This window comes from Hylobates moloch, unplaced genomic scaffold, assembly GCF_009828535.3.
Source record: "Hylobates moloch isolate HMO894 unplaced genomic scaffold, HMol_V3 SCAFFOLD_1, whole genome shotgun sequence".
Classification (NCBI taxonomy): Eukaryota; Metazoa; Chordata; class Mammalia; order Primates; family Hylobatidae; genus Hylobates; species Hylobates moloch.
This window is the reverse complement of record NW_026652276.1, coordinates 59123144-59267322: the sequence shown is the minus strand read 5'-3', so window position 1 is coordinate 59267322 and position 144179 is coordinate 59123144. Positions and strand designations below refer to the sequence as shown.

At 37.7% G+C, this 144179-nt stretch overlaps 2 protein-coding genes across 8 annotated transcripts in view; both read left to right on the top strand.

Moving 5' to 3' along the window:
- Positions 1–4112, top strand: part of DUSP19 (dual specificity phosphatase 19) — a 21559-nt gene extending 17447 nt beyond the window's left edge. For 2 of the 3 annotated variants that reach the window (XM_032755209.2, XM_032755207.2), the window contains exon 4: positions 1–4112. This exon is cut by the window's left edge and continues 459 nt beyond it. Coding sequence is in view for 1 of the 3 variants with exons in the window: in XM_058440426.1 (XP_058296409.1) it covers positions 365–475 (111 nt within the window). In the remaining 2 variants the exon portion in view is untranslated. The other variant, XM_058440426.1, reaches the window with a different exon arrangement.
- Positions 4113–29359: 25247 nt separating this feature from the next.
- Positions 29360–124943, top strand: NUP35 (nucleoporin 35). Of its 5 annotated transcripts, XR_009214001.1 has the most exons (12): positions 30744–30842; positions 34622–34792; positions 36761–36888; positions 39886–39943; positions 56059–56200; positions 62064–62133; positions 62901–63029; positions 64109–64273; positions 66000–66141; positions 84116–84239; positions 109084–109194; positions 111375–111444. XR_009214001.1 is itself a non-coding variant. In XM_058440420.1 (10 exons), the coding sequence occupies exons 3-10, from the start codon at positions 34633–34635 to the stop codon at positions 66075–66077; spliced, it is 930 nt and encodes a 309-aa protein (XP_058296403.1). In that variant the 5' UTR covers positions 29360–29485; positions 30053–30175; positions 34622–34632; the 3' UTR covers positions 66078–66673. The 5 variants fall into 5 exon arrangements, 2 of the variants coding, with proteins under 2 accessions (XP_058296403.1, XP_032611097.1); XR_009214002.1 differs by lacking the exon at positions 84116–84239 and having other exon boundaries at positions 111375–111436; XM_058440420.1 differs by lacking the exons at positions 30744–30842; positions 84116–84239; positions 109084–109194; positions 111375–111444 and adding exons at positions 29360–29485; positions 30053–30175 and having other exon boundaries at positions 66000–66673.
- The last annotated feature ends 19236 nt before the right edge of the window (positions 124944–144179 follow it).

Below are 144179 nucleotides of genomic sequence, written 5' to 3'. Positions count from 1 at the left end.
GGGAAAATAACAAAGTATTAGTAATCATTGCGTTCTGTAGAAGAAAAAGGTTTAAATTTAAAATGTGTATTTAGAGCATGGAGAGAATCATTTAATGAAGCCGATTTTTCTGTTCCAGCAACTGTTTTTATGAAAGAAAAACTTGAAATGCTACTTAACTTACTATTTCAAAGGGAAGTAAATTTCTTTTTAAAGAATCTTTTTAAGATTAAAAATGAATACCTTCAATCTCCCAAAAGAGATAACCAGTATCTGAAGGTTTATACAATATTTATACAGTGGCTACAATATTCACAAAATTCTTATGTTCTCTTATGAAAAATATACACTTTTCATTTTGTCTTCTTCTTTTTTTTTTTTTTAGATGGAGTTTGTCTCTCGTCACCCAGGCTGGAGTGCAATGGCGCAATCTCGGCTCACTGCAACCTTTGCCTCCTGGGTTCAAGCGATTCTCCTGCCTCAGCCTCCCAAGTAGCTGGGATTATAGGTGCCTGCCACCATGCCCGGCTAATTTTTGTATTTTTAGTAGAGATGGAGTTTCACCACGTAGGCCAGGCAGTCTCGAACTCGTGACCTCAGGTGATCCATCCACCTTGGCCTCCCTAAATGCTGAGATTACAGGTGTGAGCCACTGCGTCCGACCTCATTTTGGTTTTTTCAATTCTGTTATCTGCATTTCTTTCTTTCTTTTTTTTTTTAATGTGTAGATGTTCTGTCATACGTTATTGTGAGCTTTGGTTCTTTGAATAGGTGATCTATTCTCTTACATTTTGTGCTTTTTATCTTGGGTGCCTAGCATTCTGTTTTTTGATCCTATGTCACAATTTTTTGAGAAAATGTTTGATACTGCAAGATCATTGTTTAGTGGTCTGTTTTCTACTTCAGTGTTCTACCAGAGAACATATTTTTTAGGGGAGAAGGGTTATGGTTTTGTAAGAAACTTTAAATATACTTTTAGGAGACCCAGAATCATTTACAGTTTTATCTTTGGCCTTTGAATAGGTTCTTTTTCTTTAATGTCTCTGTATTTGCAGGACTGAGCTCTGTACATTATAAATTTGCTTAAAGATTTTGATTTTTTCTTCAGAATATGGTATACTTAAAATTAATTAATTAGGACAGTTTCTTTCTTTTTTCTTTTCTTTTTTTTTCGAGACAGGGTCTTGCTCTGTCACCTAGGCTAGAGTGGAGTGGCATGAACACAACGCACTGCAGCCTCTACCTCCTGGGCTCAAGCAATCCTCCCACCTCAGTCTCCTGAGTAGCTGAGACTACAGCTGTGCACCACCACATCTGGCTAATTTTATTTTTATTTTTGTAGAGACAGGAGTCTTGCCATGTTGCCCAGGCTGATCTCAAACTCCTAGGCTTAAGTGATCCTCCCGCCTCCCCAAGTGCTAGGATTACAGGCATCAGCCACCACGCCTGGCCTGATAGTTTCCACATAGTTTTTCATGACTTAGAAGATATCATTGCCATGTAGATTTTATTTTTAAAAGTCTTGAGCTCTTCTTAAATATACATTATAGAGAGCAAGCATAGATGGAAAGTGCATATTGAGCACATCTGTGCATTTAAGAAGGCAGGCTTTCATATGCTGTCATGAGCAAAAAGTAGAAGTGATAAATGCAAGTTATGTTTTGAGATTGCTTACACCGTGACAAGATGCCATCACTTGTGATGTTATGAACTGTTATGAACTCTGCTTCTGCTAAGAAGCAGTCTAAATATAATCAACCTACAGTGAGCTCTTTGAAGCCAACCAAGGCAGGCAGAACCCTCTTAAATATGAGACTAATGTATAGGTTCTCTCTATGGTCAGTATCACTGGATGAGCCTTCTCCTTTCACAAGAAAGGATGTATTTAAATACATTTTATTTTGCTAAGTCCTGTTTAGTTTTCAGCCATTAAATGTCACATGAAGCCTTGATAGAATTTGTTCATAATGGATCATGTATTATTATTATTATTATTATTTTTGAGATGGAGTTTTGCTCTTAATGATGTTATTATTATTTGAGACAGAGTTTTGCTCTTATTGCCCAGGCTGGAGTGCAGTGGCGTGATCTTGGCTCACTGCAACCTCTGCCTCCCAGCTTCAAGCGATTCTCCTGTATCAGCCTCCCAAGTAGCTGGGATTATAGGCATGTGCCACCATGCCCAGCAAATTTTGTATTTTTTTTGGTAGAGACGGGGTTTAACCATGTTGGTCAGGCTGGTCTCGAACTCCTGACCGCAAGTGATCTGCCCGCCTTGGTCTCCCAAAGTGCTGGGATTACAGCGTTAGCCACTATACCTGGCCTGGATTGTGTATTATTTATGTCTGTAGTTTGTATGCTTAGTTGTTGCCTATAGTGATCCGGGTAAGATTCAAACATTTATCTTTTGTATCTTCTACAGAAGTGCTTTGAGCATCAAGTTTGTTTTAATGTTAAATTGTAGTTTGCTGTATTAAAATAGATCAATGAACATAATTCAGTCTTTTAGGGGCACCAAGTAAAGCATAAGGTCATGTATACTATACAATATGTTTATTGCACTTCCCATGGAGATAAATCACTCTGTCATTCCTAGTTATTTTTAAAAAAGAACTTTATGATTATGATCCTCTTTCTCACGTACTGTAAACTTAAAAGATACATACACCAAATATAGTTACGTTTTAAAGGAGAGGAAAAATATTTCAAGGAGTTTTTTCCTCTTTGTTTTTAAATAGATTATTCTGCCATTTTTTAAAGGAAAGGGAAAATGAAAACAGCATGTCTTTTTAAACATTGAAAAGAAATATGGAGGCTTTGAACTGCAAACTGAAAAAGCTGAGTAGAACAAAGGCAGTGGAGCATACAATACAATTCTATTTATTTGAGGTTAATTAAAGTTAATAATTTTTAAATGTTTTTCTAATTTTATGCTTTAAAATAGGTTTCTGATTACATAAAATTTGAATAGAAAACTCAAGAAGTATGTAGATTTTTGAAGAAACCAAACAATATTTTTCTTAGATTTTTGGAGGCAAAATTTAGACCAATATACTAATTCAAAGACAAATATTTCAGAGGAAATGGAGTATAGTATTTGACATTTTGTTTGCAATTTTACTTTTTCTTCCCTTCTTCCCTGTTGAACCTTGATTAAAATGTATGAATACAATGCTTGGATTTTTTTTTTCAGCTTAGACTCTGATAATTTTAGTGGTAATGGGGAAACCTGAATTTGTCAGCATGATTATTTGTAACTCGGATTGTTCAAATGTATATAGAAGGTTCCCTTCAAGTGTTGTTTCTCCAAGTAGTCATAAATGTAGCAAGTATAAATCAGAATATCATCTTATAACCTTACAGAGTTAACCGAATGAGTCAATACCTTTATAAGCAAAACCATGATAAATTTAAAAACAACAGAAATGTGGCATGATTACTTATTTGTTCCAGGTGACTCTAAATAGTTGATTTTTCTGCCTGAAGGATCCTGAACATATTTAGTTACCCTGTAGTTATTTAGGAATTTAAACCAGAAGACTTTGAAGTTGTATATTCTTGCAATACATAAAATGGCATTATAATTAACAAACTTATGGTTTGTTTCAATTGATGTACACAAAAAATAACTTATAGTTAGACTTTTCTATTTCAAGTAAAGCTTTGAGTTACTTATTTTTATACATGTTCATCATGTACCCTTTATTGTTTCTAGGTGTTGATATACTTTAATAAAAATGATATGTTTAATAGTTCCCTATTAATATATTTCTTTGAAGCTATTTGTTTTAAAAGATGTAACACTTACTTGCTGTCAAATTCTGGATTAAAAAATCTGTTGGTGGCCAGGCGTGGTGGCTCATGCCTGTAATCCCAACATTTTGGGAGGCCAAGGAGGTGGATCATTTGAGGCCAGGAGTTCAAGACCAGCCTGGCCAACATGGCAAAACCCCATCACTAAAAATACAAAAATTACCCAGGCGTGGTGGTGGGTGCCTGTAATCCCAGCTTCTCAGGAGGCTGAGGTAGGAGTATCGCTTGACCCTGGGAGGTGGAGGTGGCAGTGAGCCGAGATAGCACCACTGCACTTCTAGGTGACAGGGTGAGACTCTGTCTCAAAAAAAAAAAAAAAAAAAAAAATCTATTGGCAAGACACACAACTTTATATTTTAAAATGTAACTGAGTTTAGATCTACGAAGATTTGTTGTTCCCGTCTCTTCAAGAAATGAAAAGCCGGCTGGGTGCGGTGGCTCACGCCTGTAATTTCAACATTTTGGGAGGCTGAGGCAAGCAGATCACGAGGTCAGGAGTTCAAGAGCAGCCTGGCCAATACAGTGAAACGCCGTCTCTACTAAAAATACAAAAAAAAATTAGCCGGGCATGGTGGCACATGCCTGTAGTCCCAGCTACTTGGGAGGCTGAGGCAGGAGAATCGCTTGAACCTGGGAGGCAGAGTTTGCAGTGAACCGAGATTGCACCACTGCACTCCAGCCTGGGCGACAGAGCGAGACTCTGTCTCAAAAAACAAAAGAGAAAAGCTAGAGTGAGAGCTTATAATTGGCATCACTGTGGACAGATTGTCAATGAAAATTCAATAGAATACCTTATTTAAGAGATGTTGAGTTACTGTCAGATTAAATTACCCTAGATTCTAACCATGACTGCATTGAGATTATTTGTACATAGTGTGGCACCCACCTCCCACGCTCATGCAAACAGGTTGTTATATCTTTGTAATAGTTATTTTTAAATGTACAGTAAATTATTGTTGACTGTAGTCACCCTGTTGTGCTATCAAATACTAGATCTTATTCTATCTAGCTATATTTTAATACTCATTAGCCATCACACTTCTTCCCTTCATGCCCCCACTATTCTTTCCAGCTTCTAGTAACCATCATTCTACTGTCTATCTCCATGTGTTCAACTGTTTTAATTTTTGGCTCCCACAAAGGAGTGAGAACATGTGAAGTTTATCTATCTGTGCCAGTCTTATTTGACAACAGAATGTCCTCCAGTTCTATCCATGTTTTTCCAAAGGACGGGATCTTACTCTTTTTCATGGTTGAATAGTACTCCATTTTGTATATGTACTACATGTTATTTATCCATTCATCTGTTGATGGACACTTAGGTTGCTTCCAAATCTTGGCTATTGTGAATAGTGCCACAATAAACATGGGACTGCAGATATCTCTTTGATATATGAATTTCCTTTCTTTTGGGTATGTATCAATGTCCATCAGGGATGCAGGCCAATAGTTTTCTTTTTTAATGTGTCCTTTTTATTATTATTATACTTTTAGTTCTGGGATACATGTGCAGAACTTGGGGGTTTTTTACACAGGTACACATGTGCCGTGGTGGTTTGCTGCACCCTTCAACCTGTCATCTAGGTTTTAAGCCCCACATGTGTTAGGTATTTCTCCTAATGCTATCCCTCCCCTTACCCCCCACCCCTCAACAGGCCCCAGTGTGTGATATTCCCCTCCCTGTGTCCATGTGTTCAGCTCCTACTTATGAGTGAGAACATTTGGTGTTTGGTTTTCTGTTTCTGTGTTAGTTTGCTGAGAATGATGGTTTCTAGCTTCATCCATGTCCCTGCAAAGGACATGAACTCATTCTTTTTTATAGCTGCTAGTATTCCATGGTGTATATATGCCACATTTTCTTTATCCAGTCTATCATTGATGGGCATTTGGGTTGGTTCCAAGTCTTTGCTATTGTAAATAGTGCTGCAATAAACATACGTGTGCATGTGTCTTTATAGTAGAATGATTTATAATCCTTTTGGTATATACCCAGTAATGGGACTGCTGAGTCAAATGGTATTTCTGATTCTAGATCCTTGAGGAATCGCCCCACTGTCTTCCACAATGGTGGAACTAATTTATACTCCCACCAACAGTGTAAATGCGTTCCTATTTCTCCACATCCTCTGCAGCATCTGTTGTTTCCTGACTTTTTAATGATCGCCACTCTAACTGGCATGAGATGGTATCTCATCGTGGTTTTGATTTGCTTTTCTCTAAAGACCAGCGATGACGAGCTTTTTTTTCATATGTTTGTTGGCCACATAAATGTCTTCTTTTGAGAGGTGTCTGTTCATATCCTTCACCCACTCTTTGGTGAGGGTTTTTTTTTTTTGTATATTTGTTTAAATTCCTTGTAGATTCAGGATATTAGACCTTCGTCAGATGGATAGATTGCAAAAATTTTCTCCAATTCTGTAGGTTGCCCATTCACTCTCATGATAGTTTCTTTTGCTGTGCAGAAGCTCTTTAGTTTAATTAGATCCCATTTGTCAATTTTGGCTTTTGTTGCAATTGCTTTTGATGTTTCAGTAGTGAAGTCTTTGCCCATGCCTATGTCCTGAATGGTATAGCCTAGGTTTCCTTCTAGGGTTTTTATGGTTTTAGGTTTTACGCTTACATCTTTAATCCATCTTGAGTTAATTTTTGTATAAGGTATAAGGAAGTGATCCAGTTTCAGTTTTCTGCATATGGCTAGCTAGTTTTCCCAGCACCATTTATTAAATAGGGAATCCTTTCCCTGTTGCTTGTTTTTGTCAGCTTTGTCAAAGATCAGATGGTTGTAGATGTGTGGCATTATTTCTGAGGCCTCTGTCCTGTTCCATTGGTCTATATATCTGTTTTGGTACCAGAACCATGCTGTTTTGGTTACTGTAGACTTGTAGTATTGTTTGAAGTCAGGTAGCGTGAAGCCTCCACCTTTGTTCTTTTTGCTTAGGATTGTCTTGGTTATATGGGCTTTTTTTGTTTCCATATGAAATTTAAAGTAGTTTTTTCTAATTCTGTGAAGAAAGTCAATGGTAGTTTGTTGGGAATAGCATTGAATCTATAAATTGCTTTGGGCAGTATGGCCATTTTCACAATATTGATTCTTCTTATCCATGAGCATGGAATGTTTTTCCATTTGTTTGTGTCCTCTCTTATTTCCTTGAGCAGTGGTTTGTAGTTCTCCTTGAAGAGGTCCTTCACATCCCTTATATTTCCATTTTCTTTTATTTTATTTTCTTTGTTTGTCTTTTATTGGAGTATAGGAATGCTTGTGATTTTTGCACAATTGATTTTGGATCCTGAGACTTTACTGAAGTTGTTTATCAGCTTAAGGAGATTTTGGGCTGAGATGTTGGGGTTTTCTAACTATACACTCATATCATCTGCAAACAGAGAGAATTTGGCTACCTCTTTTCCTATTTGAATATGCTTCATTTCTTTCTCTTGCCTGATTGCCCTGGCCAGAACTTCCAATAGTATGTTGAATAGGAGTGGTGAGAAGGCATCCTTGTCTTATGCCAGTTTTCGAAGGGAATGCTTCCAGCTTTTTTCTAATGTGTCTTTGTGTGATTTTGGTATCAGGGTAATACTAACCTCATAGAATACATTTGGAAATCTTGCTTTCTCCTCTGTTTTTCAAAATAGTTTGAGTAGGATTGATTTTAGTCTTTCTTTAAATGTTTCATAAAATTCAGGAGTAAAGCCAATGGGGTCCTGGATTTTTCTTTGCTGGCAGACTTTTTATTATGGCTTTGATCTCATTCCTTGTTATTGGTCTTTTCAGGTTTTGGATATTTTTATGGTTCAGTGTAAGTAGGTTGTATGTTTCTAGGAATTGTTTCATTTTTTCTAGGTTTTGCAATTACTGGCATACAGTTGCTTATAGTAGTTTCTAATGATCCCTTGAATATCTGGGGTATCACTTGTAATGTCTCCTCCATCTGTGATTTTGTTTATTTAGTCTTCTGTCTGTTATTCTAGACATACTGTGGGTCAGAAGGGAACTCTGACTCAGTGTGTTAGTCTGACTAAAAGTTTGTCAATTTTGTTTATTTTTTCAAAGAACAACTTTTTATTTTATTGATCTTTTGTATTTTTTTCCATTTCAGTTTCATTTATTTCTGCTCGAAGATTTACTATTTATTTTCTTCTACTAATTTTGTTTTGGTTTGCTCTTGCTTTTCTAGTTGTTACAGATGCATGGTTAGGTTTTTTATTTGAAGTTTTTCTACTTTTTTGTTGTAGGTGCTTATTGCTATAAACTTTCCTCTTAGTACTGCTTTCACTGTATCCCATAGGTTTTGGTAAGATGTGTTTCCATTTTCTTTTATTTCCAGAAATTTTTAAATTATGTTCTTAATTTCTTCATTGGCCCACTGGTTATTCAGGAGCATATTATTTGACTTCCAGATGTTTGTGTAGTTTCCGAAGTTCCTCTTGCCATTGATTTCCAGTTTTATACCATTCCTGGTCAGAAAAAATACTTGATATGATTTCAATGTTTTTTTGAATTTTTTAAGACTTGTTTTGTGGCCTAACATATGGTCTATCCTTGAGAATTATCTATGTGCTGAGGACAAGAATGTGATTCTGCAGCTGTTGGCTAAAATGTCCTGTAAATACCGATTAGGTCCATTTGGTCTACAGTGCAGATTAAATCCAATGTTTCTTTGTTGATTTTCTGTCTGGATTATCTGTCCAAAGCTGAAAGTGAGTGTTGAAGTCTCCAGCATTATTGTATTGGGATATATCTCCCTCTTATTTCCAGCTATTATTGTATTGGGATGTATCTCCCTCTTTAGCTCTAATAATAATTGTTTCATATATCTGGTTGCTCCAGTGTTGGGTACATATACACTTATGATTGTAATATCCTCTTGTTGAATTGACTCCTTTATCATTATATGGTAACTGTCTCTTTTTATATATTTTGTCTTGGAGTCTATTTTGTCGGATATAAATATAGCCACTACTCATGCTCTTTTTTGGTTTTGATTTGCATGGAGTATCTTTCCATTCCTTTACTTTCAGTCTATGAGAGTCTTTATAGGTGGAGGGTGTTTCTACTGTGGCTGAGCTGGCAGCCAAACCATGGGACACAGTTCTTCTGTATTCGTCTGTTCTCACATTGCCATAAAGAACTGCCCAAGACTGGGCAATATTTAAAGAGAAGAGGTTTAATTGACTCATAGTTCTGCGTGGCTGGCGAGGCCTCAGGAAACTTAAAATCATGGTGGAAAGCACCTCTTCACATAGTGGTAGGAGAGAAATGAATGAATACGAAGCGAAGGGGGAAGCCCCTTATGAAACCATCGGATCTCATGAGAACTCACTCACTATTATGAGAACAGTATGGGGGAAAACCGCCCCTATGATTCAATTACCTCCCACTGGGTCCCTCATGTGACACATGGGGATTATGGGATTACAATTCATGATGAGATTTGGTTGGGGACACAAAGTCAAACCATATCATCACCTTCCTACTATTACCTCTCCTTTGCTCATGCAGAAGTAGTTGCTCCTCATGGCCACCACTGCTCCAGGCCCACAGTGAGTACTGCCTGGCTACTACCAATGTTCACTCAAAGCCCAGGGGCTCTTCAGTCAACTTGTGGTGAATGCTGCCAGGCCTGAGTCTCTCCCTTTAGGGCAGTGGGCTCTCCTGTGGCCCAGGGTGGGCCCAGAAACGCCATCCAGGAGCCAAGGCCTGGAATTAGGAACCTTAGGAGTTCACTTTGTGCTCTACCAAACTGTGGCCATGCTGGTACCCAAGCTGCAAGACACAGTCCCCTTTGTGTTTTCCTCTTCTTTCCTTAAGCAGAAGGAGTCTCTCTCCATGGCCACCACAGCTTGGAATGTGCTGTGTCATTCCTGAAGCCAGCATGGCCCTGGGTTTCACCCAAGTCCCATGGTGATTACTGCCTGGGTACCCCTGATGTTTATTCAAGGCCCAAGGGCTTATTAGTCAGAAGGTGATAAATCCTTCCAGGACTGGGTTCTTCCTTTCAAGGAAGTTGGTTTCCTTCTGACCCAGAGTGTGTCAAGAAATGTCTAGGAGGTAGGTCCTGAAATGGGGGCATCAGGACTCTGCTTGGTGCCCTATTCTACTGTGGCTGAGCTGGCATCTCAGTTGCAAGACAATGTCCTGTTTACTCTCCCCTCTCCTCTCCTCAAGTAGAAGGAAGGAATCTCTTGAAGCTATGAGCTGCACTGCTTACGGTTAAAGGATAGGTGATGCAAGTACTTTGTTGACAGCCCAGCTGGTGTCTCACTAGGTAGCACCACCCTAAGTCTACTGGTTCCGAGCCCAGCACAGCACCAGGACTTGCCCTGGAATCATAGTCCTTACACCCTAGACGGTCTTTCAAGTTTATTTAGGACCCCATAGCACTTTAGCCCATGGTGGTGGGGCTAGCTGAAACTCAGGTTCTGACCAGTGGGTCGGACACTTCCCATCTGGCTAGACCAGCCCTAGCCAGATGGGAAGTGTCTCTTGGTGGTCACTAACAGAATCCTGCCCTATGTTGCTTTCTGCTGTAACACAGCAGCACTGAGTTCCAATGCAAAGTTCCACAGTCATTGTGCTCTCTCTTCCCCAAGCACACAGATTCTCTCTTGAGGTGACACGGCCACTGCCAAGGGATGGGGGAGAAGTGGTGTCAGCAATACAAGACTGTCTTTCCTACCCTTTCCAGTGCCTCTTTCCCTGATATGATGTTAAAACTAGGTACTTTGATAGCACACCTGATTTTTGTTTTTTATAAAGTGCTTTCTTGTGTGGACAGTTGTTCAATTTGGTGTTTCTGTAGCGGGGATGATTGCTAGAGAGTTCTATTTCACCATCTTGCTATAGAAATTAATACTGTAGAAATATTTATTGAGAATCTAACTATTAATACAAATGGTGCTTAATGTAAGAATACTGCATATAAATCTGATTTTGTTGATGCTTGTTATCTATACAGTGATAAATCCTTCAAAGTTAAAAGTAAAGAACACCAATAATGCAACTTGCCTTCGCTCTTTCCACTTGAGTATCATTCTACTTGAATATCATTCTGGTAGGATAGGAAGTCTGTTTAATTGCTTGCATTCTCTAAAGTCTCATTCTCCTCTTTCCACAATTCAGTTCTTCTATCAAATGCATGAATTTACTTAATAAGAGTTGTCCCTTGAACAAGGTGGGTGTTGGAGGAGCCAACCCTTCCCTCCACAATAGGAAAATCCGTGTATAACTTTTTTCTTCCAGAGCGTGGGGTCTTGCTATGTTGCCCAGGCTAGACTCAAACTCCAGAGCTCAAGCAATCCTCCTGTCTCAGCCTTCCAAGAAGCTGGGACTATAGGTATATACCACCAGGCACATACAAAAATAACACATATATTGTGTATGTTATATGTATTCCATATTCTTACAATAAAGTAAGATAGAGAAAAAATGTTATTAAGAAAATCATAGGTTGGGCATGGCGGCCCATGCCTGTAATCCTAGCAGTTTGGGAGCCTGATGTGGGCAGATCACTTGGGCTCAGGAGTTTGAGACCAGCCTGGACAAAATGATGAAGGCTCATATCTACTAAAAATACAAAAAATTAGCCAGGCATGGTGGCAAATGCCTGTGGTCCCAGATACTTGGGAGGATGAGGTAGGAGGATCACTACAGCCCAGGAAGTTGAGGGTACGGTGAGCTATGATCATGCCACTGCACTCCAACCTGGGTGACAGAGTGAGACCCTGCCTCAAAACAAACAAAAACCCAAAAACAAAACAAAAACGAATGAAGAAAATCATAAGGAAGAGAAAATATACTTACTGTTAATTAAGTGGAAGTGGATCATATAAAGGTCTTCTTCTGCATCATCTTTGTGGAGAGTAGGCTGAGGAGAAGGAGGGAGCAGAGGAGCTGACTTGCTGCCTCCGGGTGGCAGAAGTGGATGAAAATCTGCATGTAAGTGGACCCACACAGTTCAATCCCATGTTGTTCAAGGGTCAACTGTAGTTGTAATTATTGCTAATGCAGCTTTATGACTGTAAGGAGTAAATCAAAACAGTTAATGTCTCACCACAAGAGATTTGTTTATATACAGCTTTTATAAAAAGAAATGGAATATTTTCTGAAATAAGAATCTAAGCTCCAAAGTCAGATTGTCAATTTAAATTTTGACTTAACTGCTTACTTGGGCAAATTAACTTTTTAAGATATCTCAGGCTGGGCGCTGTGGCTCACGCCTGTAATCCCAGCACTTTGGAAGGCTGAAGCGGGTGGATCACGAGGTCAGGAGATCAAGACCATCCTGGCTAACACAGTGAAACCCCGTCTCTACTAAAAATACAAAAAATTAGCTGGGCACGGTGGCGGGTGCCTGTAGTCCCAGCTACTCGGGAGGCTGAGGCAGGAGAATGGCGTGAACCAGGAGGCGGAGCTTGCAGTGAGCCGAGATTGCGCCACTGCACTTCAGCCTGGGTGACAGAGTGAGACTCCGTCTCAACAACAACAACAACAACAACAACAACAAAAAATGATATTTCATAGAGTACTTTTAAAGATTAAATGAGATAATGTGGCTTAATAGTAGGCACTCAGTTTTTTTAAAAGTTGAAGTAGATTTCTATATCATGGGTAGCCCAGGAATGATGTTTTCTCACAACATAAACCATATTCTTATAATAACAAAGACTCTCTTTCAATAAGTAATAATATATACTACAATTCTCATTAATTATAGAAAAATGAAGATTCATAAAAGCTTTCCTTAAAAAAAAGTACATTACCTTTTCAATAGAGTTAAGAAAATGGGAAATCACTGGTATTCAATCCTGTGGTCTTTTCTCTTTCAGCAAATAAAAACAGCTATACCTTGTCCACCACCACAAGCTGACCCAATGCTACAAGTATGTGGCTCTTTGATACTGCGGACTCTTTTTTTTTTCTTTTTTTTTTTGAGATGGAGTTTCACTCTTGTTGCCCAGGCTGGGGTGCAATGACGCAATCTCAGCTCACTGCAACCTCTGCTTCCCAGGTTCAAGTGATTCACCTGTTTTAGTCTCCTGAGTAGCTGGGATTACAGGCGCCCACCACCACACCCAGCTAATTTTTTGTATTTTTAGTAGAGACGGGGTTTCACCATGTTGGCCAGGCTGGTCTCGAACTCCTGACCTCAGGTGATCCACCCGCCTCAGCCTCCCAAAGTGCTGGGATTATAGGCGTGAGCCACCGCACCCAGCCAACACTGCAGACTCTTGATCTCACTGAGGTTATTCTCAACTTGGACCAATTAATGATTGGTCTACTTGGTGCAAAATTTTGGTCAGAGAAACTTGGAGCAAATTAGGAGTCAAGTTGCTCTCCTTTCTTATCAGTTGACTGAATATCATCTACCCTAATTAATGGCTCTAAACTTGGATGGCATGAAAATATGCTGTTTAAAACTGTAAATTGCTATACTAATTTTATTACTTTCTCAGATGAATTGGTCAGAACAAAACTTTTAGTCATTAAAGACTTTCTAGAAGCTTCAGTTTAATCTCTACTTTTAAAATGTATGTTCTCAGCACATGATATGTTAATCCTCCCTTAGTCCATAGCACAGGGTGTACGAGTCCTTCCCTAAACTATAGTCCAGGGTGTACCAGTCCTCAGCTAGTGTCTTCAATTGTCCTTATTTTAAATAATAAAATGTTAAATTGTACTGTATGATGCATTAGTTAATGAATATTCAGGTATTCCAAGTGAAAATAAACATTTCTTTTTATTAGTGTTAGAGTTTTTATTTTCTCTTGTAATTTATAGAAACTAATATAATGTAACACAACTTAGGCATGAAGCTAATGTTCTTAACAAATGCTCTTGACAAATACTGTGTTTTTAAAATATCATTGAATGATGCTTCATATTGCATATACAAATACTGTTAAAAGCCTAGAACTGGCCAGGCGCAGTGGCTCACGCTTGTAATCCCAGCACTTTGGGAGGCCGAGGCGGGAGGATCACGAGGTCAGGAGATCGAGACCATCCTGGCTAACATGGTGAAACCCCGTCTCTACTAAAAAAATACAAAAAAATTAGCCGGGCATGGTGGCGGGCGTGGTGGCGGGCACCTGTAGTCCCAGCTACTCGGAGAGGCTGAGGCAGGAGAATGGCGTGAACCCGGGAGGCAGAGCTTGCAGTGAGCCGAGATTGAGTCACTGCACTCCAGCCTGGGTGAAAAAGCGAGACTCCGTCTCAAAAAAAAAAAAAGAAAAAAAAAAGCCTAGAACAGATCATCTTGGGCCTAAAAAGAATTTTCATGTTTGTAAGTACATATTTTTTTTTGGAAACAGTTCAATACAATTGTAGACTATATGTAAAAATATAGGGGAAATAGAAGCTACAGGGAAGCTGTTGGATAAGAGACAGGTTTAGGAGTTAAGCCAGAAGGACAGGCGATAGTAGAAGCCATTGATGAGGAACAGGGTTATAGCATGTTTCAGTGATGTTAGCAGGTAGAGGGTACAATTTGCATGGCTGTTTGTGATAAGAAAAAACTATGTAATGGGTGAAATTTTGAGATTGAGTTCTGAAGTTTATCAATAACTAATTAATGATTTTGATGATAATATTTAGTTACCATTAAGCATTTGACAAAGATTTTAAAGCAGTCATTACAAAAATGTTTTAATGAGCAATTATGAATGTACAAAACAAATGAAAAAAGGAAAGCCTCATAAAAAATAGAAAATATAAGAAAAAACTCAAATAAAATTTTAGAACTGAAAAATAAAGTAACCAAAATAAAAATCTCCAAAGATGGGCTTAACAGCAGAATGGAGGCAACAGAAAAAATCCCAGTGAACTGGAAGATAGAACAATAGAAACAATCCAACCTGAACAGAGTGAAGTAGACTGAAAAAATGAACAGAGGCTCAGATACTTGTAGGACTATAACCAAAGATTGAATACTCCTGTCAGTGGAGTCCTGGAGAGTCCTGGAAAGAGGGGTGAAAGGTCAGGGATGAAAAAGTACTTGAAGAAATAATGGTTGAAAACTCCATAAATTTGGCCAGAGAAATAAATCGATAGATTAAAGAAGCAGAACAGACCCCAATTGTGTAACCACCCGTCCAAAATGAAAGCACATCAAGACACTCAAACATCTGAAAGACAAAGAAAAATTCATGAAGGCAGCAAAGAAAATGACACCTTATCTATCTCTCTGTCTATATAAAACAATTTTTTTTTTTTGAGACGGAGTTTCGCTTTTATTGCCCAGGCTGGAGTGCAATGGCATGATCTCAGCTCACTGCAACCTCCTTCTCATGGGTTCAAGTGATTCCCCTGCCTCAGCCTCCCAAGTAGCTGGGATTACAGGCATGCGCCACTACGCCTAGCAAATTTTGTATTTTCAATAGAGACGGGATTTCACCATTTCGGCCAGGCTAGTCTCGAACTCCTGACCTCAGGTGATCCACCCTCCTCAAGCCTCCCAAAGTGCTGGGGTTACAGGCGTGAGCCCTGCGCCTGGCCCTGTCTGTATAAAACAATTTGAATGACAGTAGATTTCTCATCAGAAGACATGGAGGCCAAAGGGAAGTGGCATCATATTTTTCAAATGTTTATCCTACAACCAGAAAAATATTCTTTAGGAATTAAGGGAAGGGGAAATCGATCAAGACATTCTTGCTTTTTTTTTTTTTTTTTTTTTCCCAGATAGGATGTCTGTTGCCCAGGCTGGAGTGCAGTGGCATGATCTCAGTTCACTGCAACCTCTGCCTCCCAGATTCAAGCAATCCTCCTGCCTCAGCCTCCGAGTATCTGGGACGACAGGTATGTTCCACCACACCCAGCTAATTTTTTGTATTTTGTTGTTGTTGTTGAGACCATGTTACCTAGTCTGGTCTTGAACTCCTGGACTCAAGTGATCAGCCCGCCTCAGCCTCCCAAAGTGGTGGGATTACAGTTGTGAGCTACTGTGCCTGTCCTCAAGACATTATTATATGAAGGAAAATGAAGAAAAGCTGTGGCCGGCAGACCTATTCTAAAATAATAGCTTAAAAGAAGTTCTCTAAACAGAGACAAAATGATAAAGAAAAAAATCTTGGAACAAGAAATAACTTTGCAAACAAAATATGACTAAATAGGATAAGCTTTCCATGTCGTCTTGAGTTACTACATTAAGTTTGAAGGTTTAAACCATAATAATAACAGTCTGATGTGCTTTTAACTGTATGTAGAGGAAATCTAAACAATTATATTGCAAATGGGGAAGGATAAAGGGGCATAAAAGTTTCCATATTTTATTTGAAATAGTTAAAATGACAGTAGTAGAGTGTGAGCAGTTATGTATATATAGTGTAGTACCTAGTGCAACACCAAATCTACTCAATCCCTTCCAGAATACAGAAGAGGAGGAAACGATTTCCATTTCGTTTTATGAAGTTATTATTAGCCTGATACCCAAAATAGGCAAAGAAAGAATACAGCCAATATCACTCTTGAATATAGATGCAAAAGTCCTTAACAAAATAATAGAAAAAAGAATTAAGCTCTTCCTTCCTGTAGGAGACAGCTTTTTAAAAAAACTCAGCTATTTATAAAAAGAAAGCTGTAGCATGACCAAGTGGATTATGTCAGAGATGCAAGGTTGTCTCAACTATTGAAAATCAATCAGTATAATCAACCATATTAACAGGGAAAAGAAGAAAAATCACATAATCATGTAAATTAATACCGAAAAAACATTTGACAAGCTTCAACACCAATTCATCACTCTCAGAAAAATAAGAATAGGGAGGAAACTTTCTCAACTTGATAAAAAGCATTTACAAAACCCTCTATAGCTGCGAATGGTGGCTCATGCCTGTAATCCCAGCACTTTGGGAGGTAGAGACAGGCGGATCACCTGAGGTCAGGAGTTCGAGACCAGCCTGGTGAAATATGGTGAAACCCCGTTTCTACTAAAAATACAAAAATGAGCCAGGCATGGTGGCACACACATGTAGTCCCAGCTACTCGGGAGGCTGAGGCAGGAGGATCTCTTGAACCCAGAAGTTGGAGATTGCAGCGAGCCAAGATCCTACCACTGCACTCCAACCTGGGTAACAGAGCAAGACTCCATCTCAAAAAATAAAAATAGCCAGGCACGGTGACTCACGCCTGTAATCCCAGCACTTTGGGAGGCCGAGGCGGGCGGATCACGAGGTCAGGAGTTTGAGACCAGCCTGGGCAACATGGTGAAACCCTGTCTCTACTAGAAATACAAATAATTAGCCAGGCATGGTGGCAGGTGCCTGTAATCCCAGCTACTTGGGAGGCTAAGGCAGGAGAATCGCTTGAATCTGGGAAACGGAGGTTGCAGTGAGCCCAGACTGCACCACTGCACTCCAGCCTGGGCAACAGAGTGAGACTCCAGCTCAAAAAATAAATAAATAAAAATATAAAATAAAATAAAATAAACTTTATAGATAATATTATATTTAATGGTGAAAGACTAAATGCTTTTCTCCTAAGATCAGGAACAAAGCAAGGATGTGTGTTCTCACTGCTCTTCTTCAACATATTGCTGCAACTCCTAGCCAGTGTAATAAATCAAAACAAGGAAATGAAAGGCAATAGATCAGATAGGAAGAAATAAAAGAGTTCCTTTTGCACATAGTTGTTTACATAAAAAATTCCAAAGAATTTACAAAAAAACTGAATGCAATTATATTTCCACATGCTAGCAACAAACACAATCACTAAGATTAAAAATACAATATGATTTACACTCACTCAAAAAAACAGAAGTGAAGAGGCCAAGCGCAGCGGCTCAGGCCTGCAATCTCAGCACTTTGGGAGGCCAAGGCAGGCAGATTACCTGAGGTCAGGAGTTCGAGACCAGCCTGGACAACATGGTGAAACCCCATGTCTACTAAAAATACAAAAATTAGCTGGGAATGGTGGTGGGCGCCTATAATCCCGGCTACTTGGGTGGCTGAGGCAGGAGAATTGCTTGAACCTGGGAAGCAGAGGTTGTAGTGAGCCAAGATTGTGCCATAGTACTCTAGCCAGAGTGAGACTCCATCTCAAAAAAAAATTAAAAAAAAAAAGTGAAGAAATATTTAGGTGTAAATTTAATATAACATGTACAGAACTTACATGCCAAAAGCTACAGAATGCTAATGAAGAAATAAAGAGGTCTAAATAAATGTAGAAAATTGTTAATGCATTGAAAAATTAAGTATTGTAAAGGTATCAGTTTACCCCAAATTGATACACGGGTTTAATCAAATTCCTATGAAAACCTCAGCAAGACTTTTTACAGATACAGACAAGATTATTCTAAAATGTATACGGAAAGGCAAGAAACAAAAACAGCTACAACAATTTTGAAAAAGAAGAATAAAGTAATCTGATTTCAAGACTGGTTATATAGCTACAGTAGTCAAGACTGTGTAGTATTGGCAGAGAGATAGACATTTAGATCAATGGAATAGAACAAAAAATCCAGAAGTAGACCCATATAAATATGCTCGAGTGATCTTTGACAAAGGTGCAAAAGCAATTCAACGAAGGAAAGATAGCCTTTTTAACAAATGATGCTGGAGCAATTGGACATCTGTATTTCCATAGGCAAAAAAAAAAAAAAAAGACATTCTATGTAATCCCATACCTTCAAGAAAAATTAACTCAAAAATGGAGTATAGACTTAAATGGAAAACTAAAAAACTTTTAGGAGAAAATCAAAGAAAATCAGCCAGGTGCAGTGGCTCACACCTGTAATCCCAGCACTTTGGGAAGCCAAAGAGATCGATCACGAGGTCAGGAGATGGAAACCATCCTGGCTAACACAGTGAAACCCTGTCTCTACTAAAAAAAAAATACAAAAAAATTAGCTGGCGTGGTGGCGGGCGCCTGTAGTCCCAGCCACTCGGGAGGCTGAGACAGGAGAATGGCGTGAACCTGGGAGATGGAGGTTGCAGTGAGCCAATATCGCACCACTGTACTCCAGCCTGGGCGACAGAGTGAGACGCTATCTCAAAAAAAAAAAAAAAAAAAAAGAAAAGAAAAGAAAATCACTGGGCTCCAGGGCTAGTCAAAATGTCCTTAGACTTGACACCAGACTTGTGACCCACAAAAGCAAAAATTTATAAATTGGACCTCATCAAAATTAAAAACTTTGCTATTTGAAAGACCTTGTTAAGAAGATGAAAAATGGAAGAATATATTTGCAAACCACATATTTGACAAAAGATTAGCATCTAGAATATATTTTAAAAATTCTCAAAATTCAACAGCCAGAAAAAAAATCAACTCAATTAGGAAATGGAAAAAATGTACGAAGAGACACTTTACTGAAGAGGATATACAGATGACAAATAAGCACATAATAAAATGTTCTACATCATAGCTACTGGGGAAGTACAAGTTAAAACCACAATGAGATATCACTACATACCCACCAGAATGGCTAAGAGATAATGACACACCAAATGTTGGCAAGGATATAGAGAAATAAAATCACTTATATGTTATTAGTAGAAGTGTAAAATGGTATAGCTACTCTGGAAAAGATTTTGGCAGTTTTTAAGAAAGCTAAATACACAACTACTGTGTGACCCAGCAACTATACACCTGGGCATTTTCCCCAGAGAAATGATTATGTATATTAATACAAAAACTTGTACATGAATGTTTATAGATAGTTTATTTGTAATAGGCAGAACTGGAAACAACCCAGATGTTCTTCAGTGGGTGAATGGCTGTCCAAAGTGTGATGCATCCATGCCATGGAATACCATTCAGTAATAAAGAGGAACAAACTAATGATATGTGCATCAAGCCGGATGAATCTACAAAGAATTATGCTGAGTAAGAAAGTCAATTCCCAAAATGTTACATACTGTATGATTCCACTACTATAACATTCTTGACGTGACGAAATTATTCTATAACATTCTTGACATGACAAAATTATAGAAATGGAGAACAGAATAGTGATTGTCAGGAATTAAGGAAGTGGTGGCAGGAGAGGGAAGTTGGTGGGGTTATAAAAGGGCAACATGATAATAATAATGTCCTTTACCTTGATGTATCACTGTTCAATATCCTGGTTATGACATTGTACTTTAGTTTTGCAAGATGTAACCATTGGAAGAAACTGGGTAAAGGGCACATGAGATTTCTCTGCATTATTTTTTACAACTGCTGGTGAATCTATAAATATCTCAAAAGTGTTTAAAGTTTTTAAAAGGCTTAATGAAAAAAAACCCAAGTCCTTGACTTCATGTAGCTTATAATCTAGTTGGGAGGGAAGATATGGATTTTTTTTTAAATACAGAAGTATATAACTCGAACAGTAACCTCATCTAGTTATGAGGGAAGGCTTTCCTGACTTTTGAGTGACATTTACCATAAGTTATAAAAGATAAGTAGGAGTTGACTAAGTGAGGGAGAGTGGGTTGTTGCAGGTCTTCCAGAACTGAGGGAGGAGAATAGGTAAAGACCCAGGGTTGGGAAGGAGCATGACACATTGGAGTCATGGAAAGAGGGCTGAATGGCTGGAGCAGTGAACCAGAAGCGATAAGGTGGTGTCAGATGAGGCTGGACTGTTAGGCTACATCAAGCAGGGGCTTGTAGGCAGCTCTAGCATTTTGGCCTTTTAAACAGTGAAAGAAACTGAAAAGTTTTGAGATAGGGTCTCGCTCTGTCACCCATGCTGGAGTGCAGTGGCATGATCAGGGCTCACTGCAGCCTCAACTTCCCGGGCTCAAGCAATCCTCCTGTCTTAGCCACCCAAGCAGGTGGGACTACCTGTAGCAATCCCACTTCAGCTTCCCAAAGTGTTAGGATTACAGGTGTGACTCACTGTACCTGGAAAAATGGAAAAGTTTTAAGCAGGAGAGAAACTTGTGCAGAATATTATTTTAAAAAGATCAGTCTGACTGCACTGTGGAGAGTGGATTAGGGAGGGAAAGCAAGATCATTAAGGCAGCTAGGTCCAGGTCTCAGGTAATGAAACTGAGATTTTGCTAAAGCAGTAAAAATTGAAAAAAAAATGGATGCATTTAAATGGTATTTAGGAAGTAGAATTCACAGGACCTGGCATTGGATTTGTGTTGGAAAGAGGTTTTCAAGACCATCCATGGTTTCATGCTTTAATAACTAGATGGCTGGTGGTGCCATTCCCTGAGATAAATATTCAAGTTTTATACAAAAGACCATGAGTTTGGCTTTTTAAATTTGATTTTGAAGTACCTTTGAGATATCCAAGTCAAATAGATATGTCAAATAGGTAATTGGGTACACAAATTTGTACCACACAGAATGATCTGGGCTGGCGATATGAATTGAGAGTCATTGTAGGCAATGTGCATGGATGACAACATATAAGGAAAGAGTGTAGGGCAAGACCAGATCATAAGATAAAGCCTTGGGGGACAATTTTATTATTATTATTACTATTTTTATAGAGACAGGGTCTTGCTATGTTGCCCAGGCTGGTCTCAAACTCCTGGGCTCAAGCGATCTTCCTGCCTCAGCCTCCCAAAGTGTTAGAATTGTAGGTGTGAGTCACTGCACCTGGCTATGGGAATAATTTTTGGTGGCTAGGTAGAAGAGGATGAGTCAAGAAAAGACACGGTCATATGGTGAGAGAGGTAGGAGGGAACTCAAGAGAGTATATTGCCAGAGAAACTGAAGCCTTCAAAGAGAGTGTTCAAGAACTCATGCTGAGAAGTTACAAAAGGTTAGAACCTAAAATGTATTGGATTTAGCCTCATGGTGGTTGTATTAGTCTGTTCTTGCATTGCTATAAACAAATACCCAAGACTGGGTAATTTATAAGAAAAGAGGTTTAATTGGCTCATAGTTCTGCAGGCTGTATAGAAAGTATAGTGGTATTTGCTTCTGGCAAGGCCCCAGGAAGCTTTTTACTCATGGTAGAGGGTAGAACAGGAGCAGGTGCTTCACATGGTGAAAGCAGGAACAAGAGAGTGAGGTGGGACATGCTACACACTTTTAAACAACCATATCTCATGAGAACTCACTATCTCAAAGACAGTACCAGGAGGGATGGTGCTAAACCATTCATGAGAAATCCACCCCCATGATCCAATCACCTCCCACCAGACCCCACCTCCAACACTGTGGATTATATTTCAATATAAGATTTGGGTGAGGACACAGATCCAAAACATATCAGAGGTCTTTGGTAACTTTGGAAAGACTTGTTTGGCAGATTAATGGGGGAAGAAGCCAAATTAGTTTATCAAAGGCTATGTCATATGCTGAATGACAGGTAAGACTGTTAGGCTAAAATTCAGTTGTTGAATATATTATATATATAATATATATCTATCACTGGGTAAATAAATCAATGTATTACATGAGGTAGGTAAAATTATTCACACTATTCAGATTTTTAAAACAGAGTCTTAGAGATGTTAATGTCACATGACTATTAAGTATTTAAAGTCAAGATTTGCACCTGTAGTCAACAACATGCTGATTCTCTAAACAAAGGCATTATTAAGCAAGGAAAGATTCATGTTTTCCTTTTTTCGTTTTTTGTTTTTTTGTAGAGACAAGGTCTCATTCTATCACCCAGACTGGAGTGCAGTAGTGTGATCATAGCTCACTGCAGCCTCAGACTTCCTGGGCTCAAGCTATCCTCCTACCTTAGCCTCCCAAGTAGCTGGGACTACAGGTGTGCATTACTATGCCCAGCAAAAATTTTTATTTTTATTTCTTGTGTCCCCCGAAGTTGCCCAGGCTGGTCTCAAACTCCTGGCCTCAAGTGATGCTCTTGCCTCAGCCTTCTGAGTGGCTAGGATTACGGGCTGGGGCCACCATGCCCAGTGTTTTCCACTGATTTTTTTTCTCTCATTTTTCACATAAGCTGAGACAGAATGCATGACTTTTGAACACTCTAGAATTTAGGCTTATTGATTTTTTTTTAAAAAAGAATTTAATTAGGGAAAATAACAAACATACACACAATTATAGAGAATAGCATTGAGTTCTAGCACTCTGAAAAAAGGAAAAGAAAAACAAAGAATAGCATAATTTGTTACCATCAACATTTATTGACTCATGGCTTTTCTGGTTTAATGACTACCCCTAGACATCATCCCTCCTCTCTTTCTGCCCTCCCTACCCTAGCAAATTATTTCAAGGCAAATCCCAGACATAGCTCTTCCTAAAATCCATAGCATTTTTTATTCAAAGTTGTCAATTTTGCCTGCTATAAACTTCCTCTTTTAAACATTTGATCAAACCACCTGATAGTTCAAATAGAAGAGCAGGAAATAAAATTACACCTGAAAGTTATGTAAGTTTTAAAGTTAGTTTTTCACTTCCTACAGGTGAAAGGAATCATTTAATTGATTTAACGACAACAGGTGAATGAAGTAAACTGATGTTTCTTTTGAAGTTTAGCTACTTCCTTTCTGCTAGTTGTTTACTATAATAAAATGATCAGAAAAACTTCATGCATTTTCACATGTAATATTTTATTTTTAAATTTATAAAGACATGGCTTTGGTCATGATTGTTTATAGAGGTCAGATAATGCAAATAACAAAGAGCAAATTTGTTTTTTTTTTTTTTTGAGACAGAGTTTCACTCTTGTTGCCCAGGCTGGAGTGCAATCGTGTGATCTTGGCTCACTGCAACCTCCACCTGCTGGGTTCAAGCGATTCTCTTGCCTCAGCCTCCCGAGTAGCTGGCATTACAGGCACCCGTCACCACACCCAGCTAATTTTTGTACTTTTTTAGTAGAGACGGGGTTTCAACATGTTGGCTGGGCTGGTCTTGAACTCCTGACCTCAGGTGATCCACCCGCTTTGGCCTCCCAAATTTCTGGGATTACGGGCATGAGCCACTGTGCCTGGCCAAATTTGTATTTTTTTTAAGATGATGTCCGGTTTTTTTAAAGATGATTTTTTTAAAGACGAGGTCTCACTGTGTGGCCCAGCCTGATGTTAAACTCCTGAGCTCAAGCAATCCTCCTGCTTCAGCCTCCCAAAGTGCTGGGATCACAGGCATGAGTCACCACGCCCAGCCAGATCTCTACGTAGTAAACATCACAAAGGGTCTTTGGAGATCACTTGTCCTTGGTACCCAGGAAGTCATGGTTCCTCTGTGTGCTTTATGTGACATCACTAAGTGAAGGGTAGCCCATGCTACACCAGGTGCTGAAGGCTGAGGCGGTGAGTGCGTGAGTGATAGGATGCTCTCTCCCCTTGCTCTCTTTCTGAAGATGACAAACTCCATCTTTTTTCTAAAGTCTTATTAAAGGTGGAAATCTTTTTTCTTCACTTCAATTTTAAAAAATTATTTGTTTTTGTTTTATAGAATAGACTGAGAGTGGGCTTTTAAGAGTAACAAGTTGATTTTGTATTTATATACAAACACTGCATATTGTTAGACACTTATAAATAGGTTGAATATTCAGTATATATGATAGATATACAGTTTGGTGTGGATATATTAAACTTATTGAAAAATTTTTAAAATGTGAGATTTTACATATTTCTGACTTTTTCAAAATTTGAGTTTAGAAGAAAGTTGAAATATAGCCCAGAGCTAATTTTCAGGTTGAGCTCTCTGTAGCCCCAGGTACTCCAAACCAAGTGTTTCAAGAATCACCTGGAGTTGTAATAGTTGGCAGTTTAGGGGGCAAGAACTCTTGTACTCTTTCTGTTCCTCCCCTCCCAACTGGGCAGTTGTATTTATTAAGCATCTGCACCATCCTTTGTTGAAGAAAGGGCTCCCCATATAAGTTTAATAATCAAAGGTCTACAAAAATAGCACTTTGATGAAATCTGATGTCCTGGAAGGAAGGAATTCAGAACAGAAATAGGAAACAGGTTTCATTTGACAGTTTATTTAGTGCGTTCAGAATAGAAGGTAGAGAAACAAATATTGTAATCAAGATAATATTCATGTACAGAGGAATATAGTGAGCATGCAATATTTCTAAAATTGCAGTTTAACAAGAAATAAAGTACAAATGTTTCTCATTCAAGATAATCCACATTTTGAAGATCTCATTTTACACAAAAAAGGGTAATTAGAGCTATAAACAGGTCTTTATAATAAGCACTTAGTATAATTAATGTGCAGTTATGATTTTTAAAATTGGCAAACATGCAAAATTGCATTAAATAAGTAATGTCAGATAATTATCATTTGTTTAATGTTTATTTACAGCCTGTAATTAATGTTTAATCATTTTGTTATCGGTGGTGGGAATCCAAGTTACACAGCACCAAAATATGTTATCAGCGGCAAATCCATACGGGCCTGCAACAACAATTCTTGTGTCCTCAGGAGAGAATCCGACTAAGGGGCATAAGGCAGAAGAGACCAAGGCAAGTTTTAGAGCAGGAGTGAAGGTTTATTGAAAAACTTTAGAGTAATGAAAAGAAAGTAAAGTACACTTGGAAGAGGGCCAAGCGGGCATCTTGGAGGACAAGTGCCCCATCTGACCTTGGACGTAGGGTGTTACATGTTGGCATACTTCCGGCATCTTGCATCCCTTTTCCCTTGATTCTTCCCTTGGAATGGGAGGCCTGTTAGCACTTCGGAGGTAAGCATGCGCAGTGTGTTTACTGGAGTTGTACACATGCTCACTAGAGGTGTTCTTCCCTTACCAGCTGAATGTCCTTAGGAGGTCAGATACCAGTTAAACTCCTCCATTTTGCCTCTTAATATGCATGCTTGAGCCCACTCTCCCAACTCCTTAGATCTTATCGGGAAGCTGCTGATCACCAGTTTTAGGTGTTTCTATCTACTGGGAAACTGCCTTTTCCTGGCACTGGCTGCAACCAATTATTTTAGAGAGACAGTTTAACAATCGCCTGACATTCCTGGTTGGGGTAGGGGGCACCCTCTCTTGCTCTGTTTATGCCTGAATAGCTACCTACTGTAACCATTTATTTTTCAACATACATTTAATTGAAAAATAATGGAAATACAAAATAGGAAAAGTTATGGTCCCTGGCCTCAAGAAAATCCATCTAGTGGGGCTGAAAAGGAAACTTACAAAACAAGTATCTTACAGCAAAGTGAGGTGAAGAGATAAGATGATTCAGAGTTGGCATGGCTGGGGCAGGTTTCATGACAGAAAGAGGCTGGAGCTGCTACTTGAAAGAAACACAAGACTTTGCAAATTGGGGTGAAAAGCTAAGGGATGCTAGGCAGAGGGTTGATGTGAGCAAGAAATACAATGTGAAGAGCTGTTCACAAGAGAATGAGGGTTTTCAACAGGGAATAATGAGAGAATTGATTGGAGCAAAAGGTTAGGACGTGGAGGTGAAGGAAATTTTTCTTTTTGGAGAGGGGTGGGCAGGGAACAGGGTCCAGCTCTGTGGCCTAGGCTGGAGTTCAGTAACAGGATCATGGCTCACGGCAGCATGGAACTCCTGGGCTCAAGTGATCCTCCCGCCTCAGCCTCCTGAGTAGCTGGGACTAAAAGGTACATGCCACCTCACCCTGGGATTTTATTTTTGAAGCCAAGGTTCTCAGTTACCCCAAGGTGAAAGTAGGGTAACAATGTGTATTGCCTTTAGGGGTTCCTATGGAAGTCTCTTAAAGAGATGCTTCTACCCTCCCACCATGAGATATTCTGATTTTTTTCCTTCTTTGCTGTCCAGGTGACAATGTATATAGTATAATGAAGGATGTTACTAAATGACATGTGCTGCACACCTGAGTCTTGTGGAGGCTGAAGAAAAGGAGGCTTCTGTAGAAAACAGGAACTCAGTGTTTTCAGACAGCTGGGTAATGTGTATGAAGAAGAAAGCTTTGGGCCAGGTGCGGTGGCTCATGCCTGTAATCCCAACACTTTGGGAGGCCAAAGCTGACAGATCACTTGAGGTCAGGAGTTCGAGATCAGCCTGGCCAACATGGCAAAACCCTTCTCTACTAAAAATAAAAAAAGTAGCCGGGTGTGGCAGTGTGCGCCTGTAATCCCAGCTACTTGGGAGCCTGAGGCAGGAGAATTTCTTGAACACGGGAGGCAGATGTTGCAGTAACCTGAGATTGCTCCACTGCACTCCAGCCTGGATGACAGAGTGAGACTCCGTCTCAAAAAAAAAGAAAAAAAAAAGAAAGTTTTGACTACTGGTGTGTTAGGCTTGGTGGGAGAAACTGAAGGCAGGGAGATGTAAGGAGTTGACTACAATTGCATAGGAATTGAAGAGGCAGAAAGAATATCTGAATGTTTGATGGTAGAGAAGGTGAATGTCAGAAAAAAGCAAAGCAGAGCAGACACTGTTCTAAGAATAACCATTTTTCAATGTAGGTATTGTTTCTATTTTACAAACAATAAAATCTAGAAATCAAATACAAATCCAAGTTACATAGGTTTTAGTGAGAGAGTTGAACTCTGAATTGAGGTCCGTCTGACTCTAAATTCTGCTAACACACTATGAATTCAATTTTGAGTTTCTAAGAGATGAAAAGAAAAAGAGACAAAAGATGAGCTTGCTTTTGAGGTTTGATGTACGGGTAGGTTGTCCAGCAAGCATCTGGAAAAGTGGCATTTGGCTTTAGAGATGTTGGGTATAGATTATTAAAAATTATTTGCACAGGGTGACAATGATAAGGATTCCAAGGGAGACCACTAAGAGTTGAAAAAGAAAGGAGAAAGCAAAGGCTTGAACAATAATAATATTCGCAGGTTAGAAAAAAATGGGATCAATTATTGAAAAACCAGAAAAGGAGTAGGAAGTTAATGAGAAACAGGAAGTGTAGCATCACCAAAAATAAAGAAAACACTTGTACTTAGGAAAAGATTGTCAAAGCTGTTGGCTACTGCGGATGTCAAGGAGGCAGGTCTAATTCGGCAATTAGAAAAAAAAATAGTTGGGGTCAGTAGTTTTATTTCGGAAGAGCATTACACAGGAGCCAATCTGTAATTAATTAAAAATCAAAATAGTAAAGATAGGGAAACAGATAATTTACTAAAATCTATAGACACTTCTTTTGAGATTGTGAAAAAATGAGAGAGAAATTAGCACATGGTAGGTAGGTGGAGGAGCAAGGCCTAGGGAGGGTTTCAATACTGGGCTTCTTTATAGCTTGGTAAGGAAAGAGCCCGTTGAAAGGGTAAAAGATTGAAATGCAGGTAAAGGAAGGAAAATAAATGTCTTAATGGAAAAAAGTTTTTAATTTAAAAAATAAAGAAAATAGGGCCGGGCACGGTGGCTCATGCCTATAATCCCAGCTCTTTGGGAGGCTGAGGCGGGTGGATCATGAGGTCAGGAGATTGAGACCATTCTGGCCAACATGGTAAAACCCTGTCTCTACTAAAATAAAAAAAAAAAAAAAAAATTAGTCGAGTGTGGTAGCACGCGTCTGCAGTCCCAGCTACTCAGGAGGCTGAGGCAGGGGAATCAGTGGAGGTTGCAGTGAGCTGAGATCTCGCCACTGCACTCCAGCCTGGCGACAGAGCGAGACTACATCTCAAAAAAAAAATAAATAAATAAAATAGCAATAACACCTGTCATCAACCACAAAAATTGTATAAAATAAGTTAAAGGCCATTATTTAATTATTATTATTTACTTTAAGTTCTAGGGTACATGTGCACAACGTGCAGGTTTGTTACATATGTATACTATGTGTAAAGGCCATTCTTAAATCCTCCAATTTACAAACCCCTTTCTACTTTATCTCTACTGTTAATAGTTTGTGCAAATCTTTTTCTTTTCTTTTTTTTTTTTGAGATGGAGTCTCGCTCTGTCGCCAGGTGGGAGTGCAGTGGCATGGTCTTGGCTCACTGCAACCTCCGCCTCCTGGGTTCAAGCAATTCTCCTGTCTCAGCCTCCCAAGTAGCTGGGATTACAGGCACGTGCCACCATGCCTGGATAATTTTTGTATTTTTAGTAGAGATGGGATTTCACCATGTTGGCCAGGCTGATCTGGAACTCCTGACCTCGTGATCCGCCCGCCTCGGCCTCCCAAATTGCTGGGATTACAGGGGTGAGCCACTGCGCCCAGCTGGTGCGAATCTTTTTCAACATCTTCCTTTATTTAAAGAAGCATCACTCTTTTCTCTCTCTATCTTTCTCTGCATCTGTTCCTAAATAAACCTGTTATTCAATAGAAATGGCGCCATATATGCATGCATGTTTTCAAATTACTTTTTTTATTATATCTATCACAGAGGTCTTTCTAGGTTAATATTTACACTCATATCAAATCCATCTAATTCATTTTAACTGGTGTATAGTGTTCTTTTGTTTGGCTAGATCATAATTTGTATAGAAATTTCTTTTTTATTTTGTAGAGAAGTGGGGTCTCACTATGTCTCAAACTCCTGGGCTCAGCCTCCCAAGGTGCTGGGATTGCAGGTGTGAGCCACCACAATGTAGAAATTTCTTCATTGATATACCTTTCTTGGTAGCTTAATTCTAAAAAGTGGATTGCTCTGTGTTGTGGGCTGACTACTCCCCAAAGATATCCATACACTAAGCTTTAGAATCTGTGAATGATACCTGATATGGCAAAAGGTATGTTGAAGATGTGATTATTAACTTAATCACCTCTACTGGATATTGAAATAGATTATCCTGGATTACCTGGGTGAGTCCTAAATGCCATCACAAGGCTATGTGATGGCAGAAGCTGAACAAAGCAGTGTCAGACAGACCAAAGATGCTACATCATTGGCTTTGAAAAAGCAGGAAGGTGGCACAAGCTAAGAAATATAAGTGGCTTCTAGAAGCTTGAAAAAGCAAGGTAATAGATTCTCCCCTGGAGCCTCTATTAGAAGAGGCTAGTCCTTTTGGTACCTTGATTTTAGCCCCACAGTACTCATTTTGGATTTTTGGCCTCCAGAACTATAAGAGATACATTTGTGCTGGTGTAGTTAACCGAGCTTGTGGTACTCCAATATGACTTTATCTGAACTTTACTACATCTGCAAAGACCCGATTTCCAAATAAGGTCATATTCATAAGTATGAGGGTTAGGACTTGAACATAAATTTTTGGGGGACACAATTCAATTCACACACCCATTTTCAAAAAGTCAATTCGATCTGTGAGTGGTTTTAAAATTTGATTTCTGCGAACCTACCATTTAATTCTGGAATTGTTACTGCCTCATTCCAAAGACAAAATTCTTCCTCCATTTGAGATTTTAGGAAGTCCTAGAAGAAATAGCTGAGCATGGGTGGATATTTTGGAAATAATGCTCATGGTATGGAACAGAGAACGTCCCCAGTTATACATATGTAGCACATTATTTTATAAAGTTAGTAATTAAGCAAAACTAAACCATATATTTTTATACACACATATGCAGAATATGTGTATGTGATTTACGTATGACTACGCCCTAAAGAAAAGCAGCAAAGTGAGGGGAGGTGGACGGCAGGGACGGCACATGCAGGAGGACGCAAGATTCCACGGTGTGGAGGGTTCGTGGGTGCGTATAATTATCCTCCATTATTTACATGTGTACTTTATGCGTTCGTTAGCTATATTTTTGTATGTTTTAATATGCAACAAAACAGCCTATGAGTTATGCTTTAATGTAAAATTGTCTACATAACACAAAATTTAAAAGAAATGGCATACGGATAGTAGAAAACATGCTTTGAGAAAAAAGCGTCATGTACTAAGTCCAGAAATCGACACTGCAAAGAGGCACCAACTGTTTTCATCAAGCTGACTTTTCCAGGTGTTACTCAGAAAAGCTTACCGATGATAGAGCACTGGGTCAACTCACGCTAATTATGAAACCGTGAGTAAAATAATCTGTGCTTCTATGTAACTTAAGTACCAACAAATCAGGAAGCATTCCCGGATGAAAAGCATTCATAGAACCACACGCTGGTTCGCCACCTTCCCGGTGGAAAATCCCTTTTCTCGGAAATTCTCAGCGCAAAGACTTTGCCCTATTCCAAAACGGCTCCGGCGCCCACAACTTAAGCATAGCGCAGGTCCGGAAGTTACGCAACCCCATAAGGTAGCACGCCCTTACCCGTGGGGAGCGTTTCCGCCATTTTTGAAAATTGGGAAGGTCCTGGTTTTAAGTGTAGTTGCCGACGCAATGGCAGCCTTTGCCGTGGAACCTCAGGGGCCCGCGTTAGGTGAGTGAAATATTGCTTTTCCTTGCTGGCACTGCCATCCATACTCTGGGCCTGGAGGCGGGCAAGACTGAAAGGCAGTCGTCAGGCTCTCGTCTGCTGGTTTCAGTCGCGGAGGGGGAACCCTTGGGTGCCCCCAAGTTCCTAGTCGGTCCCCTACTCGACACATCGCCTCCATACTGCTACAAAGGTGGCGCCGGGAAGCTGTGGGCCGTTGGAGGGTGAAGAAAAGGCCGTCTGGCGGTGACTGAGCTGTGTTTGTGCCCCCACACGCCAGCCACGTTAGACTGGCCCATACCTTAACCTCCTTCTGATACCCGAGACGCGATGCTGGTTGCTGGATTCCCCGGTCCCCGGAAGTATCCCTGAGAGGAACTGACCGCGGTACACGTGGGTGGGCGGTGCCCTGAAGTGTGTGGGTGCAGTCCACTGCTTCTTGATCGCCTGTGCTTCTAGTTCCTGTTTTGACTCCTCTCCCGGGCTTTGCCAAAGGAATCTTGTTATTAATGGAAGCTTGAATCGTGCAACATTTAATCAACCGTGTGGTTGGTAATCATTGAGATATTGTCCCTAATAGCAAGCTAGGAGTTAGTACGATATTTCCCGCCTTTAATTGGGGAAAGTGACTCAAGTATTGTAGGAGGTATTTTTCTCTAATAAGTCACGATCTGAAGTTTTTTAAAGATTCATTCCCATTATTCGTTGCGGAGCCTCGTTGAAATATGTCGTCTTTGAAAAAAATCTACCACTTAACAGCACGCGGATTCCTTTTTTTTCCTGCTGAGTTTTGCGACTTGTGAGAATCGTCGAAAATTTTAGAACAGAAAATAAACCATCTTGCTGTCATAGAGACTTACCTGAAAAGTTAGGTTATAACTTTCTGAGCTTGGAAAAGAGCAAATGTGATATATATGGTGTAGAAAGAGTCTTTAGATTTGAAGGGTATGTAACGCTTGCCATGTTTGGTGTAAAATAAGTTCCTTTTGAGAACAGAGTAACTTGAACTGCTTTAGTCATAAAAAAACTAAATGCATAATGTCAATAATGCAGATACTCTGCATTAAAATTTATATACAGATGTCGTCTTGGTATTTATTTTTAATATATTTTAGAGATCAGAAAACTCTTCATTTCCAGTTCCAAATTTTTCTATTCAACAAAAACATTTTGGAGTGCATATTTATTGGGGTTACAAATGTGAGTAAACCAATCCCTGTATATTGCCTTGCCAGAAATCTGACATTAGCCAGTATTAATGTTCAGGTCCACATTTTGCAGATATTCCAGGTGCCCACTGGTGTAGTAAAACTAAGGGTTGACTTCAACAAACTGTGCTTGCTAAGTACGTATCTTTTAGGAGCACAGAATATTAAATGTAATTGAGGACATGCAGCATCTTTTCCTTAAGTTTGCTTTAGGTGAAATTTAGCCTGAGGGGTGGTTAGTGACAGTCCTGATTAAGAGCCCATTGTGCCCTCCTTCCTGTCTGGTGCTTTCTTTTTTCTTTTCCTTCCTTCTTCCCTCTCTCCCTCCCTCTTTTTTGACACAGGGTCTCGCCGTGTCACCCGGGCTGGAGTGCAGTTGTGCAATCTCAGCTCACTGCATCCTCCACCTCCGGGCTCAAGCAATCCTCCCACCTCCGGGCTCAAGCAGTCCTCCCACCTCAGCCTCCCAGGGGCTGAGACCACAGGCGTGTACCGCCATGCCCGGCTACTTTTTGTATTTTTGGTAGAGACAAGATTTCGCCATTTTGTCCAGACTGGTCTCGAACTGAGCTCGAGCGATCCTTCCGCCTCAGCCTCCCAAAATCCTGGGATTACAGGCTTGAGCCTTCTACTGTGTCTGTATGTATCCAGATATATCAGAACTTTTCTTAAGCCAATTCTTACTTTATTTTGCTATAATTTTTTTTTCTTTTAGGGAGGGGGAGTGAATAGTGGATGTTACCAAAAACTTTGCATTTAATATGGTATTCTGAATATCTGTTAAGAATATGCTTTTGTTTAGACTTTTGGTTTGATTTTAGTGGATCTTCTTACGAAATATTTCTATAGTGCCATGTAACATGGTAACTAGCACTTTATAAAATAAATGCAATGTAATTAGAGTTTTTCACACCTTGTTTTAGCATTTGCTTTATCCATTTATTGAATTTTTTTTATCTTTTATACCCTTGTTAATGTCTAGGCCTAGTATAATGGGAAATAAGAGGAAGACTAAATAGTTGGCAGCTTTTGGATATTAAGAAACAGATTTTTAAGACTGTCTAGAAGTTAAGTAATAGATAATAAAAAAACATACAAATAACATAGCAAACATTTGACTCTTCTGAGTGCAGTGAGTCACACTCAGGCTTGTCACCTAGTTGAAAATTATTTTCATAAGCAGAGATCGCAAATTCTACATTTATACTTTACTCAGTTTTTGCTATTATAAAATATTTGTAGAAAATAATAATTCATATTTATTGAGCACCTAACTGTATATCAGGTACCAGGTCAAGCTATACTTGCTGTAATTCTAACAAAAGCTGTGTTAGTGGATGCTAGCTATGGTTATTCCCTTTTGCTGAAAGAACTTGAACCCACATCTTTGACTCCATAGCCCATTGTTTTTCTTATTCTGCTATTTTGCTCTGAAATTAGAATTATATAGCTCACTCATCTTCATAAGGGAAATAATATCTACTCTATAGATTGTGAGGATTAATTTTGTATCAATTGTGAGGTTTCAGTTCTCTTAAGTTGGCTTTATATTAGGGGGATAGTTAATGGCGATTCTTTAATTTTTTTTTTTTAATAAAAAAGATGAGAGCTCAGTGTGTTGCCCAGGCTGGTCTTGAACTCCTGACCTCAAGTGATCCTCCTGCCTTGGCCTTCCAAAGTGCTAGGATTGCAGGCGTGCCGTCACCATGCCCAGCTGTGATTATTCTTGACTTAAACTAACGATTAAGAAAAAAGATACAAAAATAAGTTTTCAACTCTTTTCAACGTGTTTCTGAGTTAGGGTGCTAGTTATCACTGTTATTTTGTAAGTACTCTAATACATGCATGGTTACAGTTTTATCACAATAATGATGAACTTTTTATGGGGAAGAAAAAGAAACAATTTAGCAAGCTAAAGCCATTGTGTTTGATATGCTAAGACTTTGTATATATGAGTAGTGCAGCCTGTCCTTGTTTTTGGTTGTTACGTAGTCCAAACTGATTCGGAAATGGAAAGAACTTATTAGTGTGATTTTTAAACCCCTGAAATAATGTAAACAAAAATAGCTGTCACAGATTAATATTGTGATGCCAGGTGTAGTGGCTTCACGCCTTTAATCTCAGCACTTTGGGAGGCCAAGGCTGGTGGATCACCTGAGCTCAGGAGCTCCAGAGCAGCCTGGGCAGCATGGTGAAACCCCATTTCTACAAAAAAAAAAATACAAAAATTAGCTGGGCGTGGTGCAGGCCTGTAGACTTAGCTACTGAGAGGCTGAGGAGGGAGGATCGCTTGAGCCTTGGAGGTGAAGATTGCAGTGAGCTGAGATTGCGCCTCTGCACTCCAGCCTGGTGACAGAGCGAGGCTCCGACTCAAAAAAAAGAAAAAAAAAAGTGAATACAAGATAACTTTACATTTTTCTAGAAATATTTTTTGTGGCTTTTAAAATAATAAATTCAACTATGATTCTATTGTATCTAAAAGTTTTGATTAAATTTTCAAAATTATGTTAGATTCTTGCATGTTTTTGTCAGATACTGTAACAGAAAAGTCCTTAATTTATTTTTTGATTCATGTAGGATCTGAACCAATGATGCTGGGTTCACCCACATCTCCAAAGCCAGGAGTTAATGCCCAGTTCTTACCTGGATTTTTAATGGGGGATTTGCCAGCTCCGGTGACTCCACAACCTCGATCAATTAGTGGCCCTTCAGTAGGAGTAATGGAAATGAGATCACCTTTACTTGCAGGTAGGTGAATTGCTTAAAATAATTTTATAGACATGCTAGATACAGGGATGTCCAATTTTTTGGCTTCCCTGGACCACATTGGAAGAAGAATTGACTTGGGCCACACATAAAATACAGTAACTCTAATAATAGCTGATGAGCTAAAAAAAAAAAAATGCAAAAAAAATCTTAAAATGTTTTAAGAAAGTTTACCAATTTGTGTTGGGCCACATTCAAAGCCATCCTGGGCTTCATGTAGTGTTCAAGCCATGGGTGGGACAAGCCAGTGCTAGAATTTTAAAAAGTGTAATGGTGCAGCATTCACCCTCATCAATACATTCATTAATTAGAAAAAATTAAGCAATGTGTCTGTTATAAAGCCAAGCTTTTATTTTAAGGCTCTTGGAATAGAGGTGTAAGTAGTATAAGCTATAATTCCTAGAGCCACTAAAATGTATTCTATGTTTTATTCATTCTAAGATGCCTTTGAATTGGCTTTTAAGTACCACTAGGAAAGATAACCCTAAATATGACACAATGCTAAGATGCCATTTTTTTGTAAAATTTCTATTTTGGAGATGTCAGAGTGTGGTAGGGGGAAGAGTGCCTCATAGAGTTGATGAAATACCATCATTTAGCTTCAACTGAATTCATTTAAAGTAATTCATTTTAAGATACAAGAATAGGAAATAATTGGTCAAAAGAAGTGTAACTTGAAGATGTAGATACGAATTCTGCCTTGAGTCTTAGTGAATTGAGATTCTCACATATAGCGTGTTTAAGGAAACTGGGGAGAGGTTTTATACACAGAATTTGTGATTGTCAGGGCAAAGTATTGTAAATGCAGCCTGTATTTATTACAGAACTCCTTTAGCAAAGAAATATTTTAAAAATGACTTCAAAGTTTTAACTGAGTAGTGAGAATTAGATACAGAAGTGTTGAATTCTAATTGTGAGCTAATATCCTTTAGTAGTTGTTCAAGTGAAAACTCTTTTTACCTTAATTGCCCTTTAAAGTATTTTTGCTTTAAAATGGTTTATTATTTAGGATTTATCAGGGAGAATTATAAATTATATTTGAAGTAATTCTTTTAACATTAAACATTAAATTTCAAATGTGTTATTTTATTATGGTAGCCAACATATATTGATTGCTTATGAGCCTGGCAGTATGCTAATCATTATTTTGTTAATCTTAAAGGGTAGGTAATAGTATCCCCATCTTTAAAAAGAGAAAACTGAGGCTAAATGCAATAAGTAATTTGCTGAAGCTCACTTGCTAGTAAGTGAGAGAGCACTATAAACCTCAGGTTAGTCTTATTCCATAGACTATGCTCTAAATAGCTGAAGCTGTACAGTCCAGGCTCAGACATTAGTCTTACCGATGGCCTGGGCTGCATCACTGTTTGACATTGCATGTTCTCTGATCAATAAAGACATCTTTATGTCACAGAACTTGGTCCTTTTACTACGTCTTTATTATGTACTTAAATATATTTCTACTGTGAGAAACATGAATGGGATCTACTTAATCTAGATAGTCAAACTCTACATTAGGGAATTAAATTTATTCAGGAATCTACAGATTGGAGCTGTTTAGTACCTCCTTTCAAGTGAGAAATGGGATCAAGTTTTGCATTTAAATGTTAAGCGTTTTGTAGAGCGAGCAAAAGTTACATGTGTTTTCTGAAAACTAAGATTTTCATTAACTGCTTACTCTGAATCCTTTTATTCAAAGTGCAGTCTGTGGATCAGCAGCATTGGCATCACCTGGGAGCTTATTAGAACTGTATAATCTCAGGCTTCACCCTACACCTTCTGAATCAGAGTCTGAATTTTAACAAGGTCCCCAGGTGACTGTTCAGCATATTAAAGTTTGAAAAGAACTAGGAGACAAGATTTTAAGTCAGTATTTCAAAAGTATAAATTTTAAAAATCTTACCAAAAAGATAGAAGAATCCTTTTTTTTTTTTTTTTTGTACACTGTAGGTGGGTCACCACCACAACCAGTTGTACCAGCTCATAAAGATAAAAGTGGCGCTCCACCAGTTAGAAGTATATATGATGACATTTCTAGCCCAGGACTTGGATCAACACCTTTAACTTCAAGAAGACAGGTAATATAAATACCCTTTTGATCCACAGTGAACAACATCATGGTTTTATGTGGCTGTTCAGTGAGAGTGAATACTTTGAAATGTTTCCCTGAAGTCTGTTTTAATGTAACTGTGTTGCACAGAATAAGCATTAAACACATCATAGAATCTACTTAAATTGTGTTGATGATGAACTGTACTTAACAGTGTAGAACTCTAGATTTTCTCTCATAGGTAATTCTCAGGTTTTTATAGGTATGCCTTATCCACCTGCCCATACCTCCAACCTGCTTAATATACATGTAGAATGTGATTATGGTTTAAATCATTCTGATTGTTTAAGAAGTTTAATATTTAATATTTAAAAATTATGTGAAAGAACAAATGAAAATTTAGAGTTTCATCTAGATCTAGGGCACTAGTCAGCTGAGAAGTAGAATGGACTTGTCTTTATTTTCTTCTTTTTTTAGGGTCCCCAACAGGGTCCTGCTCAGTTGCCCAGGCTAGAGTGCAGTGGCACAGTCATAACTCTGCAGCCTTGAACTCCTGGGTTTAACCAATCCTCCTGCCTCAACTGTCCTATTGGGATATAGGCATGTGCTGCTATGCCTGGCTAATTGTATTTTTTTTTTTTTTGTAGAGATGAGGTCTTGCCGGATTCAGGTGATCCTCGCACCTTGACCTCTCAAAGCACTAGATTATAAATGTGAGCCACTGTGCCTGGCTGACTTTAAGTAGAAAATTTAGTAGCTTCATAGACAAAAGTGTTGTTTCCTATAATTATTGTGCTTAGTAGGACGTATAAACAAAGTTTATCAGTTAAGTTGATAAGTTCTTTATATAAAGATATGTCTGCTATTTGCTTTAGATATATGTTTTATGCCTTTCCCTGAATTGTATTTAGTGAAGTTGAGAGTTCAAGAATATTAGAAAGCATTTTTCAGTGGATTCGTGCTGTCGATAGGCTTGATGTGTCTGGCATACTAGGCTTACTTGTCAAGTAAAGCAAAATTCATTCACTGTGGCAAACACTGCTAGACCTGCCTTCCTGTCCAACAGGAGCCACTAGCTAAGTGTGGCTGTTGATACTAGAGATATAGCCAGTCTTTATTGAGATATACTTTAAGTATAAAATACACACCAGAGTTTGGAGACTTGGAAAGAATGTAAGGTATCTTATTTTTTTATGTTGATTTCATATTGAAATGATAATGTTTTGGATGTGTTTGGCTAAATAAACTATTACTAAATTTCACCTGTTTGTACTTTTAAAATGTGCCTACTAGAAATGGTAAAATTACATGTATGGCATTTGTTGTTCCTAATGGATAGATACCCTGGTCTGGGATGGTTTTCTAAAGGTTGATAAACAAAGCTTATGATTAGTTTGGTATGAAGGCTGGGCGTGTTGGTGCACGCCTGTAATCCCAGCACTTTGGGAGGCCGAGGTGGGCGGATTGCTTGATTTTTATGTATTTTTATTTATTATTATTATTTTTTGAGACAGTCTTGCTCTATCACCCAGACTAGAGTGCAGTGAAATGCTCATGCCCCACTGTAGCATCAACATCCTGGGCTCAAGTGATCCTCCCACCTCTTCTCCCTAGTAGCAGGGACTACAGACGTGCACCACCATGCCTGGCTAACTTTTGTATTTTTTGTAGAGACAGGATTTGTTCTGTTGCCCAGGCTGGTCTTGAACTCCTGAGCTCAAGTAATCCACCTTCCTTGGCCTCCAAAAGTGCCGGGATTACAGGTGTGAGCCACTGTGCTGGGCTTTGGGCAGATTGCTTGAACCCATGAATTTGAGATCAGCTTGGGCTACATGGCGAAACTCTGTCTCTACTGAAAATACAAAAAAAAAAAAAAAAAAATTGGCTAGATGTGATGGTGTGTACTACAGTCCCAACTACTCAGAAGGCTGAGGTGAGACGATTGCTTGAGCCTGGGAAGCTCAGGCTACAGTGGGATGTGATCGTGTTACTGCACTCAGCCTGGGTGACAGAGTGAGACCCTGTCTCAAAAATAAAATAATAAAAATTAAAAAATTAAAAAATTGTTTGTTACAGGAACCACTGGCTTCTAAATTTGTTCAAGTTTTCATTACTTCTCTGATGATACAGACAAAGGCTTACAGATATTGCTGTATTCAAAATGTTTGAAAGACTCATGGGTCATAATTTATAGAGAATGTTTTTGATTTGAAAGTTGGTAAGAATATTATTGCTAGATTAGAGCCCAAATTAGTTATGCCCCCTGGAATTTGCTCAACCTTTTTCTAATCATGAAAGAGTTGGCATTAATAATTGAAGAATAAATTTTATATCTCTCCCAATGTTCTCTCAGCATTTAGTTCTGGTTGCTAAATGAAGCTATTTGAAATTTCCTTAGTTTAATTAGAATCTGTTTTAAAAAATCTTTATTGAGTTCTAGAGAGATTCTGTTCTCATTTATTGATTGGATATTGTCTTTGTTTTAGAAGGATTTTTAACTATTTTAATCCTTAATTTTCTTATATTTAAAGGAACTAAAATGGATAATTTGGAACTTTCTACTGGTAGTGGTAGAGATATGCTGTCTTTTATTGTTTAGACTGATTTGAATCTATAGTATTTCATGGTTTCTAAGTATCTGTTGAAAATCAAATTTTGTCACCCTTCTGTTTTTCTGTATGAACTTGGTCATTTAAAAAATTACCATTATCTCTGTTATTTCAAATATTGTACATTAGAAACTAAAAACAAATAGTTACCATGTCACGTTTTACAGAAGATAGTCTTTTTTTTTTTTAACATAATATGACTTTTCTTATATTAAACAAATACTAAGGGATCTAGTAAATTTTAGGTTAATACTGTTTAACTTACGGGGAAAAAAGAGTGCCTTTGTACTTTGAGCTAATTAGAGGCATCTCCAGCACACGATAAAAATTCAATTATCCATTGAATGAAGCCTTTTAACACTTACTGTATTTATGTTTGCATTTTTACCATAACACTTTCTTCTGTTTTTGTGTAGCCAAACATTTCAGTAATGCAGAGTCCTCTTGTTGGAGTTACATCTACTCCTGGAACAGGTAAGTGATTCTTTCTTTTTTTTTTTTTTTAAAGACAGGGTCTGGCTCTGCTACCCACGCTGGAGTGCAGTGGTGTGATCATGGAGTAAACAACTCTGACACCAAATACTTCTCTATTCTTCAAATGAATTTAATGTAAGATGTTTTTTGGTAACTGCCAAAATTTTTTATTTTAAATTTCAAACTTGGAGATTTTCCAAAATCTCTATAACTTCTTTCAGGAAGGAAATACTTTGTATATTGATTATTTTCTGAATCAAATCACCCTAAAGGTATGATGGGGTGAATATTCAGAATGTCTTTTTAAGAAATTGTATACTTAATAGATGTTTGAAGTGTCTCCTTAGTTATTAAAACTTGTCAATAAAAAAGCCATTGCAATTGGGATGAAAAGGAGTAGTTAAGACACTGAATAATAAAGGTGTTTTGAGAGATGTTAATGCATAGTTATAAATCTAAATGCCATTGAATAGAAGCAACCACTAATTATATACCTAGTTTTTCTTTAAGATTAATGGCTTTTTAATAATCATCATTATCCTTAGCAGAGTTCTTCATATGTAGTCATATGTGTATAATCCCATCAAATGTTTATTCAGCAAATATTTGAGCACCTAACTATGTACTCTGGGAAATAGTAAACAAAATAGATATTCCCTGCCTTTATGGAACATACATTTGTTTGCAGAATTTACATTTATAAACAAAACAAGTAAATTATAAAGTTTGTTAGAAGGCATTGCATTTTGTGGAGGAAAAAATTAAGCAGCAAAGGGGGGAAGGGGGTGGAGACTTAGAGTTTTAAATAGGGTAATGTATTAGTTTTCTGTTGCTGCCATAACTACCACAAACATAAAAGTGGCTTAAACAATACAAATTCATTATCTGTCATTTCTGCAGGTCAGAAGTTTGAAATGGGTCTTGGTGGGCTAAAATCTAGACATTGGCGGGGCTGTGTTCATTTGTGGAGGTTCTAGACAAAAATCGATTTTTCTTTTTTTTTTGAGATGGAGTCTTGCTCTGTCGCCCAGGTTAGAGTGCAGTGGCACCATCTTGGCTCACTGCAACCTCCGCCTGCTGGGTTCAAGTGATTCTCCTACCTCAGCCTCCCGAGTAGCTGGGATTACAGGTGCTTACCACTGCGCGTGGCTAATTTTTTTTTTTTTTTTTTGTATTTTTGGTAGAGATGGTGTTTCACAATCTTGGCCAGGCTGGTCTCGAATTCCTGACCTTGTGATCTGCCCGCCTCAGCCTCCCAAAGTGCTGGGATTACAGGCTTGAGCCACCGCACCCGGCCGGCAATAATCTATTTTCTGGCCTTTTCCGTTTCTAGAGGCTACTTACTTTTCTTGGCTTGTGGTTCCCTTCCTCCATCTTCACAGTCAGCAACTTTGTAACTCTCTGACCATTCTTCTGTAGTCACATCTCCCTCTCTCTTTTAAAGACCCTTGTGAATACACTGGGCCCTTCTAGATAATCTAGGATAATCTTTGTATTTTAAGGTCAGTTGATTAGCAGCCTTAATTCCACCTGCAACCTTAATTCCCTTTGCCATGTAATGTAACATTCACAGGTTCCAGGGATTAGGTCATGGACATCGTTTGGGGACCTACCCAGCTTATTCCACCTACCACTGATAGTTAGGGGACAAGTAAACTTTACTCAAAAGTCTGTAAGTGAGGGAGGTAGGGAATAGTATTCTAGAAGGAGGGAACAGTGTGTCTGGGGTGTTCAAAGAAGAATAAGGGGACAGTGACTGAAATGGAGTAAGTGAGGGGGAGAATAGAAAATGAGGTCAGAGAGGAGAGGTAATGGGGGCAGAAGTATTACAGGGCCCTGTAGGTTATTGTCACAATTGGTCTTTACCCAGAAAAGGTGGAAGACATTAAGGGTGAGACTGTTTCTGGGTTCAACTAGTTTGGGAGTAAAAATTAGAAGCAAGGAGACAAGTTAGGAGGCTACTTGTAGCAATCTAGGTGAGAGATGATAGTGATAGAAAAAGAAGGCAGGCAAGAAGGAAAAGAATACAATAACAGGGAAAGATGGAACATAAGAAACAATAGCAAGACAGTAGATTTTAAACTAAGCAAATCAGGCATGTACCTGTAGTTCCAGCTACTCGGAAGGCTGAGGCAGGAGGATTGCTTGAGCCCAGGAATTCGAGGTTGCAGTGAGCTGATTTTGTCACTGCACTCCAGCTTGGGTGACAGAACAAGACCCTATCTCTAAAAAAAAAGTAAATAAAAATTTAAAAAAGCAAAAAAACTAACCAAATTAACAATTATGTAAAATGTATTAAACACTCTGGTTAAGGCAGGTATTGTCAGAATGGATAACAAAAGGAACACCCAGTACAAATTGGATCCTTTGAATCCTCCAAGTCTGAATTTCTTGAGGTAGTCTGTGAGCACTCATTGGCCGTGTCTTTAAAGTCTACATTTCTAGTAAAATGTTCTTCAAGGAAACTTAGTCATTTTCTTTTCTTTTCTTTTTTTTTTTTTTTTTGAGATGGAGTCTCGCTCTGTCGCCCAGGCTGGAGTGCAGTGTCGCAATTTCGGCTCACTGCAAGCTCCACCTCCCGGATTCACGCCGTTCTCCTGCCTCAGCCTCGCCGAATAGCTGGGACTACAGGCGCCCGCCACCATGCCCGGCTAATTTTTTTGTATTTTGAGTAGAGACGGGGTTTCACCGTGGTCTCGATCTCCTGACCTCGTGATCCGCCCGCCTCGGCCTCCCAAATTGCTGGGATTACAAGCATGAGCCACTGCGCCCGGCCGAAACTTAGTCATTTTCTATCATGATGCTCAGAATTCTTCCAGCCTCTACCCACTGCCTGATTTCTAAAGCCATTTCCACATTTTTAGTTGTGTGTTAACAGCAGCACCTGACTTGTACCAAAATCTGTACTAGTTTTCTGTAGTTGCCGTAACAAATTACCACAAACTTAGTGGTTTAAAACAATACATGTATTATCTTCTAGTTTCTAGAGGTCAGATATCTGGGCTGTTGCTTAGAGCTCAGGTGTCAACAGGGCTGTGTTTCTCTCTGGAGGCCTTGGGTATGAATCTGCTTCCAAGCTCCTTCAAGTTGTTGGCAGAATTTAGTTCTGTGTGGTTATGGGAATGAATGAGGTCCCTCTCCTTGCTGGCTGTTACCTTAAGATCTTAACTTCTAGAGGCTGCCCTCACTCCTTGGCTCATGGCTCTCCATCTTCCATCTTCAGATATAGCAATGGCAGATCAAGTCTTTTGTTATGCTTCATATCTCTCTAACTTTACTTTTCTGCCTTCTCCTGGTGATTAGAGCTCATTTGATTATGTCAGGCCCATGAGGATAATCTGAGATAGTTCCTTATTCTAAAGTCAGCTGAGTAGTAACCCTAAGTTCATCTGCAAAGTTCCTTCACGGCAGTACCTGGATTGGTTGATTGGATTACCAATCAGTCAAACCAGGGGACAGAAATCTTGGAGGCCTCTTTAGGCTGGGCGCAGTGGCTCTTGCCAGTAATCCCAGCAGTTTAGGAGGCTGAGGAGGGCAGATCACTTGAGGCCAGGAGTTTGAGACCAGGCTGGCCAACATGGGGAAACCCTGTCTCTAGTAAAAATATAAAAATTAGCCAGGCATGGTGGTGCACGCTTGTAATCTCAGCTACTTGGGAGGCTGAGGTAGGAGGATCATTTGAACCTGGGAGGCAGAGGTTGGAGTGAGCTGAGATCGAGCCACTGCACTCCAGCCTGGGTGACAGAGCGAGACTTTGTCTCCAAAAACAATAAATCTTGGAGGCCTTTCCTTTTTTTTTTTTTTTTTTTTTTTTTTTTGAGTCTCGCTCTGTTGCCCAGGCTGGAGTGCAGTGGCGCAATCTCGGCTCACTGCAAGCTCCGCCTTGGAGGCCTTTTTAGAAGTCTATCTACTGTGTATGTCATGATCAAACATCTAGAATGTCACCCTAATCTTTTCAGCCACATAACTGAGGTTGAATGTCTAGGAAAATGAGTTCTGAACAGCCTTAAGCTGATCAAACTGTAACAAATAGGTGGATGATGATGCTTTGTCACACACAGAAATAGTGACTATTCAGTTATTTGAGTCATGCCAGGTGCCACTGGCTCACGCCTGTAATCCCGAGGCAGGTGGATCACTTGAGTCCAGGAGTTTTGAGACCAGCCTGGGCAACAGAGTGAGACGCCCGTCTCTACAAAAAAAATTTAAAAATTAGCCTGGCATGGTGGCACACACCTCTAGTCCGAGCTACCTCGGAGGCTGGGGTTAGGAGGATCACTTGAGCCTGGAAAGTTAAGGCTGTAGTGAACAGTGATCACACCACTGCATTCCAACCTGGGTGACAGAATGAGACCTTGTTTCAAAGAAATAAAATAATTGAGTCAGTAAGTGACCCCAGGGACATTGAAAATCCAAAAACAGGGCTGGGTGTGGCATGATGGCACATGCCTATAATTCCAGCGCTATGGGAGGTCAAGGTGGGAAGACTGCTTGAGGCGGGGAGTTTAAGGCTGCAGGCAGCTGTGATTGCACCACTGCACGCCAGCCTAGGTGACAGCGAGACCTCAAAGAAAAAAAAATGCAAAAACACATAATGTTAAGTAATGTTTTACATTTTAGCGGCTCTCTTAGTTGACTGAAAAGCATACATTTTAATTTTCCTACTGTTGTGAAGTAGAAAAGCACAAGATTAATGTTAATAAATATCTTTTTGTTAACTTTTTTTTTTTCTAATATAGTAACTTCTGTGAGGTTTTGTAATTGTAGAAACTATATATGAAAATACAAGAGCTGTGATAGGAAAAATACCTATCATGAATTGGCCACTGGGAGCCACTGCTGCTTCTACTTTGAGCTTAAGGAATTTAGGTATAGAAAGTCTTAATGGGACATAAGTGACAAAGAATATTTTTTAAAAGATGACAAGGTGTGGAGACCTATCATGTATGGCCAATGATAGGCAAGAAATAGAGAAAGAGAATTGACAGGAAAATTGAGGGGAAAACCTAGATTTTTCATTTAGAGCTATATATATATATATATTTTAGCTCCTGTATTTAGTGTTAAGTGGAGTTTTTTTTGGATGATTAGTAAATCTTAGCTTTCTGAGATTGGCAGCTTTTATAAAGAGATGTCATGGGATATAATGGCATGACTGCCACTTTATGCTTAGGTTGTTTTCTACATCCAATAAAGAGGTTGGTGGGTTTATTTTATTTTAGTTTTTAAACGTTCTGTAACTGATGTTAAGATCTTTTTTAGAATATTATTTCTGGTGCAGGAAAACATTGGTCATAAGTCAAAATAGGAAATCTGGATTAAAGAATATAAGAAACTCTTAGTCATGGTATATTACTGCCCCTGGTAAAGAACATTGAATGTATTTGCTCTACTTTCCCCATCCTCATCCCTCAATATTTTTTTCTGCTGCAATTTAAGTTTTCTTCTGCTTTTCTTCTTCCTTTATATTTTTTATTACTTTTTTTCTTGAGAAGTTCTTTCACTTATATATTAGCTCTCTTCCAAAATGGTAGGTCACTAGTTAATTAACTAGAATCAATATTTGTGTTAGCATATTGTTAACAGGTTAAGTGTGATATTAAGTGATAGTAGCACTTTATGGCTGCTTTTGTTGATGCAAGGACCTCAGAGTTTTGATAGTGTTCCTGGAAGTGGGGGCCAAAAGGGACTCTTCTTTTTCTGGTTTGGGTTAGGTACCCCTTACATGTATTCCTTTTAAAGCTCTCTCTGCTTGGCTGTCATCTGTCTTTATTACTTGATTATGAACTCCTTCGAGACAGAGATTTTTCCTGTGTCTTCAGTGTTTACCCGTTTCAGAGCTGGGTACAAAGGGCCTAACATTAATCCTGTGCTTTTCCACTTGACAACAATAAGAAAATTAAAATACATGCTTTTCAGTAGACTAAGAGAGCTGCTAAAATGTAAAACATTACTTAACATTATGGTTTTGCATTTCTTTATTTTTTATTTTTTTTGAGAAAAGATCTCGCTGTCATCCAGGCTGGAGTGCAGTGGTGCAGTCATAGCTCCTTGCAGCCTTAAACTCCCAGGCTCAAGCAGTCCTCCCACCTCGACCTCCCATAGTGCTGGAATTACAGGCATGTGCCACCATGCCATACCCAGCCCTTTGTAAATGTTTGTTGACTAAATAAATATATTGATGGATATAAGCTGTAGAGAGTTGAATGGTGGCCTCCATACAATATGTCCACATCCTAATCACTGGAACCTGTGGCTGTTAACTTACATACGATTGAGTTAAGGATTTTCAGAGGGGAGACTCTGAAGGAGAGTCTAAAGAGTTAAGGAGGGAAGGGGAGAGAATCCTGGATTGCCTGGATGGTGCCTAAATCAAATCACAAGGGTCCTTGTAGATAAGAGGCAGAAAGAAATTTGAAACTGAAGAGGAAGAGAAACATATAGAGGAGAGAGAAGGTGATATTCAGAAGGGGGCAGAGATTAGTGTTTCCAAAGCGCTATGAGTCACCAAAAGGTGGAGGAGGCAAGCAGTAGATCCTTCCTTAGAGTCTGCAGCAGGCATGCCACCTTGCCAACAACATAATTTTGGACTTTGGGCCTCTAGAACTTGTGAGAGAATAAATTTCTGTTTTAAACCATCCAGTTTGTGGTAATTTGTTACAGCAGCCACAGGTAACTAATATATGTAAATATTGTTTTGAGACAATAACATCCCAACACCAGTATCCACTACCAAATAAGAGGATTGGAGTATTTGCATCCAACTTGGCAAGGCATGACTTTTCTTTAATAATACTGAATAAAAACTATCCTTATTCTAGACTGTGTAGCTTCTTATTGCTGCTGAACCAATTATCACAAATTAATATCTTAAAACAACACAAATTTATTGTGTTACAGTTATGGAGGTCAGAAGTCTGAAGCAGGCCTCAGTGGACTAAAATCAAGATGTTAGCAGGACTGCATTCCTTTCTGGAGGCTCTAGAGGAGAATTTTTTTTTTCTTTTCTAACTTGTAGAGGCTGCCCACATTCTTTGGCTTATGTCCCCCTACCATCTTCAGAACCACCAGTGTCCAGTGAGTGTTTCTACATTATTCTTTTCCTTTCCTCTTCCCCTTTTAAGGACCTTATTGGTTATATTGGGCCTATTTGGATAATTTATTTTTATAGTCACCAAAATTTTATTTATTCTCATGTCAGATTAACTATGCTACCATTGAGTGGTCTCTAGTTACCGTGGTGGCAATATTTATGTTTTAGTCAAAATAATAAATTCAGATGGTTTTAGAAAATTAAATAGAACTTACTGTCATCCCAGCACCTTGGGAGGCCAAGGCGGCTAGATCACCTGAGATCAGGAGTTCAAGATCAGCCTGGCCAACATGGTGAAACCCCATCTCTACAAAAACTACAAGAAATTAGCCAAGCATCGTGGTGGGCACCTGTGATCCCAGCTACTCAGGAGACTGAGGCAGGAGAATCACTTGAACTGGGGAGGTGGAAGTGGCAGTGAGCCGAGATCGCACCACTGCACTCCAGCCTGGGCAACGAGCAAAACTCCATTCCAAAAAAAAAGGAAAAATAACATGGTGAAACCCCGTCTCTACTAAAAATACAAAAAATTAGCCGGGTGTGTTGGCGGGCGCCTGTAGTCCCAGCTACTCAGGAGGCTGAGGCAGGAGAATGGCCTGAACCCGGGAGGCAGAGCTTGCAGTGAGCTGAGATCGCGCCACTGCACTCCAGCCTGGGCGACAGAGCGAGACTCCGTCTCAAAAAAAAAAAAAAAAAAAAAAAATAGCATTCTGTTCTTTCATAGGTAAAATGTCCTGGCAGTGAGGTTAATAGCAGTCTTTTTTATTCTTGCTCTTATTGTCTCGTCTCTTCTAGTTCTTGGTATTTTTTTTTCACCCCTCTATCATTGCTGGTGAGCAAATGTTTGTCAAATGAGGCATTAAAAGCTATTTGGAATAAGTGTGTGCATAAGGTTCGGTATTGGCAGCAGGGTAGAAATGATGGAGAGAAGCTGTTTTATATCTTACTGGGCTTCACTTTTAAGTGTTCCCAAAGAAGAATCTTTTAATACTCAGCCTTAATGCCTAAGCTGGTGTTCTGAATATGGGCAGGGGCAAGTCTCCTTTTCAATGTGCAGATTTTCACTTAATCTCCTTACAGTTGTCTTCTGCTGTCAGACTCATTGAGTTTTGAGCTGTTTAGGTTCCTTTTCTCCAGAGACAAAATCTTTGGTCTTTTGAGGGTGGATTGGGAAAGTGACAGTTATCTGGCTGCCTGGGATAAGGAGAGGCCTGGCCTCTAAGCCCTTATTATATACTTTACACTAGTTTTCCTTAAGTTCAGCCAGGAGTTTTTCACAGTATCATTGGTCCCCAAAACCTGATACTTTTTTAGAGTGTCTGTCAGTAGGTGTTTGCGAGGGATTATAAGTGAATATGGGGTTCAGTTCACCATGCTTGATTGGACATTGTACCATTCAATATGCTTTTTCGGTACAATGTGTGTGCTATACTGCAAAGTCTGATTAAACAGTCCCTTATGAGATTATCCTTACTTCAGATACTAGCTGTTAAGTTTGGGACGATCGCTTTAGACCAGCTGTCTATAAATTAAGAGGTTCCCAAGGCTGCTTGTAATGTTTGGTGGTTTACTAGAAAGACTCACAACCCCACTGAAAGTGCTGTACTCATGGTTACGGTTTTATTACAGCAAAAAGAAACAAATTAGAGCCAGCCAAAGGAAGACACATAAGGCGGCGTTGGAAAGGGTTCCAAATGTGAAGCTTCCTTTCCATTGTCTTCAAGGAGATGTGTTATCCTCCCAGTGTCAATATATGGCAACATATATGGAGTGCTACCAACTAGGGAAGCTCACCGGAGCATCTATGTCCACAGATTTTATTGGAGTTTCATTACATAGGCATGATTGAATTACCAATCAGGTGGTTGAGTTCAGTCTCCAGTCTTCCTCCTCTCGTTGAGCAGAGACCAAATTCCTTATTACATATTGTGCTACTTTGTTTCATGATAAGAAGTTAACACTGCCAGGAACCTCTTTTTTCCAAGTTTCATTTGGCTCATATCTGTTTAAAATTTACTAGTCTTTTAATCTCTTTTGTTTTCATTTAGGTTAGTGGTCTATTTTGAAATAATTGAATCTTTCTTTTAATTGAAGATATTTTCATAAAGGATAATAAGGTCTTTTGCCCTCTTCTTTAATCCAGTCTTAGGAATGTTTGAATAGTGATTTACTCAGGGAGACACATTGCAGTCCGATTTGATGTGGTTTGATAGGCACACTTTATTTTCATCTTACAAAGCATGGCATGTGGGCACCAGAAGTCTGATTGAAAGGAAGTAAAATCAGTGGAGCAATTAAACATTAACTAGGTGGGGGGCAATTATGCTAAATAGTTTTAGATTATGTATAAGTAATTATATTTTTCAGAGTAGTTGACAGGGCAAAAATTAGATTGCTTATTCGTTTGAGACTTATTTTTGATTTGTTTTATTTTTAAAGGTTGTAATGGTTGTCACAATTCGAACCTTCATTTAATTTCTTGCTTGAAGGTTATTACATGATGTAGCATAACTAAATTTTATCTTCTTAATGGTAATACTTGTAGACTGTAGAAAATTTGGATTGGCTTCAGATTAAATGCCTTTTACTGTCTTTGGTTTGTTAATGGAATGTCTTTGTAGTAACTAAAATTAGTTAAGAGTATCTTTTGTATAAATATATGCTTCCATTTACTAAAGCAATAGTTGGTAACTTAGTTGATAAGTAGATTCTTAAATGTATAACAGCACTTGTCAAAGTGGGATGTTTCATTTTAAATCAGACTTATTTTAGAAATATATTGAACAGGTTGAGTATCCCTTATCAGAACTGCTTAGACCCAGAAGAGTTTCAGATTTTGGAATATTTGCATTATACTTAACAGTTGAGCACTGAAAATCTGAAATTTCCTTTGAGTGTTATGCTGGTGCTCCAAAAGTTACAGGTTTTGGAACATTTTGGATTTTGTATTTACAGATTTGGGTTACTCAGCCTATACCTATGAAATGCTTCTGTGGTGATGAGGGAAGTAAATTGTTAAATGTATTATAGGATGATGTACTTTAGTATTCCTCCACATGTACCCCGTACATTTGTACAAATAAAAAGATATCCAGTATAGTTGAAGATTACCTGAAAGAGAATTTTAAAAAGTTTAATAAATATTACTTAGTTATTACATCTATAATGAACCTTAACACAAGACTTAGGTGTTACTCCAAAAATAAAATGGGACAATAGACAAGAACTTAAAAAAGTTAACTGTTGTTAGTAATACATAACTTCAATTACAGCACAAATATTAATTTATAAAGTCAAGTCTAAAAGACTTCTAGGAATGATGTCCATGTCTTGCCTCCGAATGATATCAAAACAAAACTACAGCCTGGACAGGATCAAAAGAGTTATCAAGTAAAAACTACAATGCAACAATATCATTCTAACTGAAGAGAAAAAATATAATCACTTAAGAATTTCAAAAATCTGCTGGGCATGGTAGCTCACTCTTGTAATTGCAGCACTTTGGGAGGCCAAGGCAGGTGGATCACCTGAGGTCAGGAGTTTGAGACCAGCCTGGCCAACCTGGTGAAACCTCGTCTCTATAAAAATACAAAAATTAACTGGGTGTCGTGGCACACACCTGTAATCCCAACTACTCCAGAAGCTGAGACAGGAGAAACACTTGAACCCAGGAAGCGGAGGTTGCAGTGAGCTGAGATTGCACCACTGCACTCCAGCCTGGGCAACAGAGTGAGACTCTGTCTCAAAAAAAAAAGTATTTCAAAAATCTTACTTCTTTAGGGTTGCTAAACAATTTGAGTTCCTAGACTCCTTTGAATTCAAATTTAGAAACTAGAACTAATCTAATTTAATCTATTAATGTAAACTTTCCTTTAGGAAAAATATTTTTCAGATCACCTCACATCTATTAAGCTTATTAAAGAATATATTTTGTCGAGAACACTATTCTAGACCTTACTAGACAACAAGATGTTCAAATAGTAGTGCTATTTTGAGTTCTGCAGATCTCCAAACGGCTTTCTGCTGAGGCTGAACTAATTTACACTCCCACCAACAGCATATAAGGGTTCCCTCTGCAGCCTCATCAACATTCTTACATTCTTAGTTTTTGACTTTTTTTTTTTTTTTTTTTTTTTTGAGTTAGAGTCTCACTGTCACCCAGGCTGGAGTGAAGTGGCATGATCTTGGCTCACTGCAACCTTTGCTTCCCGGGTTTGAGAGATTCTCTTGTCTCAGCTTCCCGAGTAGCTGGGACTATAGGCACTCACCACCACGCCCGGCTAGTTTTTGTATTTTTAGTAGAGGTGGGGTTTTGTCATGTTGTCCAGGCTTGTCTCGTCCTGACCTCAGGCAATCCAAACGCCTCGGCCTCCCAAAGTGCTAGGATTTCAGATGTGAGCCACTGCGCTTGGCCTATTTTTTGACTTTTTAATAGTAGCCATTTCTATTGGTGTGAGATGGTATCACATTGTGGTTTTGAATTGCAGTCTCTGATAATTAGTGACATTGAACATTTTTTCATGTTGGTCGGTCACCTGCATGTCTTCTTTTGAGAAGTGCCTGTTCATGTCCTTTACCCACTTTTTAATGTTTTTTTCTTGTTAATTTAAGTTCCTTACAGATTCCTTTGTTGAATGCATACTTTGCACATGTTTTCTCCTATTCTGTAGGTTGTCGATTTATTCTTTTGATGGTTTCTTTTGTGTACAGGAAGTCATTAGTTTAATTAGGTCCAACTTGTCAATCTTTGTTTTTGTTGTATTTGCTTTTGCGATATTGGTCATAAAGTCTTTGCCTAGGCCAATGTCCAGAAGAGGTTTTTCAAGGTTTTCTTTTAGAATTTTTGTAGTTTGAGGTCTTACATTGAAGTCTTTAATTCATCTTGAGTTAATTTTTTTGTATGGTGAGAGGCAGGCTGCATATGGCTAGCTAGTTTTCCTTGCACCATCTGTTGAATAAGGCATCCTTTATCCATTCTTTATTTTTGCCAACTTTGTTGAAGATCCATTGTTTGTAGGTGTGTGACTTTGTTTCTGGGTTCTCCATTCTGTTTCATTGGTCTGTGTGCCTATTTTTGTACCAGTACCATACTGTTTCGATTACTGTAGTCCCATAGTTTGAAGTCAGGTAATATGATGCTGCTGCCTTTGTTCTTTTTGTGTAGGATTGCTTTGGCTATTTGGGCTCTTCTTGCTTCCCTGTGAATTTTAGAATAGTTTTTTATAATTCTATGAAAAATGATGTTGGTTATTTGATAGGAATTGTGTTGAATTCCTTTGGGCAATGTGGTCATTTTAATGATACTGATTCTTCTAATCTATGAGCATGGAATGTTTTTCCATTTGTATCATCTGTGATTTCTTTCATCAGTGCTTTGTAGTTCTCCTTGTAGAGATTTTTCACCTCCTGGGTTAGATGTATTCCTAGGTATTTTAATTTTTTTTTTTTTGGTATGTGGCTATTGTAAATGGGATTACATTTTTGATTTGGTTCTCAGCTTGAATGTTATTGGTGTATAGAAATGCTACTGATTTTTGTGAATACTTTTTTAAGCACTTGCTTATGAGTGAGCATATGTGATGTTTGTCTTTCTGTGCCTGGGTTGTTTCACTTAAGATACTGACTTCCAGTTCCATCCATGTTGCTGCACAATTGATTCCTTTCCTTTTAATGACTGAATAATATTCCGTTGTATATATACACCACATTTTCTTTATTCATTCACCCATTGTTGAACCCTTAGTTGATTCCATATCTTTGCTAGTGTGAATAGTGCTGTGATAAACTTATGAGTCCAGCTATCTTTTTGGTATATTATTTCTTTTCCTTTGGTTAGATACCCAGTAAGAGAGATTGTTGGACTGAATGGTAGTTCTATTTTTAGTTCTTTGAAAAATCTCCATACGGCTTTCTGTAGAGGTTGTACTAATTTACGTTCTCATCAACAGGGTATGAGTTCTCTTTTCTCTGCATCCTCGCCAGTATCTGTTTGTTTTTTTGTTTAACAATAGCTATTCTGACTAGGGTAAGATGATGATGTAGTTTTGAATTGCATTTCTCTGATGATTAGTGATGTTCAGCATTTTTTCATATACCTCTTAGCCATTTGTATGTCTTTTGAAAAATGTCTATTCATGTTCTTTGCCTACTTCTTTAATAGGTTATTTTTATCAGATATATCTATATATATATTTTGAGATGGGGTCTTACTCTGTCTTTTAGGTTGGAGTGCAGTGGCACAATCTTGGCTCACTGCAGCCTCCACCTCCCAGGCTCAAGTGTTCCTTCCATCTCAGCTTCTCAAATAGCTGGGACCACAGGCGCACACCACTACGCCCAGCTAATTTTTTGTATTTTTAGTAGAGATAGGGTTTCGCCATGTTGCCCAGGCTGGTCTTGAACTCCTAACTTGGCCTCCCAAAGCGCTGGGATTACAGTCATGAGCCACGGTGCAAAGCCAAGCTTTTTATCACAGTAGCTTTCCCCCCCACCTTCGATAGATAATCTTTTTTGTTTCTTAAGAACATACTTGGAGAAATCCATGTGACTGTAAACACTTTGGAATGAGTTAGGATGGTTTTCAACTCATTTGGGAATTAAGGATAAATGACAGGTCAGGAGATATATACAATAGTTAGACTATGTTAAGTAGCCTCTAGAAAATCAATAAAAATGGAGCATGACTCATGTGCATTGACCTGTAAGAACAGTGGTTCTCAAATGTCTTAGTTTTGTAGTTTTTACCATGTTTATACTCTTAAAAATTTGAGAGCTTTTGTTTATATAGATTATAGCTATCAATATTTACTGCATTCAAAATTAAAACAGAACATTTTAAAATTTAAGTATTAACTCATTTAAAAATAAACCTATTTCATATAAACATAACCTTTTTTGAAGTGAACAGTAACTATTTTCTAAAGAAAAAAATTTGCAGGAAGAGTGACATTGTTTTTGTTTTAAAAATCTTTTTAATGTCTGGCTTAATAAAATGCCTCTGAATTCTCATGAATCTGCTTCTCTGTTCAACCTGAGTCCGTTGAATCCCATGAAGTTGCCTCTGGAAAACTCCATTGTACACTCATGAGAGACTGAGAAAAAGGCAAATGAAACTTCATGTTTTTGTGAAAATAATTTTGGGTTGGCTGATCTCATGAGAGAGTCTTGGGGGAGCCAAGGATTTTCAGACCACACTTGTAGTACCGCCACAGGAAATAAACGTGTTAACTAGATTACTGCCTCAGAGCTCATGCTTTGGATTCCAATTGCCTGGATTGGAATTCCAACTAACCTTCTGGATGTTATTTAATATTATCCTGTTTCCTGATTTGTTAAATGGACTAATTGGACCTTGTGTAGGATCGTTAGAATTAAATAAAATTACACTCGTAAAGTGTAATAATCACTTAATAAAATGCTACCTTTTTTTTTTTTTTTTTTTTTGAGACAGAGTCTCTCTGTCACCCAGGCTGTAATGCAGTGGTGCTATCTCAGCTCACTGCAACCTCCGCCTCCTGGGTTCAAGCGGTTCTCCTGCCTCAGCCTTGAGAGGAGCTAGGATTACAGGCATGTGCCACCATACCTGGCTAATTTTTGTGTTTTTAGTAGAGATGGGGTTTCACCATGTTGGCCAAGCTGGTCACAAACTCCTGACATCATGATCCGCTCGCCTTGGCCTCCCAAAGTGTGGGATGACAGGCGTGAGCCACTGGCCTGGCCCTTAAAATGCTACCTTTTACTATCAAAGTTTTAGTCCTGTTATGTCACGCTTGCTCAGAATTTTGTGTTGGTTTCCTACCTCACTTAGAGCTTTAGCTTCTACAGTGGCTTTATAAAGTTTTTCTTCATGATCCGGCATATAGCTGCCTCTCTGCTCTCATCTCCTTGTTCTCATCTCACATCCCCCTCACTGTGCAAATAGTGGCCTTCTTGCGTTCATCTAAGACCAGTCATGTCTTTCCTCATGGCCTTTGTTTTATTATTTTCTCCACAAAATGTTCACTTCTTCAAATATTGTTTTGCTTCCCTTGTCCTTCAGGTTTTTGCTTTAACACACCTCAGTGAAATCCTTTTTCATTTAACCCACCCACACAAATTGGCCCTGTCTCCCTTCTCTGCTTTTCTCTATAGGATTTTTAGTTTTGTAGCACACTGAATATTTACTTATTTGTCTCTCTTTCTCTAGAATGTAGTCTTCAATAGGGATGGATTTTTTGTTTTTATTTGTCTAATCTAATGTGTTTACTGCTGTACCTTCAATACCTAGGTTGATGCTTGGTGCATATTTAAGTGCTGAAAAAATATGTTTTGAATGAGTAAATCATTATTGCTACTGTGAAGATGAAAGGGAAATAGTCTCTACTTCTCACAAATGTATAGCCTTAATTGGACAGTGCTTCTGAGATAAAATGAACTTTGTAAAGTGTTTAGCATGGCGTGTTGGACACACAGAAGTACTCATTAATTGGTGGCTGTTACTGAAGAATAAGAAATAAAAGGATAAGACATTTTAGATAGAAATGACCAGAATAAAAGAAAATTGCATTCACATTTTAAGGGGTAGGGTAGATATTGTTTAGTGCATACTGGAAAAGTAAGGTTGGAACTGTATAGCTGAGGCCAAGGCATTCGGATTTTGTTCTGTGGGTAATACATTTTTGCATGTTCTTAAGGCAGAGGTGCTGTGATGAAAGTGGTAGGTTTGGAAGATGAAACCAACAGAAGTCTTTGAGGTTGCCTGGGATATCCTTCTGGTGTCGGCTTAACCAGACATGCTTAATGAAACATTTAGATAATTTATCATACATAATAAAACATTTGCAAAATTATAAACTGTGCCCAATTATTACTTCTTCTAATTGTATGGTAGCATGAAATTGCTATTTGACCACAGTTGTATGTTTTGAACTATTTATGTAATTGCCAACTTTATTAGACTTTATCATTTAAAACTAAGATTTTTGATTTAGAATCAATCAAGGTGTTTATACTGGCAACTAACTTGCTAAATATACTAATATAGGGCAAAGTATGTTTAGTCCAGCAAGTATCGGTCAGCCACGAAAGACGACATTATCTCCTGCCCAGTTGGATCCTTTTTATACTCAAGGAGATTCTTTGACTTCAGAAGATCACCTCGATGACTCTTGGGTGACTGTATTTGGGTAAGGTTTTTAGATCATTTGCCTTTTAAAAACCGTACCCTAACATTTTATAATGAATATAATCAAACATACAGAAAAATGGAAAGAAGTGCATAGCATACACCCGTATTACTACCACCTAGGTTCTGTGGTTAACAGTTTGCTACATTTGCTTTATCATTTATCCATCTATCAATTCATTCTTTTTGTTGGTACATTTCATAATAAGTTGTAGACATCAATACATATTACCCTGACACTTGAGCATGCGTGTCATTAACTAGAGTTTGATATTTGTTTGTAGTTTTTTTAATCGTTTGTCTGTTTATTTCTTCCCAAATTATTTTCTCTTAAGCATATTTGCTAGATGGAACACAGTTGTCTCTTTAGACTTAGGGAACTCCTTCCCCTTTTTCTAGTGACTAGTTCTCTACATCTAGTGGAATTCACCAGTTTTGAACTAACAGAATGAACATTTACACACACACACACACACACACACACACACACACACAGTGTCACAGGGTTGATACTTTCTAGTCACAAAATATTGAATATTAATAGAAACAGAGTATGACAGTCCTCATTACGTTTTTGAATAGATTTTTAGGTCCAAAAAATACTTTAAAATGCCTTTTTAAAAAAAAATTTTTTTTATTTCCATAGGTTTTTGGGGAACAGGTGGTATTTGGTTACACAAGTGAGTTCTTTACATGATTTGTGAGACTTTGGGGCACCCGTCTCCCGAGCATTATACACTGAACCCAATTTGTAGTCTTTTATCCGTCACCCCTTTCCCACCTTTTCCCCCTGAGTCCCCAAAGTCCATTGCATCATTCTTATGCCTTTGCATCATCATAGCTTTGCTCCCACTTATGAGTGAGAACATACGATGTTTGGTTTTCCATTCCTAAGTTACTTCACTTAGAATAAGTGAGTTAATTCACTTAGAATAATAGTCTGCAGTCCCATCCAGGTTGCTGCAAATGCCATTAATTAATTCTTTTTTATGGCTGAGTATTCCATTTTGTATATATATATATATATATCTATCACAGTAAAACTCCTTAGAGATCATATTGTATAATGTTTTATTTTACAGGTGAGGAAACTGAGGTGTAGGCAGATTAAGTGATTTATTCAGAGTTCACATCTAGTTATTATTAGCAAAGCTCCAGCAAAAACTTAGGTCTTTTGATATTCAAGCTGATATTTACACTCTACAAAAATACAGTTTGTTTCTGAAAGTATGATTTGCCATACTGTATTAGTCCGTGTTCATGCTGATATTTACACTCTACAAAAATACAGTTTGTTTCTGAAAGTATGATTTGCCATACTGTATTAGTCCGTGTTCATGCTGATAAAGACATATCCAAGATTGGAAAGAAAAAGAGGTTTAATTGGACTTAGGGTTCCATGGCTAGAGAGGCCTCAGAATCATGGTGGGAGGTGAAAGACACTTCTTACATGGCGGTGTCAAGAGAAAATGAGGAAGAAGCAAAAGCGGAAGCCCCGATAAACCCATCAGATCTCATGAGACTTACTCACTATCATGAGAATAGCCCAGGAAAGACTGGCCCGCATGAATCAATTACCTCTCCCTGGGTTCCTCCCACAACACATGGGAATTCCGGGAGATACAATTTGAGTTGAGATGTGGGTGGAGACACAGCCAAACCATTTCATTTCATTTCATCCTTGGCCCCTCTAAATCTCACGTCCTCACATTTCAAAACCAATCATGGTTTCCCAACACACCCCCCAAAGTCTTATTTCAGCATTAACCCAAAAGTTCATGGTCCCAAGTCTCATCTGAGTTAAGGCAAGTCCCTTCCACCTATGAGCCTGTAAAATCAAAAGCAAGATAGTTATTTCCTGGATACAGTGAGGTTATAGGAATTGGGTAAATACAGCCATTCCAAATGGGAGAAATTGGCCAAAACAGGGGTTACAGGCCCCCTGCAAGTTCAGAATCCAGAGGGGCAAATTTTAAAGCTCCAAAATGATCTCCTTTGACTTCCTGGTCTCACATCCAGGTCACCCTGATGCAAGAGGTGGGTTCCCATGGTCTTGGGCAGCTCCACCCTTGTGGCTTTGCAGGGTACAGCCTCCCTCTTGGCTGCTTTCCCATGCTGGCATTGAGTGTGTGGGTTGTCTAGGCACAGAGTGCAAGCTGTCAGTGGATCTACCATTCTGGGGTCTGGAGGATGGTGGTCTTCTTCTCACAGCCCCACTAGGCAGTGCCCCAGTAGGGACCCTGTGTTGGAGCTTTGACCCCACAGTTCCCTTCTGCACTGCCCTAGCAGAGGTTCTCCATGAGGGCCCCACCCCTGCAGCACAATTTTGCCTGGGCATCCAGGTATTTCCATACATCTTCTGAAATCTAGGTGAAGGTTCTCAAACCTCAATTCTTGACTTCTGTGCACTCACAGGCTCAACACCATGTGGAAGCTGCCAAGGCTTGGGGCTTCCACTCTCTGAAGCCACAGCCCAGGCTCTACATTGGCCCCTTTCAGCCACGGCTGGAGGGGCTGGGACACAGGGCACCAAGTCCCTAGGCTGCACACAGCATGGGGACCCTGGGCCCGGACCACAAAACCACTTTTTCCTCCTGGGCCTAGGGGCCTGTGATGGGATTGGCTGTCTTGAAGGGCACTGACATGCCCTAGAGACATTTTCCCCATGCTCTTGGGCATTAACATTAGGCTCCTTTCTAGTTATGCAAATTTCTGCAGCTGGCTTGAATTTCTCCTCAGAAAATGAGTTTTCCTTTTCTACTGCGTTGTCAGGCTGCAAATTTTCTGAACTTTTATGTTGTGTTTCCCCTTTAAAATGGAAGGCTTTTAGTAACACCCAAGTCACCTTTTGAATGCTTTGCTGCTTAGAAATTTCTTCCGCCAGATACCTTAAATCATCTCTCTCAAGTTCAAAGTTCCACAAATCTCTAGGGCAGGGGCAAAATGCCACCAGTCTCTTTGCTAAAACATAACAAGAGTCACCTTTGCTCCAGTCGCCAACAAGTTCCTTATCTCCATCGGAGACCACCTGAGCTTGGACCTTATTGTTCATATCACTATCAGCATTTTTGTCAAAGGCATTCAGCAAGTCTCTAGGAGGTTCCAAACTTCCCACATTTTCCTGTTGTCTTCTGAGCTTTCCAAACTGTTCCAACCTCTGCCTATTACCCAGTTCCAATGTCGCTTCCACATTTTTGGGTATCTTTTCAGCAATGCCCCACTCTACTGGTACCAATTACTGTATTAGTCCATTTTCATGCTGCTGATAAAGACATACCTGAGACAGGGAAGAAAAAGAGGTTTAATTGGACTTACAGTTCCACATGGCTGGGGAGGCCTCAGAATCATGGTGGGAGGCAAAAGGTACTTACATAGTGATGTCAAGAGAAAATGAGGAAGCAAAAGCGGAAGCCCCTGATAAACCCATCGGATCTTGTGAGACTTATTCACTATCATGAGAATAGCATGGGAAAGACCAGCTACCATGATTCAATTACCTCCCTCAGGTCCCTCTCACAACACATGGGAATTCTGGGAGATACAATTCAAATTGAGATTTGGTTGGAGACACAGCCGAACTGTATCACATGCTGATACTGGAATGTATCTATTATATATTTTTTGGGATTAAAAAACATAAAAATAACACATGAGCTCCTTGAAGGAAGAAAGGTGCACAGTAAATGTTTAGTGGATTTTATGTATTCAATTTATTTAAAATTAAAAAATCAAAAGGTATGTAAGAATGTACAATGAAGTTTTCCCTTTTGCTTTTGTCCCAAGCTAGTTTTCCTCCTCTTTAAGGCAATGATTGCCACCTGTTTTTTGTGTATGTTTCCAGAGAGATTTTATGTGTTACTGATTTCTATTTAGGTAAAAAGCAGGGTCATAGCATTCTGTTCTCTAGAAAGTCCATACTCAGTCCTATATCCATAGCAGTTTGGCTGGCGTGTTTTTATTCTTCTTCTTTTACATTTACATTTTTATATTCTCTCATAAAATGGCTTTTTTTTTTTTTTTGAGACAATCTCTCTGTTATCTACGCTGGAGTGCAATGGCATGATCATAGCTCACTGCAGCCTCCAATTCCTGGCCTCAGGCAATCCTTGTGCCTCAGCCTCATGAGTAGTTGGGATAACAGGCATGAGCCAGCTTGGCTGCATGTTTTTGAAAATAGGTACCCACTCTTAAATCTGTTTTTCAGGCTCAGTAGTAGTGGTTTAACTTTTAAGATTTCCAGTAATTAGATAAATTACTTGAAGCACTCCTAGTATTTTTTCGTATTTCAGACATTAACTTTCCCAGCTATTTATTTTTTTACTTTCATGTTTTAATAACCCTCTATGACTTTAATTTCAAGAACTGAAGCATTCTCCTTTAAGGGATAAAGTATTTTATTTTGATAATTTATGGGGAAGTACCTCTAAAAGATGCATTATATATGTTCTTTCTTTGGTAGTTTAACCTTTTCCTACTGACTTAGGGTTATGAAATATCATTCATTGTTTTGGGTGATTCTGCTATAGAGTACTAGAATGTAAGTTTCTACTCAAAGTGGTCCAAGAGTTTTAGAATTATGTTTTATTTCTTAAGTACTTCCCTCACTTGCAGCCATTCTTTCTTCTTTTCATTTTTGTTTTATCTCTGCCCTGTAGGCGCCCAACCTATTTGTTGTTTTTCTTTGTGGTGAGAAATTTCACATCCAGATTTTATACAAATGAATTTTGAGTTCTTATTGCAGTGAATATTTTACTCATATAGATTTTATTTAATTAATTAATTAATTTTGAGACAAGGTCTTACTCTGTCACCCAGCTGGAGTGCAGTGGCACGATCTTGGCTCATTGCAACCTTTCCTTCCCAGTTCAAGCGATTCTTCTGCCTCAGCCTCCTGAGTAGCTGGGACTACAGGCGCCCACCACCATGCCCAGCTGATTTTTTGTATTTTTAGTAGAGGCGGAGTTTCACCAGGTTGGCCAGGCTGGTCTCGAACTCCTGACCTCAGGTGATCCACCCACCTCGGCCTCTCAAAGTGCTGGTATTACAGGCGTGCGCCATTGCGCCCGGCCTCACATAGATTTTCAATGTGTTTGGTTTCTGATTTATTTTTGAGACTCGGATTTTTCTTTTTTACTTTAGGGTTCTAATTCAGTCTTCAGATAACTGAAGTTAGATAGCCATTTCTATGCTATTGGTAGTGGTTATTGTTTTCAAATTGAAAACAGCTTTATTGTTAAGACTATAAAAGAATAATATGTCATCGTAGAATATCCAAACCATACAGAACTTTATAAAGAAGAAAGTAAAAATTACTTAGAATTTTCTCATGGAGAGATATGGCTAATCAAATTTTGGTAACCGTCCTTTTAAGTGATTCTATACCATAGATATTGATGCTGAATTTTCTCTGTTATAAGACTAAATTTCAGAATTTTTAAGTGATGCTCAATGTATAATGATTCGTTTATAATTTAAAATTCTTTATCTTTTCATAACCATAGTATACCTAAATATATTACATATTAACATACACATATTGAAATAAATTATATATAGAACTGCAATTTTATAGTTTTTTTCTAAGACCTGGATAATGGCAATGAGAGTAGCATTTTTAGAGATTTCAGAGGTAGAATCTGAGGATGGAGAAGAATGGCAGAATAAGACTAACTTTAAGGTATTTGTTTTTGAGTGACTGGTCATTGACAGAATTAGCCCATATTGGGGAAAACAGGATGATCAGCGCTCTCCTGTTAACGTTCTAGACAGTTGGGGGGCATTTATCTTGAAACTATCTTGTAGTAATTTGCATTCACATTGATAGTAGAAGCTGACTGTTTTCTTTGGACAACTCTTTGTTTCAGGTTTCCTCAAGCATCTGCTTCCTACATATTACTACAATTTGCACAGTATGGGAATATCTTAAAACATGTGGTAAGGCTTAATTTTTTTCAGTTCAGAGTTTTGACTAAAGAGGGATAAGTTGTGAATTGAGAGAAACTTTGCTTCTGAATTTTGTGGATTTTTTTTAAACTTAATTTTTTTTTTAAGTTTTGATATAATCCTTTGAAGTCTGGAAGGCTGGAAGTTGCATAGTTGTTGATAAAAAGAGGTATAGCGAGAAGATATGGAGAAGCGAGAGTTTGAAAATCCACCTCCTCTCACCTCCTTTCTTAAATAGTTTACAGTCTTAAAAAAGATAGATTATACCAAGTATTATATTACTGTTTTCCAATTTGAGCTTCTTTTATTGGGGATAAAAGAAGTAGGAGGCGGTTCCTGAGCTTTTAGAGTTTTTAGAGCTTTATAGCTCTAAAATTTAAAAAATTATCTTAACTTGTGCTACAAGTTATAAGTAACAAATCTTTTTTTGTTGCTAGAGATTGACTTAACTCCTATACAAAATCAGATTGAGTGGTTTTAAATAATTTTATGGCAAATGTTGCTTTGATCTCTTTACAATAAACGTATTTTGAGAAGTATTTTACTTTCAGAGAGTATGTACATATTGATCGTAGAGAATTGAGAGATTGTTGAAGCTGTTTTAAATACGATTTTTGTTGAACTTCACAGCTTTTTACAAGGCATCAAATACGGAATGGAAGTGAATTTATCTTCACGTGTTCCTATTTTCTAGTAGAATTCATTAGATGTAGATTTTATATATTTTCTATTTTAAGAGACAGTTTTATTCTTTGCAGATGTCTAATACAGGAAATTGGATGCATATTCGTTATCAGTCTAAACTGCAGGCTCGGAAAGCCTTAAGCAAAGATGGGAGGATTTTTGGAGAATCCATCATGATTGGTGTAAAACCATGTATTGACAAAGTAAGTTATTGGTGATGTAAGCAAAGTAGCTTAATCTATATGAAGAGCACAAGACCAAGGATTGAAATTGGTGGTTGTGTCACTTGGTTTCACTGTGTCTGTTTTTCTTCGTTTGTAAACTGTGATGATATTTATAGTACTCTTTGTGGTAAGCCGAAGGTATTTAATCATAGACTTTAGAATTTAGAGGTAATCTGTCCTCACCTCTTCATTTTTCAGATAAAGAAACTGAGAGGGCTTAAGTAACTTGTCCAGAGTTGTTAGAGGTGAGGCCTAGATTTTAGGTCTCTTGACTACTAATCCATTCTCTTTCTTGTGCAAAGCGATACCAGATACTTTAAAGTACTTAAATGGAATGGTACTATTTCAGAATGAGTTCGTTCACATTAATGTTAACTGATAGTTAACTTTTAAATGCCAAAGCTTTTTGTTTCAAAATATTTCTGTTTCAAACTATTTTAAAATTATTCTATATGTACTGATTAAATAGTACAGAGTACAATTTAAACTGTTCTTTGTGGCTTGTTAAATCATTGTAAACATTCTTTAAGTATATGTGAACTTGTACTACATACCAGGCATTGTGCTTGGTGCTAGTATACACACATTAATGAACAAAGCAAGATGTGGTTCCTATTCTTAGAATCTGTTATATCAGTGTAGTTATATAGTTATAATACTGTGCTGTAACAAATGTTTGCAGAGGCCAGAAGAACATTTGGGGTAACTAAGCTCTAAATAGCTTTGGATTTTGATTCTTTCCAATCCAGGTTTCCCTAAGAATTTTTTTTTTGTCCTTGCTGATTTTTCATAGTGTTTTAGGAAGTTCTTATTTCTGTGGTCTGTAGTTGTATTGAGATTGTTTGAGGTCACTGAAGTGAGATTTCTGGCTGAGCATTCAATCTCAAATGCTACCTAAGAAGCAAATATTTTTTCAAGCCTAAAATTATTTGGAAGTTTAATTAGAGCAAATAAAGTATTTCATCTTTATCTTTCAATTAAATTTTCTAAGTAGGATGTAATACTGGATGATATGTATTATGTTTATAAACAAAGGAGTTATTTCTTTGTTTCTCCAGAGTGTTATGGAAAGCAGTGACAGATGTGCTTTATCATCTCCATCTTTAGCCTTTACACCACCAATCAAAACTCTAGGTACACCAACACAACCTGGAAGTACTCCTAGGATTTCTACCATGAGACCTCTTGCTACAGCATACAAAGCCTCTACTAGTGATTATCAGGTATTTTAAGGATTGCATAAAAAAAGATGTACTTTGATGGCTGAGTGCATAGCATGCTTAACTTTTTCATTGTATTGATTTGTATGCCATTAAATGTTTCCTGAGGAGGCTATTACCTTGATGAAACCTTTACGCTTTAAAATTTTTCTGTTTTAAAGTTAGCATCTTGGCCAATGGGAAAGTTATCATGAATTAAAAAAAATTTTATTTGCCATTCCTTTAAATTTTTTTAGAGTTGTTTTAGCTTTTTCTAAGTTATATTTGCATACATACAAAATGTATCCCGTGTGCATCTTTGACATGAGGGCGCATTAAAACTATTAAATTGATGACTAAATTGATGGTATCCAAAGTGCAGAACCTTAGGTTGGAGTAGCTTTGGTTATTTATTTATTTATTTATTTTATTTTATTTTATTTTTTTTGAGATGGAGTCTTGCTCTGTCCCCCAGGCTGGAGTGCAGTGGCGCGATCTCGGCTCACTGCAAGCTCCGCCTCCTGGGTTCACGCCATTCTCCTGCCTCAGCCTCCCGAGTAGCTGGGACTACAGGCGCCCGCCAACACGCCCGGCTAATTTTTTGTATTTTTAGTAGAGACGGGGTTTCACCGTGTTAGCCAGGATGGTCTCGATCTCCTGACCTCGTGATCCGCCCGCCTCGGCCTCCCAAAGTGCTGGGATTACAGGCTTGAGCCACCGCGCCCGGCAGCTTCGGTTATTTAAATGAAGACATTGACCAACCTCCAGACAAAAAAATTTCTCACTTCAAAAAAGCTTAAAGAAGTTCATTATGTTCTTTGAAGAATGGTAGAAGTATTATGACCTCATTCAGTATATTATTGTCTCCTACTGATTAGCCAAGTGTTCGAACTTAACCAGCTGCAGAAACAGGTCCTGAAAACACAGTACATGAAACACTTGAGCTTTAGTAGGGCAGATAGTGGTAGTTCAGTTTTTTTACTTCCTCTGAAATTTGGAGATTATTCTAGAACTGTTTTTTTCTTTAGTTTCTATTACTGTTATTTTAAATTTCCCATTTTGTGCAGCTTTTGTGTTATTCAATTTTTCTTTCTTTTGTTTTAAGATGGAATCTCACTCTGTTGCCTAGGCTGGAGTGCAGTGGTGCTATCCCAGCTCACTGCAACCTCTGCCTCCTGGGTTCAGGTGATTCTCCTGCCTCAGCCTCCTGAGTAGATTAAAGGCACGTGCCACCACGCCCAGCTAATTTTTTGTAATTTTAGTAGAGATGGGGCCATGTTGGCCAGGGTGGTCTCGAACTTTTGACCTCAAGTGATCTGCCCATCTTGGCCTCCCAAAGTGCTGGGATTACAGACATGAGCCACTGCACCCAGCAATTCAGTTTTCTAATTTAAGAAACAGTTGTTATTTGCTTTGCCAAAGAAATAAAATTTTGGCATTCTTAAAAGCATAAGGATATTCTAAGTCCATATTTTAATTTTAAAAATATACAATTCAGGCCGGGTGCAGTGGCTCATGCCTGTAATCCCAGCACTTTGGCAGGCCGAGGCGGGTGGATCACGAGGTCAGGAGATGGAGACCATCCTGGCTAATACAGTGAAACCCTGTCTTTACTAAAAATACAAAAATACACAATTCAGTGCTATAAATGCATTTTGGTGTTTCTGTTTTAAATGAGCAATTCTAGAATTGACTATGACACTGAAGTAACAATAACCTAACAGTTTTTTTTTGTGTGTGTTTTTAATAGGTTATTTCTGACAGACAAACGCCAAAAAAAGATGAAAGTCTTGTATCCAAAGCAATGGAGTACATGTTTGGCTGGTAGTAGAAGACCCAGGAGGAGGTTGCTACACTAAAACAGAGTTAGCAGAGTGCTGCTGGTTCCTTCGGTTAGTTATATAACCGTTCCTGCAGTATTGGATAGCTATCTCATACTTCTTTTAGAAAGAAGCCTTTTTCATTAAGGATACAGTCTATTTGTAGCTCGCACTTTAAAAGATGCTTGAGATACATTTTAAAGAAAACTAAAAATCCCTGTAAATAGGATTTTATGCTTTCTGTAACAGTGCATGCTTCAGCACAGAAAACTCAGCATTGATTATTGTAAATTAAATAACTGAAATTGTGGTGAGACGTCATAGTCTTCATTAGAACGTGGGGGTGAATTTCATGAAGGGGAACTATAGTTATTTCTACTGACACAAATATTATAATTAGCAATTTGAATTATGGTCTTTTAATTTAGATAGTATTTAATATTTTAATTATCCTTGTTTGTATATGTCCTGTCACAGAGTGTCCTCTTGGTATGTTCTAAAACGAGCATTCTTTTAAAAAACCTAAAGTTTCTTGATAATAAACATTGTCAATGATATGTGTATTAGTCTGTTTGCATTGCTATAAAGGAGTACCTGAGGCTGGATAATTTATTAAAAGTAAAAGAGGTTTATTTGGCTCAGGGTTTAATTGGCTTGTAGCTGTACAAGAAGCATGATGCTTTACTTGTGGAGGAAAGTGAAGAAGAGTGAGCATATCACATGGTGAAGGAGAGAAAGAGAGCAGGAAGAAGGAGGTTCTAGACTCTTTTTAATAACCAGATCTCACATGAACTCATTACTGCAGGGAGGACACCAAGCCATTCATGAGGGATCTGCCTCCATGATCTAAACATCTCCCACTAGTCCCCACCTCCAACATTGGGGATCATATTTCAACATGAGATTTGGAGGGGACAGATATCCAAATGATATCAATATGTATTGAACATTTTTTGAAAGGGTGATTTATTATAAAAAGCTTTAAGTATTCATTGAAAGAGAAAATATGTATGAACCACTGTATACCAGCTTTAATTACCGTTAAATTTTGCCATACTTGTTTCTTTTCTTCCCCTTTTATTTTGTTTAAAGCACATCCCAGATGAGATGTCATTTTACTCTAAATACTTGAGGATATATCAAAAAAGAATATTTCTACTTGGAATTACAATGTCAGTATCCCACTGAACATAATTAATATCTTTTTTTTTTTTTTTTGAGACAGATTCTTGCTCTGTCACCCACAGTGGAGTGCAGTGGTGCCATCTTGGCTCACTGCAGCCTCTACTTCCTGGGCTCGAGTGATTCTTGTGCCTCAGCTTCCCAATTAGCTGGCGTGCACCACCATGCCTGGCTAATTTTTGTATTTTTAGTAGAGACGGGGTTTCACCATGTTGGCCAGGTTGATGTTGAACTCTTGAACTCAAGTGATTCACCCGCCACGGCCTCCTAAAGAGCTGGGAAGTATTACTAAGTAATACTAAGGAATGTACTGGCATGAATGAAGATTCTTTTATAAAGTATATTTTCATCTGAAAACTTCTACATTGAAGTCTTTTTCTTCCAATTTAGGATTATATTTTATATCCTATTTCATAATGTGTAGAACTCAATTATTCAATTTAGAACTGGCTACTAAATTCCATTTTAAAAGTCCTGCATTTGTATTTGAATTAATACACATTTTATTAAAAGGTTTGTTTATTGGAGGGGGTGTTTTATTTATTAGCATAGGCCTTCATGGACTGTGAAGTTTGCTTTTGGGCTAAAAATATTTGTTTGCTATATTTTGTTATTTCTCCCGGTATCATACCTTACCCATCTTTGTATCTGTCATTTATTTTAAAAGATCCAGGAAGATTTCAGAAAGCAAGCTGTCTTATTTTTGAACACTATATAAAAACAACAAAAGTGGAATATCTGTGATGTTAGGAAAGTTACCCGGAACTAACCCTCCTTTTAAAAGCTCAGAGAAGCTGCCTTCAAGCAAATATAACATGAAACTATAGTCATGCAAGGTTGTTTAAAAAAAAAAAAGAGTATAAGGAAGAAAATAACATCCCTGTAGACATTGAAAGCACACCAGAAAGGCATGCCCATAAAATGGATAGAAGCTATAGTGTAGTACTTAACATTGAGTTTTAAGACGTTTAGAAAATGATACAAGATATGAAAGAACAACAGAAATAAAATTGAAGAACTTGGGAAAATACTAGTAATAGAGGAAAATCACTCATAAATTAAGACTAGAATAAACAACAGCTGATGAACAACAGATACTGCCCTAAGAGAAAAGAAAGATAAAAATGGAGGACTTTTAGAAATCAGAAAAGAGATAAAAAGGATTAGTAGGGGTAGGACAAACTCTAGAGACAGAAAAAATGCAACATACAGAACAAAATCAAATGACTACTTTGATGAAAAAAATTTGGAACTACACATTGGAAGAGTAACCTGCCTACCTGAGATTATTATACTGGGACAACCAATGGCAATATACAAACTTTGGGTTTGACTAGACAAAAACAGCAAATGACTTATAAGAGCAAGAGTTAAAACACCAGCACTATGTCAGGAGGAAAAAGAATAGCCCCTTTAAGATATCTGTAGAAAGAAAATGTGAGTAAAAGATTTTGTATCTACCAAAACTGATTAAATATAAAAATAACTCCTCAGACGCTATCAATGTGCAAGAATTCAGGGAACGTGTTTCCCTTGAGTGTGTCCTGAGGAATGGACTAGAAAATGCACCTCCAGCAAGCTAAGTGCCTAGAAAGATGACATAAAGGCTGGTGAGCATTTAATTTTATGTTACATCATGAGCAAAGTGCTGATCAGGTTTATTGCTTGAATTGAAGCTCAGGCCACTGGGTACCTTTTCCCTTATCATTGTCTTTCAAGTCTACTCAGGCTAATATGGCAGGAGTCAGTCTTTGGTTTACAGTAAAATACCAAGCTGCTTTATCTGTGAACCAAGCCTGGGGTTTTTTCCTCCTCTGTCACCTGATAGTAGTGGTGAACCCCAACGAAGCCATGAGCTGAGGGAAAGGTGCTGGTGTCTTGGAGGTGAGTTACATGGGCCACCTTTTCATGGAAGTTGGAGCCCTAGGAACTGCTTGGGCACCATCCCGAATGTAACATGAGTTATTACTATGCTGGTCTATTCTTTGGGTTTGGTGGATCTGACAATACCCAGCTCATGATGGATAGCTGTGGTCACATAGTTGATGTGCTGTGATGTGAGGAGCTACTCTAAATAGTGACTAGTTACCTGCTGCGGAAAGACTGACTGAGCTCCAGAAACCTAAAGGTCTGTGTTATGACTTATGCAATCAGGGCTTGCCAGAGACTCTAGCATCCTTGTCTACCAGGAATGTCTCTGGCATCATGGGATTTGCCAGGTCATATGGCCTAAATGTCGAGTTATTTGTACTATAAGCTGGACCTTGCTCCAGAACTCGCTCACTCTGGGCCCCACTAAAATCTAAGCCACATAAGAAATGGGTCAAAGGAGTTTTCCTGTCTACGATTTGTGTTTCTAAAATCCAGAAGCCTGTAAAGTGCTGTATCTCTTTTTAATGGTAGGAGGATCAAGGTGAAATAAATTATCCTTTAGTGATGGGCATTCCTAGCATGCTCCTGACCAATGGACCCCTCATAACTTCACCAATGTGGTTGTCCTCTGAATTTTTGTGGTTTATCTCTAACCCTCTGGAATGCATATGACTTAGGGCATCCAGAGTACTTCCAGTTGTTTCTTTTTTTATTTTTTGAGACTGAGTTTCACTCTTGTTGCATGGGCTGGAGTGCAATGGCGGGATCTTGGCTCACTGCAACCTCTGTCTCCCAGGTTCAAGTGATTCTCTGAGTAGCTGGGATTAGAAGCGCCCACCACCATGCATGGCTGATTTTTTGTATTTTTAGTAGAGACAGGGTTTCCCATGTTGGCCAGGCTGGTCTTGAACTTCTGACCTCAGATGATCCACCCGCCTCAGCCTCCCAAAGTGCTGGGATTATAGGCATGAGCCATCGCACCCGGCCAGTTAATTTCTTTAGAAAAATAATTTTTCTTGTGGTACAATACATATTACATTAAAATCACCATCTTATCTCCCTGTCCCTCTTTTTTTTTTTTTTTGGAGACAGCGTCTCTCACCTAGGCTGGAGTGCAGTGTGCAATCACAGCTCACTGCAGCCTCAACCTCCTGGGCTAAAATGATCCTCCTACCTCAGCCTCCCGAGTAGCTGGGACGACAGGCGTATACTACCATGCCTGGCTAATTTGTATTTTTTAGTAGAATTTGCCACATTGCCCAGCCTGGTCTTGAACTCCTGGGCTCAAGTGATCCGCCTACCTCGGCCTCCCAAAGTGCAGTCATTACCGGTGAGAGCCACCGCGCCCATCTCATCTTAAAATAATATTTAAGAGATGTTCAGTGATATTAAATACATTCATAATATGCAACCATCATCACTATCCATTGCCATAATTCTTTTAATCTTGCACAAATGAAACTCTATCCATTAAGTAATACCCCTCCCCTTCTCCCAAGCCCTAGCAATCACTATTTTTCTAGCTCCAAAATTTTGACTATGCTTCCTCATATGAGTAGAATCTTGCAGTATTTGTATTTTTGTGACTTGCTTATTTCATTTAGCATGATATCTTCAAGATTCATATATGTTACAGCATGTCAGAATTTCCTTCCTTTTTAAGGCTGAATAATATTCTCTCGTGTGTATATTACCATATTTGATTATCCATTTTTTGATTTGTTGTAGGGTACACAGCAACTAGAACAGAGGGTAAGAACACAGAATACATTAATACCTTGTCTAAGATCACACAGATACGTAGTAACAGCAATAGGACAAAAACTTTTTTTTTTTTTTTTTAGAATGCAGTTTTGTGGAACTGTAACATTCTGAGATTTAGGTGTTTTTAGTTTCTATTTTAGGTCCAGGAGTACATACGCAGTGTTATTACATATGTTAATTGTCTGTTACAGGGATTTAGTGTACAGATTATTTTGTCACGCAGGTAATAAGCATGGTACATGATAGTTTTTCAGTCCTCTCCCTTCTTCCACCCTCCAACTTCTGTTGTTCCCTTCTTTGTGTCCATGTGTAGTCAATGTTTAGCTTCCACATTGAGTACACACGGAATGAGAACATGCAGTATTTGGTTTTCTGTTCCTGTGTTAGATTGCTTAGTATAATGGCCTGCTTCTCCATTCATGTTGCTGCAAGGTACATGATTTTCTTCTTTTTTATGGCTGTGTAGTATTCCATGGAATATATGTACCATATTTTCTTTATCTAGTCTATTACTGTTGTTGGGTATTTACATTGATTCCATGTCTTTGCTGTTGTGAATAGTGCTGTGATGAATATGTGTGTGCATGTATTTTTATGGTAGGATGATTTATATTCCTCTGGGTATATACCCAACAGTGAGGTTTCTGGGTTGAATGGTAATTCTGTTTTAAGGTCTCTGAGGAATTGCCACATTGCTTTCCACAATGGCTGAACCAATTTACCTTCCTACCAAGTGTTCCCTCTTCTCTGCAACCTTGCCAACATTTTTGTTGACTTTTTAATAGCCATTCAAACTGGTTTGAGATGATATCTCACTGTGGTTTTGATTTGAATTTCTGTGAGTAGTGATGTTGAACATTTTTTCATATGCTTGTCGGCTCTATATGTCTTCTTTTGAAAGGTGTCCGTTCATATCCTTTGCCCACTTTTTAATGAGGTTGTTTTTGCTTGTTAATTTAAGTTCCTTATAGATTCTGGATATTAGACCTTTGTCGGATGTACAGTTTGCAAATATTTTCTTTAATTCTGTATCTATTTAATCTGTGTAATGGTTAATACTGAGTGTCAACTTGATTGGATTGAGGGATACAAAGTATTAATCCTGGGTGTGTCTATGAGGGTGTTGCGAAAGAGATTAACGTTTGAGTCAGTTGACTGGGGAAGGTAGCTCCACCCTTAATCTGGTAGGCACAATCTAATCAGCTGCCAGCAAATACAAAGCAGGCAGAAAAGGAGAGAGACGGGCCTAGCCTGGAAGCCTACACTTTTTCTTGTGCTGGATGCTTCCTGCCCTCGAACATTGGACTCCAAGTTTTTCAGTTTTGGGACTCCGATTGGCTCTCCTTGCTCCTCAGCTTGCAGACAGCCTATTTTGGGACGTTGTGATCTTGTAAGTTAATACTTAATATACTCTCCTTTATTTTTATATATATATGTATATACATATTTATATTTATATATTTATATGTCTAATATTGTCAGTGGGGTGTTGAAGTCTCTCACTATTATTGTGTGGTTATATAGGATATATATATAGGATATATATATCTCCTATTAGTTCTGTCCCTCTAAGAGAACCCTGACTAATACAATCTGTTTATAGGTTGTTTTGTTTTGTTTTGCTGTGCAGGAGCTCTTTAGTTTAATTAGGTCCCATTTGTCAAGTTTTGTTTTTGTTGCAATTGTTTTTGGCGCCTTCGTCATGAAATCTTTGCCAAGGCTGGTATCCAGAATGGTATTGCCTAGGTTTTCTTTCAGGGTTTTTATAGTTTTAGATTTTGCATTTAACTCCTTAATCCATCTCAAGGTGATTTTTGTATATGGTATAAGGAAGGAGTCCAGTTTAAATAGTCTGCATATGTCTAGCCAGTTAGTCCAGCACCATTTATTGAATAGGGAGTCGTTTCCCCATTGCTTATTTCTGTCAACTCTGTCGAAGATCACATGGTTGTAGGTGTGCAGTTTTATTTCTGAGTTTTTTTGTTTGTTTTGTTTTGTTTTTTGAGATGGAGTTTTGCTCTTGTTGCCCAGGCTGGCGTGCAATGGCATGATCTTGGGTCACTGCAACCTCCACCTCCTGGGTTCAAGTGATTCTCCTGCCTCAGCCTCCCGAGTAGCTGGGATTACAGGCTCGCACCACCACGCCTGGCTAATTTTGTATTTTTAGTAGAGACGAGGTTTCGCCATGTTGGTCAGGCTGGTCTCGGAACTCCTGACCTAAGGTGATCTGCCTGCCTGATTTCTTTATTTATCTCTGTGTCTGTTTTTGTACCAGTACCATGCTGTTTTGGTTACGGTAGCCCTGTAGTACAGTTTGAAGTTGGATAATGTGATGCCTCCAGCTTTGTTCATTTTGCTTAGGATTGCCTTGGTTATTTGGGCTCTTTTTTGGTTCCATGAATTTTAAAATAGTTTTTTTCTAATTCTGTGAAGAATGTCAATGGTAACTTAATGGGAATAGCATTGAATCTATAAATTACTTTGGAATTATGGCCATTTTAACAATATTGATTATTCCTGTCTGTGAGCATGGAGTATTTTTCCATTGGTTGTATTATCTCTGATTTCTTTCAGCAGTGTTTTATGATTCTTGTTGTAGAGATCTTTCACCTCCCTTGTTAGCTGTATTTCTAGGTATTTTATAACTTTTGTGGCTATTGTGAATGGTATTGCATTCTTTATTAGGCTTTTGGCTTGGATATTCTTGGTGTTTAGAAATGCTACTGATTTTTGTACACTGATTTTATATCCTGAAACTTTGCTGAAGTTGTATATCAGATTTAGGAGCTTTTGGGCAGAGCTTATGGAGTTTTTTAGATATAGAATCATATTGTCTGCAAACAGAGATAGACTGACTTTCTCTCTATTTGGATGCCTTTTATTTCTTTCCCTTGACTGAGTGCTCTAGCCAGGAATTCCAGTACTACATTGAATAGGAGTGGTGAGAATGGGCATCCTTGTCTTGATACGGTTCTCAAGGGAAGTGCTTCCAGCTTTTGCCCATTCAGTATGATGTTGGCTGTAGGTTTGTCATAGATGCTTTTTATTATTTTGAGGTGCTTTCCTTCAGTGACTAATTTGTTGAGAGTTTTTGACGTGAAGGGATGTTGAATTTTATTGAAAGCCTTTTCTGCATCTATTGAGATGGTTTTTGTACTTAGTTCTGGTTTATATGGTGAATCATTATTTACTGATTTGTGTATGTTGAAGCAACCTTGTATCCCAGGGATAAACGCTGCTTGATTTTTATAGATTACCTTTTTACTATGCTGCTGGTTTTAGTTTGCTAGTATTTTGTTGAGGATTTCTGCATCTATGCTCATCAAGGATATTGACCTGAAGTTTAGTTTCCCTGTCCTGTCCTGTCCTGTCCAGTCCTGTCCTTTCAGACAGTCTCACTCTGTTGCCTAGGCTGGAGTGCAGTGTCGCGATCTCGGCTCACTGCAACCTCCGCCTCCTGGGTTCATTCAAGTATTCAAGTGATTCTTCTACCTCAGCTTCCCGAGTAGCTGGGACTACGGTAGCCCGGCTAATTTTTGTATTTTTAGTAGAGACAGGATTTCACCGTGTGGCCAGGCTGGTCTCAAACTCCTGACCTCAAGTGATCTGCCCGCCTCAGCCTCCCACAGTACTAGGTTTACAGGTGTGAGCCACTGGGCCTAGCCAACTTTTCCCTCTTAACACTTCTTTAGCTGTGTGCTAGAGATTCTGATATGTTGTTTTATTCAAATAATTTCTTTATTTCTGTCTTAATTTCCTGTTTATACAAAGGTTATTCAGGAGCAGTTGTTTAATTTCCATTTAATTACATGATTCTGAGTGATTTTCTTAGTTTTGATTTCCATTTTTATTGTGCTGTGGTCCGAGAGTGTGTTTGGTATGATTTAAATTTTTTTGAATTTGGTGAGGATCGTCTTATGGCTGATTATGTGGTTGATTTTAGAGTGTGTGCCATGTGCAGATGAGAATATATATTCTGTTGTTTTGGGGTGGAGAGTTCTGTTAGGCCCCTGGGTCAAATGTTGAGTTCATGTCCTGAATATCTTTGTTAGTTTTCTGCCTCAATGGTCTGTCTAATATTGTCAGTGCAGTGTTGAAGTCTCCCACTATTATTGTGTGATTATCTAGGTCTCTGTGTCGGTCTCTAAGAACTTGCTTTATGAATTTGGATGTTCCTGTGTTGGATGCATATATTAATATATTAGGATAGTTTGGTCCTCTTTTGGAACACTTTACCATTGTGTAATGCCCTTTATCTTTTCTGATCATTGTTGGTTGAAAGTCTGTTTTGTCTGAAATTGGAATAGCAACCCCTGCTTTTTTCTGTTTGCTGTTTGTTTGTATTTTTTTTTTTTTTTGAGACAGAGTCTCGCTCTGTCACCCAGGCTGGGGTGCAGTGGCGCGATCTTGGCTAACTGCAAGCCCCGCCTCCTGGGTTCATGCCATTCTCCTGCCTCAGCCTCCCGAGTAGCTGGGACTACAGGTGCCTGCCACCACGCCCGGCTAATTTCTTTTTGTATTTTTAGTAGAGATGGGGTTTCACCGTGTTAGCCAGGATGGTCTCGATCTCCTGACCTCATGATCCACCCTCCTCGGCCTCCCAAAGTGCTGGGATTACAGGCGTGAGCCACTGCGCCTGGCCATTTGTATTTTTGCCTGACAGTTATTTTGGAGAAGCAGTCTTCAAGTTCTGAGATTCTTTCCTCATCTTGGTCAATTCTGCTGTTAATACTTATGGTTGTATTATGAAATTCTTGAAGTGAATTTTTGAGCTCTGTCAATTCAGTAGTTCTTTCTTAAAAGGATCATTTTGTCTTTTATCTGCTTTATCATTTTATTGTAGTCCTTAGAGTCCTTGGATTGGGTTTCGGCTTTCTCCTGAAAGTTGGTGATCTTCGTTCTATTCATGTTCTGAATTTTATTTCTGACATTAAGCCATTTAAGCTTGGTTAAGAACCATTGCTGGGGAACTAGTGTGGCTGGAGATGAGAAGACATTCTGGATATTTGAGTTACCAGAGTTATTGTGTTGGTTTTTTCTCATCTGTGTGGGCTGATGTTCCTTCAGTCTTTGAAGTTGCTGTCTTTTGGATGTTTTTTTTTTCCCCTCCTTTAACCTTCTTTGTGGTTTCACTGTGGTATAAAGTGAGTTCAGTCAACTGGCCTTAATTCTAGTCTGCTCCTGGGTCTTGGAGGATCCCCCCTCAATTGCTGTCTCTGTGCCTTCTTTTTTTTTTTTTTTTCCTTCCTTCCTTCCTTCCTTCCTTCCTTCCTTCCTTCCTTTTTCCTTCCTTCCTTCCTTCCTTCCTTCCTTCCTTTTCCTTCCTTCCTTCTTCCTTTTCCTTCCTTCCCTTCCTCCTTCCTTCCTTTCTTGTCTTTCTGTTTGAGGCATAGTCTTACTCTGTTGCCCAGGCTGGAGTGCAGTGGTATGATCTTGACTCACTGCAACCTCTGCCTCCCAGATTCAAGTGATTCTCCTGCCTTGGCCTCCCAAGTAGCTGGGACTACAGGTGCCTGCCACCATGCCTGGCTAATTTTTGTATTTTTAGCAGAGACAGGGTTTCATCATGTTGGCCAGGCTGGTCTCGAACCTGTGACCTCAAGTAATATGCCTGCATTGGCCTTCCAAAGTGCTGGGATTACAGGTGTGAGCCACCGTGCCTGGCCCTTGCTTTTCTTTTGTTGGGTGTTCTTGTCCATGGAGCTCCCTCAGGCAGGTGTCACAGTTGTAGACAGGCCATATACTTGCTGGGTCAGCCTTAATCTGCTCTGTGAGTGCTTCCTGGGGGGACACAGGGTTGTGCCTGCCCAGGCATAAGCAGGACCCCTGGACTAGAAGCTTTAGTGGGTATGGCCCTTCTTATGAGAGTGGGTGGAGTTGCCTGCCCTGCCATCCAGGCATTTCCAGGGCAACAGGAGGCCGTGCCCCTCAGCAAATTCAGGCAGAGGCAGGACCTCTGGACTGGAAGCTCTAGCAGGTGTGGTTCTCCTGGAGTCACCCACCCTGCCCTCTGGGTATTTTCCAGACAACAGGGTGCTACAATCAGACAGAAGCAGGACAGCTGGGCTGGAAGCCCTAGCAGGCATTGCTTACCTGGCTGCCAGCCGCAGGGGTGAGTGGGGTCATCCACCCTGTTATCCAGGTGTTTCCTGGGACAACAGGAGGCTGTGCCCACCAGCTAAGTCTACACAGAAGAGGGACCACTGGGCTGTAGCAGGTATTGCCTACCTGGCTTCTAGTGGTGGGGTTGGGTAGGGTCACTCACCCTGTTATCCAGGTGCTTCCTGGGCAATAGGGGGCTGCAAACTGGCTGAGTTCACACAGAAGTGGGACCCCTGAGCTGAAAGCTCTGGCAAGCACTGCCCACCAGGCTAGTAGTAGGGGTGGGTGGGGTCACCCACCCTCCTGTCTGGGTGTTTCTAGGACAAGAGGCTGCAGCCACTGGCTGAGTCCAGGCAGAAGCGGTTCCGCAGGGCTGGAGGCTGGCACCAAGCCTTGTCCAGCGAGGGGGTGTGGAGTAATCTTACTGCTCGCAGGCACCATGACTATAGCCTCTATTGGGTCTGTGGCACCAGTGCTGGTCTGCTCTGGGGCTCAAGGCTTGTCGAGGTCCCCTTGGACTTGAGTGTTGCCCCTGCAAGATGTCCTGGTGTCTCTCAACCTCAGTCCTCAAAGCACAGTGGGGGAGGTGCAGGGGAGCCAGGAGGATTCTCCTGTTCCCAGTCTTGCACAGGTCCCTGTGGAGAGTATGTGTCCCCCGGGGGGCTCTCACTTATTCATCCTTTTCTGTGTTGGAGAGATTCTCCTGCCTCCGCCCCGAGCCCAGACAGGCTGGTGCCCAGCTTCACTCCTCTCTGCACTCTCTGTCCCCCTGCTGCCTTGATGCATCCGGATGTGGTTTCTCAGATGATTGGCCTGCGGGGTCAGTGTTCACTAGCCGTTTTGTTTCCTCTCCATGAGAATGGCACGCATGAGCTGCTTCTAGTCTTCCATCTTGACCCAACCCCCAAGGTTATTTGATTTTTAAACCACTTAAACTTAGGTGAACTGGAGAAATATACATGAATCTCCTGGGTTCCAATCACAGCTCCTTAATTAACTACTAATTAAAGAATATTTGAAAAGACTGTATTTTAAAAACATAAGGCCAAATAAAATATTTCTTTTTGGTCATATAAAAAAGTATGTAAAGTATAAAACTTTACAACATGCAAAGGATGATCTCAATGTAAATCACTGGACACATTTGGACACGTTTGTTAACTATGAATATTTAAATAGTATCAAAGTGCTGAATTCTTCATATATTTTGTTTGTGCTAGCACTTATTGTCTAGGCTGAGGCATAGGGACATTCTTGGGACAAAAGAAGCATCTCTGACCCAGAGGACACATATGCATCCTTTCACTCCAAGATCTCCAAGTTTTGCCAGCTGGGAGAAACATCAGGGCAATGTGTGCTGGAGTAGAGTCAAAGACACAGGGAAGGGACTCCACACTTTTTTCTTTCTTTTTTATTGAGATGGAGTCTTGCTCTGTCACCCAGGCTGGAGTGCAGTGGCACGATCTTGTCTCACTGCAGCCTCTGCCTCCTGGATTCCAGTGATTGTCCTACCTCAGCCTCCCAGGTAGCTGGGATTACAGGGACACGCCACTACACCTGGCTAATTTTTGTATTTTTAGTAGAGACGGGGTTTCACCATGTTGGCCAGGCTGGTCTCAGGAGGATTGGTGAAAAAGGTTTCTCTGGAGCCTTTGGGTCATGTCTTAAGTTATCAGGTTATTTCTTGGCTCATCAGCAGAAGATATTTTCTAAATTTAAACCATCTATCTCTTCCTGGTTGTTTTGTTTTTTTTTTTATGTAGTAAAGTCTTGCAGCAGGTTTTAAAGCACAATTTCAACTGGCATTTAAATAGATTGTCTATTTTATTTTATTTATTTATTTTGAGATGGTGTTTCGCTCTTGTTGCCCACGCTGGAGTGCAATGGCGCAATCTCGGTTCACTGCAACCTCTGCCTCCCAGGTTCAAGCGATTGTCCTGCCTCAGCCTCCTGAGTAGCTGGGATTACAGGCGCCCGCCACCACGCCACGCTAATTTTTTGTGTTTTTAGTAGAGATGGGGTTTTACCATGTTGGCCAGGCTGGTCTTGAACTCCTGACCTCAGGTGATGCACCTGCCTCGGCCTCCCAAAGTGCTGGGATTACAGGCGTGAGCCACTGGGCCCGGGCGATTGTCTATTATTGAAAACAGCTTTCATGTACTCAATACTTTAAAAACGTATCTAAGTCAAACTTCAGATGTACCTCCATCTTGTGGTGACTTATCAGAAGTGTTCAACTGAAAAAGTTTTAGAGTAAAATATTTTTTCCTTTTTTATTTTTTATTTTTTTGCTTTTTTATACTTTAAGTTCTGGGATACGTGTGCAGTACTTGCAGGTTTGTTACATAGGTATACATGTGCCATGGTGGTTTGCTGCACCCATCAACCTGTCATCTAGGTTTTAAGTCCTGCATGCATTAGGTATTTGTCCTCCTGCTCTCCCTCCCCTTGTCTCCCAACCCCCGACAGGCCCCAGTATGTGATGATCCTCTCCCTGTGTCCATGTGTTCTCATTGTTCAGCTCCCACTTATGAGTGAGAACATGCGGTGTTTGTTTTTCTGTTCTTGTGTTAGTTTGCTGAGAATGATGGTTTCCAGCTTCATCTATGTCCCTGCAAAGGACACGAACTCATTCTTTTTTATAACTTCATAGTATTCCATTTTATATATATATATATATATACACACACACACACACACACATATGCTACTTTTTCTTTACCCAGTCTATCATTGGTGAACATTTGGATTGGTTCCAAGTCTTTGCTATTGTAAATAGTGCTGCAATAAACGTAAGTGTGCATGTGTCTTTATAGTAGAATGATTTATAATCCTTTGGGTATATACCCATTAATGGAATTGCTGGGTCAAATGGTATTTCTGGTTCTAGATCCTTGAGGAATTGCCACACTGTCTTCTACAATGGTTTAACTAATTTACACTCCCACCAATGGTGTAAAAGCGTTCCTATATCTCCACATGCTCTCCAGCATTGGTTGTTTCCTGACATTTTCATGATTGCCATTTTAACTGGCATGAGATGGTATCTCATCGTGGTTTTGATTTGCATTTCTCTAATGACCAGTGATGATGAACTTTTCTTTCATATGTTTTTTGGCCACATAAATGTCTTCTTTTGAGAAGTGTCTGTTCATATCCTTTGCCCACCTTTTGATGGGGTTTGTTTTTTTCTTGTAATTTGTTTAAGTTCCTTGTAGATTCTGGATATTAGACGTTTATCAGATGGATAGATTGCAAAAATTTTCTCCCATTCTGTAGGTTGCCTGTTCACTCTGATGTTAGTTTCTTTCGCTATCCAGAAGCTCTTTAGTTTAATTAGATCCCATTTGTCAATTTTGGCTTTTGTTGCCATTGGTTTTGGTGTTTTAGTCATGAAGTCTTTGCCCATGCTTATGTGCTGAATGGTATTGCCTAGGTTTTGTTCTAGGCTTTTTATGGTTTTAGGTTTTACGCTTACATCTTTAATCCATCTTGAGTTAATTTTTGTATAAGGTATAAGGAAGGGGATCCAGTTTCAGTTTTTTGCATATGGCTAGCCAGTTTTCCCAACACCATTTATTAAATAGGGAATCCTTTCCCTGTTGCTTGTTTTTGTCAGGTTTGTCAAAGATCAGATGGTTGTAGGTGTGTGGCATTATTTCTGAGGCCTCTGTTCTGTTCCATTGGTCTATATATCTGTTTTGGTACCAGAACCATGCTGTTTTGGTTACTGTAGACTTGTAGTATAGTTTGAAGTCAGGTAGCATGAAGCCTCCACCTTTGTTCTTTTTGCTTAGGATTGTCTTGGTTATATGGGCTTTTTTTGTTTCCATATGAAATTTAAAGTAGTTTTTTCTAATTCTGTGAAGAAAGTCAATGGTAGTTTGTTGGGAATAGCATTGAATCTATAAATTGCTTTGGGCAGTATGGCCATTTTCACAATTGCATCTCATCCATTGCTAGACAGTGACTAACCCCCTGTGCCACAGGCCATAACTACAGCTTTGACTGGACCACAGACTGATTTCAGTAACTTTCTCATGATAAGATATCACCCGCCATGGACTGGTTCTGGCTGGTTTACAGAGGCACTGAATGCCTTCATGCCCCTGCTTCCCCTTTTGATGTACACGGCCTAATTGTAATACATTTAAATGTTAAGTCTTCATCCTAAAATGAACATGGTTGTATGTAACGTACATGTTTATTCAGTAACCCCCCTTTGTGAATCTAGCTCCTCCTGCAAGCTGTTGAATATGTATGTTTAGACCACCCATTCAGCATAAAGCTCCTGCCCTAATCCCTCCTCCTTCAAAGTGCCTGCCTCTGGGTTTGGCCAGAGGCTGCTTCTTAGCTTGCAGGTTGTAACTTCCATAAGAAATAAACCCTCCTTTTAAAATTTACAAATTGTGTGATTCTTAAATTGTCAATATGTTACATACATCACGTGGCAAGGGGGATTGCGTGGATGTGATTAAGAGCCTAGACCTCGAGATGGGGAGAGTATCATAGATTATTCAGGTGGGCCCAATCTAATCATTCACATTAGCTTTTAAACATGATACCTCCTAACTTCCCTGTCAGAGATAGAGCCTCTAGAATCTGAGAATAGCCCTCAACTGACAGCCAGTAAGAGAATGGAGACATCAGTCCTACAACTGCAAGGAACTGCATCCTGCCAATAATCTGAATGAGCAAGGAAACTGATTCTCTTCTAGAGCCTTCCATAAGGAATGCAGCCCTGCTGAGTTCTTGACTTTGGCTTTGTGAGACTTTAAGCAGAGACTCATTTGAGTTCACCTGACTCTGGCCTATGGGAACTGTAAAATAATAAATCTGCATTTTTTTAAGCCACTAAATTTGTGGCAATTTGTTATGGTAGTCATAGAAGACTAATATGCTCTGAGTGAAACATTGGATGCTTCTGAGGAGTAATCATGATATGACTGGTGTCTTTTGTCATGTAAATTTCCATGACCTGTTAACACAATGGTTATCACAATCTCTCATTAAGGTTAAAATCCTTTCAGCTTTGCTAGTAGAGTTGAGTAATTTATATCCTTGATATCAGACACTGAATTTTGACAGTTCAAAAAGCCTTTTATACTAGATTTCAGCATTAGTATGTATGTATTTTTCCCAGGAAATCCAGATTAATATGATCTGGACCAATTAAATAAATTTAAAGTTATTTAATTCATTTATGGAAAAATGACACATTATTTGTAGCAAAGCCAAGCCTAAATTTTCTCTGAAGCCAATCCTAACCCTCCATTTACTTTTTTCTCTTTTTTCATCGTTCTTCCCACAAACCAAGTCTTCGTTAAAACTAATGTTGCTGAAAATTTAGTGAAGAATAAAATAATTGTCTTTAAGCCCATGTTTCAGTATTTTAAAAAATATGGGTATATTTTTTACAGCATTCCAATTTGGCTGCCTCAAGCAGTAACAGCACATGAGATTTATTAATTGATCATCAGTAAATAACTGTCTTCTAAATTTGTATGAAATAGTGGCTCAATAAGACCTACCTCCATCCGAGACAATGAATTTCAGCTTGGAACAATAGAACTGCTCCAACCAGTGATGGTTAAATTATAGCTGTGGGAGAATATGACAAAGGAAAACTTTTGGGCCAACATGTAGAAAGATCAGAAATAGGATTTAGCAGTCACTCATAGAATGTTCTTAAAAAGAAGTTTCCTCAAGCCAGCTGTATTCAGTATAGTACGTATATTGATGGAAGCTAATTCTCTATTGTGCTTTTGTGTTTCAAAATAAGTTGACCTTATTGTATACTAGAAGACCACTAGCTTCAAAAATCACTCTTCAGTGATAGAACTGTAATATATAAGCATTCTTAAGGAAAAACTCCTATTCCTCTGGTCTTTGTGCTAAAATGTTAGCTACAATAGATATGCTGCTTCCACTATCCTTTCTAAACTGGAAAAGCTGAAGTCTTCTCAGGAGAAATGTCTAGTCAAGCCCTTAGCCCATTTTTGTTGTTGTTGTTGTTGTTGTTGTTGTTGTTGGCTTATTAGTTTTTTTGCTTTGAGCTCTATTAATTCCTTGTACATTCTGGGGATTAGCCACTTACCAGATATGTTGTTTTCACAAATATTTTCTCCCATTCTGTAGGTTGCCTTTTCATGCTGTCGATGTTTCTTTTGCTGTGCAGAAGATTTTTAGTTTGATATAGTCCTACTTATTTATTTTGCTTTTGGGGTCACATCCATAAAATCACCACCAAGACCAAAGTCAAGGAGTCCTGATCCTATGTTTTCTTCTAGGAGTTTCAGAGTTTCAGGTCTTAGGTCTTCAGAAGACCTAAGTTCAGAAGTCTTTAATCCATTTTGCGTTGATTTTGTATACCGTGTAAGATAAGGGTTCAATTTTGTTCTTGTACATGTGAATATTCAGTTTTCCTCACATTTGTTGAAAAAGACTATCATTGTTCCAACATGTATTCTTTGCATCCTTGCCAAAGGTCAGTGACCATATATGTGTAGGTTTCCTTTGGGGTTTTCTATTTTTCCATTGGTCTATATGACTGTCTTTATGCCAGTACCATGTACCATACTGTTTTGATTACTGTAGCTTCATAAAATATTTTGAAATCAGGAAATGCAATGCCTGTAGCGTTGTTCTTTGTTAGGATTGATTTGGTTCATAATCTTTTGTTCTATATGAAGTATATAAACTTTTTTCTATTTCTGTAAAACATGTCTTTGAAATTTTGAAGGGATTGCATTGAATCTGTAAATTGCTTTGAGTAGTATAGACATTTGAACAATACTAAGTTTTCCAATTCAGCAACACAGGATGTATTTACATTTGTTGTCTCTTGTTTAATTTCTTTCAGCAATGTTTTGTAGTTTTTAGTATATAAATCTTTCACCTCTTTTTTTCCTAGGTTTATTCCTATTTCAAAGCATTTTATTCTTTGCAGTACTTTTGTAAATGGGATTGCTTTCATAATTTGCTTTTCAGGTAGTTTGTTGTTAGTGTATAGAAAGGCAACTTATTTTTGTATGTTGGTTTTGTGTCCTGCAACTTAACTGAATTCATTTATTGTTTATAATATATATTTTTAAGTGTTTGTGGTTTTCTATCTTTTTTATTTTAGAAATGGGATCTTGTTCTCTCACCTGAGCTGGAGTGCAGTGGTGTGATCATAGCTCACTGAAACCTTGAACTCTTGAGCTCAAGTGATCCTCCCGCCTCAGCCTTTCAAGCAGCTGGGACCACAGGTATGTGCCACCATACCTGGCTAATTAAAAAATTTTTGTTTTGTAGAAGCAAGGTCTCACTATGTTGACAAGGCTGATTTTGAACTCTTAAACTCAAGTGATCCTCCCACCTTGGCCTCCCAAGTGCTGAGATTACAGATGTGAACCACTGTGCCCAGCCTGGGGTTTTCTATATAAGATCATGTTGTTAGCAAACAGGGATATTTTTACTTCTTTCCAATTCAGATGGCTTTTATATTTCATTTTGTTTTTGAATTGCTCTGTCTAGGACTTTTAGTATTATGTTAAGTAGAAGTGGTGAGAGTGGGCATTCTTGTTTTGTTCCTGATTTTAGAGGAAAAGCTTTCATTTTTTTCACAGTTGTGTATGATGTTAGCTGTGGGCTTTTCATGTACAGCCTTTATTGTGTTTAGGCATTTTTCATTTATTTCCAGTTTGTTGAGAGTGTGTCTCTGAAACAGTGTTGAACTTAGTTAAATGCTTTTTCTGCATCTTTTGAGATGATCATATGATAAAAATATTTTATTCTGTTAATGTGGTATATCATACTAATTTATTTTCATGTCTTGAGACCCTGTGTTTCTTCTAATAGCTTTAAAGTTGAAGTCTTATGTGTTTTTAGTTGATTTTTATACATGGTGTGAGATAAGGGTCCAATTTCATTCTTCTGCTTGTGGTTATGCAGCTTTCCCAACACTATTTGTTGAAGAGATTGTCCCTTTCCATTATGTGTTCTTGGTCCTTTTGTCAAAAATCAACTGACTGTTAATTTATTCCTAAGTTCTTTTTTTGATGCTCTTATAAATGGGATTGTTTTCTTGATTTCTTTTTCAGATAGTTCACTGTTAGTGTACAGAAATGCTACTGATGTTTGTATGTTGAATTTGTAATGTGCAACTTTACTGAACTTATCAGTTCTAGCAGTTTATTGGTCGAATCTTTAGGGCTTTCTTAATATTAAATCATGTCATCAGCAAAGACAATTTCACTCCTTTCCTATATGGATGCCTTTTATTTCTTTTTCTTGCCTAATTGCTCTGGCTAGGACTTCCAGTACTTTGTTGAATAGAAGTGGTGAGAATAGGCTTCCTTGTTTTGTTTCTGATCTTGGAGGAAAAGCTTTCAACTTTTCACCATTGAGTATGATGTTAGCTGTGGGCTTGTCATATATGGCCTTTATTGCGTTGAGGTATATTCCTTCCATACCTTTTGTTTTTTGTGAGAGTTTTCAATGTTAATGGATGTTGAACTTTGTCAAATGCTTTTTTTTTTGCATCTATGGAAATGATCATGTGGTTTTTGTGCTTCATTCTGTTGATTCGATGTATAACATTTATTTGCGTATGTTGAACCATCCTTGCATCCCTGATAGAATTTCCACTTGATCATACTGAATGATCTTTTTGATGTACTGTTGAGGAGTTTTGTGTCTGCTCATCAGGGATATTAGTGTATAGTTTTCTTTGCTGTGTCTTTGATTTGGTATCAGGTAATGCTGGTCTCATGGAATGAGTTAGGGAGATTCCCTCATTCTTCAATTTGTTGAAATAGTTTGAAGAGGATTGGTATTAATTTTTCTTTAATTCAGTAGTGAATCCACCTGGTCCTGGGCTTTTCTTTGTTGAGAGACATTTTATCACTGATTCAATCTTGCTGCTCATTATTGTCTGTTCAGGTTTTCTATTTCTTCCTAATTAACGCTTGGTAGGTTGTATGCTTCCAGAAATTATCCATTTTCTTTAGATTTTTCAGTTTGTGAGCATATAGTTATTAATAGTCTAGGATGATCTTCTGTATTTCTGTGGTATCAGTTGTAATGACTCCTTTTTCATTTCTGATTTTGTTTATGTTGATCTACTGTCTTCTTTTTTTTGGTTAGTCTAACTCGTGATTTATCAATTTTACTTAACTTTTTCAAAAACAAACTTTTCATTTCACTGATGCTTTGTATTGCTTTTTTAGTCTTCATTTTGTTTAGTTCAGATCTGATCTTTATTATTTCTCTTTTGCTGCTGACTTCGGGATTGGCTTGTTTCTGCTTTTCTGGTTCCTTGCAGTGCATTGTTATTTATTTAAAATCTTTCTATTTTTTTGATGTAGGTGTTTATTACTATAAACTTCCCTCTTGGCACTGTTTTTCTGTAAAATACAAGTTTTGGTATGCTATATTCTCTTTTTCACAAAATTTCTGTTTCAAGAAATTTTTTTTTTAAACTTTTTATCTTAATTTCATCATTGACCCCATCGTTTCTCAGGAGTGTGTTGTATAATTTCCATGAATTTGGATAGCTTTCAAAGTCCCTCTTGGCATTGATTCCAAGTTTTATTCCACTGTAGTCTGAAAAGATATCTAATATGATTTTGACTTTCTAAAATTTGTTGAGGCTTGTTTTGTGGCCTAACATATGGTCTGTTCTGGAGAATGTTTCATGTTCTGATTAGAAGAATATTTATTTTGCAGTTGTTGGAAAAAAATGTTCTGTAAATGTCAATTAGGTTCATTTTGTCTAAAGTCCAGTTTAAATCCAATGTTAATTTGCTTATTTTCTATCTAAATGGTCTGTCTAATGCTGACAGTCCCCACTATTATTATATTGGAATCTATCTCTTTAGATCTCATGATGTTTTCTTTATCAATCTGGGTGGTGTGTGTGTTTGGTGGTGGCGGCGGGTTGAGTGGACCTGACCTCAGATCCCATGAGGGGTGCTCAGGTGTGCCACCAGTAGTGGACTTGGCTGGGCATTCCCCAGGGCTTTGGACGGTGTGCTCAGGTACTGGAGTGGGGGGTTGGAGCCACACTGGGCTGTGCTCTTAGACCCTCAAGTAGTGCATATAGATGCTAGTGGTGGTATGCAGTGGTGGAATGGACCCTAGACCCCCAGCAGAATGCTCAATTGGAAGTCACAGTGGCTGTGCTGTGTCCCTGCTACTGGCGAGGACAGAGTTGCTTGTCCTGGGAGCAGTCTTAGGCAGGCAGCTAGGAGGCATGGGCTTTGCTGTGCAGCTGTGGCAGTTGCAGGCAGTGGAATTTGTCCTTGAGGGTGTGTGAGAATGCTTGGCAAACCCTCTGCAGTGGGGTAGGTTTGCTGCTGGTGACTCTCTCGTCACCCCAGCTGTAGGGTAGTATGCAGTCCAGTGTGGAGTAGGCTCTTAAAGTGGTGCTGTGCTGCCACTGCTTAGGATTCAGGGTTTTGTGGGATCCAGTGTGTGCTCTCTGGAGCCGTGCCTTCGTGCAGTTTGTAGGGAGCTTCTTTTGTTAGCCTCAGGGCTAGTGAATGTTGAGGGGCTCACTTGAGGCTAGGATTATAGGAATCATTTTGGGAATGTGGGTTGCTGGGGCTCCCTCACTTATCTTTTTCCAAGCTTGGGGAGTCTCTCTTGGCTCATAGCCAATCTCAGTCTCCACCAAGGAGGCTGTCATGCTTCCCTCTTTTTCCTTACTTTAGGTGTTTCCCGTCACTTCTCTGTTGAATTCCAGTGTTCTTTCCTGGATGATCTATTTGAAGTGTGACTACTGACTAGTTTGGTTCTTCTTAGCAGAGGAGGCAAGTAGATGCCTCTAATCAGACATCTTGAAGCCTCTCCCATTAGGTTGTTTGAGATATTTCTACTATTTTGGCGTAGGTGTTTTTATTGCTATAAACTTTCCTGCCAGGACTGTTTTTGCTGCATTTTGTAAGCTTTGGTATGTTATATTTCCATTTTTGTTTGTCTCAAGATATTTTTACACTACACTTGATCTTAGCCAAAAGACCGAGAAGCGATGTCTCAAGATATTTTTAAATTTCCCTTTTAATTTCTTCTTTGACTCATTGGTAGTTAAGGAGTGTGCCGTTTAATTTTCACATGCTTGTGAAGTTTTCCAAGATTCCTCCTGTTATTATTATCTAGTTTCATGCCATTGTGGCTAGAAAAGATATTTGATATGATTTCAGTCTTTATACATTTGTTAAGACTTGTTCTGTGAGCTAACTAACTAATGATGTATCCTGGAGAATGTTCTATGTGGTGATGAGAAGAATATTTATTCTGCAATTGTTGGATAAAATATTCTGTAAATGTCTGTTAAGTCCATTTGGTATAAATTGTAATTCAAGTCCAATGTTTTCTTGTCTGCCTCTTTCTTCAGATATTATAATATTTGCTTTATATATTTAGGTGCTATAATGTTGGATGCATATATATATTTATAATTGTTATATCTGCTTGATGAATTGACCCTATAATGATCTTCTTTGTCTGTTTTACAGTTTTGATTTAAAGTCTATTTTGTCCACATTCTCTTTTGGTTTTTATTTGTGTGAAATATCTTTTTTCCATCCCTTTACTTTCAGTCTTTGTGAGTCCTTAAAGGTGAAGTGAGTCACTTGTAGGCAACATGTAGATGAGTCTTGTTTTTTTATTCATTCAGCCACTCTGTGTCTTTTGATTGGAAAATTTAATCCATTTACATTCAAAGTAATTATTCATAGGTAAGGTCTTACTATTGCCATTTTGTTAATTGTTTTCTAGTTAATTTGTAGACCCTTTGTTTCTCTCTTCCTCTGTTGCTGTCATCCTTTGTGGTTTGATAATTTTCCATACTGGTATTATTACAAGTTAGACAGGCATGAGTGGGGCAGGAGAGGTCTCTCCCCCACCCACTAGGAATGTCAGGTGATGGTTTGACTGACAGTTATCACATTGGCTCTCTAAAAATGATAATTTGGCAGCTGGCACCAGGAACAGACAATCTCCTAATGGTCCACAAGCTGTTAACGTTAAAGTGTTATTTGAACGCAGACACCAGGGAGAAGCAAAAAGGGCTTCCAGTAAAATCTCAGGTATTGGGCTAGTGAGCCTGGGCACATGCATTAAGTGACAAAATGGCTGAGTATGACCTTCCAGGGGCACTCCACTGGAAAAGGGAAGAAAGCCTCAGATGAGCATGTGTACAACTTCCTGAACACACTGTGCATGCACACTCCCCAAGCATAAGGAGGGCACTGTGCATGCAGGCAGGCCACCCTAAGGGAAGAATCAAGGAAAAAGGTTGCAAGATGCCAGAGGTGGGCCAGCCTGTAAACTCCTAGGATCAAGGTTAAATGCTGCATTTGACCTTCTCGGTGCCTGCTTGGGTCTCTTCCAAGTGTACTTTCCTTCCTTTCCTGCTCTAAAGCTTTTTAAATAAACTTCCACTCCTGTTCTGAAACTTGCCTCAGTCTTTTTCTTTTTTAAGTAGAGATGGGGTTTCACCCTATTGGCCAGGCTGGTCTCAAACTCCTGACTTCGTGATCAACCCACCCCAGACTCCCAAAGTCCTGGGATGACAGGCATGAGCCACCGTGCCCGGCCCTCAGTCCCTCTTTCTGTCTTATGTCCCTCAGTCGGATTCTTTGCTGAGGAGGCAGGAATTGAGGTTGCTGCAGACCTGTGCAGATTTTGCCCCTGGTACCTAGGATACCTTACACTGGTAACGGTGTGCTTTGAATTCTTTATTTTTATCCTTTGTATATCTACTATAGGTTTTCGCTTTGTAGTTACCATTAGGCTTGCATAAAACATTTTATACTAATAACAGGTTGTTTTAGGCTGATAATAACTTTGATCACTTGCACAAACTCAACTCTTTTACTCCCCCCTCTCAGTTTCTTTTGTTGACATGTTTTGTGTATTTTATGGTTTGTGTCCCTTGACAAATTATTGCAGCTATAGTTGTTTTTAATAGATTTGTCTTTTTTTTTTTTTTTTAAAGAAAGGCAGGAGGATCACTTGAGGCCAGGATGAAGAAAGCCTACTTAATGGAGCAAGACCCTGTCTCTACAAAAAATAAAATAAAATAAATTAGGCATGGTGGCACGTGCCTGTAGTCACAGCTACTGGGAAGGCTGAGGCAGAGGATGGCTTGAACCCAGGAGGTCAAGGCTACAATGAGCCATAATCACACCACTGCACTCCAGCCTGAGTGACAGAGTGAGATCCTGTCAACAGCAACAACAACAACAACAAAACACAAAGATAAAGTGAATGTTGAAATAGTCTAAAGTGAAGGAATAAAAAGTTAATGTCTTATGAAAAGGGAATGTTAAAATGAAAGCTTCCTAACTTGTTTCAATGTAGCTAGCTCCTGAAGAAGTTAAAAGTCCATCTTGGAAGGATTTTAGAAGTGGTAAATTAGGTCTAGGGTTCATAGGAAAAAGAAAAAAAAAACTGCTTGAAGATGAAGAAAACATGCACAGAATTGCCTATGCAAATAGACTCTAGTAATAACTCTAATGACTCAGACACCATAGAAAATCTCAGATTTAGGAACTTCTGGTCTGGCTCCTGATTTGAGATGGTACAAGTTGTATTATAGACTGATTAGGTACAGAAGGGCCCAGAGCATCTGAGTAGGATGGTTCATGAGACACAGTCAAGGAGTAGAAGCAAAAGACTTTCAGACCAATTGGGGTGTGCGATAAATAAAGCTTAATTTTGAAATTTGAGATGCATTTTATTTGGCAGAATTCTTGGTAAGCTGGTCTCTTAAGAAAAGCAATCATCCTCAGGTGTGAAAACCTTATCCTAAGAGCCTGGTAAGAAGGGTAATAATTTGAAAATATACAGAGACTAATAAATAAAACCTAATAATGCCATAAGTGTGACATTTTGGGAGGAGGGAGAAATGTCAAGAGGCATTTTAGGCAACTTCCTATATGATGTGTGCTATATACAACTTAGTCTGGCTGGGCGTGGTGGCTCATGCCTGTAATCCCAGAACTTTGGGAGGCTGAGGCGGGCAGATCACTTGAGGTCAGGAGTTTGAGACCTGCTTGACCAACATAGTGAAACCCTGTCTCTACTAAAAATACAAAAATTAGTGAGGTGTGGTGGCGGGTGCCTGTAATCCCAGCTACCTGGGAGTCTGAGGCAGGAGAATCGCTTGAACCTGGGAGGCAGAGGTTGCAAGAGCCAAGGTCGTGCCACTGCCCTCTAGCCTGTGCGACAAAGCTAGACTCCGTCTCAAACAAACAAACAAACAAACAAACAAAACCAACTTAGTCTGTGCTGTACTTGTCAGGAAAACTACAGTAAATATCTGTTTTTCAAGGCTTCTGAATTACCATTTTTTGATAAGTTTGATAAGGAGAAATAGGCTGTATAAAAGCCCACATATATTTAGATTATGTGTGTATCTTCTCTTACCTAGGGTTATCCAGTATATTTCCTTTTAAAGGAAATATCTTTCCCTCTAAACACTGAATACATAATTCAGAAATTCTCTGAGAGGTTGAAAATTATTTCCTCACATTTGGAGATAAGAATATAAAATATTAATTCACTTTTTTAAAAAAGAGAGTAAATCATTGTTTCTTTTACCGTCACCTACTGCGTAACATTCTACATCTAACCCCCTTTGTATGGCCATACTGTATATCTTATTGAGATAAAATACACTTTTTACACAAACCAAATAATTCTTTTAGTTTTCTAGATAACTGGCATCATAACACTTCTGTTTCTGTTTTTTAAAATTGGGACCTATTTTCTTATTACCCTATATTACTAGTGTAATAAAATAATATCACTTAATGTTCTCATATCCTTTCATTATATACTGAGTAGTGCTGGAGGAAAGTCCCTGGGGCCTAGTAGAGGGACAAGTTCTGGACTGTTAGACATGGCATATGACAAAGCTCTAAGCAGCCAACTAAATTGTTTGAAGTATAAAAGTGTCAAACGCAATCTTCATATTTATTTGGTGACTGCAGTAAGTAGCATCTGTAATTTTCAAAGACCACATAAAATCAGTACCACAGAGAGAATCAAGGCTAGTTATAGCCCCGAAAATCCAGCACAGTCCCAAGCCTCCCTTTGTATAACAAATATATTATTTCTCCTTTATAATCTTAACGTGGAATTCTTAGATAATTTAACCTACCTACATGCAAAAATTTAGGAAAATAAATGTAATGCCCTAATTGTAAAATAAAAAAGGAATAAAAATAAAACAATAAACACATTCCAGTGTGTAAATCCAGTGTGTAATTGAGCACAATTACACTTGAAGACATAATGATGTGTATCTTTTTTTTTTTTTTTGAGATGGAGTTTCTCTCTTGTTGCCCAGGCTGGAGTGCAATGGCATGATCTCGGCTCACCACAACCTCCACCTCCTGGTTTCAAGTGATTCTCCTGCCTCAGCCTCCCAAGTAGCTGGGATTACAGCATGTGCCACCATGCTTGGCTAATTTTGTATTTTTAGTAGAGATGGGGTTTCTCCACGTTGGTCAGGCTGGTGTCGAACTCCCTACCTCAGGTGATCTGCCCGACCTTGGCCTCCCAAAGTGCTGGGATTACAGGCGTGAGCCACCGTGCCTGGCCAAATGATGTGTATCTATACATAGAAAGCATGTTGAATGCAATAGCTAATAATGCACATTGTATTGTATTATACATTGAAGGAGCATAATTGATGGTGACGTTTTTTCCAAAATATTGAGAAACTCTTTGCTAAGTTCTGGGTAGAACAAATACATTTTTTCCTTGATTACATGGTAACACATATATGGTTACTGCATAAAGAATGCCAGACATACTTTGTATTTACATGTGAAGTGGAGTTAGGTTCCAGGCCCAAGTAATTATAAATAAGTTTTCACTTGCAGAAATCATGCAAATTGCCATTTCATTTTTAAGTATATAGTCCTAGTGATCATATTGCAGTATATCTGGCATGTCTGGCCCCCACCCTTTAAATGCCACTAGTATTCCTCCCAATTATTTTGACAACTTAAAAAGTTTCCCACTATTTTCACCTCTGTTGAAAATATTGCTGTCCTACATTTCCTTGAGGTTTAACTGTTACAGTGTTAATGGAAAGAATAACACATCTATCAATTGAACATATGAGGTCCACAACTAATAGGCTCCTGTTGGCTGTTTTAACAAAAGCTTTTTTTTTTTTTTTTGACTTGTATTGCTAGCTATCTTTAGGTCTGTAGATATTGCACCCTCTGTATGCAACCAGATTCTAAAAACTTCTGATAAAAAATGCATCTCCGGGAAATGTTTGTGAAAAGGTTTGTAGGCAACTAGTCAGTGTGTTAGGCAGAACAGTGGAACCTAAGAATATGTATATGTTATCTTGGCACAAGGGACTTTGCAGGTCTGATCAAATTAAGGATCTTGAGGTGGAGAGATTATTCTGGATTATCTGGGTTGTCCCAGTGTGATCACAAGGGTCCTAATATGGGAAAGGGGGAAGCAGGGGAGTCAGATCAGATTCAGAGAGAGATTTGAAGATGTAATACTGCCGGCTTTAAATGCCCATTGAACTCTGCTTCAAAAAATGAAAACACACCTCTATAAAATGTATGTTGGGAATAAATTTTGTATTTACATACATTGGGGAATTTAAAAAAATATGTAATGTTTGGACATTACATATTTTACCATATTACTTTGTTATAAAATTATAAATTTAACTTTTAATACAGATTGCCAGAATATTCTACATTAGAGATTAGGTTTTTGTTTTCCTCAGTACATAAAACAAGTATGAACATTCTAAACTGCTGGATGAATCTGAAAGACAGTAATTTCAAAATTCAGTTTATACTCATGTTAAATATAACTACATTAAGATTTTAAAATTTCATGGGAGAAAATATAATAAAGAGATAGGATCACTTATAGTCTTAAGAATAATGTTGGTTTCCCAAGTGCTTTTCTTAGCATTTAAAGCATAAGGTGAATTGAAATTTGCTTCATAGGCATTTTGACTGTATGTATTAGAGAATTAAAAGAGGACATTTGTAGTAATGCATGGAAACTTCCTGCTTCAAATTAAAGTTCCCCTCTGCTGCTGTAGAATGGATTCCATACAGTGGATAGTTGTGGATGATTCAGAAAATTAGGAGTTTAGATTCCCAGTTGTTAATTTATAAGTTTTGTGGGGAAGTATCACCTGCATTTGTGCTGAATAAAATATACATGGATTCTTTAAAAAAAAATCACAATTTTTTTCTAAATTTATTTTTTTTAAAGTTTTTAGAGAGAATAAATATAAAATTAGTCAATTTGAACATGTTTCATTCACATTCTTTAAATTGCTTGTTGGTCTCCTTAACAATTTTTCTTTTCCTTTGACCGTCTGCTTTTCTCATTTTTATTTTCCTCCTTGAAGAAATGATCCATTCTAAGGGCTTTAAACATTTCTTTTTGTGTTGATGTTTAAATCTTTTATTATTGGTCTCATATTCTCACTCAAGACTCAGAATTCTAGTACTTCTAATGAACATTTATGTCCGTTGGGCAGTCCTGCTGCCATCCTAAGCTACACATACTGGGAATGGAACTCAATCATCTTTTCTTTTGCAAATCAGTGTCTCTTACCAATTTCTTTCATTCTGTTCACCCAGTCTTCTAGGTTTGAAATTTTGGGGTTGTTTTTAGGATTTTGTATTGCCTTCATTTTCTTAATTAATCAGAGTCCTTCCAATTCTAGTCTAGAAATATGTTTCATATCTGCCATTCATGTTCCACTATGATTTTGACTGTCTTGCAGTTCCTGATAATTTTATGAATAGATTAATATAATGCTGTTTAATATTTTATATGCTTAATTCATTCTAGACATAGCTGGAAGACAGATCTTAAATTATAACTTTTTTTCCTATATGTTACTCATTCAATAAAGAATAAACCTAGTTTAGTATTTCACTTGGCAAAGGGTAGTACGTCATGCATGAATTGCAGCATCAGGATCACTTGTGATATTTGCTAAAGGTGGCTATCCCACATCACCTAAATCAAATCTCTGGGCATGGATTCTGGGAATCAGCATTTTTAGAAGGCAGCATAAGTGATTCCAATGCACACTAACATTTGAGAACTACTGGAAAGGATAAAATTCAACCTAAAATTCAAAACCCTTTAACATATGGCCCTACCTTGTATATTCCAGTTTATTTTTCACTAGTTCTAATATAATCTTTTGCTCACTCTAACAGTCACTCTAGATATACCATGATCTGAGAATTTGTTTATAACCCCTTTATTCAGAATGCCTTTTTTTTTTATTTGGCATCCATCCTTCAAGCCCTTTTTCTTTATGGACTCTTTTAAGCTATGTATTACTGAGCACCTACCATTTATGTCAGACACTTCATGGAAAATTTTTACTATCCATTAAGCAACCTAGGCATAATTGTTCCCATTTTACATCCGAGGACATTGAGACTTAGTGCAGTTAAGCAACTTGCCCTAAGCCCTACAAGTAGTAAGGAGTAGAGTTTGATTCAAATCTAGATCTAGGTTTGACATGCTCCTCCCAGTGGTAGCTTTCAAGTCGGCTCTGTAGGCAGCTGCTTAACTACAACCTACCTGGTTTTCTGTGTTTATATGCTAGGGCTTTCCCACAGGTCACTTTTAAATACAGCTTAAATATTTTTAAAACCATTTTATGAGTTCTATTAGGACAGCTAGGGCACTCAAATGGAAATTCATTAGATTATTACTCAACTGTTAAATGTGTATCAACTTCTCTGTAGTTGAGCCATAAGCTTCTTAGAGAACTGAAAGGAAATTTTAAAAAGCCTATCCCTTTCATCACCCAGTGTGGTAGTGGTTGTATTTAGTAGGTATTCACTGAATATCTGCTCAGATTAAATAGAACCCAGAACAGTGAAAGATGTACTTTCATTGAGTAGGAATCACTCGTTCCAGAAAACAAATGGTGAGCATCTGAAGACGAAGACTACCAGTTATTCTAATGTTTTTTAGAGCACTTTGAAGAAGATGGAAACTTAATAAAATTTTAATTATCATGTGTTTATCATCAATTGGTGTTTGGAAAATGTTTTCCAAAGTTTTTGTGTGTTCAGCATGAAATAAAAACACAAAATAATTTTATTAGCAGAAAAATTCTACTAATGTAACATAAAACTACAATGAAATATACAATTTGGGGATGTTATCGACTAAATATCTTCAGGTTTCTCCCACTATAGAATTTAATACTTGTTTGTCCATTGTAAAACATGAATATTACTACCTTACAATTTTATGTAACCTTCAATATATTTGTAGTTTAGGCCAAAAACGTCTATGTTCTCATGTCACAAAAAAAACTTAGCTCAAGTGAATTGACTTCCTCTATCATAATCAACTCTATATGATTAAGAAATTACTAAACCTTGAAGGGGAACAATCAATAAAGTAAACATTTTTGATCCATTACATATAATGTTAACTCTCAAGCATGTTTGGTGAAGCTATGCTTTCATATAATGCTTTCAATGCATTATTAGACAAGAAGACAAGTTCTCAGTAAGGTTGTGGTATATAAGTATTAATAAGCATCGAAGGCCTAACAGCACTGGCTGTCAAATCTGTGTGTATTAATGTGAATTAATGAGCTTTTCCTCTCCCAAGAGGAAAACAGGTTATTACAGGTTAAACAATGATGAGCAAAACACAGGCAATGCCAGTGTGATAGAAAGCCTTCAATTTAGAGAAGTGACCTTTAAAAGGGATTGCATAAATAACCTCAACATAATCACTTGGTATAATATTTTGGGTTTAGAGTTTAGATAGCAGTAAAGCGTGTTTATTGATTGGTTTGATTTTTAAAAATTGTACCCCTTGGGAAATCACCTCAATGCAGAATTAAAGTGAAAAGACAATGATAACAACAAAACATGTATAACTAAAACTATCATAGAATGAAATACTGGTTTGAAAAAAATCATCCTTTAATGGCACACTATGGTGGAAAGTTAGGTATTTTCAATTCTCCAAATTACACAGAGAAAGTAGAAAGCACTGATTATGTTTCCAGTTGTTGGTGTGGAAAGGATAATACCTTAGGACTATTAAACTAATACATTTTCTTTTTAGTAATCCCTAGTTCCAAGTTGATCCAAGGCTGTATTTAGAATTGTGCCAAGAGGACTCACGTATTTGCTTTTACATTATAGCAAAGATATCCTTCTATCATTTAGGCTGAGCAGTTAGGCTTAGCGCCCAAAAGAAGGAAGATTTGATACTCTGGAAGACTTTGACAGAAGGAAAGTTAAAAAGCCTGTTCTTTCTGGTCTCAGAACATGTGAGAAAGAATTAATCAGACACAGGTTTCTGACTTCCCTTCTCCAGGCTGACAAGTTTTCAAGAAAGCCAAAAATAGAGTAGCTTTTGTTGAACTTTTCTTTTGGAATGTTCATATGAGGCTGTCACTTAGGGTGGCTCTGTGTCAACATGTGAGGTAATACATGGCAATGGTAGATGAAGGTGGCTACAAAGATGAATCTGAGGCAACGTACCTGGCTCTGAGAGTCCAGCTGTGTTTGGAGGGGGTCTTGCTGGGAATTTGCCCAAAGTGGTCTGGAGGGGGTCTTGCTGGGAATTTGCCCAAAGTGGTTTGCTGCAGTAGTGGGTGAGGCCAGACATTCAATGGGAGTCACCTCTAAACTCCATAAAGATAGCTGCACAAGAAGTAAGATTTGACTAGAGGTTGAATCAGTGAGAGTTGGATGGGGTGGAGGTGAAGTGTCAGCAGGCCATTACTGAGCAAAGATAACAGACCTTATATTTCTTTGTAAAACAATGGCATATCTAAGGATCACACCAGCCACCCCACAGTGGAGACCAGCACAAGGATGGCAGGCTACATGGAAGGGATAATCCCTTGAATTCTGTAAGCTTTCCCCTATACCCAGATGTCAGCTTGGGAAGAGGAGGGTGAAAAGTACAACTCTGAAATTGAGCTGAACTTTGAGTTGACTGAATATTTTACATTACAGAGGTTGGTTAAACTGGAGCTATCAATTGGCCATTTTGAGATAAGTCCTCGTCCTCTCACTTCCTTCCAAATAGGGTGGAATATTGAGAAGGATATTAAATGAGTTATAGAAAATAAAATGGACTTTTTTTTTGCACATTTCATTAATAGTATAAATTTGAGACTTTGCTAGTGAATCTGCCATACTTATCCCCACTCCCCAAGTCCTCACTCTCAGCTGAGCTGGCTTCCTTTTTCTCTAAGAAAATTGAAGTAATCTGAAAGGAATTTCCACAAGTTTTCATCACTACATCTATTTACTTATGAATTTCTGTGACCGTACACTCTGTCTTCACATCTGAGACATTAGGGGAGCTGTCTGATTCATCCAAAGGCAATGCTTCTACTAGGACCTTAGATCCTATCTCCTCTTACCTATTACAATGATTCTCACCTCTCTTTTGAGTAATCAATTTTTTTCTTGTTATCAATTATTCCATCATAAAACAAACACGGTTTATCTCTGACCATCGAAAACAAGTTCTCTCAATGCAATTTCATTCTTCTTCATTCCCATATCTGCATTTTCTTTATAGCAAACTTCACAAATACTTCCAATATAATTCTTCAAGTTCTTTTAAAACTTACTACAATAGGCCTTCACCCCAATCATTCCACTGAAACTACTCTTATGAAGGTAACTAATGACTTCCATATTGCTAAATGCAATGGATAATTCTTCATCTTCCTCTGTCTTGACTCATGATCAGCACGTGACACAGGCAATCGCTTTTCTTTTTTCTCTTCCTTGACTGGCTTCCACTTCCCGGTCTCTGTCATTTGCACCTCCTTATCTTTCCAACTTCTCAATATTGGAAGCTCTAAGAGTTCAGTCCTGGAATGTTTTCTCTATTCTGTCTACACTTACTCCTTTTGTGATCTCATTCAGTTTCATGGTTTTTAATATTATTTCTATGTGGACATCTCCCAAATTTTTATATCCAGCCTGAAAATGGGTCTTCTGAGGTTTTACCTCCTGTAGTGAATTGCCTACTCCACAACTCCACTTGCATGTCTAATACATATCTCAAATGTAACATGTACAAAGAGAATCTTCCCCGTCTCAACTGATGATAGCTACATTCTATGGTTGCTCAGGCCAAAGAGCCTTGGAGTCATCATTGATTCCTCCTTTTCTCTCACAATCTGTATAAAAGCCATCAGCAAATCCCAGAATCCAGCTCTGTCTCACTACCTCCACTACCACTGTCAGTTTTTAGTCTCTCTTTCATCTTCGTCTCCTTAGAGTCTATTCTTAGCTCAACCAGAGTGATGCTTTGAATGTAAGTTGTGTCACGTCTCTCCTCAGCTTAAAACCCTCAAATGGCTACCTACGTCCCTCAGGGTAAAAATTAAAGTTTGTATCCTGATCTATAAGTTCTTACAGTCTTCATGGCCCATCTCCCCCACCTCTTTATCTCATCTTTTACTACTTCTCCTCATTCTTACTCTGCATAGCTGCACCAGTTTTCTGTCTTTCACACACACTGGGTACATTCTGATCTCAGGGCTTTTGCCTTTGCTCCTCTTTCTGTCTGGAAAGCTCATCCCTAATTTCTGCATGATTCAAGCTCTCACAGTATTTGTTTTTATTTCTCAAATGACACATTCTCAGTAGGACCTTCCTTGACTACCCTATTTAAAATTACAATCTCCACCCCTAATATGGCATTTCTTATCCTTTTTTCCTGCTTTGTTTTTCTCCATAGCTTTTATGACTTTCTGATATCCTAAAGAAGTTACTGATTTTTTTAATAAGGCTCTATTTTAATGTTGTGTGAATTACCAAGAAGTAGAGATTGACTGTAATTTGCCAAAGACAGATCATTCATTTCACAGCTACACAAGAACAGGGCTACGAGTGAAAAGGCACTCTAATTTGGGATAGTGTGAAGAAACATAGTTTGTGTTTTGGTCAATTTATAGAGACAAATTTCCAGGGGACCTGAGAATACTGTTGGTTTATATGTATAGAAAGTGAAAAATGAAAGAACTCATGCAAAAATCTATGCTATCTTTATTCTTCCTAGGTTAATTAAATCTCTATTTAATGCAAATTTTATAAGTGTATTCTCCTGTTATTGGAGGAAATGAATGTTTTCAAAGAATTCCTATGCTCCAACTTATGAAACCATACTCTGTCTAGACAAGGGCATAGGAGGTATTTCTAAATACTAATAATAAACTCAGAAAAAGAAATAAAACCATCTTATTTACCATAGCATTAAAAACTTAGAAATAAATTTAAACAAAGAAGTGAAAGCTCTGTACACAGAAAACTACAAAACATTGATAAAAATGGAGAAACATAAATAAATGGAAAGATATTCCATGTTCATAGATTGGAAGAATTAATGTTGTTAAAATGTTCATATTTACCCAAAGTGATATATAGATATAATGCAATTCCTATCAAAATCCAATGACATTTTTCACAGAAATAGAAAAAAATTCTAAAATTCATATGGAACCACAAAAGAGGGAGGCATCATATTACCTGATCTCAATATTGACTACAAAGCTATGGTAATCAAAACAGTATGGTAGTGGCATAAAAACAGACACACAGACCAATGGAGAATAGAGAGTCTAGAAATAAACCCAAACACATACAGTCAACTAATTTTTGACAATGGCATCAATGAGATGGCCTGGGGAAAGGTTAGTCTCTTCAATAAATGGTACTGGGAGAACTGAATATCCACAGACAAAATAATAAAATCGGACCCTTATATTAAGGAATGCAAAAAAACAAAAACAAAAACCTCAAAATGGCTTAAAGACTTGCACATAAGACCTGAAACTGCAAAGCCCCGACAAGAAAACATAGGTGCAGAGCTCCTTGACTTTGGCCTTGGCAGTGATTTTTTGGTTATAGCTCCAAAAGCACATGCAATAGAAGCAAAAATAAACAAGAGGGACTACATCAAACTAAAAAGCTTCTGCACAGCAAAGGAAACAATCATCAAAATGAAAAGGTAGCCTACAGATTGGGCGAAAATATTTGCAAACCATACATCTAATAAGGGGCTAATATCCAAAATATATAAGGAACGCACACAACTCAATAGCAAAAAAAATGAATAACCTGATTAAAAAATGGGCAAAGAACCTGAATAAATTTTTCCAAAGGAGACATAAAAATGGCAACAGGTATATGAAAAGGTTCTCAACATTACTAATCATCAAGAAAATGCAAATCAGAACTGCAATGAGATATTACTTCACATCTGTTACGATGGCTATTGTGAAAAAAACAAGAGGTAACAAATGTTGGGGAAGGAGTGGAAAAAAGAGAACCTTTTTTTTTTTTTTTTTGAGACGGAGTTTCGCTCTGTCACCCAGGCTGGAGTGCAGTGGCGCGATCTCGGCTCACCGCAAGCTCCTTCTACCGGGTTCACGCCATTCTCTTGCCTCAGCCTCTCCGAGTAGCTGGGACTACAGGCGCCCGCCACTACGCCCAGCTAATTTTTTTGTATTTTTAGTAGAGACGGGGTTTCACCATGGTCTCGATCTCCTGACCTCGTGATCTGCCCGCCTCGGCCTCCCAAAGTGCTGGGATTACAAGCGTGAGCCACCGCGCCCGGCCAAAAGAGAACCTTTGTACACTGTTGGTGGGAACGTAGATTGGTGCAGCCACTGTGGAAAACAGTATGGAGGTTTCCCACATAGTCCAAAACTAAATATAGAATTACCATATCTCCAAAATATGATAGAACTATTATAATTCCAGAAATTAAATCTTGAACTACGATATGATCCAGCAATCCCACTTCTGGATATATACCCCCAAGGAAATAAAATATCCACTTCTGTAGCTAGCTGCTGTCTCATGTTAACTGCAGCATTATTCACAATAGCCAAGATATGGAAATAATTAAAGTGTCCTTTGATGGGTGAATAAAGAAATTGTGGTATATAATGAAATATTATTCAGCCTTAAAAAAGGAGATGCTGCCATTTGTGACAACATAGATAAATGTAGAGGACATTATGTGAGGTGAAATAAACAGAATACAAAAAGAAAAATACTGCATGATCTCACTTATATGTGGAATTTTTTTAAAAAATGAAATATGTAGAAACAGAGAGTAGGACAGTGGTATCGGGAGCTGGGAGATGGGAGGTAGGAAAGTGTAGGCCAAAGGATACAAAGTCACAATTATGCCCAACGAGTATATCTAGAGTCTAATGTACAACATGAGGGCCGGGTGCGGTGGCTCATGCCTGTAATCCCAGCACTTTGGGAGGCCGAGGTGGGCGAATCACTTGAGATCAGGAGTTCGTGACCAGCCTGGACAACATGGTGAAATTCCATCTCTACTAAAAATACAAAAATTAGCTGGGTGTGGTGGTGGTGGGCACCTGTAATCCCAGCTACTTGGGAGGCTGAGAGAGAAGAACTGCTTGAACCTGGAAGGCAGAGGTTGCGGTGAGCCAGGATCGCCCCACTGGACTCCAGCCTGGGCAACAGAGTGAGACTCTGTCTCAATAATAATAATAATAAAAAGTGTACAACATGAGGACTGTAGTTATAATATTGTATTATATACTGGTGATTTGCCAAAAGAATAAATTTTAGTTACTCTTACCATCAAAAAAAAAAAAAAAAGAGAAAGGTAACTATATGAGATGATAATTTGCTAAACTGTAATAATCCATTTACTGTGTGTGTGTTCATATATATACACACACACACACGCACATATAAACATGTTGTAGCCCTAAAATCTATGCAAGAAAATTAAAAAAATAAAAACACCTAAGATGTCTTTATTCCTAATTAAATTTATATTTGCTATAAATTTAAGTTTATTGTCCCATTCCAACTGCTAGTGAAGGATTTCAAAGAAGTCCTTTGTTCGACGATATTAGCTATATCATACTGTATCTAGACCAAGGCATAGGAGGCACTGACAATTGCAACTAAGACTTACCAAACCACAGGGGTTCTCAAAATTTAGTGTGGGTAAGAATCACTTGGAGTAGGTTGGGAGTTGAAGAATGCACATTTCCTGGCTGTAACATAAGGTATTCTGAACCAATAGATTTGGGGCCTAAGTTGGTAATCTGCAGTTTCAGTATGCTCCTCTGGTGATCCTGAACAGTTGGTCCATCTCCCCTCCTTTGGGAAACACTGCACCAATGTTTATTATCGTAGAAGAAAATTACATAGAAGAAATCTAGAAGAAATTTCAACAGAATTTTAGAACATTGAAGAATTTAGGGGTCCTGATAGCCTTCTTATTTTTTTGTTGTTCAAATCTTATTTTTTGTAAGAGAAAATTGAATAGCTAGGGACATTGGTGATATCAGAAACCTAGATTTCACTTCCTCTATCATTGTTTATAAAATCAAAATGATGGAGTCCTAAGAACAGACTAAGTTTATTTTTCAAACACCAAAAGAATGTATTTGATAGGAAACTAGCACCTGATCAAAGTGAATATTGACATGGAGGGAGAAATTTCCTGAGAAGTCTGTAAAACTGGCATTATGTTAGTTTACAAGAAAATGAAGCTGCATGAAGACGATATTTATTAAATAGTGAAACATTAGGTCTCTCTGTTGTTTGAATTATTTACAACAAACATAAAATACCTTTTAGGTAAAATATGTAAATGAATGCACAGACAAGAAAATGGACACAGGTTTTTTTCACGCATCTTGTAACCGTTTAAAGGAGACCATTGGATTTAGTGCTTAACCAATATATGTTTTATTGTGCAAACCAAGTATTTGGATATTAATATTTTAAAAAACTGATAAAGTCTTTATCAACTTTTACTGAACACCGTATTATCTACCTGACTGTTATATTGCTTTAAGAGTCCAGTCTTAACTCATCTGTGATCCTAAGTGAAGAATAAATAACATGAGATCATTAAATTTCCTGCTGAGTAAAATTCAGATTGAATCCAGATATGTAAAAATAAAAGTCAAAGTAACACTATCATAAACAATCTATATTAGCTTTTCAATAAATAAATAAATAAATTTTTTAAAAGACGGAGTCTATATTATCCAGGCTGGTATTTGACTCCTGGGTTCAAGCAATCTTCCCATCTCAGCCTCCCAAGTAGCTGGGACTGTAGACATGCACCACTATGCCTTGCTGACTAGAATCTGTATTAGATTTTTAAAAATAAACTTTTTTTTTGGAATAATCTGAGATTTACAGAAATGTTTCAAAGACAGTATGAAGTTTTTGTTTTCCTCATTTTTTTCTTGATTTAATTGACAAATAACAATATATTTATATGGTGCAATGTGATGTTTACTTATATGTATATGTTGTAGAATGATTCCTCTTATGTCCCTTGCCCAGTCTCCCCTAAAGTTAACATTGTATATCATCATAGTACATTTTTGAAAACTAAGAAAATAAGCTAGCCATGGTGGCTCACACCTGTAATCCCAGCACTTTGGGAGGATGAGGTAGGAAGATCGCTTGAGTCCAGGGGTTCAAGACCAGCCTGGGCAAAATAGGGAAACCATGTATCTACAAAAAATACAAACATTAGCCGGTCATGGTGGCATGTGCCTGTAGTCCCAGCTACTCAGGAGGCTGAGGTGGGAGGATCACTTGAGCCCCAGAGGTTGAGGCTGCAGTGAATTGTGTTTGCGTACTCCAGCTGGGGCAACAGAACGAGACCCTGTCTCAAAACAAAAAACAACATTGGTCCATTGTTATTAATTAAGCCCCAGACTTTATTTGGATGTCACTGTTTTCCTGCTAATGTCCTTTTGCTCTTTCAGGATCCAATCCACAATACTTTTGGTACATTGGATATATATATAGATGTAAAGGGCTGCATAGGCTGTACACTGCACTACTCTGGGGGTGCCATTTACATTGCTGTGCCAGGCACTGTTCATAATGCTTTACATCTATTAACTTGTTTAGTCATCACGAAAGCTCTAAAAGGTAGGCAATATAATTATCCCTATTTTACAAGTATGGGCATTGAGGACAAAGAGATTCAGTAACCTTAAAAGATCACTTAGCTAGTAAGTGGAGAAACTGAGATTCTAGTTACACAGCCTGTGCTCTTAGAGACATTCCAAATTGGTGAGCTTCCTATCCCAACTGACCAGCTATGAGAACATAATTCTTATTCCAAGGAACTGGCTGATTGACCTTAAGCAAGTCACTCAATCTCTCTGGACCTCTGTTTGCTCATCCATGAAACTGTAGAAGTGGATTACATAATCTATACAAGTTTCCTACCTTTAAAACAAATGTATAACATTGAAACATGTATCTTTAATTTCCAGCTCAGAGACCTACTATATTTTTGTACTCTTGCCAATCAACTTTTAAAAAATAAAATGTTCATTAAAATCAGACTATTGAATATTAAAATTCCAATTGTATTTTTAAGGAGGATCTATATATCACATTGGGACACTTCTTTTTTTGCCTCAGGTTGTTAGCTTGTTGATTTTGAATTTTATATCATGCTTTTGAATACTACTCAATTTTACATATACCCTTTGTATGCCAATAAAACTAAACTAAATGTATGCCACTTCTTATGTAGGAATGCACAAGCAAATAAACAGTATATAGCCACATATTTCAGTAGATTAAACTCAGTTGAAATTATCCCACATGCTGGCACTGTAATAGGCTATTGATCTCAGATTGCATTTTCTGTTTCTTTATAATTGAATTTTGTTCCCAAATGAAAGAGCATGTTTATTTTCAGTTTGTATTTAGTGAAATAAAAACTGTATCTGGGATCAGTTTTATCATGTGCCCAATGGAGGACTAAGTATGAAGTCCTCCATATACTTTCATAGACCTAAGTATGGAATATTGTGACTGTTTAAAAAAAAGAGGAAGTATACCGCCTTCTTGGAAGAGATTGTTTTTCCCCAAAAGTGCTAAATTTTAGATCTGAACTGCCATAAAAATTCTGCATGATTATATCCACAAATCAGGATATACACAAAACTATGGATTTTTCCCCTATGAATGATGAGTAATGGAAGATATGCTGTAATTACATAATTAACCCATCTCTAGAGACTAAAGGAAATTAAGATCGAAGGAAGTAGGACAGAGGGCTTAAAAAGAAAACAAAAAAGATCTTAAAACAGAAAATAGTATGCCAAAACTAGAGGTGATTTTCTTTCTTATGCTAGACCTTCCTTTGATTCTTTTAATTACAATGAGATGGAAATTTTAGGACACTAAGGGAGACAGATTATTCAAAGGCTTTTGTATGCCCTTTCTTCTCTTTCAAATACAATACTCCCCATAATAGTGTAATACTATTAATCACACTGCTTTCAGCCCTCTACCTGAAGGTGACAGTCTTCAGCTGTTCCAGAAGGTCCTGGGTCCCAAAGTTCCTGTTACTCACTGCTGATTGGGCACAGATGAGAGTGCCTAGTTTTCATTCAGCAGCCTGTTGTGGGTACAGGGTTATGGCTGCAATGAAGCAGGATCTTTGTGATCCTTTTTATTACTCTTCTTTCATGGGGGAGGAGAGAGATAAAGTGCCTACAGTGAAATGCCGTTGCAATACATTCACTCTCACAACTCATTTTTCAAACCCCAGGGGAGACTTCCCTACATCTCTTGACCTAAGTCCTTGAAGCAAAATGCAGCTGCATCCTTATGCTGTGAAAGTTGTGTGTGGTGGTGGTGTTCACACTGGAGAAGGACACTGCTTCAAAGCATGGGGAGAATGTGAGCAGAGCAACCACTTAAGTGAGAGAAAAGACAGATTGACTTTCCGAATTCTTCCAATCAGAAGGCATGAATGCTGATCCCCACAGTGCCTAGTGTCATTTTCTTGTTTCACTTTGTGTCCAGCATGAGATTTTGGTAGTACTCATGTGTTAGTAAGGTATTCTCAATGGTTGCACATGGTTGGTGAGAAATATTTTGCAATGGTGAGCAATTTATTTTATTTTTAAATGTGTGTGTATTTATGTATGTATGAATGTAGATATTACATTTATCTGCATGTACATATTCTTAAATTTTTATTAAAAATTAAACAATCTTAAATGTAATATGTTTTAAGCATAACACATTGGCAGCTAGCACATAAGCATTGAATATTAGCATTATAGATGCTTTTATTTTCTAAAGTATTTATTTTATTAAAAACGTTTTTTTTTAAAGAAATGGGGGTCACTTTATGTTGCCCAGGCTGGACTTGAACTCTTGGGCTAAAGCAATCCTCTTGCCTCAGTCTTCCAAGTAGTTCTGGGATTACGGGCACTGCTATTTTTCTAAGTATTTAATAATATTAATTAAATTTTCAAAAAGTTAGGCAGAAAATTGATTTTAAATAACTGTGATTTAAAAATTGATTCTGTAATATGTTTGCCTTTTAAGAAATAGTTTTGAATATTTTAAGAGAGAAATAAACTATTTGAAAACATGAGCCAAGTGGTTAATATCGAGTGTCAACTTGGTTGGATTGAAGGATGCAAAGTATTGTTCCTGGGTGTGTCTGTGAGGGTGTCGCCAAAGGAGATTAACATTTGAGTCAGTGGACTGGGAAAGGCAAACCCACCCTCAGTCTGAGTGGGCACATCTAATCAGCTGCCAGTGGGCTATAATAAAGCAGGCAGAAGAAGTTGGAAGGACTAGACTTGCTGAGTCTTTCGGCCCTCATCTTTCTCCCATGCTGGATGCTTCCTGCCCTCGAATGTCAGGCTCCAAGTTCTTCAGGTTTTGGACTCTTGGACTTACACTAGTGATCTGCCTGGTACTCTCAGGCCTTCGGCCACAGACAGAAAGCTGCACTGTCTGTTTCCCTACTTTTGGGATTTTGGGACTGGCTTGATTCTCAGCTTGCAGACGGCCTGTAGTGGGACTTTACCTTGTGATCGTGTGAGTCAATACTCCTTAGTAAACTCTCCTTCATATATACATCTATCCTGTTAGTCCTGTCCCTCTGGAGAAGCCTGACTAATACAATGAGGAATAATTTAATTTTTCAGTTTTTTAGCACTTAATTTAATTTATATTTTTGGTGCAAATATATCCACATTTGAATACTTTGAAGACAATTAGATTTACTTTTTAATTCTTTAAATAATTGAGGATGAATACAAGTCAAAATTGCGATAAAAATAGATTGAATAGAAATAGCAGTCATTTGGTTATGCATGCCTGTAGTTTCAGCTACTCAGGAGGCTGAGGCAAGAGGATCCCTTCAGCCCAGGAGTTCAAGGCTGTAGTGCACTATGATCATGCCTGTGAATAGTCACTGCACTCCAGCCTAGACCATCTAGCGAGACACCAACTCTTTAAAAAAAAAAAAAAAATTGAGTATCACTTTTTAAGCACTTCTCTCAAAAATGAAGCTCAGTAAAGAAGAAAAGTGGGGAAAAAGCTGGGGTTGGGGGGAATAGAAAGACTTGCTTCCAACAAATAGAATAAGGCAAAATGAGAGTGTATGTCTTCTGAGGACCGGGTTGCAAAGATACTGTGACTTCTTTCTTTTGGATCTCTTTCTCTGTGGGAAACTAGCTGCCATGCTTTGAGAACACTCAAGCAATTCAATGGAGAGAACGTATGGCAAAGAATTGAAGCCTCTTGCCCACAGCTACATGGGTCAGCCATTTCAAAAATAAGTCCTGTGGCCTCATTTCAGCCTGGAGGAGACTGTAGCCTCAGTTGACATGTGAACCTTCTGAGAGACTGAGCCACGATGACCCAGTTTAGCTGCTTCCAAATTCCTGACCTACAGGAATTAACAATAAATATATATTGTTTTAAGCTGCTATATTTTAGAAAATTTTGGTTATGTGGGAATAGGTAATTAATACAACCTGTTTTAATCTATTCTCATAACAGCAACCAAACCATGTTTTAAAAATATGTCAGATCATTTTGTCCAGTTTTTTTCATCAAAGAGAAAACGTCAGATCATGAACATCTCACAACTGTCCTATGGCTCCTCATTTCCCTCGGAGCAAAATCCAAAGTCTTTAATGGCCTTCAAGATCTGGCCCCTTCTCTCACTGTTTCCTCACTGACCTCAGCTCCTCCTTTCTCTCTCACTCAGCTTCAGCCAACCTCTTCTCTTTGATGTTCCTCAAACATCCCAGGAATGCTCCCACTTTAGAACTGTTGTGCTTGTGATTCCTGCCAACCCAAATCCCAGATAGCCACACAGGTAACTTCCTCATTTCCTTCAAATCAGCTTAAATGTTACTGTTCCAATGATGTGTATACTCTGATCACTCTATTTATTATATTTAAAATCGCACTGCTATCTCTTGCTTTGGGACCCCCCATGCCATTTGTCATGCTTTAATTCACACTAACATATTATATAATTTCCTTTTTAATGTTTATATTATATAATGCTTTTTTTTTTTACTGTTTTCTTCTCCCAAATCGCAGGAATTTTTGTTATTTTGTTTATTGATATAAACAAAAACATGCCTAAAATCATGCATGGCAGATAGTAGGTGCTCAATATATGTTTGTTGACTGATTTCCTCATTCCCAGCATCTCATTTTCAAAGCACATCCCTCCATAGCTGGCACCCATTCAGTTTAAGGCACTGAATCCTAAGGCTTGTATGATCCATCTGAGGCTTTTGAAGAATATGCAAACACCATAAATATGGCCATCATTCATTCATTTACTCAACAAATATTTTTTCTTGAATGCTTTTTAGATTACAGGCATTTTGCTTGGTACTGGGGATATAAACATAAATAAAACACAGTTATGATCTAAAGAAAGTTATAGTTTAATAGGAAGAAAAAGCAAACAGTTCATTACAGGAAATGGGAAAGGGTGGTAAGTTAAAGATGCTTTGGGGATACCTAAGTAGAGACATATTTGTCTATAGAGTTTATGGGAGAGATTTGGGCAAGACATATATTTGGTTGTCATTGTCATATAGGAAGTGAATGAAGTCACTCAGGAAGAATATACGCAATGGAAATAGGTCAAGAATCAAATTTTGAGAAATATTTGCAGTGAGAAGGAGAGGATGTAGTTACAGAGGCAGTTAAAGGTATTTCTGTTCTTTTCCTTTTGGGCATGGAGTAGGATTGCATTTCTCTGGTCACTGTGAAGTTATAACCACATTGCTAGCTTTGGCCAGTGGAATGTTACCAGAAATGATGTGTGTCACTTCTTGGCACAGGCAATACACCAGTCAGCTGGTTCCTTTCTCCTTGGCTTGATGATTTGAAATGTGTTTATCAGAGGCATATGAACCAGAGTAACTCCATCTTGAATAGGGACTGGATAAAATGAGGCTGAGACCTACTGGGCTGCATTCCCAGACAGTTAAGGCATTCTAAGTCACAGGATGAGATAGGAGGTTGGCACAAGATACCGATCATAAAGACCTTGCTGATAAAACAGTTTGCAGTCAAGAAGCCAGCCAAAACCCACCAAAACCAAGATGGTGATGAGAGTGACCTCTGGTCATCCTCACTGCTACTTCCCACCAGCGCCATGACAGTTCAAATGCCATGGCAATGTCAGGAAGTTACCCCATATGGTCTAAAAAGAAGAGGCATGAATAATCCACCCCTTATTTGGCATATCATCAAGAAATAACTATAAAAACGGGTAACCAGTAGCCCTCAGGTTTGCTTTATGGAGTAGCTATTCTTTATTCCTTTACTTTCTTAATAAGCATGCTTTCACTTTATGGACTTGCTCTGAATTCTTTCTTGCACGAGATTTAAGAACCCTCTCTTGAGGTCTGGATCAGGACCTCTTTCTGTAACATGTTGACGTGGAGCCTCTGTCAACCTGTTTTCCTTAGTGATTATCAATAGTGAAACTCCTCAAGACCTGTCTTGGTCTTGTAGTGTGGGTGAGAAATACACTTTTGTTGGGTTAGGCCACTGAACTATTTGTTACCACACCATAACCAAGTCTATCCTAAGGATTCAAGGAGAGTCTTAGGAAAAGGAGACTTTATTTTTTATTTTATTTTATTTTATTTGAAACAGGAAGGGGACTCTTGTTTTATTCAGAAGTAATTTTAGATTTTTGAAAAGTTGCAGAAACAGCACAGTAGTTTCCAATATATACCCCTCACCCAGCTTCCACAAAACCACGGGCCGATGATAAAAACCTGGAAATTAACAATGATCCTGTCCTATTAATAGACTGCACTAAAATCTCACCAGTTGCTCCACTCGTGTTTTTTCCTGGTCTAGATCTTACTTACATTTAGGTGTCATGTCTTGTTTGTCTCCCCCAGTCTGGGATGGTCCCCAGTCTTTTTCTGTCTTTCATGACTGTGATGCTTTGGAAGAACCCAGGCCAGTGGCTTTGTGGCACATCTCTCCTTTTGGGTTTCCCTGATGTTTTCTCAGGATTAGATGGAGGTTCTGCATTCTTGGCAAGACCCCCATGGACTGACGCCGTGTCCTGAGTATTTCATCATGTGGATGTGTCCTCATACAGGTGACGTAAACTCTGATCGCTTGGTTAAGGTGCTGTCTGCCAGGTTTCTGCACTGGAAAAGTACTATTTTTTTTTTTTTTTTTGTCAAAGGAGCAGGGTATAAAAGGCAGGGCATGAAATCTGAGAGCAGGCATGCATCAGGAATTAGGAACCAGGAACTGGGAGCTGAGGCTGCTGCCCTCTGAGGAAAAGGAGACTTTAAAGAAGATTTACAAAGAATGGAGAAAGAAGATTCAAGAAGATGAAGATGTCAAATGCCTCACTGCAAAATATAGATTGGAAAGTGTTCCTTTAATTTGGCATTTTGTGGGTCATTTGTGATTTTAGTAAATTATGCAATGTGAAAAAATATACAGTTTCTTTCAAATGGCGAACAATTAAAGAAAAAAACTCGTAAGTGTGGGCTGTAGCAAAAGTGAGGCTCTTATTGTTGTCATTGTCTGACAGAAATCTGAATTCTGATCCCACAAATTTCTCTCCTCTCTTTTCCCTGCTCACTTTGAACTGAAGTACCTCTTTACTCCTTCCTTCCTTTCCCTCCCTCTTATCTCTTTGCCTCCCTGTAGATTCCATCACAGCTTCCTCCATCCTTTTTTTTTATTATTATACTTTAAGTTTTAGGGTACATGTGCACAATGTGCAGGTTTGTTACATATGTATACATGTGCCATGTTGGTGTGCTGCACCCATTAACTCATCATTTACATTAGGTATATCTCCTAATGCAATCCTTCCCCCTCCCCCCACCCCATAACAGGGCCCAGTGTGTGATGTTCCCCTTCCTGTGTCCATGTGTTCTCATTGTTCAATTCTCACCTATGAGTGAGAATATGCAGTGTTTAGTTTTCTGTCCTTGTGATAGTTTGCTGAGAATGATGGTTTCCAGCTTCATCCATGTCCCTACAAAGGACATGAACTCATCATTTTTTATGGCTGCATAGTATTCCATGGTGTATATGTGCCACATTTTCTTAATCCAGTCTATCATGGACATTTGGGTTGGTTCCAAGTCTTTGTTATTGTGAATAGTGCAGCGATAGACATACATGTGCATGTGCCTTTATAGCAGCATGATTTATAATCCTTTGGGTATATACCCAGTGATGGGATGGCTGGGTCAAATGGTATTTCTAGTTCTAGATCCTTGAGGAATCGCCACACTGTCTTCCACAATGGTTGAACTAGTTTACAGTCCCACCAACAGTGTAAAAGTGTTCCTATTTCTCCACATCCTCTCCAGCACCTGTTGTTTCCTGACTTTTTAATGATCGCCATTCTAACTGGTGTGAGGTGGTATCTCATTGGGGAACATCTTAAAAGAAAAGCATATAATTGCCATTTGCACTTCCTCACCTCTTATCCACTCTTCAGCCTACTGCAAATTGGCTTTTGACCTCTTTAATCTACTGAAATGGCTCATGCAAAGAGACTTTTTATAAAAATCACATGTAATTTAGATTTTTTATTTTCTGCATAAATCTCTTTAATTTTATGTGATAATACAGTGCATGATTGTTTGTTGAGCCATTAATTTTGTATTAGCGAAGGAGAAAGTTGAACCTGTCAGTTAAACTGGATGGAATAAGAAACAATATTTTAAAATTAGCAGTAAATAGAAACTTGCACAATAAAAATATTTTTGTGTCACTTGAAATATTACCATTGGTTGCAAGTTTTAAAGATGTAAAAGGTGTCTTCTTTCACGTTCACCTTTTTTTTCAGTAGAGATACTGCAGGCAGCTTGCCTCTTTTGTTTTCTTGGCTTATAGTTACAGTACTTGAGCACAAATTTAATGAAGCATTGTTTAATTAAGACTTCCCTGTAGTGACACAACAATATTGCAAATTTTTTTCATAGGCATTTCCTCACTTAATTCTCAAACAAGTTTTGTCTTTTTTTTTTCATCACAACATCTGTAGACAGGATCAAACAACTTTTGAAGGGTATTTGATTTCCCCCTATTTACAGATGAAGAAACGAAAACTCAAAAGAGACAAATTGCCACATTCACCCTGCCACAGGGTGTGTGTGTGTGTGTGTGTGTGTCTGTGTGTGTGTGTGTTTTCTGACTCTAAACGTAGAGCAGTTTCTACTATGCCCCAGCCACTTGGATGTAGTATGTGTACAAAAGTGACAACACAGATATAGTGATTCTTCAAAGTAGGTTCATTTTTCTAATTGACATTTTTGTTCAAACGTTACAGGATTATACATTTCCAACAATTTTAAGCAATTTTGATGCTTATCAAAATGTTGTATATTGAATAAGTTTTTGCATTAAATGAGTTTAGGTTGGCAATAAGGAACCACCATATACTTTCATAGATACTATTTCATACCACAGTTGTGTTGTCTTTAATACAGAGATGGGTGTTTAATACTCTTTTGCAAGGGAAGAAATTAAAGAAGTTTGAGTTAAAATAGTGAGAGAAATAATTGGATATGATTGTTACCTTAAATATAGCCACAGTCTGTTGATTTAAGCTTCAGTTAGTCCTAACATATTCAATATATTCATAACAAAATTTTTTGGGCATCTCTGGCTCATTTATTAATACCTATGAAACTGCAAAACACTGCTCTATTTGTAAGACTGATATGTATGTGATAAGCAAAATTCTGAGTTTTCTAGATAGCTTTTGAAATGGAAGTAATGGAAACATGACTACTCAGATTTGAAAAAAACCAGGCTTTACCTTTCATAGTTCAATTTATGTTAGTACAAATTCTTCTCAAAGGTGGTCTCCTTGAGAAGGTGCACAGGCTACTGGAAATAGTGAAGACAGTAATAATAAGAAGATTAACTGGCTTACTTACCAAGAAAATGAATTCAGGAAATTTGATTCTCATAGAGAACTAGAACAAGCAAACAGGATGAACAACCACTTATTGGAATAGTGTATTTAAATTTGAGAAAGAGTGATTTTTTCTTTCTCCGAAGGGTTAAGAATATGATCAAAAGCCTGGAGCTGAAAGAAGGATAATATGTATGGGAGACAGTGAGGACACTTGCCTGACCAGAGCAGGTGAACACCTATGTGCAATAAAGCTAGATTGTAGTGGCTGCAGTGGGTGTTGAAATACATGTTGAATGCAACAAAGAGGTATTAAAATTTCTTGAACATTAATAGATTGGCCTAATCCTGGGTTTTAGGCAGAGCATCCTACAACCTTAACAAATGGTGAATTTAGAAGCAACTAGACTCAGGGAGATCAGCTATACTGTTTTGTAGAATTTTGAATTTCATAAGCCAATAAAGCTCCTAGAAAATTCTTAAGGACTAATATGTAGTTGTCAATTATTTATCTTGAAGGAAAGAATATTTTAAAAACCCCAACAACAAAATATAAACAGTAAATTACCACATACTGTCTTCACTGTTTCATACAGGAATGAAATTTTAACATCAAATCAGCAGGAAGGACATACTCCCAGAGTAAAGGACACAACACTAAGATGAATAAACTTGATGTTCTTAGAGACCTACTACATTGCCTCTGTTTTCTCACTTTCTCCTCTATCTGTAACTCTGTGATATAGCTGCACAGATACTCAGAATGATATCTGAGATCCACTGAGCTAAGAGAATACCATAATTACTCAGGCATAACATAATGAAAACCTGGGAAAGAAGAAGAAAGAATAAGAAAAGGAAGGGAGATGATGGAAGAACGATAGCCCATGGCAACAGATTGAATATAGAAAGTAAAAGAAGAAAGTGAAAGCTACCTGCAAAAATTATACTATGATCTCATATCGTTTTTTGTTTGTTTTGTTTTGTTTTGTTTTTTTGAGATGGAGTCTCTCTCGGTCGTCCAGGCTGGAGTGCAGTGGCGCAATCTCGGCTCACTTCAAGCTCCTCCTGCCAGGTTCATGCCATTCTCCTGCCTCAGCCTCCCGAGTAGCTGGGACTACAGGTGCCCGCCACCACGCCTGGCTAATTTTTTGTATTTTTAGTAGAGATAGGTTTTCACCGTGTTAGCCAGGATGCTTGTATTGTTTTTAATAGTCAGTATTGCACGTAACACTGCCCTAATTCATCTCTTTACAGAGTCTGTGGCATGTCATATCAATTGATTGATGTCTTGCTGTCTTCTTTTTCAGTACCAGAAACCAGAAATGCAATTTGCCAAGCATATGAAGAACATGTTTTTACTAGTTTTTGATAACTTAAAATACTTCTTCATCTAAAACCAGGCTGATCTTGAGAAAGATTTTAAAGGAGATTAGAAAATTCACTTCAACAAACCACCATCATATAGTCACATCAATCTTTCGTAGATATTTTTGCAAACAATTACCAGAATTCTTAGAGTTTATTACAGATATTTTGTTCTTGACCTTTGACACTTGCCATTTAGCAATTGCATGGTTTTACTTTTGTGGTTGTAGAGTTTCTGTTTTTCTTTCATTAGAATGATATAAGTAGAGGAATAGAAACTGTTATATTTGCAAAAAAAGAGCAAAGATGCTTTGTGACCTTGGGAATTATATTTGAAGGTTACTCACAACAGAATACCTTGTTTAGGAAAGATGGTTAATTTTTTTTTCTTGCAAGCAGAGATTTTTTTCAAAATTAGTTAATGGCAAATGTGTTCTTTGCTGAATATTAATCTATAGTATCATTTAAGATGTTTTTAATTTATGTTTCTGGACTTCGTTTAAATGTCAAACTCTAGTAAGGGTAAACTAGCTCACCCCACTGCTAGGTAATAGCTAGTATTGTCTTTGCTGCAGGGCATTTTATAGTAAAATTTTGAAGTATATTGAAAAAAGTTACCAGTTCACTTACTATACAATAGCTTGGAATGTAAATGTCTGAAAGAAGAAAAATTCAATAAATGACTGTGTAGTTATTTGGTGGAATTCACAACATAATAACAAGAAAAGGTTTTCAGCTTTGATCATAATGGAAATGAGTCATTTAATTTTACCCTCACTCCTGGTACACAGTTTCAGCACCTACTAAGAAGTCGGCTTGCATTTAAATGACAAGCAATTATTAAAAGCAAGCTTCAAGAAATAAATGGCATTTATATAAAAAGGAGACTGGGTTCAAACTGCTAGTGCTTTAAATTTCCATAAAAGCAAATTCAAGTTCAGAACAGGATTCAGGATTTAGTAACAATTCAAAGGTTTTCAATCCCTTAATCTCTTTGTGATAACTATATTCATCATTTAGCCATTTTTAAAAGGAAGAGAACAAAAACGTTAACATTGATTCCTACCAGCACTTGTGACTGAAAAATTGATTATATATGGTAAATACTTATGGCTCCAAATAGCTATTTGATTTATAATTTTGGTATTGAAATGTAATGAAATACTTCTATTGTATTTGCAATTGCTGGAGGAGTAGTATGAATCATACTTCAAATAAAAATACTTCTTTTTATCATTTTTCCCAAATGTTTTGAGTGTAAGAATGCCGTTTCCTTTTCTCGCAGGTCTACAGATCTTAACTCATCATCTCAAAGGTGATTATTTTGTAACTTGACCTTAGTCTTGCAAAGGAGCTCTATTTAGAGATTTAAATATAGTATTAACTTAGAAAATAAATTTCAACTAGTCATACTGTTTTACCTGGAGTTACTACATTATTAAGAGTAAATATCTTATTAAATTCAATAGGGAGCCACAAAATAGATAAGATTTCTAAAGGAGGTAACTGAGTGTATAGAAAATAACTGATGAAAAATAAAAGTTAAGAAAATGGGGCAGCTAAGTCATCTGTCAAGAATATTTATATTGAAAAGACATTGTAAATATTAACTTCAGTTTTTCTAGCTTGCCATATGGAATTGCTATTATTGGAAGACAAAACAAAATGTGGGAGGTACCTGACATTTTACTTAAATGTATTTAAACAAAGTCTGTGTACGTTCTGAGCCACCTACAATTTTTGAGGCACTATTCTAAGTGCTTATATTTCTTAGCTCACTTAATCTTCACAATATCATGTGGTGTAAACTTTTGTTTTTGACCATTTTACAGACAAGGAAACTCAAACAAGTACAATGTAGACCTCCAAATGGACACATGCAGCTTAGTAGCTATGTGGCCTCTGTTCTGAGTCCTGTGACCATTTCAGAGTTATAGTTCATGATTCCTTCTCATCTCCTGTAGTCCTGTCACCAAGTGCTATAATTTCATCATTTCCTTGGATTGTTCTCTTTTCTTTTTGCCTAGGTTATCCCCGTTTATGCCTAAATGACCATATATCATAGTCTCTTAGTTTAGTGAATTTCAGGCATCAGTCTGAGGACTTGAGTTGATTTGTGAAGAAATTTCAGCATCTGCTCTCTTAACCTAGTGATTTACTTCCGGATTTCAAACAATGGTTCCTACACAACAACTATTATTTATAGATTGCTGTAGGAACCACTCTTTGCAGCCATTTATTAGCACTCACAGGGCCTCTAATCTTCTGAAGGCTTTTTCTGCATACGTGCTTGTTCCCTCTATTTTGCTCTCTATTATACAGCTGCCAGAACCGTTATTTTAGAATGTGATATAGTTTGGATCTTTGTCCCCATCCAAATCTTATGTTGAATTGTTATCCCCAGTGCGGGAGGTAGGGCCTGGTGGGAGGTGTTTGGGTCCTGGGAGCAGACCCTTCATGGCTTGGTGCTGTCTTCATGACAGTGACTGAGTTCTTGCAAGAAAAAATACTTCTGTAAGGACATCTGCCCAGCAACTGCTGGTTCAACTGCCTGGACTACTGTCACCCTTGTTATTGATCCTAGTAGCCAAAGAAAATTCTCTCAAAACAATTGTGTAATCCTCCTCATTTTTTCCTTTAAAAAATTATCTTCTTTTATCTCTGTCAATATGTACATAGTTTACTATGACATTCATATTCCCTTAGCAATGTCCTATTCCTGAATGAATATAATTTTATTTTAGAGAGACTCTCTTGGTTTGTAGCAATAATTTTTCAATATATGAGATTTATCTCGATATTGTATGGTTAATAGTGTTAGTTGCTGTTACTCTGTTCTAAAAAGTGAGGCTAAATTGTAGCAAAATGATATACCTTTTGTTTTGCAGAAATCTCCCAAAGGAAAGCCATAGTTCAGGTTAAAGCAGTTAAGCCTATGGCATTTCCTTTAGCAAAATCTCAATAAAAGATAAACTAGGTAGTTAAATAATCCTAAGGGTTAGATTACATGAGCAGGCCAACTTGTTTTAAGTAAGCATTGAATATATTCTTATTGAGTAAATAATCTGTTTCCCATTTGTAACTTTCTTCAGACTTACCCTCTATAATGACTGTTCGGTGAACAACTTTTTGCCAGAATGACTCTTGCAAAATGCTAATATTTTGGACAATGACTTGAAAAACTGTCTAACAACCTTTTCACCAAAAAACATACTATAAAAATGGGCATTTCAACATTGTGATTTCAGGCAATGACACATTTGACAATTACTTGACATAACAATTTTTAGTCAGATCCAAATGTATGGATCACATTTGAATTGCCTTCCATGTATGGATGAAGCCAAAGCATTTTGCTCTCTGTACATACTCCCAAGTACTTCTGCCTGCTATTCTCTTCATCTCTAAGCAAGAGATGAAGATGTAGTATCTTCTGGGAGTCTTCTGTCTGTTATGCCTCTATATACTTAATCTATATTTTACCCAAAGGTGTTTTTCTGGGATAATTTTACTTTAAGTGCAAAATAAGCATGAGCCCCCCAAGTTTGAAGTATTAGTGAAAAAAAGTTTCAGAAATAAGAAAAATAAAGCAAGTACAACATTGCCATTTATATATAAGCTGTATTTGTTTACTCCCAAATTGCTGTTTATTACTAATAAAAACACATTTTTATTCAATTGATATATTTTTCTAGCTGTGAAAATTGTTTGGGTATCTTGTGTTGAGATGAAACATATCATAATTTTTCCATTAAATTTAATGAAAACTTTTTTTTTTCTTCATTTAAAAGCTCTTTACTTAATGGTAGGGTTTTCAGGTACTAATGAAAGTCATCAAGCAAGGGAGAGGTGTGCTTGAAAAACAACTTTGCTTGAGACACGTAATGAGTACTAATGAAGCCCTGTGTGGAATATCCTGCAGTTTGAGAAGCCATCACTGTAAATTAGAAGTCTTGGCAATTTTGTTATTGTTTCTTACCTGACTTTTATCTAAGTTGAGTTCTTTTGCAATATAGCTGTCAAATTTTCGACTCTCCTTTTCTATGTGCCACTTCTCATGGGCTTTATTTAACAAGAGGAACAAGTTAGCAACATCGCCTGAATTTGCTAACTTAACACTATTTATCACACCAATTTAATATTTATGAAATAATTTAGATGGTTGATATTCTTCTATTATTTCTCCATTTTAAATTATTAACCATAAATCTTTGTTTTCTATAATTGAACACATATTTAATCAGGAACGAGTTTTGCCTTGAAGCTATTTTCAATCTTATATCTTAACTGCTTATCACAGAAAAAAAACAAAGACTAATTAATAAGCCAAGTATTCAACTTAAGAAGTTAGAACAATGGAGCAAACATAAAAGAATGAAAGAAAGAAACGGTAACGAAAAGAGCAGATTTGGTGAATTAGAAAACAAATTATAGAGAACTTCAAAAAGCCAAAAGCTGACTATATTAAAAGATGAATTAAATAGTCAGTCTTTGACAAGAATGATAGAGAGAAGCCATGTATAATATTAGGAACAAAACTGGGTAGAACTACAGATACAACAGAGATTTAAACATCATAAGAGAATAGCATAAACAAATATATGCTGATAAACTAGAATAGTTAGAAAACATGGACATTTTTCTAGAAAATTGGTTTATGAAGATATAGAAAATCTAAATATACCTATAGTATAAATATATAAGTATAAATATGTAAAAAGAAACTGAATCAGTAAAAGTCTACACAACACACACATACATACTATGAAATACACACACCATACGATATACACACACACACTATGATATACACACACACATACACTCATCCAGGCCCAGATGGTTTTACACATGAGTTATAACAATCCTTCAAAAAGCTAATAATCATAAAACTGGGAAAAAAGAAAAGAGTACAAATGGTCTTTAATTTATGGAAACTTCTCTAAACTTTTCAAAATTTAATGCTCTCTAGGTCACTTTATGATGCTAATATACCTTGATTAAAAACAATGAAAAGTACAGTGGCTCAGACCTGTAATCCTAGAACTTTGAGAGGCCAAGGCAAGAGGATTTGAGGCCAGCTTGGGCAAAAAAGTGAGACTTCATCTCTACAAAAAATAAACATTAAAAAAATTGAAAAGAAATATATGAGAAAGAAATGTTGCAGGATAACACACTTTATGAATACGAAGACAAATATATAAATTTAATATTGGCAAAAATAAATTAAGCAATGTATAAATAAATCATAGACAATTATTTCCCCCAGAAATATAAGAATGGGTTAACAGAGAATCTTTGACTATAATTTATCACATTAACTGTACTGTTAAATTTAATTACCAGATTTTGATTGACAGAAGTGTCAGACACAGACACTGCCTGAGTAAATCAAATACATCTAGAGAAGGAAGTCATCCTAAATTTGAGAAGTGTATGACTCAGCTTTAACCTTTGAGTTTAAATTTTAAACAATACAGGATTTGAAAAAAAATCTTTACAAAAGTGATACCTATTTTTCCTTTGTCCCAAACATACTATGCTTTACATTTCTTTTTGGCCCCTTCTAATAAGATAAATAATGATAGTAATCAGAATAAGAGCTAATATTTATCTATTGCTTTTGATAAAATTTGATGATAACGCTCTGAAGGAAACTAAGCTACAGTGTTGCATAGCACACCCTTTGCGTATTCAAAGTCACAGCTAAAATGGTGTTAGAACATCACTTTAAATCTAGTGAATTTACAGTTATACTTTCCATCAACTTAATAGTATGAATATACACTACTGTATATATCTATATAATCTTCATATTTTCCATAGTATTTCACTGAGTTGGTTCACTTAAGTGTTTCTATTGGTTAGACATTATTTCCAAGTTTTGCTATCATAAATACTTGGCTATGACGCAGCTATTTTAAAAATTCTTTTGAACAATTTCCTCTTGGGATGTAGAACCAGGAATAGGATTTCAAAATGTAAGTGTTTGAATATTTTAATATTTTGCCATACACTGCCAGATTTCTCTCTAAAAAGACTGCAATGATTTACAATGATCCCTTTTAAACAGACAAAATTCCAGAGCTATAAAAAAAGGACTGATGTTTAAATTTGTGGAAGTCTATAGATAGTTGACTATATGGCTCTGTAAGAAACTCTAAATGGGTAAAACTTATTTGCATGGTTAGGCTATGATATGACTTTTTTTCTTAAAAATGATATGAACTGAGGATCAGTTCTGAGCCCTTCTTTAATTTTTTTATTGTTTTATTTCTTTTATTAAGCAGGGATTGATAATAGATGCATTTCATAAATAGTTAATGAAAAGATGTCATATATAAATGCAAATGGCTTTTTACCTGTGGTGCACCATGGATACAGGACAGCTTGTATTTATTACTGCATTTTCAACAGCCATATATTTTCTTTTTAATTGCCTTTTGCTAATATCATTTGTCCTAGAAAGACATTTTCATACAAAGTACTTAATGAAGCTCTGACTAATGAGCATTAAAAATCATTATGAAAACTTCCAAATAGGAAAAAATAGGACAAATAATTCAATAAGCTATACCCATCACTCAGATTATGAGGATTTTGCTGTGTTTGCTGCATCTATCCCCTACTTCTTTGCTGATTTAGTTTAAGGCAAATTCCACACCTAATATCAATTCTTCCCTGTAAACTTCAGTATGCCTTTCTAAAGGGGGAAAAAAAAATCAAAACTATTTTCCCATAGTGCTACTAGCACAATGAACATTAAAAATAATTATTTGTTATCACCTAATACACAGCTCAAAATTACTCTTCCTTAATTTTAAAAAGTCTCTTTAGAAATGATTTTTCAGAATGAAGATTCAAAGAAGTCGACATGTTTGGAGGGGTTATACCTCGGAAGTCTCTTTTCACGTAAGGCACTCTTCTCGTTAGCTTTTTCTCCAGGCTATTGACTTGCTATAGATGTTCTATAAAATGCTCATCCTCTGGATTTGGCTTTTTTTTTTTTTTTTTTTTTTTGACGGAGTCTTGCTCTGTTACCTAGGCTGGAGTGCAATGGCAAGATCTCTGCTCACTGTAACCTCTGCCTTTCAGGTTCAAGCAATTCTCTTGCCTCAGCCTCCCAAGTAATTGGGTTTACAGGTGTGTGCCACCATGCCCGGCTAATTTTTTGTATTTTTAGTAGAGATGGGGTTTACACCATGTAGGTCAGGCTGGTCTCGAACTCTTGACCTCAGGAAATCCACCTTCCTCGGCCTCCCAAAGTGCTGGAATTACAGGGTTGAGCCACTGCATCCGGCCTGCTTTCTTTTGATGTTATAATTGTTCCTCCTTTCCACCTATTTCCTGTAAATGAAAGTTCTGGGAGTTTGATTAGATTCAGATTCAACTTCTTGGTCAGAATATTGCTTAGGTGGGCCTACGTGCTTTCTATTCATCACATTGGGAGGTACTATGCCAGATGGCCCCACTAGTTGTAACACAAATTGATCAGTGATTTCTGGTGGTGACAGCCTGATGCCTCCAATTGAAAAGTTTGCCATCAACCTGTTACCTAATGGTTTTATATATTGATGGTTATTGCTTGAATCAATGCTTTCATTTGGGTTGCAAAACGGTCATATTCTAATATTATAATTCCTTCAACATTTATTAGTTGAAATTCCTCTGTAAAGAAAAACTTTCTCCTACGATGGAATGAAACTTTCATAAATATTTCAATCCAATGTAAAGGAAAACATAATATGATATTTTTTATTTCAATGGATGTGTCTATGTTTATCCTCTGATTCAACATTTAGCCTTATGATGCTTTTACTGAAGACTTACTTGATCACCTGCACATTAATATTAAAATTTCAAATCGCATGAAAAGAGAATACTTAAAAGAGAATCCCGTCTCGCCACTGGATACATTGTTTCCCTCTGATTCCATTTGTAGAACTGTTATATTCTTTTGCAAATTTATCATTTTTTCCCTTTTAGGTGCAAGGTGAAAGGCAATCATCCTTAGCTTATTTCCATAATGCAAATACAAAGGAATATGGAAACCAGATTAATAGATTAGATTAGTGCATCTTTTTTTTTTTTTTTTTTTTTTTTTTTTTTATCCTACCAGCTGTCTCTTCATGGAGTGAAACATCCAACATCTTTGCACTGCTGCTCCTAAAGCAGCTCTGCTCACAGATGGTGGCTTGAAGGAATCCCATAGTTCATCATTAAATGTGGATGTCAAAATTTCTGAACATGCTGTGAGGAAATTGTTTAATTTTTTCTATTCTTTGGTGCTAACTCAGTTAAAAAGAAAAACCAAGAAGAAGAGCTGTAGGTTAGTATCGATAGTATCTTAGAGAAATAAGTGTGAAAAATATGCCAGACCTCTGTTCAGAGAGCTGATTTTATGGTACCAGTCAGCACTATTATTCATCTCCTGCATCTCTAAAGTCAAACTTCGAAGAAAGTTTTTGGTATTATTATTGTCCTTAAAAACAGGTGAGTGTTTGTGTGTTTGAAATCGTTCCAAGGTTGTCATGGATAAATGATATTTGAGATAAAATAATGTTCTACAAAAAACTTTTAGTGCAGGGAAGCAAATTGCCAAAAGTCAAGTGAATGGCGATTTAAGAAGTTTAATGCTTTCAAATAAATTTCCATGGATATTAACTGAATTGCTTACTTCTTTTTTTTTTTTTTTTTTTTTTTTTTTTGGGACGGAGTCTCGCTCTGTCACCCAGGCTGGAGTGCAGTGGTGCGATCTGGGCTCACTGCAAGCTCCGCCTCCCGGGTTCACGCCATTCTCCTGCCTCAGCCTCTCCGAGTAGCTGGGACTGCAGGCGCCCGCCACCACGCCCGGCTAATTTTTTGTATTTTTAGTAGAGAGGGGGTTTCACCGTGGTCTCGATCTCCTGACCTCGTGATCCGCCTGCCTCAGCCTCCCAAAGTGCTGGGATTACAAGCGTGAGCCACCGCGCCCGGCCTTGAATTGCTTACTTCTGTGGCAACGTTTTGCTCTTTCTAATTCACTGGGCTTTAGCCATTCTGACCATTTGTGTGTCCTCAAATATGTAAGGCATTTCTTTGTCTCATAGCCTTTGTAGATGCTGTTTCCTCAGCTTGCAATAATTTTCTCCAAAACATGTTTTTTCGGTCCCATATTTATTCAGCTCAATGCCACCTCCTTAGAGAAACTTCCCTTAGGCACTTCTTGTCACTCTTTACTTCCTTATCCTGAATACTTACTGTTCTCCACAGTGCTTAACATTCTTTACTTGTTTATTGTTGAATGTCTTTTCCAGAATATGAGCTTCATGAGAACGTCTGCTGTATCCTCTGGAATACGGTCAGCACCAGGGTGAGTTAGAATTGCTTTTTGGTTCTGGGATACAGAAAATACAACCAAGAGAGCCTTTAACTAGATGATCTTCACTGATACTTTACAAGAATCTCAAGTTTCAGTTGTCACATGGTTAGGGAAAAGTCTCAAGACTTTATCTCCGCACTGCCAGCTTTGGTGTGTCGTTCTTTGCCCTTATGTTTTTGACTCATGGACATAAGATGGCTGCCTCAGTTTCAGGCATTATGTTTACAAGCGAAGCAGAAAGAGGAGGTAAGGGGTGGTACTAGCAACATTTACCACTTTTATGAGGCAGCAGAGATGTTTCTCTAAACTTCCCAGCTGACTTGTACTTACCTCTCATTGAATAGAACCGTGTCATATAGCCATCCCTAGTGGAAAGGAAGTCTGGAAAGTGAATATTGAAAATATCTAAATTCTAAAGCAGAGGTGAGCCAAGGGGAAGGGGCTTGTGAGTGGCCATTGGGATAGCTAGTATCTATCACAGTAGCCAAAAAAAAAAAAAAAATTGCTGAATTAATAAATGAATATTAATCAAACAGCAAGAGTTGTGTTAGCTCAAGAATGCAAGAGGCTGGGTGTGGTGGTGCACACCTGTAATTCCAGCACTTTGGAAGGCTGAGGCACGTGGATCACGTGAGGTCAGGAGTTCCAGACCAGCCTGGCCAACATGGCGAAGCCCCGTCTCTACTAAAAAAAATGCAAAAATTAACTGGGCTTGGTGGCATGTGCCTGTAATCTCAGCTACTCGGGAGGCTGAGGTGGGAGAATTGCTTGAACTCAGGAGGGGGAGGTTGCAGTGCGCCAAGATCATGCCACTGCACTCCAGACTAGGCAACAGAGCAAGACTCTGTCTCAAAAAAAAAAAAAAAAAAATGCAAGAAACGGTGCAAATTTGGTATTATCAATATTAACTCCTGTAAGAAAAATCTTATCTTTGGAGAGTATAAGCACTAGGAATCAAATACAATGAAAAATTATAACAAATGAAATAGAATAATATAAAATAAAATTAAATAATAGAATGAAAATGATAGAAGCATGTGGTCATTGTTTGTAAAGGACAAAACTTCCTAGGGAGGTCATATAGCCTAGTGATTAGATAACTCAGCAGAAAATTTGGATTCTAGACCATCCATGTAATTTACTTAATTTCTCTAAGGTTCAGTTTTTAAAATCCTTATTTTGAGATAATGATTATCTACTTCATTTAGGATTATAAGACTAAAATTAGAAAATATATGCAAAATAATAGAGTCTAGATCCTAGCACTTTACTGAAAAAAAGTCCAAAATTTATATATAAAACTAAGTGAAAAATTATGGGTATCCAGATTTACTTTCCATGATCCTAACTGTTCTTTAGAAAATTATATTGTTTGTTGTGATACCCTTTTAACCCTTCAAGTAAAGTCTAATCTTCTTTCTATGTTACTTTTATAACTTATTTTCAAAATGGCAAAAAATAGTGGAGTATATTATTGGGCAATCTTAAGGTTATTCTGCTTAAAAGAACAAATGGGTTAAAAAAAAGAGGACAAATGGGTTTAATAGTTTAAATTATGAAATTTTCTGAGACTAATGTAAAAGTGTAGTTTGTCATTAGCTTTTTGTGGTTCATTAGTTACAGTGTTTAGAAGTTGAATGCCACCTGGGTAAGGACACATTAGATTATTTTCTGTGGGCATGTCTATCTTGATATAGTGCTGACTCTGTTATTCTTGCTTCTAATGTATTCAAGTTGGCATGGAAGTGAAAGACATAATTCTCATTACATGTGCTAAGCCAGGCAGCAAGGGAAACAAGCCTGACTAAATGCTTGGATTTCACCCAACGGTGCAGCAAACTAATGTTGTTTCTGAAAATGAAAACTGTGTCTGTATTTGTCAGCTGGAAATGTCCAGGGCTTTAGAGAAAGTATGCAATAAATGGAGGACCCTGTTCACTAAGTTAACCCCTTTTCAGTCAAAGGCACTGAAATGAAGTTTTCTGTGAATAATCAAGGTGCTTGTTGTTAATAGCATGGAACATTTTGGTGATTTTATGCTGAAGGGCACTTTGTATGCCATTTTCATTTTAACTTGGTGCCTTCCTTGGCAGTAGCAGCTAATAAAATTAGATTTTTAAAAAAGTGTCAGAAACTGTTCAGATAACTCTTGTAGGTGAATTATGTTGTCTGTAGTTAAAAAATTGGCACCTTCAATAGTTTTAGTTGTCTTTATTAATTACAAACATTGAACTTGATCTTTTTTTGTGATTAAAAAAATTATTTTACTGTATTTGTGTTGGAATTAATCTTAAATATTGACCTGATTTTGAAATACTCACCTCACAGTTACACATTTTTATTTCCTTCTCTGCTTAAAAGCTTTCCCATCTTGTTTATCTTGCCCTATCCTCACTAAGCTTGTAGAATGCATGATTATTTATTGGAATATGTGATAGTTCAATGCCTATAATCAATAAGTACCTGTATTAGTCCATTCTCAAACCATTATAAAGATACTACCCAAGACTAGGTAATTTGTAAACAAAAGAGGTTTAATTGACTCACAGTTCTGCATGGCTGAAGAGGCCTCAGGAAACTTACAATCATGATGCAAGGTGAAGAAGCAGCAGGCACCTCTTCATAGGGCAGCAGAAGAGAGAATGGACAAGAGAGGAACTACCAAACACTTATAAAACCATCAGGTCTTGTGAGAACTCACTTACTATCAAGATAATCGTATGGAAGAAACTGCCTCCATGATCCAAACACCTCCTTCCATTGACATGTGGGGATTACAGTTCCTTCCCTTCACACATGATTATAATTCAAGATGAGACTTGGGTGGGAACACAGAGCCAAACCATATCAGTACCTATTAGAAAAGTAGCAGGTTTATTGAAGACATCCTTATGAAAACTTATCAGCCAAAATTCCTTATATTTTACAAATATGGAACAATGTCACAAATGAACTTTGTGTGAGAATAATTAATTGTGCATAAATGGTTAATACTGTCAATAGAATTAAGACTTTATTCAGGAAATTTGCATTTCATATTAATTTGATAAATCTTTTTTTCTTAATTTACTGAGAGAACACTGAAACTCTCTTTTCTAGATAAATTATTCCAGAGATGTCATGCATAATTAGTAACATAATGAGATTTCTATTTAGAAAATGGGAAAGAGAAAGATGTTCTTTGACATCTTCAAAAAGAGTCCCACATTTTTATTTTTATTTTTATTTTTTGGGCTATCATAAAGTGTTCATGGAATTACCATGACTGGTTGCCTATTCACTCTGGAAGCCTCAGAGTAACTGAATAAGTAAATGGTTTAAGTGGCCCTAGTGGATAGTAATCTGTGCTTTGGGAATTTGCAAAAGCCAAGATCAACATAATTACAGCATATCTTACTTTCAGTTGGGCTCTTTGTTCTGTAGGGTCATAGGAGTTAATATGACTGGTTTTGTGTAGTATCTCCATTGCAGTTAGTATTCAGAATTCTGACTCTTCTAAAATTTATATTTTATGGTGGCATTTTGTAAGGACTCAGTTTGGGCATGGATTTAGTCATCCTTAATTTTAATCAACAAACACTTACTGAGCAGCTACACTCACCTATGGACTCGGTTGAACCTGGCATGCTGTTATTTCTCTCATCTATGCTTTCTCATATTGAGTTGGTGAAAGGTTTATTTGGGAACTTGTGGTAAATTGTGCCTGGAGGGTGCTTTAGTCTCCTCTCCCCCAACTCCAGCTGATATGTGAAAGTCACAGGAGGGAAGAGGTATAAGTTATTATATATAGTATGAATATGAGTTTTGAGATTGAATAATTTTTCAGATTTGAAGTTTTGAGAGTTGCATTTCCAATTCTCACTTACAATTTTGGGAAATATGCATGGGCATAGAATCTACTACATTTTAAGTACTCAAGAAAAAATGAAGCTTAAAGAATCAGAATGCCAGTATCTTTCACAACACTTTTTATTTATAGGCTGGCTGCAGCAGCTCCTGGAAAGCTCTGTCCCACTACATCTCACTTCATGTATCTAATTACCTTAGGGAATCTCTCAAGGCTCTGCCGCAGGGACCCAATCATCGGCTTTGTGTGTCCTTTGCAGATTCCTTGCTTCAGATGCAGTTCTTTTCCTTTCTGCAACCTAGTATTGTCCTTTATGTCCTGAGAGCACCTTCACATGGACTCAGATTTTAATTTTTCTGGCCACCCTCATCTAGGACAAAGACCTGGGTCTACTCCTTGTCCTCCTGGACCCATATAAGCCAAAAAATAAGCCTACAATGATGGACATAAATTTGAAAATGTATTTGTTCATACTTTTTATGACTAAGAAAATGATCAGTTCAAATATTAGTTCACTCGAAATAACTGCTCATCGGAGGAGGTACTTTGGCTTTACTAATTTTTTTTTTTTTTTACTCATCATCTTACAGTTTTGAAGAGCTCAAAAAGAAAATTTAATTAAAAAAAAACTTATCTAAGATTTTAATATCTTCTCATCAATTCTGAAAAAAGAATCCTTTAGAAAATGGACTACCTGTAGTTTGCCTGTGTGTGCCAAAATCCATTAAAATGATATCAGAAGTAAGTGTGAAGAGCCAAGTTTCCAAGGGCTTATTGTTGTGTAGTACGAGCCAAAACACAGCCTTATAAAATGAAACAGATTTATTTAATAATAGAATGAACAGAACAATAGGAATCACAGCAAGAGATGAGTGGAGAACAGGTGGCAATGAACTACAATCAGTATGCCAAAAGAAGGTTGGTGATGTTACTAAATCACAGATATCAATCAATGTGGAAGCCATCATTGCATATTATACTCCGGGAGAGGAAAAAACCCTTTTAAGACACCCTTCTTTAAAGGTTGTTGCTCACCTGCTGCGCCCCCTCTGGCCACAAAATATTGATTGCAATTGTCAGCAGGGAATGCTAGGTGTAAGTACATTTTGTTTGTTCGTTTTATAACAGCTTTATCCAGATTAATTTACAAGCCATAAATTTTACCCACTTAAAGTGTACAATCACTTTTAATATTTTTATAGTCATGCAACAATTAGCACAATCAATTTTAGAATGTTTTATCACTTATAAGCAAAATTCAATATCCATAGAGCAGTCACTTCCCATTTCCCTTTGATTTTCCCACTCCTAGGCAAACGTTAATCTATTTTCTGTCTCTATAGATTTCCCTATTTTTAACTTTCCATATAAATGGAATCATAGAATATGTGGTCTTCTGGGACTGGCTTCTTTTACTTGACATAATGTTTTCAAGGTTCATGCATGTTGTAGTATATTTCAGTACTTCATTCCTTTTTAATTTTTTTTTGACGAAGTCTCACTGTTTTTGTCCAGGCTGGAGTGCAGTGGCAAGATCTTGGCTCACTGTGACCTTCGCCTCCCGGGTTCAAGTGATTCTCCTGCCTCAGCCTCCTGAGTAGAGTAGCTGGGATTACAGGCGCCCGGCACCATGCCTGGCTAATTTTTTTTTTTTTTAGTAGAGATGGGGTTTTGCCACATTGGCCAGGCTGGTCTTGAACTCCTGATCGCAGGTGATCTGGCCCACCTCGGCCTTCTAAAGTGTTGGGATTACAGGCGTGAGCCACTGTGCCTGGCCCTTCATTCCTTTTTATTGCCTAATAATAGTCTGTTGTATGAATATATCACATTTTAAAAATCTATCAGTTGATGAAATTGGAGGTGAGTGCTGGACTTCGTAATAAAATGGAAGCAAAATTTTAAAAATTGTGCTACAGCTTGAACAGAGAGAGAGAGAGAGTAAGATGCTGAGCAAAAGAGTGGAAAATTGAATCTGAGTTGTAAAAAGTCAATGATTTTTTTTAAAGAAAACAAATGTCTAATACTTCATTGTAAACTTTCTATAGTGTTGATATGCTGTCTCCCTTGCTCTTACCTCCGAATCTCTATTGAAGTTAATCACTGACAGCTGACATAGAAGGAGAAAGAAATCCAGGAGATGGGGCCATGTTCTATGTTGGGGTTGATACCAGTGAACAAGACTTACAGGACTCACAGAAAGCAGAGAAGAGAACACAAGTTCAGAAGAAGCAGGAAGTTAATCAGAGACAACGCAAAAAAGTCTTGAGACTTTATTACACTCGTAGGGAAGGCACTGGAAATTCCACAAATCATTCACAAAGGTTTCAGTGGTATTTATCTACATCTTTAGATGCAGGGAAGCCCTAGTTGGCATGCAAAGACCACAGTGAATGAATCACTACTGTGAAATATGACTAAAGCGTTTAAAAAACATTTATAAGTAAATCGGTTATTTAGGAAGAGTGGTTTTCTTTTTTCTTTCTTTTTTTTTTTAAATACATGATGACCTCAGTTGTCCCTGAGCATCCATTGGTCTGGGTTTGGTTTGGGAAGAATAAGAAAAAATGCAAAAAGAACAAAGACAATATTTAACTGCCCATGTTCAAAATTAAGATTTTGCAGATTTTAAAAGCAGGCTGTTGAGAAAGGATTTTTTTGTTTTATAAGACAGAGTCTTGCTCTGTCACCTGGACTGGAGTGCAGTGGCACAATCTTGGCTCACTGTAACCTCTGTCTCCCTGCCTCAAGCGATTCTTTCACCTCAGCCTCCTGAGTAGCTGGGACTACAGGTATGCACCACCACTTTAGGCTAATTTTTGTATTTTTTGTAGAGGTGGGGTTTCATCATGTTGCCTAAGCTCGTCTCGAACTCCAGACCTCAAGCAGTCTGCCCGCCTTGGACTCCCAACGTGCTGGGGTTGCAGGAGTGAGCCACCACGCTCAGCCTCAGAAAGGATTTTCTAAATTTCAAATGAAATAGCTCTCTGTTCTGAGACTGGCTCTTCATTTCATTATAGCTTGAAGCACTCCGAAAATACTAATTAGAATTTTTATTTTTGAGATTGCATCTCTGCGATGTATTATTTTTAATCCATCGAGGGTCACATTTTTCTATTTCGTCCTGTTTTCCTTAGATGTCTGTTGAGTTTTTGTGGAACTATCATATGTTTAAAATGAGAAGTATATTGATTCAGGGAAATAGCTCGTATAGGATCTTTGCAGAAGGTCTGTCTTAAATGGCATGATTGACTATAGACTTCCCTTTAGGATCCATCAGTGGAGATTGGTAGGCTATCCTGGAACTCCCACAATTTTTGAAGTAAGGTTTTACCGTGGGTGATACGAGATTGTATTAGTTTGCCAGGGCTGTCATTGCAAAACATCACAGACTGGGTGGCTTAAACACAAGAAATAATTTTCTCATAGCTCTGGAGGCAGGAAGTCCATGACCAAGGTTTTGTCAGGGTTGGTTTCTTCTGAGGCCCCTGTCCTTGGCTTATAGATGGCCATCTTTTTCCTTTGTCTTCACATGTTTTTCCCTGTGTGCCTAGCTGCCTCCTAATCTCTTCTTGTAAAGAGGCCAACTGTATTGGATTAGGTCCCATACAAATGGCTTCATTTTAACTTATCACTTTAGAGACCTCATCTGCAAACACTATAGGAACATTATGAGGTTTGGGGAGTTAGAAACTTAACATACGAATTTGAGGGAGGACAAAAGCCACCTATAACAGTGACCTCTAGGGAATTTTACTTCTTGGAGGAAGTCATTCTTGTTTTATTTTTCAGGTTCACTGAAGTATTTTGGAGTTCTTGCAGGCTTTCTCTAAGTCTTCAGCCAAACACTCACACTAATAGTCCTTACCAAATAAATATTTCACTGTTTTTTCATTAAAAGTTCTTGGGGCTTCAGCTGGAGATGAATGCTACAGCCCTCCTGAATGTGTATCTGTTCCAACAGAGTGAATGGCATTCTCTATTACAGCCTTCTCATACATGTAAGCTGAACTATTTTAGTTTTGTAAGGCTGACTGTATAAATATAATTCTTTATCTATCAGAAGTTTGTGAAAATATATGAATGTCATATCTGTAGAAGGCATCCTCTCTTGATTTCACAGTGCCATGAATTTATTCTTTTTTGTCTCCCTTCACTGTTATTTCAAAGGGATTTTGGAAGGGAGAAGAGGCATCTGTATGCTTTGTATGGCATTATTGAACCAGAAGTTAACTATAAAATCTTAAAGTACTATATATCTGCATTTCTATATGTGGTTTATATTTATTAAGAAACATTGTATATGTTGTTTCTAAATCTTTTGAACAATCTTGACACTTAGATGTGACTTGCCTTGTCTTTTCTGAATCCTGGGCCTTCATTTATACATTAGAGATGCCGCTGCTACTCCTTATATCACAGCTTTTTAAGATAAAAAGAGATCAAATATGTAATGCAACTATAGCACCTAGAACATAGTAGATGCTCTGAAAATATTCATTTTTTTTTGTCCAGTGCTAAGTCTTATAGCATTTTTAGGTCTCTGGCAACTATGCGCTTAGCATAGTTTACTATTACGGTGACTGCAATGCCCACTTACCCACCCCCCTTCCTGAAGTGCTTCTGTATATAGCTCCCTATGCCACCAGCTTATTTTTAGGTCACTGGTTTGTAAAATTCCTCTCCTAAGGATTCTCTTACATTAAAAAATTATTAAAACCTTGAGATTAGTTTCTGCATGACACTGTTTAATAGAATGGTATGCTTGAAGGATTTTTTTTTCTCTATAGAGATACATCCCTTTCAGCTGATTAAATGTGTTATTTGTAGCCAATGAATATAGGAAAAAAATTTTCTCTTTTAATATTGTTTCGTAGGCTAATGAGATTGATTCTTATAGTATTAATGTGCAGGGATTTTTCAAGATGGAGAAGTGTCAACTCATTGTTAGTGCAATAAAGTTCTTACAATGCTCTTGTGCCATCTTTGTTTCATTGGCCTCTTTTGATACTTTACTCCTTTTGCTTTCTCATGTGTCTCATGGGCTTGGATTACAAGTCTGAATGTACAGTGTGGGTTTGGTGCATCAGATCTGTTTATGTGTCCCAGTTACTGATCTGCTGCAATATGTGGCTAGTGTTTCCAGACAGATTCGTAATCCTAGGTGAGGGAGAGATCTTCAATGTTCAGGGTCACTGCATTTCACAAGAATGGAGAATTAGATGAAAGCTCAAAACACATTATCTGTTAGATATTAAAACCCTGAGAATTTCCAGGGAAACATAGCCCTTATGTATCTCATTTATTTACAAACTTTTCTTATCAAAATGTCATGTTGTTAAGCTCAGAGCTGCCCAGGACATCAGTTAAACCTTTTAAAGCCTCCTCATTTGCTTGTGCAACAGGAAATCATGTTTTGGCAAGTAAAAGAGGCTCTGTCTGCCATCTAAGCCCTCTGTTTCTCAACATTTAGCTGTTTTTAATCATTCTCCAAATCAACAGATTTAAGACACAAATTTGTTTTCATATTACTAAAAAAGGACTGATGTTATAGGCATATAAGTAAGAAAGGAGATAGAGGGAGGGAGTAGTGGCACTACTATGTTGACTTGGAGATCCTCAGGGGAAAGAAGAAAAAAGTCTTTATGCTTTTTTTAAATGAAGAGGTTAATTAATTAATTAATTTATTTTTACTTATGTTCTGGCATACATGTGCAGAACGTACAGGTTTGTTACATAGGTATACATGTGCCATGGTGGTTTGCTGCACCCATCAACCCATCATCTACATTAGATGTTTCTCCCAATGAGATCCCTTCCATTGCCCCCCAACCCTCAACAGGCCCCAGTGTGTGATGTTTCTTCCCCTCCCCGTGCCCATATGTTCTCATCGTTCAACTCCCACTTATGAGTGAGGACATGCAGTGTTTGGTTTTCTGTTCCTGTGTTAGTTTGCTGAGAATAATGGGTTCCAGCTTCATCCATGTCCCTGACAAGGACATGAACTCATTCTTTTTTAAGGCTGCATAGTATTCCATGGTATATATTCTTGATTTGTAGGGATGTGTCTCTTACTCCAGAGATGGAGTCTCTTATTTAATAATTGTAAACAGTGCAGAAGGAAGTTAAAAATCATGGTTAAAATTAAGAAGAATATTTTATATTTCAGAGTTGGTTTGCAATAATGTGAATGCCCACCCACCCTTTGTGTTCTGTGATGTAGAATTAAAGAATGAATTATGGATAAAAACTATCCTGTAGTCATTGGGATTGCTTCCAAAACAAAACTCTCATATCTGTTTCATCTTACTGCCAATTTAAGTAAAGAAAATCAGAATTAGAACTTCAGACAACTAATAGCTTTCAAATTTCTACTTTAAGATTAGTCCACACTTGATAACTTTCTTATATAGAAATATTAAAAAAATTTTTCAAGTAGTGTGATAATACATGTGAATGAGTTAAATAAAACAAAAATTGTTTATATGGATTGAATTATGGAATAAACAAAAATATATCAACATTTTCAAATATAAAAATGTTAGGTTGGTGCAAAGGTAATTGCGGGATTTGCCACTACTTCTAATGGCAAAAGTAATAAATAATTAATAAATAAAGTTATAAATAAATAAAGTTTATAAGTAAACTTTAAATCTAATAAAGTTCTTAATAGTGTTGATAACTATTGATCAGATGTTTCTTATAATACCTTGGAGTTTTGTCCTTAACTGAACCAGTTTTTGTGTATAATTGTATTCACAATTCACAAAAATGAGTGTTATTGGTAAATATTTCCACTTGTCTTGTCTTACAAAATACAGGCTCAGAAACTGCACCAGAAGTACTGATGTGATTTCAGTGAAGTAAGATATTTGATTTTGTTTCTTATCTTTGGTGAAAACTTACAGATTCCAAATCATATGGAATCCCATGCAAAATTCATTTGTCTGACTTGTGTCTTGTATCCTGGCCTTCCAGTTATACATGAGTTTGAATTTGGGCTCTGCTATGTGATACTGAGCATTAAGCAACCTCTCTGAGGCTGTTTCCTGAGGTATATATACATAAAAGGAGGATAAGAACTATATGCCTCTAGAGTGTCTTGAAGATTAAATATCTCCAGTGTATACTGTATGGATGATGGAAAGGTCTCAACAAGTAGTAGCTGTTGTTATTTTTATTGTTGCTACCACTAACAATAACAATACATTTCTCTATTCAGAATGATTTCAATGGCTACGTTTGTCTTATCATTGAATGTACTTTGTTAGTTGAAAGCCATACTATTAATATTTCTTTGAGATGAAGGTATCAGTTTTGCCTTCCTTTAATTGTTGATTGTTCTTACTTTGTAGTTGATTTAAAAGATAGATTATTCTATAATGGAATCAGACTAAAGTGTGTCATTATGATGAATAGATTCCAATATAGATTGAAGGGCAACACCATTTTTAAGAATATCATTTTCACTTCTCTGGGTCATAACAAAAAGAAATGAGCACCAGTGTTCACTGTCAACGTTGCATGAGTTTCAAGAAATTAAGGCCCTTTCTGCCTCTCGTAACCAAAGGATAATTTAAAAGAAAGTGTTAAAGTGAGAATTTTGCTTTTTATGAAAGTAAAGAAAAAGGAAAATCAAATAAAAAATTGCTGCGAAGGGAGAGAATTGGAGAACTGTGACAAATCCCTCTGGGGTCCAGATTGTTGGCGCAATGAGAGAGGTTAAAGTGAATGCAACAATGGGAAATCAGTCACGAGCCTGAAGCTAATCATTTGGCTTCTGAACAAAACGGGGAAAGAACCAATATTTTAGAAAGAGAAGAAAGCCTACGGAGCTGGTGCAGAAGGAAGTTCCTTTATCCAAGAACAAAAAGGCAAAGAGAATTAATAAACGATTTACTGGAACTGAGTGGTATCTGAGAAAGACTTACGTATTCTAAAGAGGTTTCTTTTTCCAGGTAGTTGAAACAATGTTATAAAATATTGCCTTTCAGAAAATATTGGATAACATATCTGCAATCTTTTGAACATATTCTTTGATTTCCTTCTTTTCCTTCACAATTATAAATACAGGAGGCCTGTAAGTCTAAATAGAGTGTCTGACTGAGGCTAAAAATATGTTATTTTCAATATACCTAGAGATTGCCGTTTTTCCCCCTCAATTGCATTAATAATACTAGAGTTGTATGTGTATTTTTATTTTCTCATTTCCCATACTGTACGAAAGGAAATGTAATACAATCTTTAAATGATTGCAGAATTATAAAGAAACAGAACTGTTGTTTGAAAATTTGCACCACCATTAGCTAACTTGAAATGTTCATCTAAATGTTGCTAAAAATCTGGATTTTATGTGTGGAAGGTGTTTTAGAGAGGTAAAAATATGACGTAAGGAATTATGGGTTGAATGAAAGTGAAGGAATCCCTTTAAGAGGATCCCTAATGACTTGCAAGATCACTTCCTACAAAATGCTTGAGTGAATTGCTTGCTAGATTTGAAAATCAGCATTGTTTGGCAGCTAATAAAGTGAAGTATTTCCAGTATATTAACATTTAAATGAAATAATTGGAATGGATGGGTGGAGAAGAGATTTATGTATCTTACTAGGAAACTACAGAAAAAGTCAATGCTGACAACATCAGACTTAAAAACTATCTTTCTTATTGCTCAAAATGGAGTGCTCATCTATGTTTGATACTCAAATTTATGTCATCAACTTTATGGACTATTTTTCTCCTTTTCATGAGACACAACAGTGGGCACACAAGAGCAAGAAGAAAGACAAAGGGAAACCCCAGTGAATTCACGGCTGCCTCATTTTGTGCCAGACATAATCATCAAATATTTGGTGAACTCACTGGGGGAAAAGAAATGTAAGACTCTTAGTTGACAAAGTTTCCCTTCAACTTAGAAAAAAAAAATTAACCAGTGGCTCCAAAAAGGTACAACTCAGTGTAAACAGAAAGAATAGGATCCTAGGTTCCTGGATAGAACCTAGAGTCTGGTCTTGATGCTACATGTAACTCGCTGTGAAAATTGGAGTATATTGTATAATTTAATTGAGCCTCAATTTCCCCACTTGCAAAGTAGTTTGAATGAGTTAATCTTGGTGATCTCTTTGAGTTCTAAAATTCTGTGATTCTGCATTTCATGTTCAAAATGTTAGAAAATGATTGTCATATGTATGTTATACATAAGGTGCTACAGCATTTCAGAAGAAGAAATTGCTTCTAACTTTGAATTTCATGGAAATTCATAGGTATGAATTTCACATGTGGAAGTGAGGGAAAATGCATTTGGATCAGAGGGAACTGCAAAGATATGAAGTTATATGATGAAGCCTTTACAAAGAACAAGTGGTTAAACTTTTTAAAAGATTTTCTAATGTTTCTTTTCCAAAGTAGCCTTTATAAAAAACACATCTCTGTGATTAAAAAGTCTTAAGTAAATGGGAATCAAATATTAAATTACAGAGAGATTTTATTTCTGATATCCAAATAATTATAAGCCCATCGAAGAAAATTTGTACAATACAACAATTATAAGAAAATAAAACCATTGCAATTCCAACATGCAGAGATAATTACGGTTAATATTTTGATTTTGGTGTACTTCCTTCTAACTTTTATTTTACACATAAATATACACACATTCATACAATGATGCTCCTATTGTACATATTATTTTATGGTCTGTATTAGAATTTAATGTGTCAAACAGGATTGATCCAGGCCGGGTGCAGTGACTCAAACCTGTAATTCCAGCACTTTGGGAGGCCGAGGCAGGAGGATCGCTTAAGCCCAGGAGTTTGAGACCAGTCTGGGCAATATAGTGAGACCTTGTCTCTACTTTATTTAATAAAAATAAAAAACCCAAAAAATAAAAAAACAGGATTGATCTGACCTGGCTTCTTTTGGGGAACATTTGATTCTATGCTCCCCAGTCTGTTTTGTCAGGAATTAGTATTGTTCAAATGGTACTTTAAATGGTCACAAGAGGAAGTAGATGCTAAGGTTGGGTCATAATAGGAATATTCTTTAGGATATGATAAGTAATTTTTTTGGTGGTGGGGGGTGGCATTTGTTCCCTTGGCATTAAGTTCTAGGTTCCTGAGGGCAAGGATGAGTCTTTGGTACCACCAGGGCACAGTATTAGACTTGACATGGAGTAAATGCTCATGCTTGTTGAACTACACTTTTAGGATGAATAATTCTTTTAGAGGAAGGACAAATGCAGAGAATTTTTCTTGCTGGGAGCTAGAGAAAACTTCTGTGTATTTGGAAATTCCTGATCAAAGGCACCGTTTTTCTACTTGCTAGTGTTTTCCTGTGTGTGGTAATGTATAATTATCACTAGAGGCATGTATGGTGATTTCAGCTGAGGCATGGATAAAATAGGACAAATTAATAGAAATGTATTTATTTTAATGTGTATTAGTAAAAATAAAAATATAACTAACACATGAGAGTTGTGATCCTGAGGATATTACTGTATAGAAAAAGGCCAAATTCAATGTAAAGAAAAAGATTAAGTAAATAATGAGACAAATGTTATTAGGATACATCAAACACTGTAGAAGTTGAACCTGAATGACAAAGTTTCGAAAACACGACTTTGTCAGATTTCCTGGAATGGGCAAGGGGTGTGAGTACTTTTTCTACCTTTTTTCTTACTTCCTTTCATGTAGGAGCAAGTACTTAATTTCTTTTTAAAAATTAATTTTTATTTTTAAATTGTTAGTTGATGAAATTATATATATATTTATGGTGTGCAACGTAATGTTTTGTGGTTTTTTTTGAGACAAGGTCTTGCTTTGTCACCCAGGCTGGAATACAGTGAGGCAAACACTGTTCAATGCAGCCTCGACCTTCTGGGCTCAAGCGATCCTTCCATGTCAGCCTCCCAAGTAGCTAGGGCTACAGGCAAACACCACCATGCCTGGCTAATTTTTAATTTTTTATGTAGAGACAGGGTTTCTCCATGTTGCACAGATTGGTCTTGAACTCCGAGTGCAAGTAATCCACCTGCATCGGCCTCCCAAAGTGCTGGGATTATAGGCATAAGCCACGACGCCCAGCTCGTAATGTTTTAATATATGTGTACATTGTGAAATGGATAAAGGAAGCTAATTAACATACCTATCCTTGTTTTGTGGTGGGAACATTTAAAATCTATTCCCTTGACATTTTCAAGTATACCATACGTTATTATTACTATTGTCACCATGTTGTACAATGTATCTCCTGAACTTACTCCTCCTGTCTAACGAAATTTTTAAACCTTTGACCAAAATCTCTTCGATCCGCACTCCCCATTCCCATTCCCTGGTTTTTTGTTAAAAATTTTTTTAACAACATATAACAGCGCTATAGCTTCTTATTTAGGCTTTGCATTTAATTAGCTGTTAGACTATTCTCTGCTATGACTTAGGCTTTCTCAGATTCCACATTTAAATAAGATAATGCATTATTTGTCTTTTGACTGGTTTATTTCACTCAATATAGTGTCCTCTAGGTCCATCCATATTGTCTCAAATCGCAGGGTTTCCTTCCTTTTAAAGGCTGAATAGTATTCCTTTGTGTTTCTTTTATCCATTCATTCACTGATGGACAGTTAGTTTGATTACATATCTTGGCTATTGTGAATAATGCTGCAATGAACATGGGAGTGCAAACATCTCTTTGACATACTGATTTTTATCTCCTTAGGATGTATACCCAATAGTGAGCATGCTGGATCATATGGTAGTTCTATTTTTAATTTTTTGAGGAACCTCTACACTGTTTTCCATAATGGCTCTATTAATTTACATTTCTACCAAGTGGCATGTACTTAGTTTCTTTATGTAGATTATTCCAGTTTGAAAATATTCTTAGCCGGGCGCGATGGCGGGCGCCTGTAGTCCCGGCTACTTGGGAGGCTGAGGCAGGAGAGTGGTGTGAACCCGGAAGGCGGAGCCTGCAGCTGAGATCGCACCACTGCACTCCAGCCTGGGAGACAGAGCGAGACTCCGTCTCAAAAAAAAAAAAAAAAGAAAATATTCTTTAAATTTCCAGTTGCTTTCACTAATGTTCGGCAGATCTGATGGCTCTTTTTCATTCTACTTTGAGGACTCAACTAGTTATTCTCAACATCTTTTCAAGAACCTTTTGCTGTTCCTTTGTTTTTATTTGTTAATTATGATACTGTAATTGTATTTGCCTTCTAATCAAGAATTGTCAAGTGTTCTATGGGAAAGTTATTCCAGTCACATGGGAAAGTTATTCCAGCCACTGAAAAATCTTTAACAACATATAACAGAGCTATAGCTTCTTATTTGGGCGTTGCATTTAATTGGCTGTTAGACTGGACATAGGCAGTTCTGCTATTGGTGAAAGGAAACAGGTAATCTCTCTAGAGTTGCTTCTAGCTCTAAGAAAACCTCTCCCAAAACAAAAAACAAACTGTGTTCCATGATTTCTGATCTCCGTGTTCAAATATGTTATGAGATTTAAAGTTGTGCTCTCTTGTACTTTATGGTCAGCCTTACTAAGCTACTTAGCGTTCCCAGAAGTCACTATGTTCTGTGCAATTTCAGTTTGCTTCATTTCCCTCAGTTTGTGAATATTAGACTGAACTCCCATAAAGAGAAAGCATTGGTTTTACACGTGAGATATTAAACAAGCATGCGTAATCACCCTGCCCATTCTTTGGTATGAGAGGCTCACTCTTAAACTCTGATATAAATAGCTGTCGGGGTTATAAGCATCTCCCAATGTCTACACTTACAGCTCCTGAATAAAATGTTGATATGTGATTTTTGGTGTTATTCAGTGTGACTTTTTGTGTTCAGAGAAGACTATTCAGAGTTACTTTTAGTTTAAAAAATTAGTAATACCTAGTTCTTAGCCTCTTAAGTTTAGCTTCCGTATCTTATTATTTTGTTTATAAGTCTAGAAAAGGTTACATATATTTAAAGACCCTTTGATTAATATTCAGTTCTATTTAAACATATTTAAATATTTTCAAGTGTTTTTATATATTTAGTATACTTTATTTCCTTTAAAAATAATTCTTTGACTTAATAAAGTCTTCCAAAGCACTGTTTTCTAAAAACTCTCTAATTAAACTTATAAATATGGTAAACATATATGTTCAATGCTTTATATAAAGCATTGACTGAAAATTATTAATCTAAATCAATCATTCAGTTATACATTTTAAACTAGAATCATGAGGCTGTCACTCTAATAGGCCAAAAATTTTTACACAAGCACAGAAAATGGCAAATATGTTTAGACTACTTTCTAACATAAAAATATTAGTATTATGGTTTTGATTTTCTTAAATACATTTCTATACTTTTACATCTTCTTGGAGTTGAAAAATGCGAACTCCTTAAGTCAGGTGGTTATCACCCCAGTTAACTGAGTGTCTCAGTCAATTTGGGGCTGCAATAACAAACTATCATAGACTAGGTGGCTTAAACAACAGAATTTTATTTCTCACAGTTCTGGAAGTCTGCAAAGGTCAAAATCAAGTTGCTGTCAGATTTAGGTGTTTGGTCAGGGGCCACGTTCTGGTTCACGTTTTCACATGAAGAAAAGGATGAGAGTGCTCTCTGGGATCTCTTTTATAAGGGCACTAATTGTATTTTAAAGGCTCTGGTCTCATGACCTAATCACCTCCCTGAAGCCTCACCTTATAATATCATCACATTGGAGGTTAGGATTTCAACATATAATCTTGGGAGACACGAACATTTAGTTCATAGCATTGAGGTTATCTATGACTAGATATTTGTGTCTGCTCACTGTCCAGATTCTTGTTGGAGACTCTGAGGGGCACAGTGAACTACATTTGTAGTTGCTGTATCAATAATTCCAACAGGTGATCACATAGCCCACCACCCTGGATTTGAGTTGTTTGAGTTTTATACATTGCTTAATTCTTTGGTGTGTTAGAGAAATCTACAAACTCTAATCAGGATGATTACTTGTATATATCATTTCAACTCTAAAGACTTTTGAACTTAATGAAATTCTAAGGTATAAAATGTTTTTCCAAGTAAATTTTAAGGCATTTGAACTTGATGAAAGCTTAGAATCTCCATTTTCTTTTTAATCTCCTTATAAATATTAAAATGATATCTGATTGACATTGGATATTTCTCAGCTTTCGTTTCACTTCTGGACCCAACTTAAGAGGTCTACTACTAGAAAAGAAAGCCCGGGCCTGAGTTTCACAGACCCTTCCCTGACTCAGTTAAATGGCCTTTAGTAGGTCTGAGTAGTAGCATTGGTCAGACATGATTGATACTGGATACTGAGTTCATTATAATCAACTAGGAATCCAAAGACCTTTAATTCTTTTCTGAGTATAGTATAACATTCAGACCAGGCTTAGAATAAATCCTGAGAATAAGAGAAAAAGGAAATGGGTTGAAAGAAACTCCGGGCTAATAAGATCTTTCCTCCGTTTAAACTGAGGCTCTGCGGAACCACATTGCCTAGTTCAACTATTAGTCCTGCACCAGGGTAATTAGGCACTTGGTTTCCCCATTGCTTCTTCAGAATACATCAATTAGAAAAAAACAAAGGGCGTCAAAATAATAGGCAATTATGGATATTTCTCAGGTTCTTCTTGATGCTTAATAAGTGACAGGATTATAAAGCTTTATTTTGCTCTAACCATAATTGGCTTTTATTATACACTAAGATATTGCTTTGGGGCCCTGATGATGGGGTAAGTTTAATGATTTTTTGATAATAGCATTGAGGTTTTAGTTTATTTTTACATCCTTACGTGTGGTTGGAGGATGGCTAGTATGGGTTGAGATTTTGTCTGAGAATGTGGACTAACCTGAAGGAGACATCCAGTCTTGGTCATATTAGCATATTAGCATCAGGGTCTACACAGCCTGTGGCTGTCTCTCTAATGCAACTAGTTGCTAGACCATCTGAACATATATGTTTTTCTAGATTGATATTGCTTTTTCTTTCCTACCCTTTTCTATTATTTATTTATTTATTTTTTGAGAAAGTGTCTTGCTTTGCCGCCCACGCTGGAGTGCAGTGGCATGATCTCAGCTTACTGCAGCCAATCCCTCCTGGGTTCAAGCAATCCTTCCACCTCAACTTCCCCAGTAACTGGGACTGCAGGTGCATGCCACCATGCTAGTTAATTTGTGTGTGTGTATATATACATATATACACACACAGAGACAGTTTTTCACCATGTTGCCCAGGCTGGTCTCGAACTCCTGGGCTCAAGCGATTGGCTTCCCAAAGTGCTGGGATTTCAGGTTTTCTATTCTTTATTTTGTGTCCTTACATTCCTTCACTTCTTTTAGGTTGAAAAATTAT

Excerpts from the sequence above, each read along its gene's own strand:
- NUP35 (XM_032755206.2), top strand. The coding sequence starts at position 30,803 with ATGGCAGCCTTTGCCGTGGAACCTCAGGGGCCCGCGTTAG. Across the intron at positions 34,793-36,760 it reads GAGATCACCTTTACTTGCAG|GTGGGTCACCACCACAACCA; the intron begins GTAGGTGAATTG and ends TGTACACTGTAG. Across the intron at positions 62,134-62,900 it reads GGAATATCTTAAAACATGTG|ATGTCTAATACAGGAAATTG; the intron begins GTAAGGCTTAAT and ends TATTCTTTGCAG.